Raw genomic sequence first — 144,179 nt, 5'->3', positions numbered from 1 at the left:
CTACACAAGGGACTAGTGACCCATCCCAGCGGGGGATGTTCTCCAGAGACTTGATTTGAACCTGCAGTTTACTCCATCACTGTTACAAGCCTGAACTAAGAACTTTGTCATTACTCTATGTAATTGATTCCATTTAACCAATTCTAGCTCTCATCTCTACCTTTTTCCCTTTATGAATAAACCTTTAGATTTTATATTCTAAAGGATTGGCAACAGCGTGATTTGTGGGTAAGATCAGATGTGTATATTGACCTGGGGCTGGGGCTTGGTCCTTTGGGATCGAGAGAACCATTTTCTTTTATTGGGGTGTTGGTTTTCATAACCATTCATCCCCAGGACGAGTGGGTCTGGTGGTGATACTGGGAGACTGGAGTGTCTAAGGACATTGTTTGTGTGACTTGTGTTACCCAGTGCGGTGAAACCAAAGTCCTTTTTGTCTGGCTGGTTTGGGTTGCCTTAGAGGTGGAAAACCCCCAGCCGAGAGCTGTAACTGCCCTGTTTGAGCAATTTGTCCTGAACTGGCACTCTCACTTTGGTACCGCCAGAACTGCCTCATCACAGTGTGAATAAGTGAAAAGGGAGGTAAGGTTTGGGGGTACAGAGGACGCCCCTGACCCCAAGGTGGTAACCAGAGTGGCCCCATTCATTTTTTCCACTGGCTTCCTCCTTGATTATTTCCAATGACTTGGCTCCCTATGCACATGTCACTGTTCCGGGGATGGTTGTGCCCCTGTCACTGGTCCGGGGATGGTTGCAAATCTGGAGGGATGGGCTTTGCGGTCAAAAACGCTCATGATCTGCTTCCTCCTGGCTAATGTGCCAAATTGACCTATTAGATGAGTGAGGTGCGCTCTTTCACTCGTTTGTGTGTGAGTACGTGAAAAGGGAGGTAAGGTTTGGGGGTATACCTAAATGCACTCCCCTTCCCCACTCCCAGCCCTATGCATGCTGGCTTGGGAATATCACTACTGTAGTGTCAGCTTTTAAGAGAGCTTCACATGCAGAGCCATAACTAGGGATTTTTGGCACACAAGGCAAGGAACAGAGGCAGCATGTCTGGCTCTTCCCTATTGGAGGGAAGGATCCACCAACGAATTTCTGCAAAAGAGCCGTATGCGCCGCCCCTCTCTGTTGAAGACGACCAGCGGCACTTCGGCAACGAGTACCACAGTCCCTCTCAGAGGGAAGGACTTGCTGCCGAATTGCCACTGAAGGAGAGACTTTCTGAGCCCCTCACTTTCCGTGCCCGAGGCAAGTGCCTCACTCTCCTTGCCCTCGTTACGGCAATAGTCACATGCACCACTTCTAGTATTACAGTAAGTTAAAACAAGCTACAGTACATTGGGACATTAATGCTCTATTACAGTGATTGCCGTAGCATATTAAAAGCTATAACACTGAACAGACTAGTTAGGGCCGGCTTTAGGAAGTTTGGGGCCCACCCAATTCAAACATATAGATGACTTTAAAAAAAAGGAAAAAAAGGTGGGAAAAAAAAGCCTTTCCTTTCTTAGCAACCGGTTCCCTATAAAAAGTTCTGATTTAAGGGATGTGCCAGTATATGTATTTCTGGTACCAATAGGGTTACTATATTTCCAGATTTAAAAATTCCTCCCGGACAGCAATTTAAGAACCAAAAAGTCTGACATGTCCGGGAAAATATGGCTTTATGTTAACACTACCTACAGTTCTTTTTAAAAAAGATGGGACTGAACTAGAAATGAACTCCGCTTCACATGTGTGGGTCCCCGCCACTCCCTGGGAGTGTGCTAGGGTGACCAGATGTTCCGATTTTATAGAGACAGTCCCAATCTTGGGGTCTTTTTCTTATATAGGATCCTATTAACCTTCACCCCAGCCTGATTTTTCACACTTGATGTCTGGTCACCCTAGGGTGTGCACATTGGTACCAGCTGCTCTCTTCTCCCATCATTGAAGCAGGTGTGCAGGGTTACTGCCCAGGGAATTGCAGGGCACCAGTGGACATGGGGCTGGCTGCAGGCAGGGCAAGGGGTGCAGCAATGGCTGGAGACAGGGGTGTGTGGAGTGGGGTGGGCTGGCTGGCTTCAAGCAGGGCCATAGGGGGTGTGGCATAGATTGGCAGTGCTGAAGACAGAGGAGTGCAGGAATGGCTGGCTTCAGGCGGGGGGGGGTGCAGCAGAGGTTGGCTGGAGACAGGGCACGGGGTGCAGGTACAGGGGGTACAGACCACCCGGTATGGTAAGTGCTCCCTCCTCCTCCTCCCTCCCCCACCAGAGTAGCAGCAGCCACCTGGGGCTCCCCTGCTTCCACAGCCCTGGCCATGTACACAGCTGCCGGAGCCCTGGGGAAGCGGCGGGGCTCCAGTGGCTATTTAAAGGGCTGGGGCGATAGAAGCAACGGGACCCACAGACTTTTTAAGTAGCCCACAGATCCCAACAGCCCTACCCCATGGCTCCAGCAGTGTGGCAGTGGTGGCAATTTAAAGGGCCCCCAGGCCCTTTAAATTGTCCCCTGGAGAAGCCGGGCCACCCCGGTACAGTGCACTGACTCTTGCCAATACACCGAACCGGGGCTTGGGTGCGGGACCCTCTTAGAGGCAGGGCCCGATTCAGGGGAATTGGTTGAATTATCCTAAAGCCGGCCCTGCCAGTATATCCAGGACATTAGTAGCACACTTTTCCCCCACCAATACCTAGTAGTTGCACTGTCATCTCCCATAGCTACTTAGGTTGCAGCTTTATTGTTAAACCTAAATTGGGAAGAAAGACGACTGATTCAGAACTTCTTTAATGGTTACTTTATCGCTAAAGGGTGTAGTGGGGTGTAGACTTGGAGAGAGGAAGGTTTCTATGATGTAGGCAAGATCAAGTATTTTATCCAAAACCAGAATACGAATGGCGCTGGTCTTCTTGGTGTCTGACCTTGAGCTATTGTCAAAAGTTTGAGGTGACTCGTCTCCTTCCTCATATTTTGGTTGAGGATTCCATTGATAAAGGGATTGGTCTCAAATACCTGGTTGTAGGACTCTGCCACGGTGTAGTTTTCATCTTGGGTTGCCTGGTCCTAATTATAGTAAAGCATGTACTTTAGTCTTTCTAATTATCTGTTATAACAATGTGGAACTAGCTGTTTTACGGGATGTCTCGATTTCATTCCTGTAGTAACATAACTGGTGATAGGAAAGCAGGGAGAGAGAGAGGTGTGTGCTCTGCAAGGCTGCTGGCCACGGGGCCAATGGGTGTGGGTGGGCTGGGTAGGATCGCGGGAGTCATGTCTCAGGGATCTGCCCCACTACCCAGCACTGCTCCAGCTCTGAGCTGTCTCCACTGCCTGGGACCTGTGGGGCCCCACCTGCCTCCCTAGGGGAAGAGCCACCTGGGACTGGTGCAGAGGCTGGGCCAGTCTCAGCCACTCACAGGGAACAGTCGGGGAGGGGGGAGGCTCAGCTGGGTCCTGAGAGATCCTGGCCCGGGTAGGCTCTGCTCCTGCTCCAGCCTGGCTGCTTCCACCATTCCCAAGAGGCCAGAGTTATCCTGCCCCAGGACCAGTTCTGGCTGCGCTGCCATCTCAGCCAGCCACAGTCTCACCTCCCCATCAGGCCGGCGCTACTGGGGGGGGGGGGGGTGTGGGAGAGAGTCTCTCTAGGGGGGGGGGTGTAGGGGGCTGGGGGGGGTGGGGGGGGGTGTTGGGGGGGGGGAGTGTGTGTGTGTGTGTGTGTGTGGGGTGTGGAAGTGTGGGTCTGTGGTGGTGGGTCACTGCAGTTGTGGTGGTGGGGGGTGGTGGGGGCCCTGGAGGGGGGGGGGGCTGGGTGGGGTGTGGTGGGTGGTGGGGGGGGGGGCAGGGGGGGCTGTGGGGTGGGAGGGGGGGGGGGTCAGGGGGGGAGTGGGGAGGGGAGAGGAGTGCACTGGGGGGGAGGGGGGGGGGGGGGGGGGGGGGGGGGGTTGGGGGGGTCTCTGGATGGTGCAGCACTGGGCGAAGGGAGTCAGAGGGGCAGGGCAGGGATTTGTGGGGTCTCTGGGTGGTGTGGCACTGGGCATAGGGAGTCGGAGGGGTGCTGGACAGGGGGGTGGGGGGGGTGTGGGTGCTGGGCAGGGATTTGTGGGGGTCTCTGGGTGGTGTGGCACTGCGCGTAGGGAGTCGGAGGGGTGCTGGGCAGGGGGTTTGTGGGGGTCTCTGGGTGGTGTGGCACTGCGCGTAGGGAGCCAGAGGGGTGCTGGGCAGGGGGTAGCATGGTGCAGCATGGGCCCACCCCCAAGGGGAAGAAGCACAATGGCAGTGCAGGGCTGGGCTGGACAGCGTGGGTCTGGCAGCTCCTGGTTTGTAAACAGTGCCCTTGTACTGGGCTGGGTGGAGTGGGGCTGTCCCTGCCGTGCCATGACTCATATCCCATTGCCCCCAGTCAGCCCCGCACTCTGAGGACTCTGCCCCATGCCTCATGTCCCCATTTCCCCCATAAACCCACAAATATGTTTAGCACCGGGCCCACAACAGGTTAATCCGGCCCTGTTTGGGGTGCAGGCTTTGGGATGGAGTTGGGAGTGCAGGAGGGTTGCAGGCTATGTAGAGTTTGAGTGACGGGTGCAGGCTCTGACCTGGGGCAGGGGATTCGGGTACAGGAGGGGGTACAGACATGTGGGCTCTGGGAGGGAGTTACCAAATCAGCACGTTGTATAAGAGAAAGGAGCTGCAGTGATTTCATATAGACATAGAAAATGATAGAAGACACTTTTACATAGTCAAAATGTGAGAGGCAGAGTTTGAGGGAGGAAGTGGGTGTCTGTACAATATTTCCCCGCATTCAGTCTCCTGGCTGGAGCAGTAAGAGCCCTGCAGCACTTGTACAGGATAGAGAGGAGCTGCGGTGTCTGAGCTTTGACAGTCTGGGAATTGGGCTGCCTGTGCCTTTAAGACCCAGCCCCAGGAACCCGCCCCCTGCTCCAGGGCTGACATGCGGCAGAACTGAAAACAGCCTGTGGACCCCCACAGCCCCGACACCCCCAGATCTGCGAGCCCAGCAGGTGGCTCATCCCAAGGGGCCACTGTCCCCCCCACCCCCTCCCTAGATGGGGGTTTTGTCCCGGCACAGGGTCTGGCAGCATCTCCCCGGGCTTAACTGCGGCTCCCACCCCCCACCCCCGATTTTTCCCCTTCAGCCTCTCTCCTGCCGCTGCCTACAGCAGCTTGAACCCCTCTGGCCAGTAAATTTCTGTCCCCCGCTCAGACCCTGGCAGCCCGCCCGCTGCAATTTGCCCCCTTGAGTATTTTAAACGCCCCCAAAGAGCAGGCAGCAAATCGTGAGTAGAAGTGAGGGCAGAGAGAGGGCAGTGGCGACAGCGGAGGTTACTGGGCATGCTCAATTCGGACGCGCATGCTCAGTGCAGCCAAAGTAGCGAATCGGGAGCGGTTCGTGTTTCTGTCGGTACACTGGCTCTAGACCCCAGCGCGGCAAGCACGCGCGTGGGGCGGCCCTTTCCCGCGGGGGGGGGCAGATTGGGCCAGCGGACCTGCTGCAGTCATGCCTGCGGGAGGTCCAACGGAGCCCTGGGAGGACCGGACCTGCCGCGGAGGGGGCGCTCGTCCCGCGGCTCCAGTGGACCTCCCGCAGGCATGACTGCGGAAGGTTCGCTGGTCCCGCCGCTCGGCTGGACCTCCCGCAGGCACGCCTGCGGCAGCTCAAGCACAGCCGCTGGACCTGCGAACCGTCCGCAGCTGCGGGAGGTCCAGCCGAGCCGCGCGACCACCGGACCCTCCGCAGTCATGCCCGTGGGAGGTCCACTGCTCCCGGGGCTCCGGGGCGCCTCCCGCGCATGACTGCTTGGGGCGGCCAAAAAGGTAGAGCCGCCCCTGATGAGGACCTTGTTACTATGTATCTGGAGGCAGAGTGAGAGGGTAAAATACTGTGTACAGTTGACTTTTGAGTGGCCTGTTACTACATGATCTAGCCTGTACCACAATTTTGCTACCTTTCAATTAAATGTAAATCCTATAAAGGTGTCTAATATGCTTATATGAGAGCCAAATCACTGAGCCAACGATTTAGGATCTGGACCTTGCTGCTAAACATGTCACTTTATTTAGTTTCTGTGGATTTGATTATAGATGGGAATGATGAGATGGAAAAGGACTGAGTTTTGTGGTGTGATTAGTCTAGGTTTAGGAAATAACATCTTCCAGGTACAAATATCCATGGTAATTCTCATAACAAGATTGTAGAACAAATAAACCAAGTGGAAACAGAAATTCTACAAAATATAAGTATACTTAGAAAATGTTTAATATTTGAATGTTCTCAAAATTTAGGAGGGTCAGTCAAAAATTTAGGAGTGTCAGTTGAAGATAATGTGAATTTATTTTAGTCCAGTGTATTTTCAGGCATCTTGGCCCCAGAGTTAGAGGACTTCTGTAAAAAGATAGCAGGATCTTTCCAACTCCTGCTGCTGCATCATCCCTCAAAGACAATGTCATTTTCAGGGGATAGGCAGTTATAGATTTGGTGGCTATTCTGAAGACAAAGGATGGGAGGGGCAAGCCAGATAGCTATTCCTGAATGTGTGGGAGACGACAGTTGTCTATTATGCAGAGGTGAAAGGGAGAGAGTGTTAAAAGTTAACCAGCCTCTTCATCCCCAACCCCAGAAGATAGCATCAGAAAGGGCAGGTCTACACTTAAAACGCTGCATTGGTGAAATGGTAGCCTTATGTGAAGATGCTCCTACACTGACAGGAGAATCTCTCCCATCAACATAGTGCTGTCTACATTGCGGGGGGAAGTTATATTAGTATAACTACGTCACTCAGGGGAGTGGATTTTTCACACCCCTGAGCGATGTAGTTATACCTGTGACACTGGTAAACGAGGCGTCAGCTTATGCAGAAGGCCCAGGTCAATGCACTTGTGTGTTAGTATAGATCAAAGTGATTGTTAAATGTATAAGAGTGCATCTGATGTTTAGGCTTCATGAAAACTAGTGGGATGTTAGTTGCACTGTTTTCACTTATCTGTATCCTGTTATAATGTAATAGGAAACATTTACATTGTTCATAACCCTCTAACGAAATAATCCATCAAACAGGAAGAGGCCTTGTGGAACGCAAATGAAGAACTTTAACAGAAAAATTCTAATTTCAAAGCAAGTGGGTTTTGTGTGTGATGATCAGAGATCAAAGACTCAAAATGCATTTCTAACTATCTGTCATCAAAGGAAAAGCCCACATGGCCCTGTCAGAATTTTTTTTTGTGAGAAGAAGCTATAAGTGTGGACTGTTTGGACTCTTATAGGAAAGTGTACCAGATGCACAGCTAAGGTCACCAAAGGCAATCTGGGTACCCTGAACAGACTTTTAGGAAACCGGCAGTTTATTACATCACTTCACCATTTGGAATTACAAACTGTGACTCACCTGTGCATATAGTTACCTGCTTTATCTTCTCAATAACCCTCATTTCCTTTTCTTCACTAATAAATCTTTAGTTTACTAGTTGTGCTTGGTGTAAATTCTGGAGTACCAAGTGCTTTGGGGTAAGTGAATGGTCACTTGGGACTGGGAGCAACCTGATGTGGTGTGATTTTTGGTGAAAGTTATCTGTTATCACAAAGTCCAGTTTGTCTGGGTGGCAAGATAGATTGGAGAGTCTAGAGGGACTATCTGTGACTCCATGGTAAGATACTGACAGTGATCCAGGAATTCAGATTTGTTACTAGCTTGGTGAAATCTAATTATAAAACACACCATCAGCTTGGAGTGTCTCCTCTGTTTTCTTTCTGCCATGAGGTAGGCACTCACAGTTGTGAGCCACTCTAGACAGAGTGACAATACCAATAGAGGTCTGTAGTGTAGACCTACGGTGACCAGACAGCAAGTGTGAAAAATCAGGACAGAAGGTGGGGGGTAATAGGAGCCTATATAAGAAAAAGACCCCAAAATCGGGACTGTCTCTATAAAATCGGGACATCTGGTCACCCTATGTAGACCTGACCTAAAAGGCATTAAAATTTACCCTTGTCCTCAAACTCTTATGTCCAATTCTGCTTGTCTAAACTACCACTTACCATAATGAAAATGATCCTTAACCATAGAACATAAACTGAGTATAAACAATAGCAATGGATGTTAGTGTCTGGAGCAGCTACGCAATTCCATACGAAATGTGATATTAGCACATTAAAATGATCAGCTTCCTAAACAAAGTCTTTAAATTGCCTTTATTTTCCCACTCAAATTATGATCTGACACCAACACAAGAGACATGATCTTGAATATAGATTTGGCGCCTTCAAATATGGATTAAAGAGAACTTGAAATGAAATATAAACAGTTGTTGCAGAAGTTTAAAGCTGAAAGGAAGTCATTCATCATAGCGAAGGAATGTTTGGTCTGATGTACAGCCATGTAGCTCACAAACTTCATTGCTAACAACATTTATCTCTATTCTCTCTGTAAATTCTAATAATAGGCAAGACCAGGAGAAATTCAATATGCCCAATAAATGGGAACATCAGTCTGTATGGAATGTGCAGAAAACAGACATAGTGGACAATTTAGAGTATATCATTATACTGTAAGTACATACATTCATTTTGTTTGTGTTTCTCACCAGTTCAATGAGAAGGATGAAAAAAATTCTCAAAACAACACTTATTTAAAGTGTTCCATCTATTTACGGCGGTTTAAAATAATTTACTAGCACTAAAGAAAATGTATAAATATTTATTTTTTAATGTTGACAGCAACTGGCATCTGAAAGTGCATGGGACCCTACCCTGGCTTTTCTTCATATCCTTCTGGACAATGATAGCACAGATAATCTTTATTATTACCATTATTTATTATATTTTTTGCTTTTACTAGAAACACACAGGAAGGCAGAGCCTCTGCCCTCAACCGGTTACACGCTAAAAAGAATAAGCAAACAGAGGGCACTGTACAGCATACAGTTAAAGTAATGAGGAGGTGATTGTCCATGTCCTTATGATACAGTTTATTTATAAAATGAAGATAAACAGGGAATCTCCAAGTTACTCATATCCATGCCATAACAACTGGGGTTAATCTTTCCTTTACACCAAGCTGCCTTTTCTTTAGGTATAATATATATTTTACCTACTTCCCTTAGGATATTCATTTATGCTCCTTGTGAACAAGGTATTCTCCTTTCAGCGAACAAAGGTAGAAAATACTTCAGGTACCACCAGGGGTAGAGTACAGTAATAAAAAGTAGAGTACAAAATGCCCTCTTCTCCTGGGAGACTTCAATGATTGTCTCCATGATACTCCAAGATTAATTATTGCCTGTTTAAGAAGGTTACACTTTGAGGTACCTACACCTTGTGATGGCCTCCAGGCCAGGAGGTCTTTATGAATAAGTGTGTTCATGATGGGCTCAGCATACAGTCAAATCTAAGACAACCTTCCTCCTTTTTTAATATTCACATGTAATGCAGTGTAGTATTCACATGTAATGCAGTGTAGCAGGGTGGTTACCTGCTCCTGCCCTGAGGGGTTTAAAAAGCAGCCCTGGAGAGTGCTGCAGCTCTAAAAGCTAGGCTGACTGGGGAAGCAGCTGGACCAGGCCCCTGTCAGGCCACACCTGGACTGTATAAAAAGGCTGTGAGCCAGGACCCCAAACAGTCTCCCTCTGCCTGTAGAGGGAGAAGGGCCTGGCTGCAGGGAGCTAGAGGCAGGTTACCTGAGTGGAGCAGGGCTGGAGAAGGCAGAGGAGCTGGGGAGCTCCAGCATGGAAAGCCCCAGGCTGCGGCCTAGTAGAAGGCAACCGCTACTGGGGGTTGCAGAGGGCAGCCCAGGGGTAGGCAAAGGCAGCAGGTCCAAACCCAACCTTGCCAGTGATGAGTAGGCTGATACTGCAGTCTGCCCCAGGGTGTGGGGACTAGACAATGACTGGCAGTAGCCTGATACTGAAGTGAGGTGGGGATAGTAGGTGGGAGTTCCCCAGGGAGGGGAGACCATAAGACTTGAGGGGTTTGGGCCAGGGGCCAGCACCCCAGATAAAGGGGCACCAGGTCCTGGGAGGGACATGGGGGCCAACAGCAAGCAGTAAGGCGGATCACTGGCCTGCAGAGGGTGCTCCGGGCTGGAAATTGAGCTAATTCTCTAAGAGACCAGCAGGAGGCGCCGCAGGGGTGAGTCCACTCGTGTACATGCAGAAATAGATAATCTGTCAGTGCTGTTTCACTCAAGCAGCAGTAAATATACTGAATATGTTGCCAGGTGAAGCCACAGAAGAAAACAAATTAAAAGCAAACAGTAGACAACTAGACATATTTATGATAAGAGGTAGGGTTAAAAGATAAATTGGCAAAGCAGATAAGTGGGTTTTAGATAAACTTGAATGGAAATAAGCCATCAAATAAGCCTTTTTTTTATCTACACACAAAAATTCATATCCATGTTAGAGCTTATCAGATCTTTTATTTTGAATAATTTGTCTTATTTTTGCATGACTATTTGCTGAAAATGTTTCCCATTATTTGCCCAACTTTAATTCCTATCTCTCTATATTTTTAATTATCTGAGTTTTGGCTATATAGTCCATTAGGAATCTGCTGTGTTATAAGCTCGAATCCTTGCTGTGGAGTGATATTTCACTTGAAGACACACGTGGCCTCCCAGATTAATAAGAGTGTTACTTTAACAACTCCTGACTTTGTGGGGACAGGGAAAGTAAGCCTGCTCCCCTCCCAAACCACAGGATGTCAAGGGAAAATGCTATCTGCCTACCCTCCACATTCATCAGCAGGACCCAAATCAGATAGATAAATTAGATGTATTCAAGTCAGCAGAGCTGACGAAACTTACCCTAGCATACTTAAAGAACTAGCTGAGGCTCTCTTAGAACCATTAGTGATTATCTCTAAGAACTCCTGGAGGATGAGTTAGTTCCCAGAGGACTGGAGAAAGGTACTATATTTGCCCGTCTGTACAAAGGGGAAAAGAGAGGACCTGGAAAATTATAGACCAGTCATCCTAACTTTGATACTTGTAAAGTATGGGTACAATCAATTTGTAAGCACCCAGAGGATAATAGGGTTATAAGGAATAGCCACCATGGATTTGTCAAGAACATATCATGTCAAATCGACTTCTTTGACTGAGTTACTGAACTAGTGGATGGGGGGAAGCTGAAGACTTCAATCATTTTGATTTTAGTAAAGTTTTTGACCCAGTCCCACATGACATTCTCATAAGCAAACTAGTGAAATGTGTAAAAGCAGCAAAGGGTCTTGTGGCACCTTATAGACTAACAGACGTTTGTTCCCCTCCCAGAAATGTGGGCTAGATGAAATTACTATAAAGTGGGTGCACAACTGGTTGAAAAATCATACTCAAAGAGTAATTATCAATGGTTTGCTGTCAAACTGGGAGGTCATATCTAGTGGGTTTCCACGGGGGTCTGTCCTGGTTCCAGCACTAGTAAGTATTTTCATTAATAACTTGTATAATGGGGTGGAGAGTATACATATAAAATGTGTAGATGACACCAGTCTGGGATGGGTTGCAAGAACTTTGGAGGACAAGATTAGAATTAAGAATTACCTTGATAAATTGGAGAATTGGTCTGAAATCAACAAGATAAAATATAATAAAGTGCAAAGTATCACATATAGGAAGATAAAATCAAATGTATAAATACAATACTCCTTTAAGACACTCCAGAATGATATTAGTCTTTTTCACAACTGATCACACTGTTGACACATTCAGTTTGTGATCAACTATAATCTCCAGATCCTTTTCAACACTAATACTGCCTAGCTAGTTATACATGGAGGAATTGTCCTACTGTACTTGGCACTGGTGATGTCTCAGCTGGAGTATTGTGTCCTATTGTGGGAATCACACTTTCATAAAGATGTGCACAAATCGGAGAGTCCAGAAGAGATCAACAAAAATGATGAAAAGTTTAGAAAACCTGACCCATGAGGAAAGGCTAAAAAAAAATGGGATGTTTAATCTTTAGAAAACAAGAATGAGGGGGAGCCTGATAAGTCTTCAAATACGTTAACGGCTGCTATAAAGAGGACAGTGATCAATTGTCCTTCATGTCGACTGAAGGCAGGGCAAGTAGTAATGGTCTTAATCTACAGAAAGGGAGATTTAGGTTAAGTATTAGGAAAAACTTTCTAACTATAAGGATAGTTAAGTACTGAAATAGATTACCAACAGAGGTTGTTGAATCACCATCATTGGACATTAAGGAAAGGTTAGGCAAACACCTGATGGGGATGGTCTAGATATATTTGGCCTTGATTCCGTATGGGGGGGAGGGCGGAGGGGATGGACTAGGTAACCTTTCTAGGTACCTTCCAAGCCTACATTTCTGTGGTTCTATGAAAAGTTTCCACCACTTACAATTACTGTTACTGCTGCACTGACCATGGCATCTTATCTCATTATGAAGCCTGATTGGTCTCAGAAGATACCATGATATTGAGGAATCCTCTGAATTTCAAGGCACATCAGGCCCTAGAATAATCTACACACCCACTGAAGAATCAGTCCCGGGTGGAGCTTTTTAATTTTTTGTGATGCTGATTAGTGTGGAAGGCATGTTTGCCCAGCTAATCCCTGAAGGAGCCAGGGATTGTTATAGACTGGTGCAAAAGAGTACTAAATGTTTCAATACCTATGTCCAGCTAATCCCTGCCAATTAATCTCCCACTGATTGCAGAGAAAGGACTATAGGATTTGCTACAGTGAATCAGGGAGTGAAATGAGGGCTCAGATTCTAATGCTAGTAGAGAATGGAGAGAAATTACTGACTGGGAAACCATTCTCAGAAAATCTCTGCTGAGGATCTGTGTCCATTGTGGGCAGAACAATAGCACTATAGGGTTAGAAGGGACCATGAGTCTAACCCCTTGCCAAGATGCATGATTTGTTGTGTCTAAACCATCCAAGACAGATGGCTATCCACCCTCTTTCTGAAAATCTCCATTGAAGAAGCTTCCATGATCTCCCCAGGCAGTCTGTTCCATTGTCCTCCTATTCTTATAATTAGGAAGTTCTTCCTGAGATTTAACTTAAATCTGCTATGCTGTAGTTTGAACTCATTACCTTGAGCCAACCTCCAGATTCACTGTAAAACACCCAGAGAATTTTAATTTAAATATTTATAGAATGTAATTTTTCTTTACCAGCCATTATATGGTCAGATCAAAGAAAGCAAGCATATAATGATTTTATTGAAATCATCAATTAGCTCCTAAAGGTCAGTCAATTGAAAGAAGGTTCACACCCAGACAGGACAGAGCTAAAACCAGTGATACACAAAACAGTTCAGATACCTATATACAACCTCACCCAGAATTCAAACCAAATCAAACACCAGTCACATGAAGAGTGTGTAGAGGGATGATTGGGTTGGTTGTGTGTGTGTGTAAAATAATGGTAATCTTCACCTGCTTCTTAGTAGAAAACATTCCATATGCTATAAAGCAGCACCGTGACTGGTGGTAACTGGTAGCTTTATTGGAAGTGTTAGATGCAAAAACTGAATGGACTGGAGACCTAACTACTCTCACCCCAAAGGGTGATCCCTTTCTGGTCAAGGTGGAGATGTGGTGGTGGGGAAGAAGTGTGAGAAGGCACCAGCAATGCACAAGCTATTTCTATTCTTGTTCTGTGGATAAACAGACACAGACACATGCTGCCAGGACTGTTGATTCAATGGGGAAGGTTTGGAGTTAAGGAGAGATGGAGCTGCTGATGCTGCACTAGGAAGTACAGCAGAGAGAATCTCTACCTGAAGGAACTGGCAAAAAGAGGAAAACCAGGCATGCAAGCATGAGTCAGAAAAAGGAACCCGAATAAAGCCTTTAAATAGAGAAGTAAATACACGACTATAGCCATCCTGCCAAAATGTAGAGAACCAAAAAAGAAGTGCAGCTGCATTCCAGACTGATTACAGAGCAACAAAGAGAACCTGTCTGAGGCTATCTCCATAACAAACAAGAGACAGCTGCAGAACTAGCCGCTGCTTTGAAGAGACAGGAACTGCCATGATGCAGAGAGAAAAGCAGTCACTACCTCAAAGAAGCAAATCAAATAATTTTTTATAGAGGAACAAACAACAAAACAAGAAACAACCAACCAAAAAAGCCCCACTAGTAGAACTGGAAAGATTTGCCAAAATTAAGTCCAGTGCCAAGGAGTTTGATTTTGAAAACTTAGGGAGCTGAGGCTATGGTACCCAAGATATGAAAGGTTCTGATTGGCTTCCAGACTAGCCAAGAAGATAGAAGAATGTCAGATACTTTTACTGATCATCATTAGTGATACTTTTAGAGGAGTTTCCTTCACAGATCCTATATTGGTCAGAATGTTACATTTAGAACAAGCATTATTGATCCAAGGATGAAGACCTGCAAAGAGCGAATGGGATCCTGAGGTGGGTCCAGTGACTCTGCATTAGATGCTTATGATTCATTTATACAGAAACTAGGGAGAAGAGGGCAAGGTCTTCAAAAAACACTGGGTAAAAAGAGATTGAAAACACCCCTGCAATAGCTGCCAACAATAAAGAGTGTAGCCTAGTGGAGAAGTTGAAAGCACATATAATAAAAAAACTCAAGTAACAAGTTAAGTGAGAAAAGAAAGTTGTTTCCATCAGCAACTCCTGTTGCTCTAAATCTCACAGAGCTACTTTGGAAAGACAATGAATACAAAGAATGGAAGGCATAAGGATGTTTTTTTCTAGAATCTTGGCTCTGAGACAGTGAAGCTGGGCTCTTTCTATACCATGCTTTGCAGACATCGTTTTAGTACACACTCCCCTTGTAAGATTCTTGTTTGTGTGGACATCACACTGCCTAAGAAAAGTTGTTGAGAGACAGAAAGAGAGCTACTTCCTGAAATTGGCTGGACAGTAGCTCTACTATCAGAGGGCAAACTAATTACTGAGCCATAATAGGCTTCTGGTAAATCACTCTTGCAAAAAAAATCTGTAGTACTAACCACATTAATCACCCCACATGGAGGGTACTGTTTGAATTGACTCCCTTTCCACATATGCTCAATATCAGAACGTTATTCAAGAGAATGTCTCAGATCATGACATGTTTGCCTGGCATCCTTTGTCATGACAAGGCTCTTGTACACGCAAGAAACAAAACGGAACATGGTGAACAATGAAGTTCTGAGACAAAGAAGCTGGCCTCGTATTTAAAGATAAATTGGAATTTGAGGACCAAATAAAATTCTTAGGACACAGAACAAGCAAAAATGAAATTTAACTTGATCCAGACATTACTGGCCTTGCCTGAACCTTAAGATATTTCCCATATAAGAAGATTCCCAGGGATGTTCACTAGAATCTTTGGGACCTTTTGAATAGGTACAGTACATGGGTCTGGGATAGCTGATAAAAGTTAAAACAAAACAGATAAATGCACTTAAATAAATAATTGGAATTATTTATGTCCCCTCACATATCACTTAGGCTTGGAAATCACTCTAAAATCAGATGAAAAGCCAAATCTGCAATTATTGGTCAAAAGTACTAGGATGGAGCTTCCATCCAGGATAAATAGATTCTAATTGTGTCTGTTGCAATTTTCCAGAAAGCATAATAATAATAATAATCATAATCATACAAAATGTATTAGTTGCTCTAATCTCTTGATTTTTATGTCAATCTCCTGATTTTTGAATGCTTCAGGTTGGTAAAATGAGCTTCCATCCTCAAAGCAGTGATCTAGAAAGTCATGGTAGACCAACTGGCAGGGAAAGTCACATTAGTTCAGAGGTGATTGAAAATTTTCTAATGAAACTATTTAATTTTTTTCCATTGGGAAAGTTTCTTAGGTCCAGGATGGAATTTTTGGTCAAAATGAGAGAGAGAATAGGCTGCTGGTTAGGAAGAGGGACTTGACCCTGACTTTCCCACTTCCCAGGGGGAGGGCCCTAAATGCCAACCCATTGGCTATTCTGGGGTGGGTCTCTCTCTGTCTCTCAAAAGATCTGTTTTGTTCCACATGAAAACAAAAACAAATTTTGAAACCCTGATATTTTACACAACATGGAATTGTTTACTGGTCAGCCCTAATGTTAGCGCTTGTTGGCATGAGCAAGATGCTCCCTCAAACTGCAGGACCATATGCAGTCATACATTCAGTGGATAGCTAAGGCTGGTCCTAGTACCGAAATCCTAAAGCAGAACATGACCGCATATGTGGAAAGGAGAAATCTTTTAAACAATAAAAACAATTCCTAATTGAATGTGATGGCTGTAAACATAAAATACACTACCTGTCATAAAACATACTTTTGCAAACTAAAATGCAAAAGAGGTTAATGACAAAGTGTCTTATGAGAACACATCAAGCCCCAAGGTAATTTATGGGGCAAAGGATATTGTTAACACTTTCAATGTATGCTATAAATAGTTACAATTTCCCCACAGTTTGATGTTTAGACTGCAATCCATTTAATTTAACTTTTTCAAAAAGAATTACTGGATGGGACACGTCTAGAAATTTATAGATACAGCACTTAATAGCATAGAAAAAAGCAGGAATTGCTGGGTAAGGTTTTGTGCTGTGTTATACAGTATGTCAGACTAGATAAACTTACTGGTACCTACTGACATTAAACAATCTGTTGTTCACGTTTCTACACTGATGCAGCCCTTTAGATACATAAAACATTTCAGAAAAGTTACCGTATTTTTCATTGATGCTGTAGCTGTGTTGGTCCCAGGATATTAGGGACACAAGTTGAGTGAGGTAAGGTCTTTTATTGGACCAACTTCTGTAGTCAGCTACTTAGCAAACATCTCTCCGTCATGTGTATTTTTAGGCCAACTGAATTTCAGCTGTTAAATTTTGTGTTAAATTCAGATTTAAAAAGAGATTGAAATAATATACTATAATTCTGAATAACAGAATTACAGTATTTCAGGTACTAATTGTTCTCAGTGGGACAATTTATGTGTGTAAGGATTATTCACGGTTTTTCAGGATCTGACCTTTACACTGTAAAACATTTACCATTGCAATCTCCTCCCTTCACATGCTAATAAACTTTCCAAAACATTCGCCCTTTGGACTGAAAATTTCCATGCTTGATATCTTCCTGAAAGGTGGATTTATTTTTAAGAAAGTTTAAGCAAATTTCCCTCAGGTGTTTTTTAAGGTATACCAAATGGGAGAAAATATACTGTTCCCATTGTTAAAATAATAATAAATTAACCCCCCCCCCCCGTTTAGTTATCATCATAGAAAGATCGGCTTACGTTTGAAACCAGAAATTTACCATAGATGCACAGTCTTCATACTGGAGTAGGCACAAGAATACTAGTGCTAGATTTGGAGGAAAAATATTGTAAACTAATGGCAAACTATGGAAGAATCATGCTTACTAGTCATTTACTAATTCTTTTTAGCAGAATGTAATGAAAACCTGCCCCTGTATGACATCACAGGACAGACAGTCTAACTGCTTGACAGGGCATGGGGCATAGGGTTAGAAAGATTGGTGGTTTCCCCTAAGATGCTTCTAAGACAATTTATATTAGAATGTAAACATCTCACTGAATGTAAATGTCTCATTGAAACACACATGAATCCTCAAAGGACATGAGAACTGTGGGTCTGAAAAATAATTGTGTATCCTTCAGTTTCACAGTTTGTCTACAAATTTTGCTGCATTCATACTATAGAAATTATAAACCTTCATGTAAAAAAACCAAGGTTTCTATCATTTTCTTTACAAAGATATTGTTGGGCGTTTGACCAGCCAGTGCTCATTTCTCAAGTCCAGAAGCAGCATTCCACTTTTTGCAGCTACTCCATGAATGCTGCCAACCACTTTCAACTGGCTCTCACTATGTCCCACAACAAACTGACTTCCTGGAAAACGTCATGTTCCCTGCCATTCTTGCAGCTCTGAAAATACTGGAGGATTGTGCAGCCTGTGCTTGCAACACTCACTATAATAGTGCAGAGCTGTTCGGGCTCCATGCTTCTGTCAGAGATGGTCCAGCATCAAGTCCCCTGTGGGTTCACAGGAAATTGAAAATAGGTGCGGAAATTATGGGATAGAGATTATATTAGTCATCCCTGCTCAAATCATTTCTGTCCCATAATGCAGTGCCAAAACTGTGGCAGGTTGCACATTAGGATACCCACCCATGGTGCACCGAACTGTGTATCGACACAAGCGCTGGTGATGAGTATGTGCTGTGCTGACACCAGGAGCCAAGCATGCACATACAAGCGATGTATTAATGGCAGTGGCTGTATGCCAACATAACTTGCATTGGCAAAACTTTGTAGTGTAGACACAGCCTCAGAGTGTCACAGCTAAATACAAGGTCGAACAGATTGTTTAGCATTAGTTAACATATATTCCAAAGGACCATTCAAGGTGAAGTGCCCCTTAATATCCCTGCAATCATATGACAAAAATGGGCGGGGGGTCAGTGGGTTACAGATTGTTATAATAAGCCATAAATCCAGGGTCTCTATTGAGTCCATGATTTTTAGTGTTTAGCAAAGTTATGAATTAAAGTTTGAAGGCTCATCTTTTGGAAGTGTGCATGTTTCCTTTGAGGGCGAGGACTGAGAGGTCAGACATGGAGTGATCATTTTGTGAAAAGTGTTCACTCAGCACTGAGACAGTGTTTTTGTCTTTTATTTTTCTGTGTGAATATTGTACATTTGAGAGAGTACTGATTGTCTGGTTTCACCCACATAGTTATTTATACGGGCATTTAGGGCACTGAATGAGGTATACCACGTGTTGTGATAAGCATGTGTAGGACCGATTGATCTTGAAAGATGTATGTGGTGGAGTATTGATCATTGTAGCAGTGGAGAAATGTCTGCAGGTTTTGCATCTCTTCCGGAAGGGAGAACTTTGTACTGCTTGAAAGCGTGCCTCTTTCACCAACTGAAGCTGGTCCAATAAAAGATATTACCTCACCCACCTTGTCTCTCTAATGTCCTGGGACCAACATGGCTACAACAACATTGCAAACACATATTTAATGTTATTGCCACAACCAGAAGAGCTAGATTTTTTTTTTAAATCTTAGAGACAATACAGAAATATTTGAAGGAAAACCCTTTTGTGACCATTCACTTCTTTTGGCCCAGGACAGCAGATCCTGGATTGTATTTTAAATGGCTACTTACAGGCCTCAAGTTTGTTTAAAAGAAAACATTGGGGTTGCACCTGATTTCCAGTTTCATTAGACTCAGTGCCATATTGTTAACTAATCTGTTTCACTTGACTTCTTCACTAAAATTGTTTACTTCTAGATTGTGGTAAATTTACCACTGGTAGCCTTTTGCTGGTAATTCTTTATGCTGGGATTTAGTTCTTTAGAAGCATAATTAGATCCAAAAATTGGACTTTGAGGAACATATTTCTGGTTACTTAAAAGAAGATAACTAATATCATAGAATCTGTAGCATCCCACAGAATAGATTATCCCTTATCAGTCCAAAGGAACTCTGTAATAGGGTATCTGGTTTCAATTGCTGTGTTTTATGATGTGTCAGGAAAGTTCTCAGTTTCTTACCAGGATGTTACTTGGATCTTTTCCTACATGTAAGTGGGTTAGACACAAAGCAGCTTCCAATTTTTAAGCCTTTCCAAAATTACAGTTAAAGGGCTGTCAGAGGAAGCAATAGATCACACAAGCTGAAATGTAGATGATATCTCTTCACAGCTGTGATATCAGCCTGTCCATGTCCTTGCTCAGAACCAATCCCAGAACAGAAATTCAGATGGCTCCCTTATTCCTAATTTGCTTCTCTAAAGTGCAGTCCTATCTCCAGCTTTTTTCTATGAACCCGGGTTGAAGTTTCAGTCCATATTAGTCAAACACTCAGGCATTTCTCAAAGCAAAATCCAGAACAGACAATGTGAGGTTCAGAGTATTTACTTTTAAGCTACACACACACAAACATCACTTTTTCTTTCTAGTCATAATATTTTTATCGCACACTTCTGCAAGCTTTATGAGAGAAATGTGTTGCATTGGCTACTTTCTAGGATCCCAAGAGTGGCACTTAATTTGCATATATAATTATATATTTTCAAATTACAACTACACAGTAATTTTCTTGTTCTTATAGCTCCATATGAAAAATTGATTTTTTTCCAGCGATGGGAAACATTTGAAGTGCCATTAGCCTAGAACTGATTTGCTCCACAGCCTGTTACAGCAGCTTGTCTCTACAGGTTCCACTTCCCTTCCTAAAGTACAGTGAATGGGAAAGCAACTGCATTCTACATGTTAGTATTCCATTGCCACATTTAGTCTTCAGGCTGCACTTAGGATGCCCCTGTTTTACCTCATTGAACTGCATTCCATTTGTAATAAACCAGATTGATGCCCGAGTGATGATAAAAACTAAAAGACTTTCTATATTTTTGTTCCTTGTGGTCATTTGCAGAGATGCGACTGGTTTCACTTTATTTATTAACCAGCCAACACTGGCTTAAAATCTGTCTGCAATGTGCCGTTTTGTGATTTAATTCAGTGGGGCCAGGATTTCACCCAATGAGCCCCAAATCCCATTGAATTGAATTTTGGCACCTAATTCTCTAAGTCTCTTTTGAGAACCCCATACATGCAGCACAGCACTATTTAGTACATGGCCTATTTAGTAACACTCATACCACTCCCCCGAGAAGGGAGGCAAAAAAAGAGTACCCCAATTCCCAGCAAAGGTAACTGAGACAGAGAGGTGAAGCCCAACATTTTCAGAAGTGTCTGATAATTGTGGATGTTTCAAGTTTTGGGTGCCTCGCTTAAGAAACAGCTTTGATTTTTTTGGAGATGCTGATGTCTCAAACATCCCATTGTTCCAAGCTGGAATTCTGGGTGCTCTCACAACTTCTGAAAATAAGACTCTACAGGCCACACCCTTGGTTCCAGTCAAGCTGCATTTAGCAGAGGACCTGGGAGCAGAGGGGAGGAAGGTGCCTATAAGCTACCTTTCCACTTCCCCAGTCTTCTGGTTGGCTGGGAGCTGACCCAGCACAAGAAAGACTCTTGAGATACCCTGGAAGTAATGGTCCCCTGGAGATCATTCTGTGAGACTGTGATTACCAGAACACAAAATGATTCTTAACATACCCCCTTTCAATTCAGCCCACCTACTAAACTGGGTGGGGGAGACTTGGAATGGATAGAATAGAGCCATCTGAACTGATTTTACATAATCAGGTGCCTCATTAGGGCAAATTTCTGGCTGCTCTGTGGTCTATCAGAAAGCGGGGGGAGGGGACACTGACTAGGTCTGTCAAGCGGGGCACCAAAAGAATGGAAGCAACTCAAATTTACTTGTCACAGCTGAAAATTTAGTCTTAATGACTTGTTTGGTATCACATAAAAAGCTTGTGGTAGAGCTGGGAAGAGATCCCTGAACATTGATGTAAAGGACCCATGTGCCATCTGTTAGACTAAAGGGGTTCTCAGACAGTGTTTCAAATCTATATTCCTAGTTATGCCATCTGTAAAATAGGGCTTAGTCAGGCTTTGTCAAGTGCTTTGCAATCTTTTAGAAATAGGACAATACAGATCTTTGGAAAGCTACAGCTCTTTGTGAATGTTATCATCTGACCTGGCAACTTGGAGGCAAATGTTTGTGACAAGCATCTTCTGTAGAGAGAAAAGCTGGTTGCAATTTAACTCTAAACTCCTATATATGCTAGGATCATTTTTGTGTTGGTTTCAACTAGACTGCACTAAATGCCTTTTCATACCTGATGAACAAGAAATTTATTTAAAAGTGGTAACATTTAAGTTTTGTATGTTCCCTATGCAAATTCCAAAAACCAAGGAAATACCAAGTTAGGGAATGATTGAGAGATGTTCTATAACATGCAAATAGCATGTTTCCACTGACACTGACATGCTCTGTAATGTCACAAAAATCTTCAGTCTGTCTCCAACAGATAAGGAAACACACAGAGAACATGAATTTCCCTTATGGCATAATTAATTACAACCCCGGCAATGTTAGTAAAGATACAAAGCTGATATATGTGCACATACTAAATTTACAGTGTGTTAGGAGGGGAAGCTTGAGAGTGTAGTAACTTTGAGAAAGAACCCTGAACTCTTCTGTACGCTTCATACAAAACAAAGATGTTGAAACCCAGTTTTTTTTGGGGGGGGACCTTAATGAAGTCATTACTATGCTTCTATTATAAATAACTTACAAATACTCTGGCATACACAGAATAATACACCATACTACAAGATAATACACGTGTATGTTAGTTTGTAGAAAACAGTTGTTTGTATGATATGAGAAATAGTATGTGATTATGTAATTAAAGACTATATTATGTGTCACAGGACTCAGAGTCAAGGTTATGCATAGCACCCTCATGTGGGCATTTCCTTACTTCTTATTGGTTAACTATACAGCTTTAACAATCTCTCAGCATAGTTTTTTGTACAGAATAGAGGATTAAATTGATGACAAACTGTGTTGCTGACAAACGTATTCCTCTTCAGTGCTAGTGTGGGTAATGTACAGCAAACCAGCTGAAAATGGAATCACAAAATATATTTGTTGGTCAAATGGATTGCATCTCTGGGACCAACCCATGCTGAAATATTGATATTGTATATATTGGTCACCAAAATATTTACTAGCTGGCTGCCAAACAAAACCATCTCTCTAAAGAGAACACATTCCAAAATTAAATATGTGAGAGATGCTAAAGATCTTCTCAAACGTGCTGATAGGGGGGTTAGTTTGACCCTGGCCTTCTATATAGTTGGTTGAGGATCACTGAAGAAAATAGCAGTGTAGAAGCATTTTTTCTTTACATATATTCAAATGTTCTTACAAGATCCCTTCATAATCTTTAATAGTATAGGCTGAAGTAATCACTTTATTAAAAAAAAAGAGACAAACGACATCAACAAATGGATTGTCACCAACAGGTAGCAAGGCATTATCTAGAAATTGGGGATTTTCAAGATCTGGCTCTTGTTCAGAACTCTGAGGTTTGAGCTCATCTCTAAATATAAATAAAAACCATATTGCAAGGGAAGAGGGAAAATACTCCCAATTTTCTTTTTAAGGTTTCATTATTTTTGTTATGTATATTGCACATGTCAGCTATGTTGCTAACATCTCTATTTTCTAGCACATCTCTTGTATCCTGTCTAGCTTCTGCTGCTGCTGCTTGACTTTGGGGAACACTCCCACTCTCATCAAAGTCAGTGGTGATTTCAGTGTTCACATATTCAAATACTTTTTCAGTGCAGGCAATGTTGATTTGCTCCAGTTCAGGTCTATGACTGTCCAGCGTACAGGTCATATTCAGTATTGCTTTGGCGATAGCTACACCATAACAACACTAGGATTCTGTGAACCAAGGGGAAGTCATAGACAATGGCAACAGGTGTAGAATGAACCCATTAGTTTTCTCCCATAAGAAGCGGAACCAGGAGTTTTGCATTTGCACTCACATGAGCTATTTCTGAGGGTGTGGCTCAGAGTTAAGAAGTGAATTCTACTGCTAAGAACGCCTGTAAGACGTAAATCAGAAATGGAAGGGTTTGTATTTATCTCCCACGCTGGTCCTCAGATTCTGCACCTCTACTGGTTGGAGGTCACACAGTATTTTACTTTTTGAATGAACTGCTGCTGACACATTCTGTACATACACAGCCAGCCGTCCACTATGTATTCACAAAAATCATCCTTGGACACTGTGTGTCTAGAAAGGCTGTGCATGACTACAGGGCTCAAAGTGCACCATGGCATATATACACTATAAAACAGATTATGACTGGTTACAAGATTGCTCTTTTAATAAGGGTCACTCATTATCATAATCATCTCTGTTCAGTGACCTGCTGCGTCTACATGGTAAAATTGTTGACATTGTTGAACAGTTCCATTCAGTCTTTTGCAGATATTCTGAGCAGTTTTTCTCTGACTTCTAACCTGTTGGAATTTAAATCTCATCTTCTGGACAAATAAACCTACAAGTATTTGATGGATGTAGATCTGAAATCTGAAAGCAGATGCTACTATGGTGCCCTCTGTTTTAAATTTGCAAATAGTGTTCTTTATACATTTCTCTTCCCTCCGGGCTCTGCTCTGGATCATGACCAGACACTCTTGATCCCTCTTCCTCTGCAAGATCAGATAAGCATTCCTCCCTGATCAATTCAGAATGCAGCCAAGTTTAGCAAATTGTATTCATTTGATTTTACTCTGTGGCATAGTGTGCTCAGAGTTTTTGGTTGCAGCCCCTGTTGGAGGTATGGGTTAGAGGAAGGATAGTCTTAGTAGCCAAGACACAAGTCAAGGACTTCAGAGATGCAAGTTCATTTCCCTGGCCTACCCCAGGCTTCTTGTGTAAGTTACTTATAGCCTCTTTATGCCTCAGTAAAATGCAGATAAGAATGCTTCTCTTCCTCACAGATGTGCTGTGAGGCTAAATAATTGAAAATTCTGAGGTGCTCAGAAACTATGGTAATAGGGCACTGTAAGTACTATAAATAGATAGTTACATCTTAGTCTGAGATCTCCTAACAATTTTGCCCACCAGTGACCTATAAACATAAATAGAACATTAATATTTCCAATAGGCAGGGCTGCCCAGAGGATTCAGGGGGCCTGAGACAAAGCAATTTGGGGTGCCCCTTCCATAAAAAAAGTTGCAATACTATAGAATGCTATATTCTCGTGGGGGCCCCAATGGGGCCCAGGGCAAATTGCCATTGCACGCTCCTCCCCCCCCCCCCCCGGCGGCCCTGCCAACAGGGGAAGGTGATGTGGAGTTATTGGCTTCCTGAGAAAAGAAACTGAGGTAGGCATTACTTGCAGCTCCCAGGTAACTCAACAGCGAGTGCTACAGGGCAGGCATGCCCTGTGAAAGGGAAATACAGAGGAGCTGCCAGAAACATAATCTGAAACCTTATGCAGACCTAGCAAGAGTATAAATAACAAGTTTTAAGATAAAGTTGAAAACAAATAAATAGCTTAGCATATTTAGGTATATATCTTAAATTTGGTATATTAGTGGAGACTCTAATAGGTCTCTAGCTCAGATGTTTGATCACTTTCCTTCAATGCAGAATTTTCCCTATTTATGCCTAATCTCCCTCAGTTGAGAAGGACTTTTCTTAATCAAAATCCAATGACTCATTCTTATAATCCCATCCTTGTCAATGCAGACACCTGGGCCTCCAAGAGGCATCCCAAAAGAGAGGCAACAAACAGCCATTCTGAGTACGAGGTAAATAGTCATAGTCAAGGACAGGACAGTCTTCACCTCCGAAGAAACTTTCTAAGGTACAATTATTCAGAAATTTTCATAATGTCTTCTTGATTATGAAGTTTGAGGTAATTCCTCTGTCTCTTCTCTTCAAGATGCTCTAATGCTCTGCACCCTCTCTTAATAGAACACAAGATATCTGACTCAAAGGACTTACTTTGTGTTATATTATATTGTGTTAATTATAACTGAATTATTTACGACAAAGAGTCCTGTGGCACCATATAGACTAACAGAAGTATTGGAGCATGAGTTTTCATAGGTGAATACCCACTTCGTCAGGACTCTTTGTCACCTATTACAGATCCAAACTAACACAGCTACTCCTCTGATACTTGAATTATTTACATTATTTATTGTAATTGGATAGATATGCCTATTCCAATCTGAGGGGTATGGCAAAGGTGATGTTATAATTTGCAGATAAAACTATGATGAGTTTTTGTCTTCTAACCCTATCAGAATGGAAAGACTGTAAAGGTCTGTTAGTCTATAAGGTGCCATAAGACTCTTTGCTGCTTGTAAAGGACAGTAAACCTAAAAATTAATAACTACAATTGAGTTAATGCCTTTTTAAACTGTGACCAAATACTTGAGCCCGTGGAAAACCTTATTAAACAGGTGGGAGGGTCTAACTGTTCTAGCTATTGTTCTCATCACCTGAATATCTGAATGCCTCCCAAATAAAAAACAAAAACAAAAAACCAGCAAGACTTTCTATCCCTGTAGAATATCCTGAAAGGAAATAGTGAATTGTGTAGGAAGAAAAGTAAATATGGCAGGCGACCAGCTTGGCTTAACAGTGAAATCCTTGCTCGTCTTAAACACAAAAAAAACAGCTTACAAGAAGTGGAAGATTGGACAAATAACCAGGGAGGAGTATAAAAGTATTGCTCAGGCATGCAGGAGTGAAATTAGGAAGGCCAAATCACACTTGGAGTTGCAGCTAGCCAGAGATGTTAGGAGTAACAAGAAGGGTTTCTTCAGGTATGTTAGCAACAAGAAGAAAGTCAAGGAAAGTGTGGGCCCCTTGCTGAATGAGGGAGGGAACCTAGTGACAGAGGATGTGGAGAAAGCTAGTATACTCAATGCTTTTTTTGCCTCTGTCTTCACAGACAAGGTCAGCTCCCAGACAGCTGCACTCTGCAGCACGGTATGGGGAGGAGGTGACCAGCTCTCTGTGGAGAAAGAAGTAGTTCGGGACTATTTAGAAAAGCTGGATGAGCACAAGTCCATGGGGCCGGATGTGCTGCATCCGAAGGTGCTAAAGGAGTTGGCCAATGAGATTGCAGAGCCATTGGCCATTATCTTTGAAAAATCATGGCGATCGGGGGAGGTCCCGGATGACTGGAAAAAAGCTAATGTAGTGCCCATCTTTAAAAAAGGGAAGAAGGAAGATCCAGGGAACTACAGGCCAGTCAGTCTCACCTCAGTCCCTGGAAAAATCATGGAACAGGTCCTCAAGGAATCAATTCTGAACCGCTTAAAGGAGGGGAAAGTGATCAGGAACAGTCAGCATGGATTCACCAAGGGCAAGTCATGCCTGACTAACCTAATTGCCTTCTATGATGAGATAACCGGCTCTGTGGATGAGGGGAAAGCAGTGGATGTGCTATTACTGGACTTTAGCAAAGCTTTTGATATAGTCTCCTACAATATTCTTGCCAGCAAGTTAAAGAAGTCTGGGCTGGATGAATGGACGGTAAGGTGGATAGAAAACTGGCTAGATGGTCAGGCTCAACGGGTAGTGATCAATGGTTCCATGTCTAGTTGGCAGCCGGTATCAAGTGGAGTGCCCCAAGGGTCGGTGCTGGGGTCGGTTTTGTTCAATATCTTCATTAACCATCTGGAGGATGGTGTGGACTGCACCCTTAGCAAGTTTGCAGATGACACTAAACTGGGAGGAGTGGTTGATACGCTGGAGGGTAGGAATAGGATACAGAGGGACCTAGACAAATTAGAGGATTGGGCCAAAAGAAATATGATGAGGTTCAACAAGGACAAGTGCAGAGTCCTGCATTGAGGACGGAAGAATCCCATGCACTGCTACAGACTAGGGACCAAATGGCTGGGCAGCAGTTCTGCAGAAAGGAACCTAGGGGTTACAATGGACGAAAAGCTGAATATGAGTCAACAGTGTGCCCTTGTTGCCAAGAAGGCTAATGGCATTTTGGGTTGTATAAGTAGGGGCATTTCCAGCAGATCGAGGGATGTGATCATTCCCCTCTATTCAGCACTGGTGAGGCCTCATTTGGAGTACTGTGTCCAGTTTTGGGCCCCACACTACAAGAAGGATGTGGATAAATTGGAGAGAGTCCAGCGGAGGGCAACAAAAATGATTAGGGGGCTGGAGCACATGACTTACGAGGAGAGGCTGAGGGAACTGAGATTGTTTAGCCTGCAGAAGAGAAGAATGAGGGGGGATTTGATAGCTGCTTTCAACTACCTGAAAGGGGGTTCCAAAGAGGATGGATCTAGACTGTTCTCAGTGGTAGAAGATGACAGAACAAGGAATAATGGTCTCAAGTTGCAGAGGGGGTGGTTTAGGTTGGACATTAGGAAAAACTTTTTCACTAGTAGGGTGGTGAAGCACTGGAATGGGTTGCCTAGGGAGGTGGTGGAATCTCCTTCCTTAGAGGTTTTTAAGGTCAGGCTTGACAAAGCCCTGGCTGGGATCATTTAGTTGGGTTTGGTCCTGCTTTGAGCAGGGGGTTGGACTAGATGACCTCCTGAGGTCCCTTCCAACCCTGAGATTCTATGATTCTAAACTTTGTAGGTGACTCTGAAGGCCATAAAGAATGTGACCTTAGAAAGGTAGACAGAACTTTTTTCCCTAGAACATGAGCATGGAGCAGTTGTAGAGTCCCTCTAAGTTTTTGGCCAATGAATTTATATTTCTAGCTTTTGTAGCCTTGACACTACCCCTTGTGTGCTGAAGAGAACGAGCAGTAGAACAATACTTGTCCATATACAAAATGGAGGAGGGGGAACTTGACCTGTTTGTAACATGCCTCCTGAACAGTAAAACAATGGTTGCTGTGCTGCTTTTTGAGCCTTGCTCACCTGCATGTGGCAGAGTAGCACTCGTCCCCATCAAATCTCTCTCGATACAGCAATATTAATGTTGTAGCAAGGCCCTCTAAATGGAGCTTATGCCTTAAGACTATCTGAACAATGAAGAATGTTGCTTTCAGCTTCAGGAATGGAACATCTCTCTTGAAGCCTGTTGCACTGATGCTCTCTGAATGCCCTGGCTGGTTTTCAGGTAGAATTTAAGGTGTTGGATTTTGACTGATGAACCCTCAGCTGCCTGAGGCCTCGTAGGCAACATAGCCACACTTGTAATCTGAAGTGTCCTTGAAATGGCTCTGAAATGTCCTTGATTTACTGAGGACAGCAGTGCTGACAGGACAGTCTCAGTGGGGAGGGGGCTTTGACTTTAGAATTCATTCTCTGCTCGGTCTAACATAGCCTGACTCTATTTACCATCAGGGCACAACATCTGGAAAAGGTGGAGAAAAAGAGTGTCTTAAGGGGTTAATGTCTGGCCTCCTTTGTTTCTAGACTAACAGGTCTTCCCCCCCATCTCAGGCTCTTCTGACATGCTCAGACAGGCCCTACCTCCCGGCCATCCCCCCACACGAGCCTAACCTGCTCCTGCAGAATTCTTCCTCTGTTGCTGCTTGTATAGCAGGTTTCCTTCACTACTTCCCCTCCCTGGGGACTGCTGCAGCTTTCTTGAGGGATCTCCCTGCTCCTTCTAGCCCTGGCTTCACCTCACTAGGACCTTACCCAGCTCCTGCAGGTTCATTCTCCATGGTGTTCCTCTAGTGAGTACCCCCAGTCTGCTTATAAGGTCCAGGTAACTAACATCTCATCACCTACCTCCACCCCTTCAGGCCAGGAGGCAACCAATCAATGACCCCACAGGTGTGCAACATGTCACTAATTAGGTTTTTTCTTCTCTAGTAGGTGATGGGGATTCACCCCCAAAACTTCTGCATTCCATCGCTTTTTCCAAACTAAAGAGAAACTTTCATTCTCTTTAACAATGTTAATTTCCCAATCCGTGGTGCAGACAATAGTGTTTATATTTTGGCAATGGCCCAAACTTATAGAAAGAAAACAAACGAATGTGTCTACAGTCCCTGTATATTTCAGAGTCAGGGCTTTAATATTTGGAGTACTGTAACATGGAACGAATAATGACAGCTTGAATACTGCGATAAAAAATCTTGGGTGGCAACTAATCTCTTCACACATACCTAGAAATGGGCAATTATCGTTTCTTTTCTCACAAATATACTGTACTCTTCATTTGAGATCCAGTTGTCACATTTGCCTCCGTCTGCCTTATCCCTTAATTTATTTTACTCTTTCTCTGGCCCATTCTTTTTCTATTCTTCTACCTGGTTCATATGATTCTTACTAACCAAATTTTTGTGATGTCCCATCTTTTCTCTCATTCTGTGTTACCCCCTCCAAATTCTCTCTCTCTCTCTCTGTACCTTATTCACTTCATGACCTATCTTAAATCACAGTTTAGGAAGCATCTCATTTGTCTGGCCTAACACAAGGGCTATGAACCCTGTCTTACTAATACAAAGCCTATGAACCTTAACTGACTCCCTAATAAAACAATCCCAGGGGCAGATTCTGATTTTACATTGGTGCGAATTTGGATTAGTTTCTTTGTGAATGTTCATTTCATGTTAAATGATTACAGCAAGATTTGTCACGTTTAGATACTAGGCAAATGATTGTCAAATATTTTGTAATCTAAATGGTTCACCTCTCTTTGTATGGTTAGACTCCATATTTTGTGATTTTGTTGTTTGTTGTTAAATATACTATACAAATTCATTGTAGGGGATTTGGCCAGGAAACAAAATGTAGAAATGATAATCGTTAGCAGGCTAGAAGTTAAAATGTCTTTCTGTAGGTCAAAAATATCTTTAAGGCGTGGTTAATACTCTGATTCTAATAGCAGGAATGGATGTTCAAACAGTTAAAGATTACTGAGAAACTACTACATACAGCACAAAATATATCTAGATGTAAAAAAACTGAAAGTTTTGTATATTTGGCTAATTCAACCTGTAAGTATTTTGTGCACCCACCAAATTTTATTTGTCTTTGTCAAAAAAGCCTTCTTTTCACTCAACATTTCGACTGGCCAATAATTAAAATTTCTTAGAGTTGTTCAAAGTTTGCAAAAACGAACAGATTTAAATGGAAATACCACCTTTCAGTGTAAATATTTCATCCAGCTGTAATATCTTCCTACTTTGCAAAGACTTGGGAGGCCTGTCTAAACGATGTTAGCGAAGTGCTTTAAAGTAAAAAACCAGGTGGAGCCCAGACATGGGAAGAAATAAGAATAAGAATAATAAAAAAACCTGTACATCTTGTTCAAAAGCTTTTCACAGAAAATACTTTGCACATATCTAATCTAAATGTCCCCTGCTCACTTAATTGAGCACCAAACAGGATCCTCATGGTGCATTTATTTTATGACCCAGCTGACATTTCTCTAGAAAATGCTGCACATCTAACTTTATCCTTTTTCTCCCCTTGTGAATGACAAATGTTGCTGACTTCTTTTGAAGTGAGGATTTCTTTGGAAAAGTGTATATGAAGCCTTGAAAATATATTGTAGGCACTTCTGCTACAAAAATCATATTCTCTTATGTTATTGGTAAAATTAATTATCCTGAAAGTCTAATAATATGAGCTTATTCATCATAATCAGTGAATGATACATTTAAAAAATTGCTTATGTTTGGATGTTTATCTACAAAACTCTTGGGGTCTGAAAAATGGGGTTGAAAACCTCACAGGGAACATCCCTATCTCACAGATTTCTAGTACTTCATTCTGCTTGGCCCAGAAATATAATAAGTGTTATAGTAAGTTTAAAAGAGAGAGAGAGAGAGAACCAGTATGAGGACCAAAAAAATTCCACCATGGTTAAACAACGAAGTAAAAGAGGTTGTTAGAAACAAAAAAGACATCTTTCAAAAACTGGAAGTCAACTGGAAAATAGAAAGGAGCATAAACTCTGGCAAGTCAAGTGTAAAAGTATAATTAGGCAGGCCAAAAAAGAATTTGAAGAGCAAATAGCAAAAGACACAAACTAACAGCAAACTTTTTTTTAAGTCCCTCAGAAGTAGGAAGCATGCCAAACAATCAGTGAGGCTGCTGGACAATTGAGGTGCTAACAGAGCACTCAAGGAAGACAAAGCCATTGTGAAGAAGCTAAATGAATTCTTTGCATTGGTCTTCACTGCAGAGGATTTGATGGAAATTCCCACATAGACTCATAGACTTCAAGGTCAGAAGGGACCATTATGATCATCTAGTCTGACCTCCTGCACAATGCAGGCCACAGAATCTCACCCATCAACTCCTGTAACAAACCCCTAACCTATGTCTGAGTTATTGAAGTCCTCAAATTGTGGTTTGAAGACCTCAAGCTGCAGAGAATCCTCCAGCAAGGGACCCGTGCCTCATGCTGCAGAGGAAGGCGAAAAACCTCCAGGGCCTCTGCCAATCTGCCCTGGAGGAAAATTCCTTCCCGACCCCAAATATGGTGATCAGCTAAACCCTGAGCATGTGGACAAGTCTCACCAGCCAGACACCCAGGAAAGAATTCTCTGTAGTAACTCAGATCCCATCCCATCTAACATCCCATCACAGACCACTGGGCATACTTACCTGCTGATAATCAAAGATCAGTTGCCAAATTAATTGCCAAAATTAGGCTATACCATCCCCTCCATAAACTTATCAAGCTTAGTCTTAAAGCCAGATATGTCTTTTGCCCCCACTACTCCCCTTGGAAGGCTGTTCCAGAATTTCACTCCTCTAATGGTTAGAAACCTTCGTCTAATTTCAAGTCTAAACTTCCTAGTGTCCAGTTTATATCCATTTGTTCTTGTGTCCACATTGGTACTAAGCTTAAATAACACTGCTCTACAGCCAAAATGCTTCTGAAATAAATGTAGTCAAACTTTACTAATTCTGGGTCACTGAGAACGAAAATGATGCTTAAAATCTGAGTCATTCCTTTTAGGTGTGAAATCTGAGCAAGTGTCCCAGATTGAGATGTTACCAGAGAAGGGTTTGGGATTGAAAATTGATAGATTAAACAGTAATAAGTCAGGACTAGAAACTCAAATATGGAATTGCAGAACTAACAACTGTGGAATGTAACCTATTGCTTAAATCAGCCTGTGTACCATTTAACTGGAAGATAGCTAATATAATGCATTTGTTTTGTTTAAAGCTCCAGAGGCCTGACTTCAGTATCAGGCAAATTGGTTAAAACAATAGTAAAGAAAAATTATCTGACACATAGATGAACAAGATTTGTTGGGGAAGAGTAACAACACAGCTTTTGTAAATGGAAATCATGCATCACCAATCTATTAGAATTCTTTGAGGAGGTTAACAAGCACGTGGACTAGTGTGATCCAGTTGATACAGTGTACCTGGACTTTAAGAAAGCCTTGGACAAAGTCCAACACCAAAGGCTCTTTAAACAAAGTAAGCATTATGGAATAAGAGGGAAGGTCTTCTCATGGATCAGTAACTAGTTAAAAGATAGGAAACAAAGAGACAGTTTTCCCAATGGAGAGAGGTAAATAGTGAGGTTCCCAAGGATCCGTGCTGTTCAACGTATTCATAAATGATCTAGAAAAAGGGGTAAATAGCAAGGTGGAAAAATTTGCAGGTGATATAAAATTACTCAAGATAAGTCCAAAGCTGACTGCGAAGAGTGACAAAGGGATCTAACTAAACTGGGTGACTGTGCAACAAAATGGCAGATGAAATTCAATATTGATAAATGAAAAGTAATGCACATTGGAAAACATAATTCCAATTATACATATGAAATGATGGGGTCTAAATCAGCCGTTACCACTCAAGAAATAGATCTTGGAATAATTGTGGACAGTTCTCTGAAAACATCTGCTCAGTGTGCAGCAGCAGTCAAAAAAGCAAACCGAATGTTAGAAACCATTAGGAAAGGGATAGATAATAAGACAGTAAATATCATAATGCCACTATATAAATCCATGGTATGCCCACACCTTGAATACTGTGTGCAGTTCTGGTCGCCCCATCTCAGAAAAGATATATTAGAATTGGAAAAGTACAGTGAAGGGCAAGACAAATAATTAGGGGTATGGAATAGTTTCCATATGAGGAGAGATTAAAAATATTGGGACTGGTCAGTTTAGACAAGAGATGGCTAAGGGTGGGGTGGAGGGGATATGATAGCAGTATATAAAATCATGAGTGGTGTGGAGAAAGTGAATAATAACCAAGTGTTATTTACCCCTTCCATAACAAATGAATGAGGGGTCACCCAATGAAATTAATATGCAGCAGGTTTAAAACAAACATGAGGAAGTACTTCTTCACAAAACCACAGTCAAACTATGGAACTTGGTGCTAGAAGATATTGTGAAGGCCAAAATTATAACTTGGATCAAAAAAGAATTAGATAAATTCATGGAGGATAGGTCCATCAATGGCTATTAACCAAGATGGCCAAGGACTCAATCCTATGTCCCTAAACCTCAGATTGCTAGAAGCTGGGACTGGATGATAGGGGATGGATCACTCAATAAATTGCCCTATTCTGCTCACTCCCTATGAGGCAATTGGCACTGGACGCTGTTGGAAGACAGGATGCGGGGCTAGATGGACCATTGGTCTAACCCAGCATGGCCGTTCTTATGTTTTTAATAGTAATTTGAGACTCCTACTTTTGGGCCCAGATCCTCAAGAGCATTTAGGTGCCTAAATCCCATTGAAATAAATGATTAAGATGCCTAAATACCTTTGAGGATTTGGGCCCTGATCCCAACAGAAGTCTAGAAAAATGAAGGAGTGTTCTTACTTTATAGTAACTGGATCATTCATTTCACTGATTGTATACATTTGATACTGTAGTGCCAGTCTTGTACACCTTTTAGAAGAAGTTTGGAAATTGCTTTGGACACACAACTTCCTTTAATTCCTCTTCTCTCGTACTAGTAAGTTCCTGTTCCCTCTCACCATTCCCCCACCAGTGCATCTCCCCCCACTCACCCTCCTCGTCACAAGACTCCTGATGTTTACATCCTTTTCAACTTTTCTCATTTAAAAATAAATCCTTAGCTTATGTCTGGTGAAGGAGGTGCCATATGTAATGGGACACAGTGTATGACCGCATGGCTTGAGGTCCTTATTATTAGCTCAGCTAACTAGCATCCTCCTTTCTTAGTGCAGTGAGAGCCAATATGTGTCCTCTGTGCATACCTATAAGGCTAAACTTGGACATCACCATTGAATTCTCGAGGGCATGCATTTGAATTGCTTGCAGTGTAAATTTGGTGCAAAAGTTTTAGTGTTACCTCTATTAAATTCTTGTCTAACTAAATCATTTCAAAATATAATTTAAGCACAGAGGGAATGGAAGCCGCAATAAAGATATCAAGAATACATCCTTTCTGCCTTCACGCAATCTTTTAAATCCATAAAAAGAAATGTGTATATATATGCCATGTTCCTTGCACAGTGCTCAAGACTCTTCTCTTTGCATAAACCTTCCTTTACTAATGAGGGCTGCTAAAAGCTGGCTGATACTTCATTTGTAATCAACCTCCAAATGAGCTGCGGTAAAGTGTGTGTAAGCCACTGAATGAGAGAGAATTTGGTTCAACCCAAACCTCAATGTACTCTTAAAACTCTTAGACAACTTTTTAATGGGTGTATCAAAAGTTCTTGGATTGATATGGTTAATTTTAATAAAGACAGATTCTTGCAAATCTTTGCATTGGTTTGTACCCATGAGGTATTTCTGTAAGATCTGGCTTAAAGCAAAACTGTTAGAACCACCAAGTTTGAACTGTTTTTGCTTCACTTTTTTTTCTTTTAAAGTTAAATTACAAGTTTGATAGTTTTGGAACAAAACATATATTGATCCAGTTCATCTGAAAGTGGGTCCTGGTTAGCAAACTCCATGAAGACCTCAAAGAAGCTGGGATTAATTTACATTTTGGAATAAAACTTTAATGCAAACAAATTTTGCCTAATATCTGGTTATGAAACCAGTTCTTGTAGTGTGCGCGTTCTATATCCACAGCTGTTTGCCATCAGATGATTGCATAGTTTCCAAGGCCAGAAGATACCATTGTGATCATCTTGTCAGACTTTCCATGTAACACAGGCCATAGAACATCCAAAAATAATTTCTAGAATATATCTTTTAGGAAAAAAATCCAATCTTGAGTTCAAATTTGTCAGTGATGGAGAATCCACCACGACTCTTGATAAATTGTGTGAATGACTAATTGCTCTCAGTTAAAACTAAAAACAACCCCCTCTCCCCCGCCCCAACTTGCACCTTTTTTCTAGTCTGAATTTGTCTAACTTCCACCATTGGATCATGAGATACCTGTCTCTGTTAGACTGAGTCCATTATAAAATATTTGTTCCCAATCTAGATACAAGGCACCCTTTAACCTTCTCTCTGATAAGCTAACCAGATTGAACACTTTAAGTCTATCACTATAAGGCATGATACATTGTCATGGCATGATCCTATCGTCTTTATAGGTGCACAAATCTCAGGTACTGGCTCACAAATTGGGGGGGGAGGAGGACATAAAATGGGCGAATTTTCACTGAACCTACAGCATGGAACAAAAAACTCCATTTCTCATGACACAAGCAGGTACTGCTGTTGTCTGATATGTCAGTATGTATTTCAAGATCCTTTCCCTACAGAAAGAAAAGATGAAGTAACCTCATAAAACTTTTTCTGTGGATCTGCTTATGGACTTTGGTACTGGAAAGAGAGGAAATAACAGAAGATAATTAACAATTTCCTTCAGAACAAATTCCTTTAGAATTCCATACACCTGGAAGTTTCCCCACACTGCTGCATAACCAAAATGCCTCAGTCCTAATCCAGGCCCGAGCCATTCAGGTCAAAGGGAGTCTCTCAACTGACATCAGCATGTTTTTAATACAGGCCCCCCTAAGAGTAAGATTATAGTTCATCCTCCAGAATCTTTCATTTTGTGGTCTCTCTGCTGGGACAATTGACAAGGCTGGTTTGTGAGGTAAACATCTATCCACTGAAAATTGGACTGGACAACCTATTCCACATGTAAATCTACCAAACAGCCATCTGGGCTTTCTATTGGTCATGTCTAGATTGAATTATGGCCTTTAACGGACATATGTGGGGGTGTTTTTTTTTCTTCTTTCACATAGCCCTGAGCCAACGTGTTCCCCTCCTCTGCTGCATGTTTCTCTATTTGATGCCACATACCAAAGCAGGATCACTAAATCTATCATTTGGATGCTCAGAGTGGCATTTGGTATATAAATATCCTGTGGACACAATGCTGATTTAAGTATCCAAATGCAGGAACTGTAAGTCCTGTAAAGGCATGTTTGAGAATTAGGCTATATCTCTTTAAACTCTATTATATGAAAATCAATAAATAAAAATAAATAAACAAAGTGTTGTGAGTTTGTGCATTACTTAGAGATGTGCATAAAAAGTGTTATTTTTTTCTATAGTAATGTACCTTTGTACTCTCTCTTCTTTTCACACCTGTACACAAATATCATTGAAAACGTTTTCCAGGAACTGACAAATATTGTTACCAGAACAATGGATTTGTCCCAATTACTTGCCCTAACTACGTATAAAGTATTGCCACATTTGAGGTGTCCAAACCTTGTTAAGAGTCCTGGGAAATGCCATCTTTCTCGTTTTTAGCTGCTTAGAGTTATATAAAAGTAAACAATGCTTTTATTTCCATTAGCTCTCTTCATTTATTTTTTACCTTTTTTTCCTGAAAGCTTTACTCTTGATTTTCCCTGGACACCGAATGACAACAAAGCAATGTTTGTACAGCAATAGAGCTTTATAAACCTGGCAGAGCTTGGATTAGAAAAATGTGTCAGGTCATGCATAAAATTGTCTAATTTCTTTAATCCATCCTCTATAGCTAATGAAAGTACAGTACCTCAGCCTTCAAGACAAGATGTTTCAAAGCTCAGCTAGTTTTAAAATGGGTCTAATTGTGAATAAATCTTGAGCAATAAACAAAGAAATCAAGACACAATGTAGTCACTAGCATCCTTATTCCATTCAGCAGTGAGCACTTGCTATATGCAAGAAGAAAAATGCTATTATGCACAAGACACTTTACCAGTGAAAGAATTAAACTAAAAAAACAAAACAAAACATCTATTTCTCTTCTAAAAGCAGAGGGATATCAACACTAAAATGAGCGTCATCAACAAGGATTCACTTTTCCTACAGGAATATTTTTATGAGTGATCTTGAATAGTGATAGAAATGTTTACGTAACTTGTTTTTTTTCAGGGAGGGAGGAAAAGGCAGGGAGGATGGGGTTGTTTTGTATAGTTACTAGTACAAGTTGGGCCTCTTTTAGCTGCTTAAAACTTTGACAAATTAATTAAAATAAAAACCCTACTGCTTTGTGGTTCTGTGCTTCCAAACTTAATAGGGCCAAATAGTTTCAAAGCACTTTGTAGTCATTGACTATGCCACTATTGGTAAATAACATATTGTGCTCTTCCCGCCTCTATCACCTGCCATCCATATTTCATCTAAGAGTAAAATGGGCTCATTATTTTAAATAACACTATTCTTTAAAGATGCAGAAAGAGTATCCACAAGTGCCCAAGTGTGTGATGTTCTTTGAATTAAAGCATTGAGAGCTTGCAATTATCAATTACATTATCTTTATTCAAGCATTACATAGCATAGAAAGTAGAATAGTGCTCTCTTTGATAATCATGACATAAATATTTCAGTTTCTCTTATAATTTTTTTCCTGGTGAGGCAAAGAATAAGAAGTATGAAGTCTGGCTCATTCAAAAAGCCAAAGATCCCTAGTAAAGCTCCATGTATGAAAATTTCACACAGTTGAGCCACCTACAGCAACATCACCGCTTTATCACAGACTTCGGGGTCAAGATCATCAGGGAAGGAAGAATGGACTGAAGAAAATTTGAGTTCATGATAATGCATTTTCCTCCACATGAAGATTATTGTTACCCTTACATGAGAGACTGATTTTAGGCTGCCTGATGTTCTTGGGAATATAGGTCACCTTGCAGCAGAAGTGAAACCTATGATCTTCCCATGCAGCTTTCCACAGTCAGGAAGCTCTGGATCACTGCAGATGAACAGAGTCTAAGAATACTAGCTGACACTGACAACAAAATATGTCATAGATGTTATTTGCTTTCCTTCCTTGAGGGGAAATGAGAGCTGTTATACTGAATATGTGATATTAAGCTAAGTTTTGTATAGCCATTTGACACTGCTTTCAAATGAAGGTAGCTTCTAAAGTATTCCGAAGCAGAGCCCAATAACTAGATATGCATTTTGTAGAAACTAGAAAGTGGAAGACATTTTGATCTAAACACTGAGTGCATTTGCAAGCCTGAAGTATACTTGTTAATAGGTTTCTTTTATTTCTGATTCTCTGAGGATGTGCAGTAATAGATGGAAAATATGTACAAACAAAAATGTAGCTTTATTGTGAGCACTGTCAGAGAGCAATGGCTGATTGCTAGAACCTGCCACTCACTAGAGTCATATTGCCTAGCAACACCACTCTATCACAGAGAGCTTGATATTGATTTGAAGAGAGAGAGAGAAGTTAGAAATGGAGGGAAGCTCTGTTGGTTCAGATTAAGAGATGTGACTGATGTCTGTTACCTAGAAACAATGAGAGGAAGATTAGCCTTTTGCAAGTATTCCTGCTTATTGTTTACCCTATTAAAATCCTAGCAGCAGTGAGCTCCCTGGTGTATGTGGTAGAGATATGCAAGCTGAACCAATCCTTGATGCCTGTAAAGGCTGGTAGGAGGGGCTAGATCATCATGTCCACACTGCTTCTCCATCTCTCTTGGAATGATTAGGACCCCCCAAAAGGCTCACAGAGGGAGTAGTCCCTGCACTCTGAGCCATGATTTTTAAAGTCCTTGGGACCTTCAAAGGCTGGAAGCACATTCCAAAGCTGTGAATGTGCCAGTCATATAAAGCTGCTCTTTCTACCTCTTGTCTACACTGGCAGTCTTTGGGAAATCTCCCACTATGGCACTATCGTTAGTCCAACTGCACCAATGATGCCAGCAATGGGAGTGATCGTGTGGCAAAAGGTTTCAGAGGTTTTACTACTGTGTTGTCAGTGCCATAGTGGGAGATTTTCCCCCAAACTCCTGGGGCTGATTAGGCCCCAGAGGCTGTGAGGTTTCAAGCTTCACTTCTTTACTTCACTGCTTTAATGGAAGGTGAGCAAATATAGCACTGGCACATGTCCCCTCGGCCCATGGGTGTCGCTTTTCTGTGGTCAATCTGGCAGGTGCAACAGTCCTCAGATGACGTGTGTTTGATGATCACTTGGTTTGACAAAGCCCAAGTCTGTAGACCCTCCTCTTATGCTGTAAGGATTTCTGCACTTTGAAAAAATATGGATTCAGGAGGTTGCTAGTTGGGTTCAATGGTGAGTGTGATACAGCATGGTCAGAGGGCAGTAAGAGAGTGTTACAAGGGAGTCTTATTCCCTGTAAGGGGAAGAAAGTTTGCTATAGATTAACTAGAGCACCTGAAGCCAATTAGAGCACCTGAAGCCAATTAGAGCATCTGTAGTCAGTCACATGATAAAACCCCCCTGCTCCAATCAGACAGGGTGGGAGATGGAGCAGAGAACAGTTTGAAGAGAAGCAGAGGAAAGTTTGGAGGAGTGCTGTGGTGGGCTAAGAAGTCCAAGACCCTAGGTAAGGGGCACCTGGCTTGTGCAGAGGGAGGGCAGGAAGCCCCCCACAAGCTGAAGGGCAGGAGAGGGAAGTAGGGCAGGAGAGGGAAGTAGCCCAGGGAAAGGAACCGCCAGTTCAAGTGGTTCACCACTATCCTCAGGGCCCCTGGGCTGGGACCTGGAGTAGAGGGCGGGCCCAGGTCTCTCCCTCTCCACGCCCCTCCTCAAAGACACTAGTGGGGCAATTAATATTCCAATTCAGGGGCAAGAAATGGTGCCCTGAACCCCACCCCCAAAGAAGAGAAAGCGTGAGACCCATCATAATAGTGCTGGCAATTTGCCACATGAGGTAGGAGAGGCAGGGGTTGTATACACTTTTGATAAGCTGTTGGAGTGAGCTGAGTTCATAACTTGTTGTTTTGTAATGTTTGTGTAGACAGAGCACAGGATAGGCTTGTTTCTAAAAAAAAAATCCAAATGAATAAAATATTCACATGTCCAGTTGCACAAATAGCTTCCTTTTTTCCTTCTCAGTGACTTCAAGTGGAACTCCACATTGCATTAGGGGTCTGCAGAATTGGGGTCAGAGTTGGATGGTATATCAGTTATTCAAATGATCCATTAAGTTAATGGATCCATTAGCTCCATCAAGCTAATTCACATTATAAGCACATCTCCCTATGACAAATATTAGATTCCTCTGCCTCACACGTAAAAGCTTCCTAATCTAGAGTGGTTTTAGCCTGGTGGGATTTTTCAAAGCACCTATGTGAATAAGGAGTAAAAGTTTTATTGGAAGTCGGTTTTAGGATTTGTGTCCTTAAGTCACATAGGCACTTCAGAAAATCCCTCTCTATAGCTGTGCCAGCAGAAGGATTTTTTTAAAGACAGAACTTCTTGTTTCTATGAGAATAGAATTATTACTCCCTAAAATTCAAATTGTTTGAAACTGTCACTGCTAAATGCTAAAACAAAACATGGTTCTCTGTATTTACCTGCCAGTTTCTCTTCACATTGACTCATCTTCTTCCACTTGATTTAACATAAACCTATTTTTTTTCCAGTAAATACATTGAAAGAAAAATGGTCAACGTTATTAAACAAGCTATGTTATTTCCTTTGGATACCCTTCCATATGTATAGGTATTACTTACTGCTGTTAGGTGTATGCACTTCATGAATGTTTTAGATTTGTTTTTTAAACACTTTTAGCAACTAGTACTACTGAACCAGCTCTTCAGTTGGTATAGCCACTAGGGCTGTGTGTGAATAACTGTGGGTTTAGTTGTTGTTTTGTTCAGTGGATGAAACAAAACAAAACAAAAACCACAAACAAATAAAACTGATTCAGGTCAACTGAAACTACACATTTTTTTCCAGCAAAACAAAACTTTTTAAAAATTCATTTTTGGTCAAATGAAATATTTACTTGACCAAAACCTAAACCTTTGAAGATTTTAAACCTCTTTAGCATGTTTTATTAATTAAAAAGAGTGAAATTCCAAAATGAAACATCTTCACAAAATTGAGTCAAACATTTTAGTTTCAGAACAGCTATATCAAACTGCTTCAACTCTTCTGAATTTTTGTTGATTTGACCCAAACTATTTGCTGACCTGAACCTGAATTCACTGAGTGTTTTGGTTGACCTGAGATGTTATACAGAAAGAATCTGCAAGATTTTGACATAGCCTGGATGTGAGGACCTGGAGAGAGGTGCAAATCTAAGCTGACACCCAGGTGAGGGGTCTGAGTGACAGGTGAAATGGTGGTGTCTACCAGGATCAAAAAAGGAGGTAGCAAGGAGAGTTTGGGTAAGAAGATTAAGATCTCAGTTCTAGTCATGTCGAGCTGACAGCTGGTCATTCACAAGAAGATATCAGAGACACTGGCTAAGATTTTCATTTGGACAGACAGAGATAGGTCTGGAGTAAAGGTACATTTTGGAGCCAAGAGGATAGTTGAATTGTGTTTTGTGGATGAGGTTACCCAGAGATAATGAGAAGAGGAGGATGAGAACGGGACCAGAGACAGAGGTAAATGGAACAACTTAGAGCAGTTTTGAAAACTCCCTGCAGTTTTTGCTCTCCCCGGGGAAGCAAATCACAGGAAGGAGAATGGTTCCAACCCCTTTTACGTTGACACAAGAAGCAAGGTTGATGCACCAGCTGGAACAAACTGTTGCAGGTATGTACCTATTTGACATGTCTGGAGGGTGCAAATGCAGTTCCAACCCAATTCACAGAAGTCACTAAACTTAGAAAAAAGAATTGTGGGTGTTGGGGGCGGGGGACGGATGATAGAACTTGTAGCACCACTGGGGGAGAAGGGGGAATCAACAGGATAGTAAATGGTTGGTGTGGGCTATGTCTCTTTCCAGGGGTTGGGGAGGAAGGAAGAGGGAGAAGAAAAAACACACACCTATACACACACAAATGCTTTCTGTTTTCAACAGCTGAGGCAGACTGTATAGCTTCTGACCAAAAAGGTCCATTCATCTGATATTGTTTCATGTAAATGGTATTCCTGATACCACCTTGACTCTTGAATGTTCTGGTCATACCTTTGGTCACTTTAAATTCTTTGGTACCTAACTACTTCAGTTCTGCTTCAGTCAGGCCAGACAGTCATTTGACTATAACTGTAATAAAATGCTTCCTTCAAAGCTGTGCAGTCTGGAAAAGTGAGATAAGGATTAAACTAGGTACCATCTAACACTTCCCGTTCTTAATTATATAACGTAACTGTTTGGAACGCAGCATTTTTAATGCAAGTTTTATTATCTATGTCTGTAAATATTGCTGTGACTTTGCCAGATATTTGCTTTTCACCACTGTGCAGAAAATGTTGAAACATTTTATTGTCTCTTTAAAAAAGAGGAGACTTGAAAAAAGTCTTATTCATCCAAGTGCATGGTGGTAGAAAATCAGGTTAAGAGAAGGGCTAGAGATATGTAAGGCTGATCTCTTTCCATATTATTTATACATGAACTACCACTCCAAGGACTTTCCTCTACCCATTTACCAATGTTTCCTATTCCAGGAGATACTCACAGATAAACTGTAAGTGTCAGATTCATTAAAATTTAACTTGCACAGTTCCTATTGCTGAGGATTAATTTTATACCACAAATATGTCTTGTCAGATATGTCTGAAATAATTACTCTCACAGCTTATATTCATCTATTTATCTTTCTAGCCCCATTCTAAAGCAGTAGAGCAGAGGCCAGGCAATGGAATCAGAACGGGGCTCAGTATTACTTTTGCATGCATCTTACGTCATGTGAAATGGGTACATTAGATCAAGCTATACACAATGTGTTAGTGATTTGACCATCTGAGGATTGAAAGTTCAGATCAAAATATTTTCTTTATAAATCTCCAGATATACCCCTGGGACCCGGAAATGAAAATTCTAAACAGGCAGCTGTTGGGGAACATTAGCAAACAAATTGTAAAATACTTCAGACAGCCTTGTTTATATATGTAAAAATGCAGTCCAGTTCCTAGTAGAGTCTTGCATCTTTCTGTATAGGAAAAACAAGTCTAAAACTTATCGGGGGTGGGGGGGCGGAAAGGGGGAGAAGAAAGGTGTGCTTTTCATCACATTACAGAGAAATTGTTTCAAGTACTAGAATAGAAATATGTTTCCAGATTAAATGTGCAAACTGGACACATACGTTTTTAAACAAGTTTCTTACTTATATGGGAGGAGTTCTTATGTCTCTCACAGTGATCCAGCATAGCTGACCTACGCTGACAGTTTTAAATCTTTTTCTACTCAAAAGGTCAATCATTTTATTTAGCACATGAGAACCCTTTGAATTCTCCTAAAGACTACTGTCCTGGAGAAATTATTATGGTTCACATATACAGTGGCTCAATATGCAGTAACTTCCAAGTGTGTGTGGACAAACATAAAGCAACTGAGAAAAATGCCTTGCTAATCAGTGGAGGTCTGGAAGTGGCTAAGAAGTAATCACATTCTCTTAAATTAAATTTCTTATGACTGTTTTTTGTTCAGGGCTATAATAAGAGCTCTGTATTAGTTTTGATTTCTCCAAGTAACCCCAGGCTCATAAACATCTGAAATACACTCTTTATCCTCTGGAGGGGGAGAAGTGCAAGCAAATTAATGCTAGAAGCTAAAATGGGCAGGTACTGAAGTTCCTAACCTGTCCAACTACACTCACAGAAATGCCCACAGGTAGATGGCTGGGGCATGTGGGGCCTGCTTCTCCTCTTGCTCATAGCAGTATACATCAAGTATAACTCTGTAGTCAATCGTTTGATATAATGTAAAACATGAAAGCAAGATGAGACCTGATGGATGGGTGTATTGATTAATCTCTGATATTGCAGTGGCTAAAGGTTTGGTAGAGAGTACAAAGTGTTTAGCCATATGATTAGCATCGTTCACATCTGCTGCTGGGAGACCTTGGAGTGTAAGTCATTATTATCATTATTATCATCAATGGTGGTCACCCTGGCATCTCCCCATGCATTTCCCCCCAGCACACAGACTAAGACTCACATATACATAAGGTGTCAACCCCTTTTTCCTTATTTGCCCTTCTATAGCCCATAAACTTTGGGGTGCCCCGCTTTTCCTGGGTTACCCTCTTAGTTCCCCTTATTCTCATTAGCACCTATATAAACAAGTCCCCACAGTGATCTGTGGTTACTGCAGCATTTTCCATGATGTTACCATCAAGTGTCTTGGGGGCTAGATGGGTACATTGCGGCATATTTGCCTGAACATCATGCTTTGGAATATTGTTATAGTAATCTTGTAACTTTAATGGTATGGGGACATTCCTGGGTCATCACCTCATGTCACCTCCTCTTTAGGCCTAAGGCCTAATGTAGCTGAGTTGAAATCTTACAGGCCTCAATCTGCAGGCCTAGCATTACTTTACTTATACCTCTAAAACACACTCACAACTCATAAATGCTTATCAGCATGATATGACTGTAATACTATCCTACGTAAACCTATCCATCACACCTTAATTAATTATAATTAACCACAACAATAAATCCCTCAGTTAATGACTAAAAAAAATAATTGGCTACAGTACCGATAAAACATCTCTTGGTGTTCAGAATCCACCTCCCCCCCAAAAAAATTGCTTGAAAACCTCCTATTGTCTGGAAGTTTGTGTCATTTGGAGCGAAACCACTGCTAAGAAAGAAAGAACAATGTACATGCCCCAATGAGTTTCATTCAGTGTACTTTGCAGGCTGAGAGGGCAGAACAGCAGAGATTTTGCAAGAAAAGCAACGAGCAGGATGTTGTATGAAGTTGCAGCTTTATCTTGCACCCTTGGCTGCATGTTACCACCTCTCTCCTCTGTGAGCCTGAGCCAAAGCCCATTGAAATCAATGGGAATCTTCAACTGACTTTCAGTGGGCTTTGAATCAGGTTCTGTATGAGTTACAGGGAACTAGCAATGAATAACACACACCATCTTTTACATCACCTCCACCTTTGACCCCAAGGATCCATCATGCTAGTAGGATGACATTTGATTACAATGTAACTATATTAGAAAAACAGCTGTATTAGGGACTTTTCATTGTACTCCATTCAATTTCTTTTGAGTCAATTAAGTCAGAATAGAAGTCCTTAGGAAAACCTGCCTACCATTTTTGCAAATTACTTGTATAACCTTTTTAGCTCAGCCGATCAATTATGCTACAAGGTAGTGAGGAAAAAAATGTCATATTGTCATTGTTCCCTTCTCAACTAACCATTGATATGCAGCTATTAACTAATATATCACGAGATTCCAAGCTTTAGCTCTTTAAATCACCACAGCTCTAAAAACCTGATTCTGAACACTACACCGAATCAAAAATGAAGTTTTATTTCAGCCTATTCATGTATCTTTTTTATTATGTATTAGCAAACATTTTCAGAAGCAAAGTTTTGTTCTCAGAAAGCTAATTTTGCCTGAAATTCATTTAACCAATAAATGAAATGCATTTTGTGATTAAATTAAATTCATTTTGAACAGAAGAAGATGTAGTTTATAAAACATAGGTTATCCAATCAGGGAACAGAAATAATATCATCTGATTTAGACCAGTCACAAAACTCAGAATTCTGATTAACTGACTAGATACTACAGTTCATGTGGCATCCATAGCTTGAAAATGTTGTTAAAAATTATTCACAGAACAATTCTGGATAATGAATACATTTGTGAAATGAATGATTTATTGTGGATAATTCACAAGAAGAAAAGGCTAAAATAATCAAATTATTTGACCATCTTCAGTACTTTCCTCGCCCTATCCCACCTGTAAGGATTACATAGCTTGTATTATTGTTTATTATTTTTTCATAGCTTTTTTTAAGGACAGAAGGGACCATGACGATCATCTAGGTTGAGCTATATAACACAAGACAAAAGATTATTTTTATATTAGCTATATTTATAGTATTCTACCAGAGCAAGGATGCCAGATGAAGAGCAGCATACACATACACAACTGAGTGCTTTAAATTAATAATGTATCCAACATTTGTGCAGTATTCTGCGTATCTATGTCCAGGACCACCAACATACTGAAGAAAATACATGTTATGTCTATTCTTTTGTAAAAATGGAATAGCCTTTTTCTAGAATATCTGCATTAAAAAAAACAAAGTAAGTTAGTAAGAGAAAAGTGGGTGCAAAAGATGGAGAGATTTAAGCAACTATAGGTATATAGAATTGTCACATCAAAAGTGACCTATGCTCCATCTTCTTTGGTATCCTGTTTCTCAATAAATGAATTTTTAGTTGGACTTTCTTTGTTTCCTGGTCACACAAATACATTTTTCAATTATATTAAGCAAAAGACAGAACTGAAAGGATGTTTAACATATTTGGTTAAATACAGGTATATTCTAATTATGATTTCTGTATGAAAAGGTTTCCTTCAGCCCAAGTATCCCTGTTTATGGAGTATACTTTCCTAAAGGCTCAGCAAATCTCTTCTCTGCCTTGAGATTGGCATGACCTGGATTTAAAATGTCTTACTATAGCAGCAAATCATATTTAATTTAGCACTTTCACTACTGTAATCTGTATCTCTCCTATGAATTTTAATGATACTATATTTGACCCTGTTGCCCCTTAAATTTAATAAACTAAATTTAGAAGCCAGACAGTGGGAAAAGGTCATTGCATCAATAAGTCTGCAAAGCAAAACTTTTCAATATCTTGCAAGGAAGCCTCTGGAAAAATTAATCTAAACGGTTACTAGAATAACTGAATGAGATGAACTCAGGCAGCCATGTTCTGGTTTTAGCAAAATCTCAACCGTCATGTTTTGCTTTTCCAGTGACAAAGCCAAAAGTTGTCTTTTAGTCTGGTTTTAGGATCCAGGATGTAAAGAATTATTTTACTCTGTTTTCCCTATACCTGAGTGACACATCTTCCAAATAGTTTCAATCAAAAGGAACATTGATTTTACCATTGTACTTATGTTTTAATCACAGTCTGTCACTATAGTATAGTCAAAAGATAGCTATATTGAATAGCTTGAATATAGATGTGGTCTTTTGCTAACACAATGGAGTATTATACTATGAAGTTATTACTGAACATTGCAACCTCACATGCACTTAGGAAATAACCCATTTCCCTGCCCCATGTACTTTCACAGCTAGTGTTGAAAGTGGGTTGAAGATCAGTAAAATGACTTCAGCATCCTCACAGAAAATGCAGACTCTGTGTTCCAAGCAATTTTTACCAATTTTGTACTAGCAATTGAATAATTTCCATACCAGCTGAGTGGGCCATGGAGGAATAATTAATAGATTCTAAGGCCATAAGGGACCACTGTGATCAGTTAGTCTGATCTCCTGTATAACCACAAGTCATAGAACTTCCCCACAATAATTCCTAGAAATACCTTTTAGGGGGAATAACGCAGTCTTGGTTTAAAAATAGTCAGTGATGGAGAATCCACCACAACAGTTGGTCAGTTGTTCCAATGGTTAATTACTCTCATGGTTAAAAAAGGTATCCCTTATTTCCAGTCTGAATTTGTCGAGCTGCAAATTCCAGCCATTCGATCATGTTACACCTTTCTCTGTTAGATTGAATAGCCCAGTAGTAAATATTTGTTCCCCATGTAGTTACTTATGGACTGCAATCAAGTTAACCCTTAATCTTCTCTTTGGTAAGCTAACTAGAGCTTTGTCTACACTGGCAAGTGAAAGACAAAACTGTTGTTGTTCAGAGATATTAAAAAACCGCACCCCCCTTCCCCCTCACAAAAGACAAAAGTTTTGTCGATGACAAGAGCTGGTGTGATCAGTGCTTTGTCAGCAGGAGCGCTCTCCTGCCAACAACACTAATGCCACTCATTGGGGGTGGAATTTTTTTTGTCAGCAGGAAAGCTCTCTCCTGCCAACAAATAGCGGCTACACGGTCTGTTTTTAACAGCATGGCTGTAGCGGCACAGCTGTGTCGCTAAAAGCTGCGCAGTCTAGACAGCCTAGATTGAGCTCCTTGATTCTGTCACTATAAGGTAAGTTTTGCAGTACTTTAATCATTCCCATGGGTCTTCCTGAACCCTCTGCAATTTACCAACATCCATCTTAAATTGTGGACATCAGAACTGGACAGAGTAGTCCAATGCCAAATAGAGGTAAAATAGCCTTTCCACTCCTACTTGAGATTCTCCTGCTGATGCAGCCAAGGATTGCATGAGCCCTTTTGGCCACAGCATCGCACTGAAAGCTCATGACTATCCTCCTCACCCACAAATCTTTTTCACAGTCACTGTTTCCATGGAGAGAGTCCCCATCCTGTAAGTGTGGCCAATATTCTTTGTTCTTTGATGTATACTTTTACATTTAGCTGTATTAAAAAGCATATTCTTTGCTTGTGCCAAGCTTACCAAGTGATCTAGATCACTCTGTATCATTGACGTGTCCACTTCATTATTTACCACTCCCCCAGTTTTCGTGTCCTCTGTAAACATTCAGTGATGATTTTGTTTTCTTCCAAGTCATTAATAAAAATGTTAAATAGCCTAGGGCCACGAACTGATCCCAATGGGCTCCCACTAGAAACACACCCATTTTGATACTGGTTCCCCATTTACAATAATGTGTTGAGACGAGGGTTGTTGACTGATTTAAAAAAATTTGCACTGCATTACTTGTATGAGATGAACTGAAAAATACAATTTCTTTTGTTTATCATTTTACAGTGCAAATATTTGTAATAAAAATAATGTGAGCAGTGTGCACTTTGTATTCTGTGTTGTGTTTGAAATCAATATATTTGAAAATGTAGAGAAAAATCCAAAAATATTAAATACATTTTAATTGGTATTCTATTGTTTAACAGTGATTAAAACTGTGATTAATCATGATTATTTTTAATCCCGATTAATTTTTTGAGTTAATCATGTGAGTTAACGGCGATTAATCGACAGTACTAGTTGAGATCTATCAGTTAGCCATTTAATGTGTGCCATGTTAATTTTATATCATTCTAGGTTTTTAATCAAAATGTCATGCAGTACCAAGTCAGATGCCTTACAGAAGTCTATTACATCAGGTCTATTTCCTTCATCAACCAAATTTGTAATCTCATTTAAAAATCAAAATTTTATAGAATTGATTTTCCATGAACCCATGTTGATTGGCATTAATTATATTACTGTCCTTGAATTCTTTATTTGAGTCCCATATCAGCCACTCCATTATCTTACCCTGGTTCAATGACAGACTAACAGGCCTGTAATTACCTGGGTCATCCCACTTAGCCTTTTTAAATATTGGCAAAATATTATCTTTCTTCCAGTCTTCTGGAATTTCTCTGATGTGCCAAGACAGATTAAAAATCAACATTAATGGTCCAGCCAAGCACCTCAGCCAGCTCTTTTAAAATTCTTGAATGCAAATTATCCAGACCAGCTGATTTTTAAAAAGTCTGACTTCAGAAGCTTTTGTTTAACATCCTCCAGGGATAACAGTGGAGTGGAAAGGGTGTTATCATATATAACTGTCATCTGTTTTTTTCCGAAATATAGAACAGAAAGATCTATTGAACACTTTTGTATTTTGTGCATTATTATTGATAATTCTACACTTTCTATCTAGTAATGGACCAATACCATTTCTAGAATTTGTTTGTTCCTAATATACTTTAAAAACCTCCATCTTATTGTCCTCTGTAGGCCATAGATTTTTTCCCCTTGTGTTCCTTGGCTTTCCTTATCAATTTTCTGCAATTCCTAGCTACTGATTTATAAATCATTGCTATCAATTTCCTCTTTCTTCCATTTGTTATATAATATTGATTGCCTCCATTTCCCCTCTAATCCAGGTTTGTTTTGTTTTATTTTAACCAATACTGCCTTCTTTCTTGATTGTGGCTTTTTGGGTATCAAGTAAAATGTTATTTCCAATTATCGTTCACATTTTTCTCAGGGAATTCTTTTTCCTGGCTGATTTCTCCCATAATTGTTTGTGGATTTGTGAAACTGACCCTTTTAAAGAACCAAATAAATATATATATATATCACTGGTCTATACTTCATTCTGTTTGTTATAAATGTGATCAAATCATGATCACTTACATTACCATTAATTTTTAGTTCTGTAGTCAGTACGTCTTTATCTGCCAGACAAGGTTTAATATAGAATTCCCCAAAGATGGATGCAACACTTTTTTTAATTAGGAAACTCTCATTAGTAATATTTAGAAATTCCAAGGAATTGAACTGTTGTAAACAATGGCTTAACACCTAGCATACATGAGACCTAACATTTCTAAATAAAATATTGCATGGGTAGGAGTCTGACTGAAGCGGGGAACAAACTCACCCAGTGACTCTAATGTCACTTTTGAGTACTGAGTGAGGCAGGGAAAAAAGGTGAAAAGAACAGGGTGCATGGTGTCCGACACTCACTGAAATTCAGAATCTATTCCTGAAAGAGTAGTTGAGTTTTTGCTGCTTACCAGATGTCAGTCACCAGGGTAGTATGTGCTTGGTTTAATGACAACTCCTCTTACAGTGCATTGTTTTCTCTGTTATGAACTTCAAAGCAAATGGTTCACTGACGACTTGATATAGGACTCTCATTTCACAGGTTGTTACTCTGTAATTTAGTCCGATTAGATATAGTTTTAAGCCTTTTTTATGATTATTTCCATTATTCATCTGGCACTCATGGAACAGAAATATCTGACAAGCCTGTAGTCCAAAACCACTCTCAGCCTGCATAGAAAGAGAAATAATATGGCAAAGAAAAAAACCCCACCAGACTGGACCATGTACAAATTATTTAAATGTCTTCTCTTTTTCTCCTATTTTAAAAATATGTAATGAGCTAGAGCTCTTGTCTTTGTACCTGCAAGGGATTTTCTTACATTGCCATATCTTCATCCAGTCCTTGGAGCCCTCTGTGAATTCCTACTTTGATGGCACAGTTCTCTACAGAACAAAAGGAAGTGCTGGTTATCAAATATCAAGGAATTTTACACCACCATTGCCCCTTTACTCAGAGTAACTTTCCCTTTGTTTTCAATGGGAGTTTTATCTGAATAAGGACTAAGGACTTCATATACCAAGGAGTCAATTTCTGAAATGATACAGATGCTACAACATTCAGTTCATACTGTGTTTGGACTTCAAGACAGTCTTTATTCAGCACTAGCTGTACCAGTAATGTGTGTGACCTTTTTAAAGGAAACATTTTTATGTTCATTCTTACTATGGTTCTTAAATCATCTCTGTCCCTTTAATTATAACCTAGCTAATAATCATTGTCCCAAGGACATGCTGATTAACTCCTATGCTGTATATAACACACTCAGAGCTGAGCCCTTTGCAGAAACGTTATCTTGCCTGAGCTTGCAGCCACGCATTCTTGTGCTATGATTTCCTTCAGATTGCTACGCTAACATGGGCTGGACCAGGTCAGTGTAAAAGATACTTAGTGACTAGCTTGGTGTTGTAAAAAGTGGAGCCAGTGACTCAAAGATGATACTGTTCTTCCTCAGTTGATATTGAACCTGTTGGTCCCTGATAATGCCAAGTCAGGCTGAGAACAACTAAGGAGTGCTGTACCACACACTACACTAGGTACTTTCAGCTCAGAAACTTTCTCTCTGGACAGGCTGTAACTAGAGCTGGTTGAAATCCCCTGCACCTGGAAAATATTAACTCAGGGGTGAAAAATAAACCAACAACAACAAAAAAACCTGGTCAAAAAACCCTCAGTTCAATTTAGAAATGCCACCTCAATGCCTCATGGAAGTTGCAGTTTGGGTGCTTCATGCCCCTTTTTCTTCTCTGTTGGCCAGGCTCCCTAGCTGGACTACATCTCCTCTGATGCATCATAGTCCTCCTTCCTAGTGAAAGGAGATAGTGAATCATGGCCACAGTACATCCTGGGAAAAAAGCCTGCCTGGGAAGCCTATCCCATAGAGGAAAATGGAGATGTATGCAATGGAACTACACCATCCATGATGCACCTTGGTGGAATAGCCTATTCAAATTTTTTTTTGGCCAAAATGTTCATTTCCAGCTGAAAACTGACATGGGGGGTCTGCAAAATAATCAATGTTTTCCACAGTAAGACACTGATTTTTAAAAAAATGCATTTAGTCAATACCCACATTTTCTGTCAAAAATATTTTTGATGAAACACTTTCACTGAGCCCTAGCTGACACTAAGATACATCCAGAGATGCATTTTGCGCTGTTGACTAAAGACATAATTGAGCACATCTAATTTCTACCATATATATAGTTCTTGGTCAAATTAAATGCAAAGTTCCATGGCTGATATTAAGAAAAAAGGGGGAAATAATCCTAGACAAATCATTTGACAATCGGTAAACTCTCCATTAAAAAGGTACAAACCTCTTTGACATCAGCAGCTCCCATTCAGCTGTTATATAGTTGATTTACAAGGCTGTGTGTTAGTGGTGGCTTAGCAGTGAAACAAACTGCTTTTTCCAAATAAAAGCTGAGTGTAATTACTGTTTTGTGGGATGCTATGAATCTTGGGACATTTGGACATTACTGTAATATAAATTTTTATTGTTAGTGATGTGTGAGGATTTGTACAACTGCCTGGCATTTGCGAATATGTTTGTGCACCCGGAGAGTTCGAAATATTTTAACACAGAGAAACTTAATATCCTAAATAAAAGCTTAAAATGTTTCAGTCATCCGACAGGGAGACAAAAAGTACCCAAAGCAACATAGCTGACCACCAATAGTGAATAGGTACAGTAAGCAGCTTATGAACAGCTCCATAGTCTGAATATTGTTCATCCAAACTATTCATCTAATGTTTACAAATAGTGAATACATTCTAAGAACATCAGAATTGGCTTGAGGACAACTTGCTATCTAAAAAGGAGGCTAAATTCATAATGAATATTATTTGTAACAAATAGTTCAATTAGTTGCACTACTTATATTACTGTGTAAATATTCTACATTAAAGCCCAAAGTGAACATTGGATGGATGTTCTAACTGTAGCAAATGTTAGTCACTCTTTTCTGAAATACCTAAATTTCTGGAACAAGGTACTTGAATATCCAAAAGATCTCCCTTTTTAATGTTCTTTCATAATAATACTAATTTAATCTAATATTGCCCATAAACTGTGTGCAGCGGTTTTTTACAATAACTAATAATTAGAACGCAGTTGACACCTCATCATTCTCTTACAAGAGAATCACAGTAAACCTACACCAAGGGAAAACAAAATACAACAAATTGTCCTGTAGTCTTTTCCCATTTGTGCTGGAAATCTTGATTTATTAAACAGTAGGTATATTATTGGCACATAGTGCATTTTTGTTTTTAATCTTCATTATTATTGACATCCCCCCCCCACACACACCTCAAGCCAACCCTTATCTTTCTCCCAGAGGGATTGGTTATTGGAAGTGGTCTCTTTCTATGGATCTTTTTCTTTGTATGTGTATTCCTACACAATAAAGTAAGTATAATGAGTATAATGTTAAGAAACATATTTGTTAATAGAGGTGTCACCAGATGGTGCAGTTACACATATTCTTACAAATTCTTTTTCTCAGAGTCTGAGCAAATGTTCAGTCTTGGAAAGACACTCTGTGTGGTGTTAGTCTATCCCAAATCTTACATAATCATATCTAAGATGTGTAAGCAACAGGAGACTTTAATCTTTGCCTTGAGTCATTTCTTGAGGCAAAGTTGCTCCCTAGAAACCAGGCATAGTTCTTGGGCCAAGAATCTGGAAGAAGATATTACCCAGTATGCCGTCTGATCATCTCTGTTTCAAGACTGGTATATATGTGTAAATAAAACAAATCACTTTTAGAATATCACTCCATAAACTCCATATCACTGATTTCATTTCCATTGGGAACCTAACCTGCAAGGCCTCAAATATCTAAAAAAAAAAAAGGTAATAATAGGAGATATACCAATCTCCTAGAACTGGAAGGGACCTTGAAAGGTCATCAAGTCCAGCCCCCTGCCTTCACTAGCAGGACCAATTTTTGCCCCAGATCCCTAAGTGGCCCCCTCAAAGATTGAACTCACAACCCTGGGTTTAGCAGGCCAATGCTCAAACCACTGAGCCATCCCTCCTCCCTTTGTTGCTGCTCAGCAGAGGGCAGATACTACTGTCAGTAGTGGAATTGATGTATTCTCTCTTGACGTAAGGTTGGTTAACAATTGCTTCTCTAATGAAGGATTTTGGTAGTCTTTAATATATTTCAAAATGAGCTCAAATTACTGTACAGTATTTTAGGTAGGTTTGTGTACTGGACAATGAGTTCAAGGATAATATTAAGGTTAACAAACTGATTACCAGAGATCCAGGTTTTCTCAGCTAAGACCTTAGATTGACTAGCAGAAAATGTAATATGAATTGTAAACATGGAGAAAACACAATATAAACCATGTGGACCAGATAATCAGTGAATTAAAGCCCAAGGAGTTACATCAATTTACACCACCTGAATATCTGGCACATGTGTTAATTTTAGTTTTACTATTCATTTTCTCTGTGGTGTTCCTAAATCTAGTCTTTTCAGTAGTAACTCTAAGACTGTCACTTTCACTGCAGAATAATGAACTGGTAAAGAACTAGTCAAGGACAGATTTTTGTTCTGGTAGTTTCTTGAAGCAGGACACTTTTTTTTTTCTTTTTGGATAGCTGGGTTTACTGTGCATTTGTAGAGCTGGTCTAAAACCCAAGCATCACTTATTCCACTTATTCACTTTCTCTTTCCAGGCTCTTACCAAAGTCCCTTCACTGCATCAGTGTTGGCTTTCAGAAAGTTGATGAACAATCGAACCGACAGGGTGGAAGAGCAAATGCCCGGTAGTTTTTTTCACATAGACACTGCTACATGGTTTTTAAACTGATAATTTCCCTTCAGCTTCTGACTTTTTGCAAAATTAATGATTTTATGTCTTAAAATATTTAAATCTCCCACCAGCTCTACCCATTTTAAATGCCCTTGTCATGATGTGCCATGGTTCAAGGACAAAGGGTAAAACAAGAAAAACGCAAAGCACGCTTAAGTGAAAGTGTGCAAGTTCCCATAGTTTTATAATTTTACTTTGCATGGGCTCTGTTTATGAACTTTAGTGGGGGAAGGTTAATTCAGAGTTGAGTAAAAGAAAGGTGCATTGGCTATTTTTCAGAATATTTGGTCAAATCTAAACTGGTATAAACTGATGTAACTTTATTGGCCTCAAGGGAGCTGTGATAATTTACACCAACAGATGATCTGACCTGGTATTTTGATCAGGATCAGATAAAAAAAAATTGGGTCCCTGTCTACTAGGAGAATTGGGGGGAGAGGGGGCAGGGGCACACATACACATTTGAGGCCCCAGTGGGGGTGGGTGGGTTGTAGAGAGAGCTCACTCCACACTCATCCAGCAGGGCAGACCTCTCTCCCCCACCAGCCTGATGGCTCTTGCCACAGCAGGAAGGCAGGGTCCAACTCCCTCACCACCATCATACACACACCTGGTAATGCTCCACCTTATCCCCTTCTTGGTCCTGATGTCCCAAGCTGGCCTGTGGTATGTAAGGTTTCATCCCTAGTGGTCAGCCCCCTGAGATGGGGGCCCTGTGCAAGTGCACAAAGTGCATGTTGGTTAATCCAAGCTTCATTTTGATATTGTTTATAGATCATATTCAGCTAGGGATTGGAATTAGGTGAGTTTAATTCTGGAGTGATAGCACATCAGCAGATAATAAGGCTGTTTTAGGTGCTGCTTAACAGTGTAATCTCCCGAGAGGGTTCACAATCTGATCATTAGTATTGTCCAGATGGACACAGCTACCTTCTAGATATTTCTTGTAGTCACATTAATGTATCAGGAACCTTACTGTGAATTGGCGCTGGCATCATACAGAGACAACTGAGTTACTACAGAAATTTTTTTCCCAGGTATCTGCCTGGTGGGTCTTGACTAAAAGCTCAGGGTCTAATTGATTGCCACATTTGGGGTTGGGAAGGAATTTTTCCCTGGGTCAGAGGGCAGAGACCCTGGGTTTTTTTGTTTGGTTCTTGTTGTTTTTTTTTCCCCTTCCTCTGCAGCATGGGGCAAGGGTCACTTGCAACTTTAAACTAGTGTAAATGGTGGATTCTCTGTAACTTGATGTCTCTAAACCATGATTTGAAGACTTCAGTAACTCAGCCAGAGGTTAGCAGTGGGTGGGTGAGGTTCCATGGCCTGCCATGTGCAGGAGGTCAGACTAATGATCAGGATGGTCCCTTCTGACCTTAAAGTCTATGAACTGCCCCATTGTGAAGATGGGACTTTGGCACAGCTTGTAGTCAACTGAACAGATGAATGTCAGTCTTGCAGATATGAAATCTGTTTTGAATCCACTGTTAACCATGCTTGTGTTCAACTATCAAGTATATGATATATGGAAAATTTTAGAATCTCATTTGGGCCAGATGGGATGTGTCTATGATGTGGGGGGGAGGGGCACAAGAAGAGTCTAGGGATATGCAATTTGACTACGAGTGGTTAACCTACAGCAGTGGCTGTAGAGTACACAGTTGTAGCTGGAGACAACTACAAGTATGAGAGCCACCATGCCCTCCTTTCCTTAAGGGGGTCAGGGGATGTTTTCTGAGAAAGTTATTTTGATTTTTCTTGAATATACTAATGATGTAAAATGGCTCATTTTTCTGTATTTTAAATCTTTTCATATCCTACAAGTTTAAAGATGCTAAGCAACTGGACACCTGTGGTCGTCCAAGAAATAGGTAACAACAGCAGAAAGGTACTCCTATAAATTCAAGATGAAGAGTCTCTGTACTGTCCATCCAAGCATCTCAAAACATTTCTAAGTATTAATTTTAAGCCTCACCTTATCAGATCTTTTTACAATAATAAAGAATAAAATTGTCAGACACATAGAAAAACATAAACTCTTGAGCAATAGTCAACATGGTTTCTGTAAAGGGAAACCGTGTCTTACTAATCTATTAGAATTCTTTGAAGGGGTCAACAAACATGTGGACAAGGGGGATCCGGTGGACATAGTGTACTTGGATTTCCAGAAAGCCTTTGACAAGGTCCCTCACCAAAGGCTCTTACGTAAATTAAGCTGTCATGGGATAAAAGGGAAGGTCCTTTCATGGATTGAGAACTGGTTAAAGGACAGGGAACAAAGGGTAGGAATTAATGGTAAATTCTCAGAATGGAGAGGGGTAACTAGTGGTGTTCCCCAAGGGTCAGTCCTCGGACCAATCCTATTCAATTTATTCATAAATGATCTGGAGAAAGGGGTAAACAGTGAGGTGGCAAAGTTTGCAGATGATACTAAACTTCTCAAGATAGTTAAGACCAAAGCAGATTGTGAAGAACTTCAAAAAGATCTCACAAAACTAAGTGATTGGGCAACAAAATGGCAAATGAAATTTAATGTGGATAAATGTAAAGTAATGCACATTGGAAAAAATAACCCCAACTATACATACAACATGATGGGGGCTAATTTAGCTACAACGAGTCAGGAATAAGATCTTGGCGTCATCGTTGATAGTTCTCTGAAGATGTCACGCAGTGTGCAGAGGCGGTCAAAAAGCAAACAGGATGTTAGGAATCATTAAAAGGGGATAGAGAATAAGACTGAGAATATATTATTGCCCTTATATAAATCCATGGTACGCCCACATCTCAAATACTGTGTACAGATGTGGTCTCCTCACCTCAAAAAAGATATTCTAGCACTAGAAAAGGTTCAGAAAAGGGCAACTAAAATGATTAGGGGTTTAGAGAGGGTCCCATATGAGGAAAGATTAAAGAGGCTAGGACTCTTCAGCTTGGAAAAGAGAAGACTAAGGGGGGACATGATAGAGGTATATAAAATCATGAGTGATGTTGAGAAAGTGGATAAGGAAAAGTTATTTACTTATTCCCATAATACAAGAACTAGGGGTCACCAAATGAAATTAATAGGCAGCAGGTTTAAAACAAATAAGAGGAAGTTCTTCTTCACGCAGCGCACAGTCAACTTGTGGAACTCCTTACCTGAGGAGCTTGTGAAGGCTAGGACTATAACAATGTTTAAAAGGGGACTGGATAAATTCATGGTGGCTAAGTCCATAAATGGCTATTAGCCAGGATGGGTAAGAATGGTGTCCCTAGCCTCTGTTCGTCAGAGGATGGAGATGGATGGCAGGAGAGAGATCACTTGATCATTGCCTGTTAGATTCACTCCCTCTGGGGCACCTGGCATTGGCCACTGTCGGTAGACAGATACTGGGCTAGATGGACCTTTGGTCTGACCCGGTACGGCCTTTCTTATGTTCTTATTAGATAAAATATATTCTTTGTAATACAGCTAGTCAGGAAAACTTTGATGGAAATATTTTTCATTGGAGAATGCAGTTCTCTTGAAATCTAAATGTTTTGTGAAATTGTGTTAAATTTACTGACATTTCATTTTGAAGGGAAAAAAAGGAAAAGAATTCTGACAACATCGAAATACACTGTTTTGATATTCTCAGAATGAAACATTTTGATTATTCCTTTCAAAATGTTTCCATTTTGAATTTATTTTTGTTTTATTCTGTGTTATATATTATAAAATAAAAAGGTCAAAATATAAACAAAACATTTGATATTTGTCAAAACATTTTGATTGACCAAAACAATCCTTTTTCGCCCTGAATTGTTTTTGCAGAGAATTTTGAAATGTCCAGATTCTGTTCCCAGTCAGAATCAAATCAAACTTTGTAATGCTTTGAAAAAATGGAATTTCCATCCTTCACACAGCTCTAATTTTACTAACAATAATTACTATTTCAACCATTTTTAAAGAAAAGCAAAAAAGGGAGCAAAACAGGAAGAAGACAGATTTGAAAAACGTTTCCCCACTGTCCTCTTTGTGAACAGACAAAATGTAGTTCAGCTTCCTCTTTTTAGTGCTGATGTTTTTTATTCTTTTGTATGTGATAGTTTCTCCTTCTTTATTTTTCACCAAAGGAATGGTGCCTCCAGTCAAAGCTGAGTCACATTGATAGGACAATGGGTCAGACTGAACTCACAGGAATCTTTTCTTTGATTTCAGCTGAAGTTGGATGGAGCACAATATCGAGAAACCTGCATTAGACAAGACCTGTGGGGGCTAGTTCTTTTTCTGCCAGGATAGCCTTGTTTCCTATATCACAATGAATTGTCCAGATTAGTTTTAGATGTCCCTTGCAATGTGACTTCCACCACTCTTTGGGAGACTTTTTCACAGTCTTTTTAGCTTTCTTTGGCTATGTCTGCACAGGTGCACATACTCAATTATTGGAATGTGTACAAGCTTCTGCCTGCTCCCCTCACTTGCACTGAGTGTTCCAATGTGTTATGCAGGACACAGATATAATGCTGTGTCCACATGTATACCTGCATCAACTCTGCCGCTGTTGTTACACAACGTTAGTGCTACCATTTCAGTGGTGGTATCCTATGGTTCTGTGCATCACAGGAACACTTTGCTGTGTGGTGTTGGTCCTGTCCCCTGACTTCATACATTGGCCAGTGGAAGTTCCTGATCACGTTGCCCCTCGCTGTTATTCGCTGCTAGACTGGGTGGAAGACATGGAGCAATGGGATGATCTGGTTCTGCACCTGCTCCTTATTGCGAGACAAAGAGTTATGGAGCGGAATAGCCGATCAACAAGCTGCTGCATGGATTTTGGGCAGAACTTTCTGACACGCTGAAGTTGGCTGACCTTGAGAGTCAATTACAATTCATTCAGCTCATGTGTACAGGTATAGTGAATGGCGGTTTTGCCATAGTTTGCTCTTGGGTGGACTGTCACTTCTGGTGCAGGAGGACTAATATGGTGAGGTGAGAACACATTGTTTCAGAAATTTGGAATGACCTGAAGTAGCTTCAAAACTTGTGAATGAGGAAACAGACCTTCCTGGAGCTGTGTGAGCTTGCTTCAAACCTCCTGTGCCAGAACATGTGGTTCAGGGAAGCCATACCAGTATTTGTCTCCCGCAAGTGGTTTGGGGGACAGGCAATTGGTCGGGTTATGGGACTCATTTTTCCCTTCCTGGACATTTAGAGGATGTCCTCCTGGGTGGGGTTTCATGTGCTGATGTAGGGTGAGGTCCTAGGAGACCTGCAGGATCAATATTGTCCTCCAAGTCACTTGGAGAAGGATCTAGAAAGAGGGTCCTCTTGTGACACTGCACCCCATATTCTTCACAGTGATGTTATTATGATATGATAATGGCATAATTATGATGCATTTTATGCAAGATGGGCCATGTGAGATGTCATTGGAAAAATTATGATTTGCTGAATATAACTGTCCTATTTGTATGCATATATCAATTTTCTATCTGAAGTTATGAATATTGACTATTATCTGTATTTCAAATATAGTTACTTCTGGGTAATGCCCACTACACAAGATGTTTTCAGACTAGGTAGTGGGTTGGAAAGGGCCTATTTGGGGCAATGGACCATTAGGAAAAAATAATAGGTCTTAGGAAAAGCTTATCTCCTGCCAGGGGAGCCTTCCTGAGAGCACTACAGACAGCCTCCGAGTAATGGCTCCTATGACTTTACAAAGACAAATGATGAGACCACATGTCTCTAGACTCCATCTTGGGATGTCAGTATTTTTCCACAGACCAGTCTGGGAAGCAAGCTTTGGGAACAAAGGGTTCCTATATACCTTTTACAAAGGGTTCCCTTATATAGCTTTATGCAAAAGATATATAAAGGAGGGAGTGACATCATCTGGTGTTCTTCCCTCCCCACACAAGAAGACTCCAGGAAACACTTTGGGAACAAAGACTGAACTGGGGGAAGTGCTGGTCCCAGGCTAAAGGGATTTTTAGCCTGTGAATGTAACACCTGGGGATTCCAAGCTGTAAAGCAAGTGCAGCTTTCCCCTTAAGAATCTGCAGCCTGCTTGTATCATCTCCTATTCTGCTATTCATATCCAATCTATTTAGTAGATTAAGTGTAGTTTGTGTTTTTTGTTTATTTGCTAGGTAATCTGCTTTGATCTGTTTGCTAGCATTTATAATCACTTAAAATCTAACTTCTGTAGTTAATACATTTATTTTTGCTTTGTCTAAACCTTTGAGTTGGTGTGAAGTGTTTGGGAATCATAACTCAAGGCAAATGGCTGTTGCATATTCCTCTCCACATTGAGCGAGGGGATGACTTTTATGTGCTTATGCTGTACAGTTCCCTGTGTGGTGTAAAATGGTATAATTTTGGTTTATACTCCAGAGTGGCAGGGTCATTCCTCAGGAGCTGGGAGTTGTCTTCCCATTCAGGGGCTGGTCAGAGAGCCTCCTTGTTACTGCAGCTGGGTGTGCTTCTATCTGTATATATGCTGGTAAAAGTGAAGGTTGGAGGGCTTTGTAGCTTGTTACAGCAGTATAGAGTGAGAGGGAGCCCAGGCTGGTGGAGAACCTGTCACACCTCTGGCTTAGCTTATACCTCCTGGGCAACAACTGGAGGAGGAGGATGTGGTGGTGGCTCATGATGATCAACTGCTTCTGTGGCCATAGCTACAGGCAAACCCTAAGCTCATTCAGCTCCAAAATCTATGAGCCTCTCCATTAGGGAATGGTCATCTTCCCTAAGTTGTGCCGCCTGCTCCATGAACCAGTTCATCGAAGTATCTTCCGCTGAAAAGCTTGATCCTCTCATCCCCTGAGGAACTCACACCATTCCTGGATTCTCCTGTGACCTTATAAACAACTCTTCCATAAGTCTTCTGCATCTGAATCTGCCATCTCTGGAGTGATGTAAGAATTGTTTCCCTCTTGGGAGTCAAAGGTGCTGCCAATTCAAAGACAAAGGTAACATTTTTCCCCTTTGCAAGAAGCTGAGAAGTATTCCCCCACATAACATAATTTTGCTGTAGAATGCCAGTTTTGATACTTTTTCAGCATTCCAGGAGTGTGATAGTCTAACAATCCTTGAGTTCTCAGACACCTTTTGCAGCCCATCAGGAAGTAGCAAAGGCTGCTAATGGTGAAAAAAATGTACTAATATTTTGGAAAATGTTCATAGTGTTCAAGGAGCAAATGGGGGTGGTGGCAGTTCTCTCCAGGGGCTATGTTAGCAGTTTGCAATTTCTTCTTTAAAAGCTGGCCAACTTTTGGAGAAAATAGCAGTTTTCAAGGTAGCATAATGGAAAAGGGAGGTGGCTTTCCAGTCCTGTCGATGGAATCAGGCAACCTGTGCTAGAGAGATGTTATGGCTAATGGTCAACCATCTACATATTGCTGCATGGAGAGGTTTGGTCAGCTATGAAGGTGGACCAAGCTGATTTGCACTATGGCTGAACCTCAAGAACCAGCTGGGATTCCTGCAATACCAGAAACTTGCTGAAAATGCTTATGAGACTGGGAGGCAATTTGCCCAGCAATTTACTATGTTCTCAGCTAGCATTAGGCATTTCTGTGAAGAGGGAGATTTGGACCACAAAAACCACATTTGGCATCACCAGAAAATCCTGTGCACGACTAACAGTGAAATGAAAAGGGAAAGAGATAGACATAGCAGAACTGTATTTCATTCTCTGGTGTTTCAGATCACACTAAAAACCACTCACCTCTCCACTGCCAATAATCACCACCAGGTTTTTATCCAACTTCCAGATCGGATCCTTTTTCCTATCACTGTTTCTCAGAACTTGTGCAACCTGGCTGGTGGGAAGAGAACAGATGACTGGGCCAAGGCCAGTAAAAATTCTTTATCAAATATAGTGCCCATCCATAAAAAGGGAAATAAAAACCACCCAGGAAACTACAGACCAGTTAGTTTAACTTCTGTGCCAGGAAAGATAATGGAGCAAGTAATTAAGGAAATCATCTGCAAACACTTGGAAGGTGGTAAGGTGATAGGGAATAGCCAGCATGGATTTGTAAAGAACAAATCATGTCAAACCAAACTGATAGCTTTCTTTGATAGGATAACGAGTCTTGTGGATAAGGGAGAAGTGGTGGATGTGGTATAACTAGACTTTAGTAAGGCATTTGATATGGTCTCACATGAATTGTCGGAGAAAAACTCAGTTCTCGCTTTTTGTTTGGGTGCAGCAAAATCAAATACTTTATTATTTCTCCAGTAATTACAATGGAGGGAGAGAGTGCCATAGGACACAGGGTCGCCCCAGTCCTGGACAGGTCTCTCAACTGGTAAACAATTACAGCAAGCCTTTATACTTTTGTTACAGACAATAACTAGCAATAATACAGACAATAGAGAGCAACAACTACATTTTGTTTATACATAAGCCATTCTGCTATCTTGTTTGTCTCACTCCTAAGAAAAGCAAGCCTGCATATTTGGTTATCAGTTACAAGGTCGTAATAACTTTGTACACAGTTCTTTCCCTATGTCTCACACTATCCTTGCTTCTAGAAGTCTCATGTCATTAGGGTTACAGCTGGGCTAACTCTTGCTAACTGACTGACATGTATTAAGATCCCCTTCAAATCCTTATTAATTCTTTCCCTGCTTCCACAATAGTCTTATCAATAAACTAGGCAAATACAATTTAGATGGGGTTACGATAAGGTGAGTGCATAACTGGCTGGATAACCGTACTCAGAGAGTAGTTATTAATGGTTCCCAATCCTGCTGGAAAGGTATAACTAGTGGGGTTCCGCAGGGGTCTGTTTTGGGACCAGCTCTGTTCAATATCTTTATCAATGACTTAGATATTGGCATAGAAAGTACGCTTATTAAGTTTGCAGATGATAGCAAACTGGGAGGGACTGCAACTGCTGCGGAGGATAGGGTCATAATTCAAAATGATCTGGACAAATTGGAGAAACGGTCTGAGGTAAACAGGATGAAGTTTAACAAAGACAAATGCAAAGTGCTCAGCTTAGGAAGGAACAATCAGTTTCACACATAAAGAATGTAACAATGTACAATGTAAAGCCCTGGCTGGCTAACCGCGTAAAAGGCTTTTGTTAAATTTATAAAATCCATGTACAGTGGAATATGCTTCTCTCTGCACTTTTCCTGCAGTTGTCTTACAGAGAAGACCAAGTCTATGGTGGACCTTCTCAAGCAGAAGCCACACTGGTTCTCAGAATAGATTCTCTCAGCTAAAATTTGAAGTCTAGGTAAAAGAATATAGCTTAAGATTTTTCCCACGATGTTAAGGAGAGATATACCTCTGTGTTTATTACAATCACTTCTGTCTCCTTTGTTTTTATAGAGTTGGATGAAAAGAGCATTCTTAAAATCTTGCAGAACAGTTTCTTCCTTCCAACAGAGTAGCAATACTTCGTGCAATCTTTGCAGCAAGTCTTTGTTTGCACATTTGTCGATTTCAGCCAGTAAACAGTCAGATCCTGTTGTTGTTGGGAATCTTTTTGATGTTTCGTTCAAGTTCCTCTAGTGTAGGTTTGGCATCCAGTGAAGTCATAATGTCAAACCCAGGCAATTTGTTTAACACATGTTGGTTTACTACAGACTTTCTTGATTATATCATTCCATAGTGCTCAAGCCACCTCTTCAGTTGGCTGATAAATATTTCCTTTATCAGTTTTAATATTGCCATCTTTCAGAAGAATTGTTGTATTCTTTATCAGCCCAATGGCCTTTCTAATGCCCTCATAACTGTCTACTGTCACCCATGTCAGCCACTTGTTGGATTTTGTCACAGAAACCTAGCCAAAATTCTTGAGCACATCTCCTGAAAGATATTTGAACAACCTTAAGATCTTCTCTTAGGTTGTTGAGCTAATCTGTAGTAGGAGTAGACTTATAGATCATCAGAGCAGATCTTTTCCTCTCAATGAGTGGGAACAGTGTCTCCAAATGGTCTACAAACCAGTCAACATTTTTCTTAGTACTCTTTTATTGCCTCATTGTATATATTTGTCTTCGGGACTTCCCATGTATCTGAAGCAGTTTCATTTGTTCTGGCTGTCTTTGCTACTTCATTAAAAAGCCATTTCTTGACAAGATCATTGATTCAGTACAAGTCAATACTAGGTTGTACAGCAATTTTATTAAAGTGGATCTTCTTAGCTTGAAATTTCACTTTGCAGGAGATAAGAGAGTGGTCTGTGTCACAGTCTGCACTTTGGGTGGATCACGTATGCAATATATCTTTCCAATATGTACGTCTTGTCAGTATCAAATGCAGCTGGTGCCAATGCTTGGACCTTGGCTATCTCCACGATCATCTTCTGATGTTACCAGAAAAGAAAGTGTTGGTCATTGACAAGCCTTGACTGGCAGACAGCTTGAGAACTCTCTGACCATTGTCATTCTTATATCCAGTGCCATGTCTACCCAAACCAGATCTCAGCATTGGACACCACTCTTGTGTTCAAGTCTCCAGGTACTAGGATAGGGTCCTTTCGTGGAATCCTGCTTATCAATTCTTCCAGCTGTTGGTAAAAACCTGCAGAGGATCTTGAGGTTGATGACTCCCTTCTGTAAACTCCAAGTATCATGATACGTAAGGCCACTGCAATCGGAGCTTCACACGATGACATAAGTTCATTTCTGATAGCAAAACCTACACCATACTCCTTACTCCTTCAGGTTTGCCATGCCATTAAATGGTATAGTCCATCTTCCTTATCAATCCTGTAAATGAGATCCAAGTTTCTGAAAGAGCTGCAATATCAATTCTGAAACATGCAAGTCTGTTACTTAACAGCCATTTCCCTTAAATCCAAATTCAGGTCAAAGTCATATCTGGGGTCAAATCTGAATATTCCAGCAAGCAAATCTGTTTATAAAAACAGATGAGCCAGGATGTAAACAATGAGGCAGGGCTTGTTTGACCCACCTTTTCTAGGGCCACCGTCACATGAGGCAAACAGGGCTGCTTGGAAATCTTGGTAGCTGCTCCAGGGTCCGTATGCCTCTCATGGATCGCCGCAACCATCTTGCCAAGACCTTCAGCTCATACACCTAGGCAACATTATGAACGAGTGGAGGCTGCCATAGACATGTCCCCTTTAGACCAGGGCCAGAATCCAAAAGCCAGAGTGACTCTGGACATTCAGTGACACAGAGGTTATAGTTTCTGCCAGGGAGACACCCAGATAGAACTGCTAACTGCCTATCACTTCAGCATGAGCACCTTTTCTGTTGGGGTGAGATCCCTTAGCCTTTTTTCAACCAAGAAGTATCCACAAGGTAGCAGAGGATGCAGTTTAATGTCATGACCAGGACAGAACTATATATAACAAGATATTATCTGTGTATCTGTCTATCTCATTATGCAGTTTTATTCTGTTTCATTCTCATTGACTAAAGTAGTAACATTTGACCAGTTACCAAATGATAGTTCTGGCCTATTGCTTAGAAAATCAGAGAATAGACAATAAAGAGGTACACAGCGCGTTCCAAGAAATAAAAGGGCCTTACCTGGTACACATATTATTTACTATTTATGCAGAAGTGGCATCCAAAGGCCTCAATCAGTATCATGTTTCCATTGTGTGAAGCTCTGTACAAACACATAAGAGCTCTTCAGAGCTCTTACACTTCAGTTTCAACCAAGACACAAGTGAATGCAGCAAACACCAGGTAAAAGTAATGCTAATATGATCACAGAATGTCAACAAGGTGTGCAGTAGAAAGGGTTGGAAATTTTTGCAATTTCTTATTTAGATGACATTTTTATGGGCATTTCAAATGTTGATTGAAAAAAAATGGGTAGAAGTGTTTTGCCAACATTTTTTTTGCCAAAAATGATGTCCTTTTTTGAGGAGCTGTAAGTAAAAAACTTGATGACTCTGAATCAAATGAATAGGTTATTTTTTCACTCATATAAATAAAGAAATCAGCTCTTCCCAACAGTTACTGAAACATAATGAAAATATTACAAGGTTGCTTTTAACTCCCCCCCCCCACAAATATCCAAATTACACCTCCACAAATACCTTCAGCCTGCTGTCGGACATGTCACTCAACCAAAACCGCTGTGGTCTTTGTTTTAAGGCAAATAATGAAAGTCCTTCTGAAATTTGTTTTATGACTTTCGCTGATGTGCCCCCTCCCCCTCCTCCTTTCACTGGTGGTGAGTGACTGAAGGCAGAAATGAACCCAGCTCTCTGAATGCAAAAGTCAGATAGTGGAATCCAAAGCCCACCAAGAAGCTTTTACTAAATAATTAAATTCAGCTCAGTTACATGCTGTACATTTGCCATGTGCTAAATTCCCTGTTGTAATGCTGCAAAAACAATAGTCAAGTGATTTCACATGTCCATTCCACTGTAGGTGTTTGACAAATGTACATTGGAGCTCAAGAAAGGTTTAACCCTTGAGTACCCATCAGGCTGGCCCAAATGCCCTCTGGTGTCTCATGCACTTCATGCTGGCAAAGAATGCTGAGCCGCCCCAGATCTCCCTCAGTTCCTTTCTACCACTCATTGTTGGTGCTCCCTGTCCTTGCTTCTGCAAGTTTTTTTCTCGATACCCATATATAGAACCGTGTATAGTTAGTTTAAAAAAGTGTTGTTTTGTGTGGTTCCAGCACCCAGTTTGCATATCAGCTCCACTAACAGAGGTATGCTGTGCTCTCCACATTTCAAGTCCTGGCACTCTTGCAGCAAGGCAATGCCTAATAGTGAACCTTACCCCTGCTGCCTTAAGTGCTTGGTGGAGGCTCATGTGTGCTACAAATGTGGCATTCCTCCCCCATTTGAAAAAAGACAGGACAGCCAGGTTAAAATATCTGCTAATGGAAGCAGTGCTTCAGCCTCCATCTGAGCATCTCAGCATCAGTCAGTAATGCATCTCTGGTGCACTGGTACCGAGAGGCAGATTGGCATCATTGGTACCAAAGAAGAGGCATTGGAAATCAAGTGAGGTGCCAGGGGTGTCAAAAGACTTGAAGCACATGAGCTCTTCTAAAGACTCAGGAGTGCATTTAAAGAAGAAGCACTCCTCAGAGCACACTGCTAAACAGGGGACTTGGTTGACTCCAGAGCCCAGTGTGGGCCTGTTGAAACCGGATCTCGAGGCACCTTCATCGACATCTTATTGTGCCATGGTACTGCAGCATATCATCCTTATACATCTACTCCTGAGGCCTTTGAGGCTGCGGGAGAGTTGTTGAACATCTTGGTGCTGCCATCACCAGCCGTTTAAGAGAGTCATCCCTTTTGGTACTTGTGAGGTTTCTTTCCCCCTCATCCCAGTCAAGAGATTCTCTGCAGAGATCTCAGCCAAATTCCATCTGCTTGGCATCAGGAGCACTGTTGCCACAAGCACCATAGTATCAGTACTGAGCCTGGCACCAAGCAGAGTTGGGGTCCCTCTTATGAGCAGATGCAAGAGGAGCAAGTACTGGACCAGCCCCCAGGACAGTTACCATCCTCTTTCCTTGTCCCCTGATGAGGCAGTTGTGGTGGAGCCTATTTCTCCAGCCCTGGATGATTTTAAAACTCATGAAGACCTGTGAGGAGGATAGCTATGTCCCTTGATATCCATCCAGAGGAGGTCCAGGAAAAATCCCATAAGCGGATGGACATGCCGACATCTGTGACTTCGGCTAGAATAGCTCTGCCAGTAAAAGAGGCTATCTTTCAGTCTACCAAGACCCTCTGGCAGACCCCAGCTTCCCTGCCTCCAACTGTGAAGAGTGAGAGAAGGTACTATGGCCCCTCCCAGGCATTTGAGCACCTGCATAGACATCCTCCTCCCTTGAAGTAGCAGCAGCCAATGAAAAAAGAAAGAGAGGGACATCAGGCTTCAACTCCAAAGAATAAAGAGACAAGTAGCTGGAGTTAGTTGGGAGGAAGCTTTATTCTACTGGTGAATTGCAGCTTCACACTGCAAGCCAGAAAGCTTTGCTGGGGCACTATGATTTCACCCTGTGGGTGATGGTTTTGAACCTAGATAAGATGAAACAAGAGTTTCACAATTCAGTAAAGGGCCAAATTGGTCTCCAGAAAGGCTTTACAGGTGGGTCTCAATACAGCAGATTCTGCATCTCACAGCATGGCCTCTGCCATCACAATGAGGCATTCATCGTGGCTGCAGTCTTCTGGCCTCCCTCCAAAGGTGCAAGACAGTTCAAGACTTACCCTTTGAGGGTCCATTGCTCTTCTCAGAAAAGGTGGACAAGACTCTGCATAGTCTCAGACTCTAGAGCTACCCTGAAATCCCTGGACATTTACACCCCAGCAGTGAAGTGGAAGGTGTTCTGTCCTCATCAGTCTCAGCGTTTTCAGGGATTTGCTCCTTGACCCAAAGACCAGCCAAAGAGGAGAAGCAGAGATTAGAAATGGGGACCACCACCTCCCTCTGCAGCCACAGCTGCTGGTTCATCAAGGCAGGTGGCTGTTTCCAAGAACTCATTTTGATGGGCAGGTCAAGAGTAGTCTACCAGTTCCAAGAGTGCCGTCTTTTTCTTTTCAAATTTTTCCAAACCACTTGTTGCATTTCCATCATGCTTGGGCCAACATCACAATGGATCAGTGGGTTCTAAGCGCAGTGAAAGTGGATATACACTCCATTTTATGTCTATCCCCCCTTCAACTCCTTCTCCATCCCTCTTCAGGGACCTCTCTCACAAGACATTATTGCTGCAAGAGATACCATCATTTCTCCTTGTACAGGGTCCCCCCTTTGTTCAGGGAAAAGGGATTTTACTCCTGGTACTTCCTGATCCTGAAGGCAAAACTGGGGTGGGTGTGTCTCATGCCTATTTTAGATGTAAGGCAGTTAAACAAGTTCCTTAAAAATATATGAAATTCCAGATGGTCACTGTAGCTTCCATTATTCCTTCCATGGAGCCAGGGTACTTGTTTGCTGTTCTTGAGTTACAGGATGCCTGCTTTCACATGGTAATTCAGCCAGGACACAGAAAATTTCTCAGATTCATCCTCAGCTGCTGCCATTTTCAGTTCACAGTCCTCCCCTATGGTCTATAGGCTGCCTTAGGTGTTTTTACAACGTATAGAGCAGTGATAGGAGAATTCCTTCAGAGATTAAGGGTTCATGTATTCCTTTACCTAGACCACTGGCCGATAAGAGGTCAGTCCAGGTTGCAGGTAGTATTTGCATAATCCAATCCATGCTTGGGTTGGTGATCAACACAGACAACTCAGTCATGTTTCAGATACAGAAAATAGAATTTATTTGAATGATCCTGGATTCAACAATGGCCAGGGCCTTGCTACCACAGGCAAGGCTTCTTGCAATGCATAGCCTCATCCTGGACTTGAAGGCTTATCCTTTCATCATAGTGAGAAATTGTTTAAGGTTGCGGGGACACATGGCAATGAGCACTTATGTGATCCAGTTTGCCAGACTGTGTCTGAGACTCCTTAAGGGGCAGGTGGTGGAGATATAGTCTCCAAGAAAGCACCACATAGACATGTTAGAGCATGTTCTAAGTCACATCTTATCCTCCCTTGATTGGTGGTTAGACCAACCAATGTACTCTGGGGAGTTCCTTTCACCCCACCTCAGCACTCACTTATGTTAGTCACAGATGCCTTGAACCTGGGTATGGGGTTCATCCAGGACTGCTGCAAATTCAGGGTCTCTGGTCTCGCTAGGATCTCAGTCTACACATAAACATCAAGGAGCTGCAGGCTATCCCTTTAGCTTGTATGACATTCCTCCCTTGCATCAGGGGAAAGAGTGTATTGGTACTGACAGACAGTACAACCACCATGTTCTATGTAAACAAGTGGGGAGGACCCCAGCCCTCACTCTTCTGAAAGAGAAAGCAATCTGCGCTGAGATTTCTGCATCAGCAGCTCTATACTTCTAAAAGTGGCCCACCTTCCAGGACCTCAAAATATGCTGGTAGATCACCTAAACAGGTTGTTTATTGATCACCATGAGAGGTCCCTTTACCCAGACATAGTAAGGTCCATTTTCCAGCTCTGGGGGAAACTCTGCAAGAAGCTCTGTTTGCAAAAAAGGACAACACAAAAAATGTCCCCAGTTCCGCTCCAGAGCAGGATGCAGCCCAGATTCATTGATAGATACTTTTCTACTGCCTTGCACAGAGGGTCTGCTGTATACTTCCTCCCACCCCCATCCCTCTTCTTTAGAGAGTTCTGTGCAAGACCAGACAGGACAAGACTGGTTTTATACTGATTGCCCTGGCTTGGCCCCGTCAACACTAGTTTTCACAGCTCTTGAACTTATCAATCAGTCCACAACTGTTACTTCCACTTCACACAGATTTAGTTTCACAAAATCTTGGTTACCTACTCTATTCCAACCTCCAAGCTCTTCACTTGACAGCATGGAGACTTCATGGCTAACATCAATGGAGGAGTTCTGCTCCAGAGAGGCACAGGAGGTACTGCTGAATAGTAGAAATCCATCATCAAAGAATGTATTGGCTAAGTGGAAGACATTTTCTATCTGGGTCAAGGCTGAAAGTGATCTTCCCTCATTCTTGCTTCTATTAAACATGTGCTGGGCTATCTTTTGTATCTGAAACATAAAGGATTGGTGATTAGCTCATTTAGGGTACAGCTAGCAGCTATATTGGCATTTCACCTTTCCATTGAACAACCACTCCCTTTTTTCCAACCCAATGGTCATAACATTTTCAAAGGGCTTGGAAAGGATGTTTCCACACATAGAGAGCGCTGTTCCACCGTGGAGCCTGAATTTAATCTTTAAAACACTGATGGGTCCCCCCTTTGAGTCTCTAATGACTTGCTCTGTTACATTTTCAGTGAAGGCAACATTTTTAATAGCCATTAAGTTGGCCAGGAGAGTAGAGGAGTTGAGTGCATTAGCATCACATCCACGATGTACAATTTTTTTTAATGCAGTGTAGTGGGAAATCTGCCCCACTCTGGCATGGAAGGGGTTAAGGCAAACCAGAGAGGCTGTGCAGAGCCCCAGCCAATCATGGAAGGACTTATTGGGAGCCAGTCAAGTGGAGACTTGAAAGCAGCCTATCAGGGCCAGGCTGGGCCCTATAAGAAGGCTGCAGGGCAGAGAGGAGCTGAGTCTCTCCCTGGAGGGCAAAGGGAGAAGAACTTGCTCTTAGAAGCACCTAGGACAGGACAGGACAGGACAGGACAGGACAGGACAGGACCAGTAGATGCTGGGAGTGCTCTAGGCTGACGAATGCCAGACTGGTGCCCTGACACAAAGGGGCAGAGAAGGTGTTGGGGCTACAGAGAAGTGGCCCAGGGAAGCAGGCAGTAGAGGAGAGTTGGAGGAGGGCAGTAAGTGGCTGCCGCTAGAGGGTCCCTCGGTTCGGGCCCAGAGTAGCAGGCGGGCCTGGGCCCTTCCCGTTTCCTCCAACTTGCCAGTGATGAGAGTGGCTAAGCCAGACTGCAGTTTGCCCTTGGAGGAAGGGGCTAGACTGAGGACTGCAGTGAGCCACTGAGACAACTGATAGAACCAGAAACTGCCAGTCCCCCGGAAGGTGGGGAGAGCCAGCGGAGTGGGCACAGCTGGAGGGCAGTGTCCAGAAGGGATGCTGCCGTCCAGGAGTGATGCGGGTCCGAGTGTGAGGACGATGGACACTGAGAAAGTAACGGAAGGCAAGACACCACTGGCGAAGGCATGCTGCTAAAAAAGCTAATTCCCTAAGCAACCAGCAGGAGGTGCCGCTGTGGTGAGTCCAACCCCGTTACATGCAGATAAAGTCTACCTTCATCCCTATCTGAGGTTTCTTATGAAAGTGGCCTCTTCTTTTCATATCAAGCATTTTACTTACCAACCTTCTTCTCAAAGCCCCACAGTGACAAGGGGGAGAAGTCACTGCACCCTCTAGATGGTAGAAAAACATTAGCATTTTATCTGGAACTGACTACATCGTTCAGATCTTCATCTTAATTATTTGTTGCAGATAGAATAAAGGGCAGCCTCATTTCCACACAGAGGATTTAGACAGAGAAATCTGGTCATATTTGCCTGTGCTACATTTGGCTAATATGGAGCTATTGAATATATTATTGAGGTCATTTGACTAGGCCTCTGTGGCATTTCTGTTTCCTATAGCCATATTAGATATCTGCAAAGTATCTACCTAGTTATTATGTCACACTACATAATCGCTCAACAATCTAGAGACTATGCTAAAGTTGGATGAAATAGGGATATGAGGGGTGAGGCTCAGCGGGGAGGGTCGGGGTATGAGGGTGTCTGGATGCATGGGGGATGGGCAGATGGGAAAGCAGCTCCCTGTACAGGGAACCCTCCTCCTGCAGCTGAGGAGCGATGGGTGCAGGAAGGGGTGGGGGAGTTTGCAGAGCTTCTTGCAGCTGTGGGAGAAATCTGTGGGTGGGTCTGATCTGGCCCCATATGTCGTGCAGGGGAAGAGAAAATCCCATTGTGCCTAGCTGAGACTAGCAGCTGAGCCTGGATAGGAGCTACCAGCTGGGTCTTCACCAGTCCTTCTCCCTGTCCCACAGTGATTTACCTCTCTGCTGTCTGCCCTGGACACCTGAAACATACTTTTGGGGAGAGTCACATGACTGCTCTTGTGGCTTCCCTTTGCTTCTCTGTCAGAAAGTTATTTTTTCTGCGGGGAAGCAAAGAAATCTATGTGGGACATAAATTCTGCACATGCTCAGTGGCACAGAATCCCCCTAGGAGTAATGTGCAATCACTTGAAGAAAAAAATGATTACTAGCCTTTCTGTAACTGTTGTTTTTTGAGATGTGTTGCACATGTCCATTCCATGTCTTGCCTTCCTTCCCCTCTCTGTCAGAGTCATTCCAGCAGGAAAGAACTGAAGTGGGTCTGGGGTGACTCAGTCCTTTATGCCTGTGTGATGTTTGTGAAACAGCAGTGGGTACTCGGGCTGCCCCAGAGGGCACTGCTAAGGATGAAAACTCTTTGTTCACTGGAGTGCACAAACATCTATGGTTAGTATTTTTTTTTAACAAAATTCTTACTATATTTCTGGCCAGCAACACAAAAATGGTTAAGTTCCTGATAAAAGGATTTTTCTGCTTGACTAAAATCATAGCTATAAAGCTGAAACAGTGCATGAAATGTAATCAGACTGGAAACTCCTGAAGGGATAGGTCTATACATACAACAACAGCATGAACTTATAATGGTCACAGAAGCACTTTCAAAGATTATCTATTGTAGTCTCAGCAATAAGTGATCTAGAAGACATTAAGATGGCCATTTTGGATTTAATCTTGAGTGGGAATTTCTTATGTTGGTTTCCATTAGGTCAGTCTGTGGCTTGATTCCTCTCTTTCCTCTCCTATTTTGCACATGTTCATCTAATTAACCTATCTCAAAGATGGAAGTGACTACAATTAATCACAACATTCTTGCATCCACACACCTTCCATTGCAGGACTGACAACTGAGGTATAGTTTCTTTCTTCACCACTAGGTAGGTTTAAGACTTTACATGAAGCTCATCTAGCTCTCCCAAAATCTGTCCAAACTTGCAAGCCTAAGGAGGGTTTAAGTTGCTGATATTTAAAAATTGTAATTGGACTGGTAGAGTATATGTTCCAGGACAATAGGTTTAAATTCCACTACTGTCTCCCATCTCAGCACCTACAGAATTTGACACCATCCCTGACTATTGTGTCTAGTGTGTAGCATGATGAGTAGGATTTAAGATTTCTATCTGGAACCGGCAGTGAAAAGGAGCACCTTTGCATTGACTATATTCATAACTTTTTAAATTAATTTCCATAAACCTTCTTAGGAGTTTTTGTTCAGAAGAATGTTCATGGAAAGCATGGACAATTTAGTTGACCAATCAGGAGCTGAACAGTGAATATCTTACCTATTAGTTGTGACTACTGTTTATCAAACAATTCATAGGCTGAAATGTTTGCATAAAAGTTTCATCAAATAATTCCCAGTAACAAATACATTTATAAAAATAGGATCCATTGGAGGATATTATACAAAGACAATAAATGAATATATTATTAGCTACAAGAATACTCAGCTCTATTCTCAACTTGTCCTCTGACACCACTTTGAGACTTTGTGCAGATGAGGCATTGAACTTCTGTTCCATTTATTAAAAGGTATAATATTAAATATATACTGTATCTCATTTGATGGTTGTGAGATCTAATGAATGTTTATAACATACAGTACTCTGAGATTTTTGGATGGAAGGAGCAATATAGTTGAATTTGTTATATTATTTCTATAAAAATAAATAATATTAATCTTTGACCTTCCTTCTACCCTATTCCAAGTTCATCTGCAAAACCCCAAAGAATATCAACAAATACCCTACACTAGGTCACAAAAACACATGAGAGAGTGTAACTCATAAATCCAGCCTCTAACATCTGAGTCTTTTTTTCAAGGTGACTGCTCTACTTGTGCCAGTCCCAATGGAACACTCCCGTTTGGTATCTCATCAGACTAGAACACTCAACAGCAACAAACCCCAGCCCCCGCTCTGACTGATTTGAGCCCAAAAGGTGACTGGTAACAAGGTCGTGAACTAATGCAAACAGGACTGGAGAGCTAAAACCTCTGGGGAATAGCTTCCTGCAGCTGTAGTTCTATCAAATGAAATCATGCTGCACTAGGTTAGGAATGTTGTTAGTGTAACGTTAAGAAAACACAGAAATGGAGAAAGATAGATGATCTACCACATAGGCTTTAATCAGCAACATCTTCTAGTCTTGGCCAACTTTTTCAATTTTTCATTTGATTGAGTGAAAAATTACAAGCTATTAAAGAAGTTTCTGAGTAAGATTCATGTATATTTTGTTCGAGGTTAGGTAATGCTTGTTAAAATGCATTCTTTATCTGACTCGAATGATGATCACTTCATATATCATAAAAATCTAAATTAATCTCCCATTATCTAGAACCTAATGTTATTTTTAGAAATTAGTATTGTTTTTAGTCAGAAATATATTTTCATGTTTCTGATATTTAATAAAAGGAAGCAAAATATAATCAAATGATAGTGAAATAAATAAAAAAGATAAATAGCTACTAACATTTATTTTTTTTAAAAAATCATACAAAATTAAAAAGGCTAACAAAAAGAGTAGGCAAGGGATATCAACACACTAAAATGTATATTAAAAAGAGAAAGTAGTCAGAAGAAAAAGGAATTAAATGTGAGTGTAAATAGAAATGCAATTAATAAACTATTACTCTTAATTTGTCCAGATTAAAAACAGAAGAGTCATGGACAAAAATAATATAAAATTTAATTAAAAATAAATGAAACAAGTTTTTAAAAGGGATACCAGAAAAAAATTGAAGGGCAATTTATAAACTAAATATTTGAAAACAAACATTCTGCTTGTCTAAAATGTTGTATCCACTTCTCCTGCCTTTTGTATGTGTTTGTCCTTTTAGGTCCCAGTTAAAATTTTCAAAAGTACTTGAGTGACAAGTCATTTTTGAAAATGAGACTTGGAACTCTAGGCTTAGATTTTTTAAAGGCAATTAGGTTCCTAAAGAAACAAATAGTTGCCTACTGGGATCTTCAAAGATGCCTATCTGATTTTTGTAGATACCTAATCACCTTTGAAAATCTGGACATAAGTCTGTGTCAGTTTTGAAAGTGGGACACTTGACTAGATTAATTCCTCTCTCTTTTCTTTCACTATCCAATAAGGGCATGGATCAAAGTTACAGGTGGTGGTTTTTCTGTACTGCTCTGAGAACTTCCTGCTTTGTGAATAGGCTGAATTCAGAGAGGAAAGATTTCATGTTTTCATATGTGGTTCCTGGTATCCCATCTCAAATCTGAGTCATTTTCTTTGACAAATAGGCGGATATCTGTTCACAGCAGGAGCTGTTGGGTTCAATTCACCGCTTGAAGTATCTCATCAAGGTGCTATGATGCTATAATGTTATGATGTAGAAGATGTGGTTTTCTTTGTTTATTCTATGGGCAAGGCAAGGGCTCACAAGAATTCATTGGGCCTACATTGCCAGCTTCCATGGTTTTATCATGAGTCTCAGAATCTTTGGTGCTTTTCTAAAGACTCCAGCTCCTGGAGTCAATTGATTATGTGAGAATCTCAGCTTTCATTTAAAAAAAAATCTCTGTTTCTGGACCTTATGGTTAGAAAGAAATGCTTTAAAACATGAACCCTAAATATTCAAGAAACAGAAGGCCAATAAAAATCCAACATGTATTTTAAAAAATCTTATGATTTTTAGGCCACTCTCATAAGTTTTTGTAGGCTTTTCTTGTGCTTTTTTTTGAATGTTTCGCATTGACAATACTGATCTTTGTGTCTGAGTTTAGAGAGTTCTCTCCCTCTGCCCCCCCCCCCGCCCCTTTTTGTCACAGGTCATCAGAGAATCATAAAGATAATGGAGAGTAGGGTGAGTCCATGTCTATGGTTAATGAGTGGTCATGGTGACTTACTATTGTCAGCCAGTAGTCTTAATGAGTTATCTACTGTCCTCTGTTAATGAACTGTAGAAAAAGGCCTCATGAGCAGACCTTATTTACAGAGACACAGTGATCGATAGACACGCTTACTTTGCCAAGGTGACCAATTTTGGCTGTTTTGGGTTAAAATTCACTTAAGACTTGGAGCAGGGGAATGAAATGCTCTTATCCATATTGTATGACTAAAAGGCAGCAGACCTGAACTTAATATGGCCTGACTGAGGGGTACCATAACTTGAACACTAAGCAGGGGGTAGGGAGTCACATCTAAGTGAACGTCACAGACCATGGCAACAGGTTTCCTTCCTGGTGGTGTGGAGTCTGATTAAGGGTTCTAGATTCTATTTGACCCTTCTCATCCAGAGTTTAAAGGCGGAGCTGACTAGACTCAGTGGAGTCCTTGTGTTGTCTCAGTAATCTCTACAGCAGAAATCACTGATAAACTCATAGGCTGATCTTGGACTGAACGCAGAGACAATGTTGTGTTGAAGGACAGTGCAAAGGATGCAGTGGCGGTTAGGTACCTCACTACCCAGTGAAGTCACTGGTGCTGAAATCACTAAGAACTGAGGTAGATGATGGAATCTGACCATTCAAGAATACATAAGTTGATACTTTCTTAACAAAGACTCTATTTTTGGCATATGTAAAGAAAATTAATTTCATGAAAAACTGTAATACTCTGGTAATTTTTTTAAACCAAACTTTGAAGTTTCAGTGAAAATTTTGGATAGTTTGAAATTGAAAATTTTTGATCTGCTCCAATGGTAGTTTATTTAAATTTCTGTAAAATGTTGTTTAATAAAAGATGGCATTTTTGTGAAAATGTTCAAATATGTTGACTTATTTTTTGATCAGATCTAGTTCTGCTGAGATATTAGATGTCTTTAATTTACATTGTTATTTCCTGAGTGACACAATCAAGGAATGGAAACAATGCCACATAAAAAATAACTAACTACATACTATGAATTTTAAGAGTTTATAATGAACTGTTCAATTTGTTCATAAATTGGAAACCTTTCGTGACAAAAATTGCAAATAATTTTCAGTCATTAATACATTTGAGAATTTTGTAATCTGCAGATAAATATTTCATGGATAGAAAAGGAAGCAAAATTCACAGAATAAATTATTAATTATGAATTATTCACTCATCTCTAGTGTGGCAAGAGCTTAAATATTGTTTTACCATGTTGTACCATGATGTGATGGCATCTAGTGTTGCAACATCAAAATCATCATGTGCCACCATCTGAAAAAAGTATCAGAGGGTTAGCCGTGTTAGTGTGGATCTGTAAAAGCAGCAAAGAGTCCTGTGGCACCTTTATAGACTCACAGAAGTTTTGGAGCATGAGCTTTCGTGGGTGAATACCCACTTCGTCGGATGCATGCATCCGAAGAAGTGCATCCGACGAAGTGGGTATTCACCCACGAAAGCTCATGCTCCAAAACTTCTGAGAGTCTATAAAGGTGCCACAGGACTCTTTGCTGCTTTCATCTGAAAAAAAAATCCCTGCAATTTAGGGCTTGACCATTAGAGTGTGGAGGGATGTATTCATGTTGAATGAATTAATACCTAAACCTCAGTTGCACTGAGTTAAAAAATTTTTACACACAATAAATACAAAACTGGCATTACGGTCAATCAGACAGGAGTCTGATTAGACATGAGAATCTTTCATAGCTTTTTTTTACATAGAAATATTTTGTTAATAATTTGGGCTGTCGATTAATCTCAGTTAACTCATGCAATTAACTCACTGAAAAATGAATCACAGTTAATCAGTTTTAATTGCACTGCTAAACAATAGAATACCAATTGAATTTTATTAAACATTTTTGGATGTTTTTCTACATGTTCAAATACATTGATTTCAATTACAACACAGAATACAAAGTGTACAGTGCTCACTTTATTTTTCTTTATTGCAAATATTTGCACTGTTTCACTGTGCCTTAGTGGGTCACAACTGAGAATACCAAATTCAGGACAAACTGCTGAGAAATAGTGCAGACACACCCCAAAATTGGGGGTTATTCTCCCATAAGATATACCAGATCAGCAACAAAAGTAAACTTCTGTTTCACCACACTGGCTAACACGTCAGAAAAGCAGTCTCCTTAGGTATTCCAGTCCTTGTATCACCACCAAAAACACTAGACTTAATGATGAGTGGTTATTTAAAACTGATTTCATCAACCAAAAGATTCTTTTGACCTCAAAGGACCAGCCACATGTCCAGGTCAATATATAATTCAGATCTTGCCCAATAATCATGCTATTGTCAATCCATTAGTATAAAAATTCTAAAGGTTTATTTATAAAAAAGAAGGAAAGAAAGATGAGAGTTAAAATTGGTTAAAGGAATCAAATACATACAATAATTGCAAAATTCTTGGATCAGGTTTGAAGCAGTGATGGAATAAGTCTCTGGTTGCTTCCAAATCCTTAGAAGGTCCTCAGTCCCTTGGTTAGAATGCCCCCATTAGTATAAGTTCATAGTCCAGAAGTCTGAGCAGGAAAGAGGCAAAATGGAGGTGCTTCCAAGCTTTTTATAGCTTCTGCCATATGGAGGAAAATCCCATTGTTTCAAACAAAGCCCAGCACGCACCTTATGGAAAAATACTGGTAACAAGATGGATTTTGGAGTCACGTGGGCAAGTCACATGTCTATGCTTGCTTCACTTAGTCATAGCAGAGGCCATTACCCATATTCTAGTTAGAATGTTTACAGGAAAGTCCATTAAGTGTAGATAGGCTTCCATGGTCCATTGTGAGTTAAGTGTTCTTTGATGGGGCATTCAGCTTGAATAGTTATTTCACAATGTGATGACTAAATACCTTGTTGGTGTTACCACAGGAGTAAAAATTTGAAAGACAGGTACATAGTTAATATTCATAATTTCAGATACAAATGGCATAATCGTATTCAGCAAATCATAACTTTTCCATAGATATCTTACATGCCACACTTTGTACAAGATTTGTAGCAATTATATATCAATGGTGCTAACAGTGATCTACATTGTCATATTTTAATCAGAGAATGTCACACACTATAAAAATGAGAAACAAAATAAATAGTATTTTTCAATTCACCTCATACAAGCACTGCAGTGCAATCTCTTTGTTGTGAAAGTGCAATGTACAAATGTAGATTTTTTTTTTGTTACATAACTGCACTCAAAAACAAAACAGTGTAAAATTTTAGAGCCTACAAGTCCACTCAGTCCTATTCTTGTTCAGCCAATTGCTAAGACAAACAAGTTTGTTTACATTTGCAGGAGAAAATGCTGCCTGCTTCTTTTTTACAGTGTCACTGAAAGTGAGAACAGGCATTCACATGGTACTTTTGTAGCAGGCATTGCAAGGTATTTATGTGCGAGATATGTTAAACATTTGTATGCCCCTTCATTCTTCGGCCAGAGGACATGCTTCCATGCTGATGATGCTTGTTAAAAAAATAATGTGTTAATTAAATTTGTGACTGAACTCCTTTGGGGGAGACTTGCATGTCTCCTGCTCTGTGTTTTACCTGCATTCTGCCATATATTTCATGTTATAGCAGTCTTGATTGATGACCTAGCACATGTTCATTTTAAGAACACTTTTGCTGCAGATTTGACAAAACGGAAAGGAAGTACCAATGTGAGATTTCTAAAGATAGCTACAGCACTCGACCCAAGATTTAAGAATCTGAAGTGCCTTCCGAAATCTGAGAGAGATGAGATGTGGAGCATGCTTTCAGAAGTCTGAAAAGAGCAACACTCCGATGTGGAAACTACAGAACCTGAACCACCAAAAAAGAAAATCAACCTTCTGCTGGTGGCATCTGACTCAGATGATGAAAATGAACATGCATCAGTCCACACTGCTTTGCATTGTTATCAAACAGAACCCATCATTAGCATGGACGTATGTCCTCTGGAATGGTGGTTGAAGCATGAATCTTTATCGCATCTGGCATGTAAATATCCTGTGACGCTGGCTACAACAATGCCATGTGAACTCCTGTTCTCACTTTCAAATATTGTAAACAAGAAGTGGGCAACATTATCTCCTACAAATGTTTTTCTGAGCGGCCAAGAAGTAGGACTGCGTGGACTTGCAGGCTCTAAAGTTTTACATTGTTTTATTTTTGAATGCGGGGTGGGGGGGGTGTACATAATTCTACATTATAAGTTAAACTTTCATGACAAAGAGATTGCACTACAGTACTTGTATTAGGTGAATTGAAAAATACTATTTCTTTTGGGGTTTTTTTACAGTGCAAATATTTGAAATAACAAATAATATAAAGTGAGCACTGTGAACTTTATATTGTGTTGTAATTGAAATAAATATATTTGAAAATATAGAAAACATCCAAAAATATTTAAATAATTGGTATTCTATTATTGTTTAACAGCATGATTAATCACAATTCATATTTTTAATCACATGATTAATGGGGATTAATTTTTTTAATCGTTTGACACTCCTAATAATAACAATAGCAGGAAAAAGCGTAGACCTTTACAGAAAGTAACAAGTAGGACTGGTGGCTGCTGAAAGATGTTACACACCGGAATAAAATACCATCTTGGGCAGATAACTGATCAAAGCCCATCATGGGACAGAAAGTCAAGAGCCTCAAAAATGCCAGCAATAGAGTATTGAATCACCTTAGAAGCCAAATTTTTCAGGCATGAGTACCTAAACCCATATTTAGGCACCCAAAGATGGGCCTCATTGAGAGCCTACTGAAATCAAAGAGAGTCTTTCCACTGAGTTTACTGGGCTTTTAGTTTGTTTTTTATTTATGTTTAACTATGAAGATAATGTATGTGAATTATGAAGTAGTAGTATTCTGTTGTAGAAATTATTATGTTTCTTTATCATTACAAGATTTCATGAAGTTGGTACTTAAGTTAATTCCTTTTGTTCTTTTTGGACTTGATTGTGGGTAGATTGACCCTGTCCAGGTTGCTGAAAATCCTTAATGGCTGAATTCTAGGCCTCCATGTGCTTTTCTCTGGGAGTTGTTTTTAAGCACTAGGGCAGTGAAGTAAACTCTAGCCCACACAAAGGTTACATTAGCAGTTTAATTAAATCACTTTAAACTGATTTCAGTTAAAACAGTGCAACTTATTTAATAAATAAGACCTTTTACTTAAAGTCAATGAAACTTCAGGACTGTTTTGTGCTTAAAGTTAAGCACATGTTTAATTGTTTTGCTGAATAGGGAAGCTTTGCTGAATTTGGGACTAAGTCCACCATTCAGCAAAGCGCTAAGGTTCAGATTCAGAAAGGTAGTTAGACATTGCTCTGCTCTGTGTTGTGATGCCTATGTAATTTAGCAGCCTAATTTCATTTTCAAAAGGGATTTAGGAGCTGAGTGCAGCAATGTCTAAATACCTTTTAAAAATCTGGTCTTAAAGCACATGCTATTTGTATATTTGAAGTTACACTTCAGTCCTTTGTTAAATCAGGGCTTTAGTTAACAGTGATATGAGCACCCACTAAACAGATAAACAGTACAAAGACAAGAAACCCACTATAATTCTATGCAAGTAGGTGTGGCAGTGAGATGTCCTGCTCCTGTCTTCTGTTCTGGCTACACAGACTGAGGCTTTCCGTTGTTAAACACCCCAGTGCAGTTTATTTACATTTGTTCCTCCTACCACATTACTGATCCATACATGATCCATGTGTATCATAGCAAACCTTAACAGGGTGAGATTTCGGTATAGTCTTGTAGCCTGTGGAAGTATGTTCCATAATCACAGGACTTCCAGAGGATGCCTGGCCCAGGCCAATCATAAGCTGATATCTATGATCTAGGTATCAAATATTGAACATAGTTTTTAGGATGGGGAAAAAAAAGAGGGAGGAGTCAAGAGGAAAGGTGATTTCCTGATTCAAAAGGTATGAGGTCTCACATGGCTAAGATTTCATTATTAAAAAACAACAGAAAAATGGGAGCCCATATCCATCCAGACACTTGAAGACAAAGAAACTGAGATGACCCCGAGTTCATTTGGTAGCAAATAAAATGGCAACTACAGTTTGTTTGTGGGCCCTTTGAGTTAACCCCAGGTAAAGTGAGGGATAACAGACTATTGTGTTCTGAATACTGCCCATTAGCTTGCCATTTCTCAAGTGGGTATTGACAATGTCTGAGAAGAGAAGGCTCCAATATTTTCCAGAGGCACCAGCCAAGAAGGGTGTGGCTCCCTTTTGGAAGTAGCGACACAGATTTGCACCAGTGCTTTAATGATTTCTATTTTAGGCTTGGTTCAAACTCAGAGGAAGTGGTGTAATTTTGCCCCTTTATTCTGGGTCTGAAGCAATGGGCCTGGAGAGCTATCCTGGACTAGCTCACTCTTTTCTGCCACATAAAGTGCAAGGGTCCTGTACAGTTATAAGTTACCATGGTTAATAATTCTGTTCTCTAATCAGAATGGTTCTAATGGTCATGACTTCATGGAATCTATGTAAGTGGAGATAAAGGACAAATTGTCTCTCGTAGAGCTGTTCCATAAGAGAATAGAAACTTCTTATTCCATAGCCAATTAAATTCAGTTTGGATTTTCTGCCATTTGCATTCCAGTCTCTCATTCTCTTGTTTTACCTACACTGAACTGCGATGGCCTTGGTGATGTAAGGAAGGGGCTACCTATCCATCAGCAGTCTGATCTGGCTGCTGGACAACAGTCTCTCTCTAAGTGTGTTTTCATATGGCCTTCTGGATTTGTGCCTCCAAGTGCTGAACAACTCAGAGGGGAGAGAAGGGAAGGTCTTAGCCTCTGTTTGGATGAGACCATAGTAGGAGAATGTTTCTTTGTCCCCTCACCTCCAAAATCAACATCTAAAATGGAAATTGGGTCTGGTATGTAGATGTCGTTTGAAAAATTGGTTGTGTGGGTAGGCATAGAAATTGCTTTGGATAATCCTTAGCCACCGTGAAGTCCAGAACTTATCTTCTGGAAGTATCTTTGTAGATTATTGAAATCCTCTACGACTATGAATGTTGAAGATTCCAAGATGTGTTAATTCTGCTGAGTATCAAGAGGAAAGGTGAGTTCCTGATTCAAAAGGTATGAGGTCTCACATTGCTAAGATTTCATTATTAGAAAACAACAGAAAAATCCCTACTGCACATTTATCAGTATATCACAGAGATGGGCCAAAAAATGAAGATCTGGGTTTGCTTCTGTACTTTGAACTCTTGCAGAAGTTTGGTGATGTTTGAGATAACCCAAATCTGCAGCATTTTATGAAATATCATAATTAAAATAAATCAGTAGAACATTTTTTATGCAATATACTTGCTTTATTTTTATTGTCAGTTCAGTTACACATTAATACATAAAATTATGCATTCTGCAGTGGATCTCTCATTCACTAGTACTGTATCAACTGGCAAAGTTTTACTGTACTATTCACATACAAGGTTACTATGTTATGGCTGTGGGAGCCAGAACTCTAAGTCCTCTTGGGTTTTTGTGTCTGTTCAGTTGTCAGCCAGAGTGTTGTAGTAATATAGGTTTGTTTATTTAATTATTATTTTAGTTTGGGAGAAAAAAAAACTACTCTAGATTTTGGAGACCACACAGCTGTGACATTTACTAAACAAGCTCAGTTTTTCAAAAGATAATATTTCAGTATTTGCCACCTGCCAGGTTTTAATTGGAGTCATTTATGCTAATGATATTTTATCTTGCAGATTGGTTCACGTCTCATTCAGTTCCACTCTGATTTTGCCATTACTAAGGGTGTGCAGAAAATGTAAATGAAACTCTTAAGGGGGTTAACTAGACTGGTATTCCAGACAGCAATATGATGTAAGACATTACTTTCTCATTCTGTTATAACATTTCTAATTTTTTTTATGGCAAACAGATCTTCTAATCTTGAAAACTAGGAATGCAGGAAAGTCAGTCAACCATAATGAAATCAAATGTGTTCAAACTTGTTCTGATAGCCAATTTTTTTTCATTTCAATTTAAACTTGTCCAAATACACATACTGTTGGAAATGTCTATTCTAGGGCATCTCATATAGCATTAACATTCAGGTGATGAAGAAGAGTGCTAGCTTTTTCTTTAGTTTCATTATAAAATCCATACATTTTCCTGCTAGAGACTTCCCAGAAAAGTAGTAAATCAAGCAAATATTAAGCTAGCAGTATATTCCAAGATACTGAAATAACAAGTGACTAAATGGAAAGCCCTAAAGCCCAAGAAGGGTCTGTAAGCTAAAGGCGAGAAATACTTTTTTGTGATTCTGATTTGCAAAACTATGTGTGTGTATCCACACACATATATTAATCATATATGGGGTGAGGGATAGTTCAGTGGTTTGAGCATTGGCCTGCTAAACCCAGGGTGTTTAGCAGGCCAATCCTTTGAGTTCAATCCTTTAGGGGGCCACTTAGGGATCTGGGGCAAAAATTGGTCCTGCTAGTGAAGGCAGGGGGCTGGACTTGATGACCTTTCAAGGTCCCTTCCAGTTCTAGGAGATTGGTATATCTCCAATTATTACCTTTATATTACCATTTACTTTGTTCCCAGAGCTGAGATTGTAGCACTGTTGTGAAATATCGGTTGGGTACAGAAGCATTCCTGATATTGGTATGCATTTGTATGCCCTAATGTGATGCTTGGTGCTCTGTGCTTTGCAAAACTTCTGAATGAAACCAAAGCCAAAATCTGTCTACAGGTGGCATGTGCATCTCCCTATCACCTCAGAGGGAGTTGTATACATGTTTCTGAGGTTGAGAAATCCAGCACTGATTTCTGTTAAAGATTTTTTTGTTAGTAAGTTTAGTGCTCGTGGAAGCCTTGTGGACTTAAATCCTTTGTTATTCAATAGAATTGAAAGAGAATGGGAATCTGAAAAGCTAAATTTCTGCATGCTGTCCTGCTCATGTGTTTCAGCCCTGACATAGCAGGACCACAGCTAGGGAAGGAGACTAGTTCTGTCGATTTAATTCTTCACTTCCCTGCTAAAAGAGCCAGTTATGGTGACAAAGGAGTTGTTCCACCTGAAACTGAATTGAAACCACCAACTTATTTCACGTTAGCCAATGAACAACACATCAGCTGGTAAAAATTTTTGGTCACTGCTGACTTTGGTTGACTTTAATACAGTGATATTCTGATTAATTCTTTAGCTCAAATGTTCTGTGTGTGCCAGGTGCACTCCTGCTTCTTTTAATGCTGGTGTATGTTCCAAGTGCTTTCTAAACCAGACACCTTTTAAAAAAACACAGGGCCGTCCAGAGGATTCCGGGGGCCTGGGGTCTTTGGCAGTGGGGGCCCCTGCTTCGGCAGTAATTCAGAGACGGGCGGTCCTTCTGCTCTGGGACCCGCCGCCAAAGTGCCCCGAAGACCCGCTGCGGGGGCCTCCTGCTGCCGAAGATCCGCTGCACTTTGTCCTGCTTCAGCAGTAATTCGGCGGCGGGGGGTCCTTCAGACCCGGAGCGGAAGGACCCCCCACCGGCAAAGACCGGGAGCAGAAGAAGCTCCGGGGGCCCGGGCTCGTGAGAGTTTTCCAGGGCCCCCGGAGTGAGCGAAGGACCCCGCTCCAGGGGCCCTGAAAAACTCTCATGGGGGCCCCTGCGGGGACTGGGGCCTGGGGCAAATTGCCCCTCTTGCCCCCCCCCTCTGGGCAGCCCTGAAAAAACAAACCTGTGGAAGCTATAGATTTGGGATGTGTCTAACTTTAAGAATGAACCCCTATCTTTTTTTTTATTTTGTGGATTTTAGCTTCAAATTAATAAATGATGTCCACTTGGGAAATACAATAGAGGAAATTAACAAATAAAACCAGGACTTTCATGACATGTTCAAATATTAAATCCAAATACCCTCATCTCTCCCATGATCCTGGCTACCGGTGCGTCTCCCACTGAAATAAGGGGAGCTATGAGTCCATTCGTTGTAATGAGAACCAGTACAAAAAAAAGTTAATAGAAACATTTTTTGATTAAAGATTACCTTTTTCGCCAAAATGAATTTTTTTAGTAATTTGGGGGGGATTTGGTTTTTAAAAAACAAACAAACCATTTTAAAATCAATAACTAAACATTTTTTAAAAATTGATTTTTGGGGTGAAAAGTGGAGGCCTTAAAAACAAATCAAAACACTTGAAAGAAATTTAAAAAAAAAACAAATCTTTTCAAAAATTTCCACAAAAAATTATTGGCATTTGTTTTTAATCAGCTCTGCTTTTAATAAAATGGTTCTTAAACAATATAGATATGCCATTATACTTTGAAGCCTTAATAAAATGCACAATCTAATGATCTTATTCAGATCTGATTATATGCTTTATGTTATTCAAAGATAATAAATCCAATCCAATATGAACCAGCAAGACTAATTTAATACTTCAATGCAACAAATTAAACTATGAGAGCCAGCATACAATATAGAAGTGCAGTACTTAAGTCTGAACTGGATCTAGGATGATGATGATTACTCTCTCTTTTGGGATTAAGAGTCAATGCTGTGAAGTGTTGAGAACTCACAGATCCCTCTAACTTCAAAAAGGCTATATATGTAACTGTGTGTGTGTATATGTATATTATCTTACTGTGTTGTCCACCTCCAATAATGCAGCCATCAAAACCACACATTCTCTAGATTCACAAGGTAGGAACTAGAGCTGGCCTGGACATGGGCTTCTGGTTCCTCAAAAAAAATAGAATTTTTGGAAAATCCCCAAACCAATTATTTTTCACAGAATGGGAAGTCTGCCTTTTGACTCAGAAACACTGACATTTTCCCACAGTGGAAATGTTTCAATGTTTCTAAAACAAAATACACTCACTGGTCTCCCAACCTCCCTGGGAACCTGTAAGCCTAGAAGCTGTGGCTGCACAGCAGACCACCACCGAGCTGCCAGGAAATCTAGGAGCCATGTCTGCAAAGGCTTCCAGGCTTCTGGCTCCTTGGCAGGCCACCAGGTAAGCTCCTAAGGAGCCTTGGAGTCTAGAAGCCTGGTCTCCTGAGCAACCCGCCAGTATGGGGTGTAAGGAAGTCTTCTGCTCCCCTACATGGGCTACACACATCAGAGGTCACCTCTCAATGGGGAGAGGTGGGCTGACGAGGAGCTGGGATGGTGTGCTGGCAGGCAGAAAAGTCCCACTGAACATTTCAGTCTTGATGAATCAAGCTGGGTGACTTTTGGATCCTTGCCCTTTAAGAAAACAAACAAAAATCCAGTCCGCTGATAGTTTTACTTTTAGGAAGTGTACTTCCTTTACAAAATGTATAAAGAAATAACCTGGAAATCTGACAAATAACTGATTTATTATCTCCTCTCTGACCAGTTTCTGTTTTATAGAGTTGCTCATTTGGGTTCCTTAGTTTAGTTCTAATTTTTTTTCTTAAGCATTTTTTTATTCCTCAGTAGACCCCATATGGGGAATATAAGCTGTTTAAATATTCAGAATCTTCCTTTGCCATGCCATAGCGCTGCTGCTTCAGGGATTCCAGGGGCTGTTAGTCATATCTGGAGGTCACAGAGAGTTTCTCAGAAATAGGAGCTGTCATTTAAATCTTAACTCCTCCTTCTCTTCTTCTTCTGATCCCCTCCACCACCACCACCCCCCACACATTTCAGACATATGGAAACAGAACTGACTGTGTATTTGGATTTAGTTAGTCATGGTATCAGTACATTTGTCTTCAGAATGATAGAATACATCAGCCTAGAAGGGGATATAACTGAACACAGCAATGCTGTGTCCTACAAAATTGCTCTCCTGGAAAATTCTGGGACACAGACTACAAGTGACCTGAACAAAACCGAAGGGGAAGCTTCCAAAGAATTAATATGTGAATATTCTAACCTCTGTGCCAACTGGCAAACTGAACTACATATTTTTTTAAAAAGGAAAAGGAAAAAGATCTCCAGGCTGATGGGTCCCTATGGTTATTGGGGAAACAAACGTTTTTCAGCACAATCTTAACTCTGTGTCCAGGTGTGCATTTTGATACTGTCATTAAATACATGATCATATAGGATGATGTTTTCAAAACCACTTAGCATAGGCCTATCATTGCTCCTTATCACAGAATGCCTGTCTCCTTTAAGAGAGAACAGGACCATATAAAGGACAGGATACTGGGGAAAGCCCAAGTTGGACTTGAATAGATGATCCCAGAATTATGTGAGACTGTTGTTTCACCCAGGATGGGGAAGTCTGCTTGTTTAAGTTTCTCCATCTACCAGGGTCCTCACCTGGGAAGGATGAGCTGTGTGAGAGATGAGAAGAGTCTGGGCAGACTGAAAATTCCAAGAATCACTTGAGAACCTTTAAATTGTGGCATTTGGACTTTTTTTTTTTGAGACTGTGATTGTGGTGGGTTTGAAGTCTGCAGGTAAATAAAGGAGCCCTCAAAAGGGTGGTTTTCTGTTGAAACAGTGTTTGTGGAATGATTGGCAGGACTTGCAGGGGCACATTCCTTATACAAGACAGTGACAGGAGGCCTCAGCCCCTTACACTCCCATTGATGTAAATCAGTGTTCACCACTGACTTTAGCTGGGACAGAATTAGGCCAGTGCTGAGTGCTTTTGAAAATTACACCTAGTATATTCTGCAGGACCTTTGTGGGCCAATGTGGAGAGGACAGGGATGCTTTATTTATTCATTTAATCTTTTAATTGTGGTAGCACCTGTTGTCAGAGTGCTACCGGTGTGGTGCTCTGCTTTCTCCAATTTTGATATCACTTGGCTGCGTGCGTGTGTTCCCTCTGTGTGCTGCCCCTGCTCTTCGAAGATAACTGACACAGCAGACCCGACAAGAACCCCCAATAACCACAGAGTCTAGTAAGATGCAAAGTCACGTCGACTAGGTTTATTGCGACCTCAGACACAATGGCAGTTCCCTGTAGGTTTCTTAGCCTAATTCAGGGCATACTACGAGAAAGTGCCTTTTGGCAATGGACCCAGCTCAGTCAGTGGCGGGACTTTCCACTGCCCCCTCGGCTGGACAAAGACACCGCCCCAGGGATGCATTCTTATACACAGATACAAACAAGTTACACATCACACCTGACGTATTGAGGTGCAACCCCTCTACGCAGCAAGGTTCAACCTCTCTACGTATTAAGGTGCCGCCTCTTACCTTGTATATGTTGGTTCGATCAAAACAACTCTATCCATCATTTTACCCTTTTGCCCCTGTCATTGGGATGGGCCAGCCTGTTCTTTGTTATCTGTGTGGAATGTGCAAGTATGTGAATGTTCTGATATCTAGTGTTCAGTACCTTTTAGGTACGTATCTTCTTGCATCAGCCCTTTCCTTGCCAGCTTCTGTGAGCAGGGCCTGCCTCTGGCTCACAGCTTAACTTTGCTTTATGTTAGCAAAGTCTTGACCATTACTTTAGTCCAGGCCTCATACCGGGCCTCTGATACCAAGGTTTATATCTTAGGGTCTCCTCTTACTACAGCACCTAATGACCACCCCCAGATCAGGCCACCACTGTGCTAGGCACTGCACAAGAGAGATGATAGTCCTAAAAGACAAGACAAAACAGGTGAATGAGACAAACGAGCAGCTCAGGAGTGAAAACAGAAGTAATAGGATGTGTGCAAGTCTTAGCCAGTCAGGAGCAGTGATCACCATTTGACATGGCCACAGCCCTTTTAGGTGATTTGTGGGTCCTGTGGTGTACGGAAGGAGCCAGCCCTGACCCTTGTGTGGGAAGCACAAGGGGGCAAATCTTTTTGCACCCTGCTCATTTGTTGTGCACCCATGATAGGACCAGGGTCAGTCTGGCTCCACAAGGACACCTACTGAAGAACAGAAAGTGGCATGATAAAAGTATAGCTCTGTTGGAGTTAATACACTAGTGTCCAATAAGCCAAAACGCATTCCGTAAAACATCAGTTCCATTTCCTCTTATTTCAGTTTCTGTAGTGTGTGTTATATACATCTATTAAAATAATACTATTTGGGTCTAACAATTTTTATCAAAAAGATTTTTGAATATGCCAGATTACAGCAGTCTGTAGGCACATCAGTTTGTTATGTTTGTTCATATTATATAATTGCAGTTGTGTGTAGCAGAAGGTCATTGTCTTATGCACGTGCTGCATAGCGTGGGGTTTCTTGCATTTATCTAACTGATGTTACATTTACATATCTTTTTACCTGTGGCCTAAGCAGGGAGAATTTCTTACTCTTGTGAGGCTAATTGCTGTGAGATGCTGTTGTTGAAATAGAGCATAGTACATAAGCTCCATTATGCGTTACCCTGAAGCAGTAGTTTAAATAATGTAAAGGCACTTTCCAATATTTCTTGTTTTTCTTTACTTTTGGATAATTATCTGAGTACATATCACTACTATACTATCTAGACACTGATTTCCCCTGGGAAATGTATGATTTCCATTGACAGATGACTGTAACTTTACAGAACGTGTGTTTTTATTAATGGAAAGTTTGTTTCTAGTCTTGTTGTCAGTCAGTGCAATAAAAAGGTGTAGATTTAAGACACTGGGATACAATTGTCCAGTTAATGAAGTTGACAATTATTATTTTTATTACAGTAGGGTCTAGTGGCCCCATAGTAAGAAATGGTTCCTGCTTCAAAGAACGTTCCCCAAAGACAAGTCAGACAAAGGTGAGAAAGAAGGAAGTGTTATCCTCATTCCGTGGGGACACTGAGACCAAGAGAGTTGAAACGATTTGCCTAAGATCAAGCAGGAATTATGTAGCAGAGAAAAGAATTGAATGGAGGATTCCTGAGTTTTAGTCCTGTGCTTTAATGACAAAAACCACCCTTTTTCTAAAAATAATACAGTACATACAGAAGTCTATTTTTATATCCTCTTTCTTACCAGCCACATGCCAGAATACTTTACAGAATGAAAAAAAATACAATTATGGGGATGGATGTAAAAATGGTAACAGTGGGAGATAAATTAAGAGGTACAGTAAAAACTACTTAACAAGGACATGCTTAATTAGATAATACACTTAATCTGGATATCTGCCAGGGAGTTGATTAAAGCCTAATGATACTCAGTGTCAATAACTTCTGCTTAATGGGGACAGTAATGCTGCTTAACTGGGATTCTTTGGGGTGATTTAATAACACTCAAGTCACTGTGTGAGTCTCATTCTCATACTGGTTCTGACTGCTCCTTAATAACTTTCTCACTCCATAGCTGTGACACACACACACAAAATATGTGAAATGCTTCACTATTGCATGTTACTTTATTGTATGTTCCCCAAGTACATGTCTGGATGCTATGCCAGCATGTTCCCTGCAAGAGCACCCAGCAGGCAGCAAGTTCAATCACTATTCAAAACCTCCTCCCAAATCCATGTGTGCAATTGATTGGCATACCATCTCCTGACTTGAGGGCACATCATAGTAAAACAGCTGTTGTGATATAGCATATTCCAGAGAAGTAAAATGCAATAATATCTCACATTTACATGGTGTTTTTCATCCCAAAGCACTTCATACTAGTGGTTAATCATTATTATTCTCATTTTACCACATACCTGAGCACAGAGCTACAAAACAATTGTCCTAAGAGGCTTTGAGGTCTACTGGATAGAAAATGTATGCATCATATCCAAGATCTGAGTTCTGCCACTAGCTCCGCCACAATCTATTACTGATTGGGTTACAATCTATGGTTCTTTAGAGAAATCACTTACGAACTTGATCTGCCTCAGTTATCCCATCTATAAAATTAGGGTAATAAAATCTGAACCCTCCCACATAGCATAAGATGTATATTTTTGACGGGTGGTGGTGGTGCGGGGGGAACAACACCCAGATAATTAATAAAGCTACGTAGTAGAGAGGCACGGAAAAAATTCAAGACCAACCTGAGTTTCCAGCGACATGCATGTTGCCTTAACCCATGTTCCCAACCCAGATTGGTGGGAAATGCAACAGAAGGAGATGGATCTCTTTTTTTTACCTCACTATGGGCAAATATTTTTAATCCCAATTTACAGATGTAAAAAAAAAAAAGACAGATTAAATGCTTGCCAAAAACCTCATAGGTTAGTGACAGAGCTGTGATTAAATCTCAGAGAGAACTTGGCTCCCAGTCTGGGGTTAGAACCACTAGATCACATTACCATACCCTGCATCACACTGACTCCTAGTTTAGTAGCTGGTCAATCTTTAACAGTTTATGGAAGAGAATTGTGCCTATGAAAGCTTTGGAACTTCATCATTCCCTTTTAAGAAAACTTTAGATATTTTCAGATATAGTTTTCCTTCCTTTTAGAAACCGATTATATATCATGCTTACGGAAAGTGCATTATTAATGGAAAGTGCATTAACAAAATTGTCACTGTTGTCCTGAGTGTCACAGAGTAGTTTACAGAGAAGAGAAAGCAGGACAGGAAGAGACAAATGACATATACTCTCCTATATTTCCTTACTGAGGTGGCTAAATAATGGTGACAGGAGGATGCACTGCTAAATTATGATTTCTTCTTGTAGAGGTTCAGGGTTAGTTCCTCTAAGACCTGTGGGTTCACAATAGCGGGATGATTGAGTAGCTCAGTAAAATGTTGCACACATCTTCAGAGATACCTCTTTTGTCCTTGATTAGGGTTGATCCATCTGAACTCATTAGTAGAGCTGGTCCTGAATTCGATGGGCCAAAAATGGCCTTCAGGGAATCATAACACAACTTTGTGTTGCATGGGGTGTAGAAGGAGAGGTAATACCTCTGTCCTGACTATCAGGAACACTCTTTGAGTGGCTGTCTTTCGTTGGTCCTCATTTTGCACTTAGCTCTCATCTGTGGCTGAGTATGCAGCAGCAGCTACACCCCGAGACACCATTCCAATTGGTGGGCTAAACCAAGTAGCAAGTAGCCAGCAAGTAGCAAGTAACCTAAACCATCCCTGACAGATTTGTCTTCCTGTTCTTAAAAACCTCCAGTGGCAGGGATTCCACAACCTCCCAGATAACCTGTTCCAGTGTCAAACAACCTATGTAGTTAGAAAGTTATTCCTAATATCTCACTTGGATCTCCCTAGCTGAAAACAAAGCAGATCACTACTTTTCCTGACCTTGGTGGACATGGAGAACAATTGGTCACCATCCTCTTTATAATAATCTTCTTATTTGAAGACTACTATAGCCCCCCTCAGCCTTCTCTTCTATAGACTAAACATGCACCGTTATTTTAAGCTTTCCTCATAAGTCATGTTTTCTAAACCTTTTATCATTTCTGTTGCTCTTCTCTAGACATTCTCCAATTTATCCATATTTTTCTTAGTGAGTAGTGCCCAAAACTGGACACAATATTCCAGTTACCTCAAATGTCTTACATATGACACTCCTGTTAATACATCCCAGAATGACATTTGCCTTTTTCTCAACAGAGTCTCATTGCTGGTTCACATTTTATTTGTAATCCACTAGAATCCCCAGATTCTTTTCTGAAGAACTGCTGTCTACCTATACTGTATGTAAACTGGCATACCAGATTGGCTAACTAGATAGATCTTTTGAGTTTCAGTTCTGTCACTATGAAAGTGGAAGTATTGTTCACTAGTACTAATAATTCTCTGCAGCAAGCTTAGAGTTGGAGACAGAACCACTGTTGTTAGTTGCTACCGGTGTGGTGCTCTGCTCTTGTTCGATGATGATAACAGTCAGCTGCGTGCGTGTTCCCTCTGCATGCTGTCCTGGCTTTGCACAGATAGCTGACTCAGCAAACCCTGAGAGAACCCCCAAAGACCACAGACTCTAATAAGATATGAAGGAACCTGAGTCAGGTTTATTGTCAAATGATATGCCTGTTCCTTATTATGTCTATGGAGTGTCCTTGTATTGGGCTGTCCAGGTGCCATCTTGGCACAAGTTCCTCTTGTTAGCACTTATATGTGTGAATGACCTGCTTCTAACAACCCTCTTCTCGCCAACTTCTGTGAGCGGGGCCTGCCTCTGGCACGCAGCCCAGCTTTTGCTTAGCAATGCCTGGAAGTACTTTGGTTCAGGCTTCAGGCCTCAAACTAGGCCTCTGACACAAGATTTTATGTTTCAGGGCCTCATCTTACTACCACCACTACTGTACTTTGACTTCCATGAAAGTTATTAGTTATTGTTGCATTACTTATGAGTTACCATTGCATTTTTTATTTTTATCTAAAGCGGTCAGTTCAAGAGAGGACATGGTTTTTACTCTAATTAAGTAGATAGAGATGGTACCACTGCCTGTTATAATCTATATGGGGCTCAGTTCTCCACTGTATGAGAGTTCCACATGAGGGCTGGAGCCAGCTGAGGCTCCTCAGTCCTGCACTGCCTGGCCCTGGCATATGTTAGAGCAGCAGAGGCGCCTGCTCCAAATTATGCCACTGATGTAACTTACGAACCTTATCTTACATGGGTGAAGGACAGGCACAGTAGAGCTCCACCTATGGAGGACAGGCATAATGGATCTGGTCTGTGCTACACCCCAACCCTGCTCCCAATTCTTTTTTCCTTCCCCAGCCCACCCTTAGTATTTGAGGTTGTGAGGAATGCTGTTGAAGCAGGAGGTGGCTATGCTGTGTCTACCAAGCTTACATCAAGTCTCCTATGCAATAGTCTGGTTGGCAGGAAAAGAATAGATGTGGAGCTGACTGTTGAGATTGTCCGCTAGATTCATCATAATTTTTTCATGTTGGTCACTACTAGACTGTGTCAGTAGTTAAATTTGTGGTGTTCTGACTTGCCATCGCTCACTGTTCTGTTGCAAATGAAATCCCTGAAAGACTGTATAACTTCAGGGAAATAAAGTATTCAGTTCAATAGAAGCAACTTTTCCAGAATATTAACAAACGACCATAACTGTGGGGGTTCGATTTTGATTTTTTTCAGTGCATTGTGCATCTTGGATTCCACTGTAATTTGAATAGAAATGTGTTGCTTCTTTATGCTCCAAAATATGCCATGTCAGCATTCCCCTCCTACCTCACTCACACACACCCCCCCCCGCCTTTCAATTTGATGCAGATCTGGTCTGTTGTGCATAATGTGTTGCAGCATTGTGGTATCAGCACTTATGCTGGCCATAGCAGCCTTGACAGAATTAATAAAGTCATTTCCATATAGATAAACGCTTCAACGTTTGTTATGTAAGTCACCCCTTTCCACCACTATATATTTTTTCCTTCAACACATTTATTTTGACAAATGCAAGAAAGAAAGATCACACTCCCCAATAAGTTCCATCTTCAGCCAAAGGATCAATTCACTTATAATCAGTTTGGATCATGAATGCCTGATTTTAAATCAGTTTAAGCACTGATTTAAGGAACTTGATTTAGAAATGGAGTAAGTTATAATGGAGCAACTCCCTGAAGTGAACACTCCTTTATGTCAGATGAATAGTGACCTATTTCAATTCAGCATAAGTCAGTTCCCACCAATTTAATTGAATGAGGTCATTTAGAATAGTGACAGAGAAATGGGATTTAAAGCGTGTGAGTGTGTGCATATGTGTCTATGTGCGTGCTTGCACGCGCGCGCACACACACACACTTTCTTTTTAAAGAAATCTTTCCATCTTGGACTCCAGCAGAAAAGTAACAAGTAGAAAAGGACAAAGGACATTATTAACTGAGATGTTTCATCATGTGAACACCTGACATTCCAAGTGTGGCCTTTAATCCTATGTTCAAATATTATACATGTGCCTCAGAAGCACAACATAAGAACTTAGTTACCTTTTGGCCACACCAATCTTGGCTGTATTTCATGGTGATGCATAGATCTCAGATGAATCAGCTAACTGCTAAGCCAATCGTGCCAAACCTGGCTGTGCTTAGTGATGACTGACAGACTTCAAAAGGATTAGGGTTCAGGTTAAAGCTTCAGCTGAAGTGTGAGTAAACCTGTAGATATTTGTTTTTTACTTCTTTACTCAGAAGTGCCTGAAAAAGTTGAAAGGAATGGAGAACTTCAGCTCTCTGTCACTTATTGTAGGCAACAATTATTATTCTGAGTTTTCCTGCACTCTAGGGGTTCCAAGCTGCCATCCATACTTAAATGTCCTATTTTAACTACTACAAAAATAATTTCTATACTTTTGAGATGCTAACTCCTTTATCTAGCAATCACTAATTTTTCTAGTAAATCCTGGAAGACTTTCAGAGGCTTCACCCAATTTAAATCTCCTGTTGTTGCTCTTCCGCACTTCAGAACCCTTCCAGACTAGGGCGACGTCTGACAGGCCTAATCAATAAAGATATATTCTGATCCAAATCCAGGACCTTGGATTCCCTGGAAATGTATATGTTAATTCAAACCTAAATCTGGATCTAACATTGCAGGTGATCCTTCTCCTTCTTATAACAACTTGAACAGCATCCTGGACATGAAGACCCTTGACTTTGAGAGTGGGGAGAAGGGCTCCAAATCTAGAGCTGGATTCAGAGCCAAATTATTCAGTTTGTACCCCACCTTTGCTAACAGATGTATAGTGAGAGATTTTATTCAGTCAACAAATAGCATTTCAGGAGCCACCTTCCCTCTTCTAAGAGCTTAGATCGAATCAGATCCCCTTTCATTTTCCTCTGTAAATCCTGAGCTGCACTAGGGAAGGGGAGGGAAGAAGTTTTTAGCTGAAAAGCCCCCCCAGCTCTATCTGACACACTCCTTTTGCTTCCTGGTGGAAATCCAAAAAGGAAATGAAGTCATATTTTCAATCTGAGCCAAAACATTGTTTCAGAATAACAGCTGTCAAAACCTGAGCAAGAGTTTCATTTTAACTGTGTATGAAGTTTCACTCTCCAGTGTAAACCATGGTTTGTAAAAGGTTCTGTGGTGTTGTCTAGAGCTGTAGGGAGCTCAGGGGGGAAAGGAACATACATGTCAATCAACTTTTCAATTATACATGAAAATGGAAGTCCAATAGCAATCCATAAACGCGTGGTTCTTATCCTACGACTGGAGATTTGCAAATATAGTTCCTATATTTAGGAAAGGGGGAAGAAGTGATCTGGAAAACTATTGGCCTGTTAGTTTAACCTCAACTGTATGCAAGGTCTTAGTACAAATTTTGAAAGAGAGATTAGTTAAGGACACAGAGGTAAATGGTAATGAGGATAAAATACATTATGGAAGATCATGCCAGATCAACCAGCTCTCTCTGTTTGAGAAGATAACCGATTTTCTAGAGAAAGGAAATGCAGTAGATCTAATCTACCTGGTGTTCAGTAAGCCATTTGATAAAGTTCCACATGGGAAATTATTAGTTAAATTGGAAAATATGGGGATTAATAAGAGAATTGAAAGGTGAGTAATGACCTGGTTAAAGTGGAGACTACAATGGATCATGCTAAGAGGTGAACTGTCAGGCTGGAGGGAGGTTACCAATGGAGTCTCGGTCTGGGGACCAGTCTTATTCTACATTTTCATTAATGACCTTGGCACAAGAAGAAGGGCTGCACTAATACGATTTACAGTTAACACAAAGTTGGGAGGTATTACTGTTAGGGAGGAGGACCATAGTATCATACAAGAAGATTTGAAAAATCTTGAAAACTGGAGTAATAAGAAATGGGATGGACTATAATAGTGCACAATGGTAACAACAAGAATATTTGCTATAAATTGGGGGCATATCAGTTGGAACTGACAGAGGAGGAGAAAGATCCGGGTGTATTGGTTGATCATAGGATAAGTTTGAGCTACCAGTGTGATGCGGTCATGAAAATGGCTAATGCAGTCCTAGGATGCATTGGGGAGATATTTCCAGTTGAGAGAGGAAAGTATTATTACCATTATAAAAGGCACTGGGGGCGGGGGCTTCTCTGGTCTTCCATGATGAATTCCAGGAGCTTGGCTTGTTTAGCCTAACCAAATTAAGGCTATGGGGAGATATGATTGCTCTCTATAAATACATCAGAAGGATAAACATCAGGGAGGGAGAGGAGTTATTGAAGTTAAGGACTAATGTTGGCATAAGAACAAATGATTAACAGGCCATCAATAGGTTTAGGCTTGAAATTAAATGAAGGTTTCTAAATATCAGGAGTAAAGTTCTGTAACAGCCTTCCAAGGGGACTAGTGGAGGGCAAAAAACCTAGCCTGTTTTAAGACTGAGCTTGATAAGTTTATTGAGGGGATGGTATGATGAGATTGCCTCTAAGGCCCATCCACAACTGCTATTAGCAAATATCTCCAACTACTGGAAATGGGACACTAGATTTATTCTCATTTACTACAGTGAATTCTTTCCCAGGTTTCTGGCTGGTGGGTCTTGCCAGGGTCTAAGTGATTGCCACATTTGGGATTGGGAAGGAATTTTCCCACCGGTCACATTGGAAGAGACCCTGGTGTTTTTGTTTTGCCTTTTTCTGGAGCATGGGGCACAGGCCACTTGTTGGTTTGAAGTAGAGTAAATGGTGCATTCTCTGTAACTTGAAGTCTTTAAATTAAGATTTGAGTAACTCAGCCAGAGGTTATGGATCTACTGCTGGAGTGGGCAGATAAGTTTCTGTAGCCTGCAATGTGAGGAGGTCAGGCAGATGATCATGATGGTCCCTTCTGATTTTAAAATCTATGAATCTACTTATTTTCTTTCATTTATAAAATATATTCAAAACAAAGGGCTCTGGGTGCACATAGAATTAGAAAACAGGAAAAACAAACAAACAAACAACCACTGCACACCAGATCCAAACTGGAAAGAAAGAAGCAATGGTCTTCGTGATGTACACTTCAGAACTGTTTTTGTTCAAAGAACAATATGGGCATAGTCTCTCCTTCCTCCCATTCAACATCTACTCTCGGCTATCCTACTCCATACAAAAACATTACCAATCTGCAGTATTTGTTAAAGGAGTCATTGTTAGGCCATGTACTCTTAACTCCCTTTCTAGATTGCTTTTCCTAGAAACTGCATATGCTGGCATTTTTCTCCATAATGTGGTCTATACACCCTGTTTGTGGTCAAAGGGTAAGCCTTCTTAGAGGAAGGACCACAGCTGCCTGGCCCTCACAGCAAGGATGTGCACTGTAGCATGCCTGGCACAGCTGTAGGGAGTTTATTTGCCAGCATACTAGTAAAAGGAAATTCTATCTACAATGAAAGGAGCTCCGGGGAGAGGGCTAGAGCTCAGAGGAAGCCAGGGCTAACTCTTTGTTCTTGTTGAACTTGGCTAAAGTAAGGCTTTACTCAGTCATTGACCTGGCTGGAATAATCCACAATTTATTTGGGACTGAATATGGCTGAAGATGGCCTAGTAATACTTGTGTCTGGCCATTGAATGAGCAAGATATTGTTCTACCTTTTTTACAGTAAGACACACCTACCGGGTCATAGAATTCTGTCCAGGTGAAGAAGTCCTTACTTGACCAATCCTGCTAAGACCAGCATGTCACCCAGGCCCACGTGTCCTTTCAAACCTAATGCTATTGTGGTGCTCCATGTTTATTGGCTCTCTGCTATTGGCTATTAATTGTGATGAGTTTACAAGTAAAAGTAAGACTTTTTTTCCTCCTAATTGCCAGTCCTACAAACTCATCTTAGACCTGAGAGTCAAGTTGAGCTTGCTCCTTATATTTTATTATCTACTTATATATAAAAAAAACTCTTCAGGTCCTCTGACGCCTGAGCAACCTAATTGCCTTTAGTGGACTTGACCTGGCTTAATGGCTTGACTTCATTAAACAATTCTATTGATCATGTACAAGAGAGAACAGAATACAGCTCTGCTGTATTGGCTCTGCTGTGCTAAAAGTGTTTTAAACAAGGTAGTAAAATAGTTATTTTGTCAACACATTATTGTAATCAGATATGGCACTCAGTACACACAAGGGACAGATCTCTTAAGTTAGATGTCATTTTTTTCAGTGGAGTCAGTGATGACTGTATTTAGTGACTGACATATTGTCTGTTGTTCTAGAGTTCTAAAAGAACAACCTGATAAAAAGTAATTTCATCCTGCTGTGGCAAATATTTTAAAGAATTGGTTTGTATGCTGCTTGAGTGAACTGAATTTGAGCTGAATTAAATCCACGAAGAAGGACAATTTTCTGAAAATTGTCCTATAATATCTTTGCATATATACTAGTATTTATATGTGCAAAATGTTCTGTTTGAGTTCATAAATTACAAGTATACATAAAAAAGAACAGGAGTACTTGTGACACATTAGAGACTAACAAATTTATTCAGCATAAGCTTTCGTGGGCTACAGCTAACTTCTTTGGATGCATAGAGTGGAACACACAGACAGAAGATATTTATACATACAGAGAACATGAAAAGGTGGAAGTACCCATACCAACTGTAAGAGTCCAATCAATTGAGATGAGCTATCATCAGCAGGAGGAAAAAAAACCTTTGAAGTGATGATCGAGATGACCCATAGAAGGTGTAAGGAGAACTTAACATGGGGAAATAGATTCAATTAGTGTAATGGCCCAACCATTCCCAGTCTCTGTTTAAACCGCAACTTACATTCCTACACTGTCAGAATGTTGTGTGGGGTTTTAACCAGAGAAATTACACTGAATAGCAGGCTGGACTAGTGAATAGCATGCTAGACTGGGACTTAGGTGATGCCTGGCTTGACCACAGCTGGGTGCCATTGGGCTGGGTGCCACTGGGCGAGTTGCTTCATCCCTCTGTGACTCACTTTCTGTAAAATGGAAAGTGTTTGGAGACCTACAGGTGAAAAGTGTTTTGAAAAAGCTAGGTACTACTATTAGTAGTTGTATGACCTAAATCTAATTAGTACACCCACTACTAGTTTAATTATATACTATTAATCAGACTTGTATAGATGATTGAATCCCTTATAAATTTTTATTGGGGACATAGCCCAGTTAAGCCCTCAATTTCTCCTAAAATTTTAATACAAATCTTGAAATTATAACAAAACTTCTCTTCCAGATGGTTCAGTTCCATCCTCATCCAATAAGCACTCTTATGATATAGCCTGTAAATAGACATGATTGAATATTGGGATGGGGAAAGGGTGATGCACAATTTTCACAATTTCCCATCATCTTTGGCAATATGTGAAAATTTGATTAAAAATTTCAATTAAGTTTTGATTTGCTCCACCAGAAAGTCCAGGTTACTCCACAGCAGCGCAAAAACTCATTGGCTTTTTCAAAAGAACATACGCCAGGCCCTAAGACTATGATTCAGACCTGCTTATGTTGTCCCAGTAATGAAGCCTAAGGCTATATCTACACTACGCAGCTTTTAGCGACAAGGCTGTGTCACTACAGCTGTGCCACTAAAAAGCGTGCAGTGTAGTTGCTGTTTGTTGGCAGGAGAGAGCTCTCCTACCAACAAAAAACGTCCATCCCCAACGAGCAGTGTTAGTGTTGTTGGCAGGAGAGCGCTCCCACCGACAAAGCACTGTTCGTATTGACGCTTGGCGTCGGCAAACTTTTTGTCTTTTGCGGGGGGAGGGGGGCAAGGGGGTGCTTTTTAATATCTCTGAACGTCAAAAATTTTGTCTTTCACGTGCCAGTGTAGACAAAGCCTAACAGATATACCCACAGTGAAGCCACGTAGGTTGTGTGCCTTGATGAGAAATAGAAGATCTGGCTAGCATAGGAAAATGACAACTTTTTTTTTTTAAGCTGAGAGCGCTTGTCTACATGGCCCCACAGTGTGAGCTATCAGGGTGTGAGTAGTAGGCATATTAAAATGTTGTGTTGTAATTGCCACCTGTAGACTCTGCTACAGTCCTGTTTCACACAGGACTGTTAGTACAGCTAGGTACCTTTTAGTTTGCACTAGCAGAGTTTACACAGGACAGTTACAGTGCAACATTTTAGTTCATGCTTCGACACGCACCACTGTAGTCAGCACTGCGGGGCCGTGCAGAGAAGCTCTGAGTTAGCTAAATTGAGTTACCTAACATGCTTTACATGTCTACACTAAGTGCTAATACCTTTCAAATGATATTAGATCATTGTGTTGTAGGTTAGCTAAATATTCTTTTTTTCTAAACAGCCCCACAGAGACTCTTTGTAGAGAAGGAAAATTAGGTGTGTTATGCAAATAGAATAGGTAACACATATTATTTAAGATGTTTAAAATACCACTTAACATCTGGTGTAACCAAAGATGTGCTTAGAAATATACCAGATGGTCATGGTCAAGAAAAGAAGGGGTTGGGCCGTGTTAATGTTATAATAGTAATTTTATCAGAAAAACAGTGACACAGAAAAGTGTAAAAAAAAAAAAAAAAAGGCTGGCAAACTTTAAGCATTCTCTTTGTTAGAACACATGGATTCACTTCTGCCCATAAGAGCTGTTTGCCCACCCAACAACTCATATGGAAGAGCCAGAGGACCTAAACCTAACCCTGTTGAGGCCTATGGAATCTTTCGAATGGGCATTATAACAAACTCTAAGAAGGCAAATAACATTGTCTGGCTTTATTCTCAGCCTCTTTTTATGTATTTAGTTCCTTTCCCCTTCCTCTTGTTGTGAAATATCTGCCAAAACAGGTGATACTCAGTAAGTTTTCCCCCCATTGTTTAGTTTAAAATGACTGCATTTTGGCAACCATCTTCTTGGGATCTGCTCCATAGCCCACTGATATCCATTTCCATTTACTTTCAGTGGGGTTTGGATCGAGCTCTTGGAACTTACTGCAGAGGATTGTTACCACTTCAGTGGATTAAAGGGCACTTTAATCCTTCTGGAAATTGCACCCCAGACCTAACTACGCCACAACAGGTGGCTTTGTGGTAATGAAATATTGTTATTCCTGTATTTTGCTTTAAGAGGCACAACTCAGCACCTCAGTCCAGACTTCTCAGGAATTAATGCAAATGTAAAACCTTGTTTTTGTAACTTCCAATAGTGTTCCCATTGTTTTCAGAAATATCAGAACAACAATTCTTTACGTGATGTCACAAAGGGCTAGTCTACACACCTTTTTAAATCCATTTATCGATAGATAACATTACAAACCAATATTGTTTAATCAGTGAAACTGCCTACTGTGGATTCAGTTATACCAGATTTAAGGTGCTTATATCAGTATAGCTTGTTTTGGTAAATTTAATTCAGGTTTGTTTGTTTTTTTTCCCCAATACTGATATAGTTAAATCAGTGCAAAAACTGAGTGTAAATCAGCCCTGAAAAAAATAGCAGGTCACGAACACATGAACACACTAAACTACAGAACACATAAGCACAAATTTTACAGATAAGAGCCCTAATATTGCATTCCTAAATCCATATATTTACATCCCTAAATAAGTGGCCTGATTTTCAGTAGGAGCTGCTGAGTGCTGAATGACTTTGAAATTAGGAACCAGGCCACTTATTTAGATAGCTAAGTGGGGATTTAGGAGTGTAAGTTTCAGCTCCTATTATTGAAAAATCTTCAAATTTTCCTCTTACATTTCACTGGGGCTATGCAACTATAACAGAGGGAAGAAACTGACCCACAATGTACATCTACTATAACAGTAAAGTTCTGCTATTTATAGATGGAGACTAATGGCCATATCATGTCCTTGGTCTACACATACAGCTCTCAGTGCTATCAACAGAAGTTACACACATAGCTCAAGGGCACAAAATTGCTGTAAGAAATTATTTCTATGTGGATACCCAGCATCCTCCTGCCACTGATAGTTACCAAATTAAAGTAGTGAATGCTATTGTCTGAGCTCTGGACACAAACAGAAGTGTTTGCTTGGGCTTGAGACAACCCAGTGCTTTTATACATTATGTTTTAGAAGCACAAATTGTGGAACTTTCTTCCCTGCTTTTGACCTCTGTGTGGTCCTTTAGTGGGTATGGCCTGCCACAGAAGTAAAATCAAAGCAGAAACTAAAATGGTCTCTTTTATTCTTCTCTTCATTCAAAAATTGCCAGTGGATTTTCAAGGGGGACAGTAAGAATGCATGGCAAGGAATTTCAGCACTTAGTTTTCAGTGCTCTGGACATCTGGGGGATTTTCAATGCTGAGGGTAGGCGGTGCAGCAGTTTTGAAAATGTGGCCTCTGTTCTGAGTGAGCAAGCTCGCTGGGTGCTCTGGCTGTAACCCTGTGCTTAGTCTCTGGGATTTTCTGAAGCCAGTGGTCAGGAGGCCAAGATACCCAGGTAATACTGTGCACGCTTGTTGACCAGTGCCCAATACTGCAGCATCTCTCTCCTTCTCTGGGCCTCAAGCACTCACCAGGAAGCTGCACAAGGACTATATGGTGACCATTGGATGATAAGAAAAGCTCAGCAAACATACAAGACATCAGAAATGCAAACAGTGTTTGGATGGGCGTGGGCAATCTCTCACCAGCAGTCATATTTATTCCTGCTCAGATTAGTCACAGAAGAAATACTAGAGAAAAGGGATGCACAACTGATAAGGTGCTAGTGCAGGATGCTTTTACAAAATGATATGTTTCATATACAAATTAAAGACCGAGTCATAGAAATGTAGGGCTGGAAGGGAACCAGAGTGCTCATGTAGTCCAAACCCCTGCACTGAGGCAGGACCAAGTAAACTTGGACCATCCCTGGCAGGTGTTTGTCCAACACGTTCTTAAAAGCCTCCAGTGACTGGGATTACACAACCTCCCTTGGAAGCCTATTCCAGTGCTTAACTAGCCTTATAGTTAGAAAGTTTTCCCTATTACCTAACTCTAATTTGTTGCAGATTAAGCTGACTAGTTACTCCTACTTTCAGTAGACACGGAGAACAATAGATGTTCCTTTTTATCAACTGTAGAGGACTGATCTGCACATTAGCTCAAGAAATATATTGACCCACAATATAGTAAGTTCTGCTCTGAGATTTGCAGATGGGATATGAGATGGGGAGGAGATGCTACCTGTGAAATGGGCAGGTGTTTAGAACACATTCGAGTTGTTGGAGGTTCAGGGACAGGAACCATTGCAGCTAAGAAAGCCCTGGGGAGACAGTATTTTACTGTTTTTTTCTTTTACACCATGTGCACCAAGTCACCAGATGTTAAAAAGGATGATGCCCATCCCCATCATGGAATAATTTAAGTAGAGTTCCAACTTCAGGAGGGGCAGGGGAAGGAGACTTTTATGCAACTGAAGTCAGTGGAATGACTCATATGCTTAAAGCGAAGAAAATACTTAAGTGGTTTATTGGATTAGAGCGGTAAAGCGGAAGAAATTCCCCAAGAGTGTGAAAATTAATGCAGAGCAGTAAATACATATGTTTGATGCTATTTACGACTTCCCTCAGGATCCATACTTCCTCTGTATAGGGAGAGAAGGCCATTAGCTAATATTATTAAAGATAGAAGAGCAATGTGGGAAGGACCTATGACCTGTTGCAGTGGCACTGAATGGGTAAAGCCAGAGGATCAACAGGCTGTGCCCTGGAGGGATATAACTGGTAGGGGCAATTGTACAGGGAACTTCAACAACTCAGTTGTTAGCATCACCTGAAGTTCTCCCACGACTCACATTAACCTGAATACTTAAAATTAAAAACAGAACAAAAACATTCAGCATTAAAATCCACAAAATCAAAGTTAAATTAAAAAATAGCAAACAAACCTAGCACCAGAGAGTCTCCCAAGCATTTTGCTACCATTGCTCCCTGTAGCTTTCTAAGATGATCACAAATGAGACTATGGACAAAAATGACTAACTCCCAAATCGTCTTGATCTTCTTGTCTTTCTACATGGAATCTAATGAAGTTAACTCACTGCCCCCCCAAAAGTGTCATTAAGTTTTTTCCTTTTGAGCTATTCTTCCAGTTCCAATCAAAGACATACAGTGCTCAGGAGAATTTAACTGATGTAATTGATGTCTTGCTTATACACAGTATCTTTAAGACACTATTGAAGTTTGGCTTTCATCTGCCAGTTTTCATCTATTATTTGGTAGTTAGCAGACATGCATGTGGGATTTTCATATAAATGTTTGATTTTATATTGGGAGAAAGTTATATGTAAGTCTAATATATTAAATAAGATCTCTGTTACTTATGGCTATCCAGGCAGCTTTTGAACTCCCATGACAGGTACAGTTTGACTTCTAATCTATACCCAGACTTTATTTTTTGGCTTGGAGAAAATATAGAAAAATGGTTATTTGATATTAGATGGCCAAAAACTTGTGTTTAGTACTGAGTTATTTTTGGTGAAACTAAACAAAAACAAATAGGAAGATGAAACAGATATTTTATGCTCAGATTAAACAGAAATCTCATAAACCCGTTTTACATGAGAGCATCTTGAAAAATGGTTTGTAAACATGTTTATGAAACTTATACTTGATTCAGAGTGTTCCTTTTCAATATGAAAGAAGCATAAGTATATTTTGCTCTTATTCTTCCTTCCCCACTTCTACCTTATTGCTTGCTCATCCCCACAGGACCTTCCCTCTAACCAAGTGATTCTCATCCAGCATGCAGCACCACAGAGCATCCCATGTGGAGCTGGAGAGAAGGGGTGACAGTTTATCACCACAGAAACCCTTTTCATGTTCCCCCATACATACAAGCAGTGAATAACCTGATCAGGACTACCAGGATCCTTCCTTGCTAATCCAAGAACCTCGGAGAAGGAGGGGGAGGGAGAGAGAGTAAGAGTTGGAGAGGGAGACACAAAATAATCCTAGTGTGATTTCCTGACATGGTGCTGCAATATTGATCTCATGATGTGCTGGCAGTGAGAAAGAAAGGCAGGTTTTGCATTTGAAAATTCAAAGCACCCTTTAAATTTCAGTTGGTCTCAGAGGGATTCCTTGAAAAAGATACATTCCAAGAACCAATGCACCTTCCCAAGCCATATTTCCTTTGAAAAGAGTGTGGACTCTTCACAAGCAGTATAAAATCCAGAAAAGCAAATATTATTTATTTCCTATAGTACTTAGAGGTGGTGGGCAGCATGCCAAAGGTTGCTGATCCCTGTCTTAAAGGACTCAAACAGCACCATAGAATCTCTATGGATAGAAATTCCATGCTCAAATAATAAGAGCACAGCAGTAGGAATATACTGACCAGGATAGTGGTGGTGATTGTGAAATGCTCAGAGAGATTAGAGAGGCTACAGAAAACACATTAATAATGGAGAATTTCCACTATCCCCATATTGATTGGGAACATGTCACTTCAGGACAGGATACAGAGATAAAATTTCTAGACACCATTAATGACTGCTTCTTGGAGCAGCTAGTCCTGGAACCCAAACAGGGAGAGCCAATTCTTGATTTAGTCCTAAGTGGCACACAGCATCTGGGCCAAGAGGTAAATAGAGCTGGAGCACTTGGTAATAGTGACTATAATGTAACTGGTACCGCAGGGGCCCCAGAAAACACTCGTGGGGGCCCCTGCGGGACGCGGGGCCTGGGGCAAATTGCCCCTCTTGCCCCCCCCTCTGCGCGGCCCTGTTTAACTTCAAAAGGGGGAACTTACACAAAAATGAGGAGGCTAGTTAAATGGAAATTAAAAGGAATAATCACAATTTGAAGAGGAAATAGCAAAACACCCACATACACACAACAAAAAAAAAAAAAAAGAAGCAAGTAAAAAAGGCTCCAGCAGTGATCCTGGCAATCACAGGTCACTAAGCCTAACTTTAGTACCAGGAAATGGGTTGAAACTATAATAAAGAACAGAATTATCAGACACATAGATGAACACAATATGTTGGGGAAGAGGCAACACAGCTTTTGTAAAGGGAAATCATGCTTTGTCAATCTATTATACATTTTTGAGGGGGTCAACAGATGTGGACCAAGATGATCCAGTGGATCTAGTGTACTTGAAATTTCAGAAAGTTGTAACAAGGTCCTTCCCAAAGGCTCTAAAGCAAAATAGACAGTCATGGGATAAGAGGGAAGTCCAATAACTGGTTAAAAGATAGGAAAAAAAAGCAGGAATAAATGGTCTGTTTTCACTGTGGACAGAGGTAAATAGCAGGGTTCTCCAAGGGTGTTTACTGAGACCAGTGCTATTCAACATATTTGTAAATGATCAGGAAAAAAGGGGTGAACCTTGAGGTTGCAAAGTTTGCACATGATACAAAATTGCTCAAGATATTTACGTCTAAAGCTGACTGTGAAGAGTTACAAAGAGATCTCACAAAACGGGTGACTGAGCAACAAAATGGCAGATGAAATTCAATGATGATAAATGCAAAGTAATGCATATTGAAAAAAGTAATCCCAACTCTCTCTCTCTCTCTCTCTATATATATATATATATATATGGAGTCTAAATTAGCTGTTGCCATTCAAAAACGAGATCTTGCAGTTGTAGTGCAGATGTTTTCAGAGAACTATCAATGTGCAGTGCAATCAAAGAAGTAAAGAAGTTCACAGACAATTAGGGTTGGAAGAGCCCTCACGAGGTAATCTAGTCCAACCCCCTGCTCAAAGCAGGACCAACCCCAACTAACTCATTCCAGCCAGGGCTTTTTCAAGCCAGGCCTTAAAAACCTCTAAGGATGGAGATTCCACCACCTCCCTAGGTAACCCATTCCAGTGCTTCACCACCCTCCTAGTGAAATAGTGTTTCCTAATATCCAGACTAGACCTCCATCACTGCAACTTGAGACCATTGCTTCTTGTTCTATCATCTGCCACCACTGAGAGCAGCCTAGGTCCATCCTCTTTGGAACCTCCCTTCAGGTAGTTGAAGGCTGCTATCAAATTCCCCCTCATTCTTCTTTTTTGCAGACTAAATAATCCCAGTTCCCTCAGTCTCTCCTCATAAGTCATGTTCCCCAGAACCCTAATCATTTTTGTTGTGAACCATGGCCACTGGGAGCTGCAAGTGGCCGTGCCTGCAGATGGTCAATGTAAACAAACTGTCTTGCGGCCCTCCAGTGGATTACCCTGATGGGCTGTGTGCAACCCGCGGGTCGTAGGTTGTCCACTGCTGCCATATTCTGTTCACTCCCTCTGAAGTATCTGACACTGGTCACGGTCAGAAGACAGGTTTCTGGGCTTGATGGATCATGGGTCTGAGCCAGTATGTCTGTTCTTATGCCTGAAAAAGAAAATTTGCACTCCGTTGCTGCTCCCCCGAGACAACTGTTTCTTGCCCACCATTGTCACTTCACTGTATGCTGGGCTGTCTTGAAGTTTTTGGGGACGATTACTGTGATTTTATTCGGGGATGGATACACCCAAACCATGACTGACTCATTCTACTTTAAAAATGTCTGTAGGGGAAGTTGTATTCCCCCTGAGTTTCCTGTGGATCCCAGCGGCTTGTTTCTTATGACCCTAGTGATCAAATTTCAGCAGTTTGTTTTCAAGATTAACTTTGTAAACAAAAGGGCTAGAAATGTGTTTTGAAAAATGAAAGCTGAGATTCTCCCTTACATTTGTAGTTCCCACAGCTCACAGGGGCCTATGTTGTAAAACCAAAGGCTGGTTCTGGAAAACATTGAAACTGGGAGAGAGCACTGTCAAACCCAAGGACCTTATAGATATGGACCACTTGTTAGATAAAAAAATTATACTATGCCATGTTGTGTGTCGATGGACTAGATTCTTACCTGTGCATAGCTTCTACTACACGTGGTTTAAAAGGGCAGTTCCCTCATGCTAAGTCTGGTTTTAGTACAATTCCAGCACCCTCATGGATTAGAGCAGCATAAAGGCTGCACTAAACTATATCAGCTGGCTATGCCCCCTAAGGAGACATCCAGAGTTCATGGTGCTCCAGCTATGATTCCATCTGTCTCTCACCACCCCTCTGACTCCAGGCCCTCCTTAGAGAATTCCCATTAGAGAGATGCTCTCAGACTATGGGGAAAAATCTCCAAAATGGACCGGGTGCTGAGTGAAATGTGCTTGGTGTTATAGAACAGAATCCTTGCACCTCAGGTTGAAAATCTTCAGCCATTCTACAGGTACTACTGCAGCCAATCAGAAGGGGTGAGGCTTTGCCACTACACTTTTGGCTTTGCTCAGTGGTAATAGGAAAAGAAGATTTGACACTATTTGAGCATTTTGAAGTTTTCTTGCTCCTCTGCCAGCATACTACCCTCATCTCTTCTTTTTCCAGTCCACCTGATCCTTCCCCTGACTCTCAAAAGGTTGTTCTCCTCACCTAGATTCATGGGGTGAAATCCTGGCTACACTGAAGTCAATGGGATCTTTGTCATTTACTTAAATGGGACCAGGCTTTCACTCATAGATTTTAAGGCCAGAAGGGTCCATTGAAATTGAATCATCTAGTCTTCCTTCCTGCATAACACAGGCCAGATAATTTCATCCAGTAGTTCCTGCACTATCCAGTAAGTTGTGGTTACTGATCAGGAAAGTCTAGTGAACTCCCTAATCGTGTGTCTTGGATGTGTCTGACTGATTTTCAGAGGCAGGAAGTTTATAACATCTATTTCTGTTTTTTAGTAGTGTAACTGGGTGTCTGTTCTGTTCTTGTCTTCTTCTGTACACACAGACCAGTCTGAGACTCTCTGCTTGTAAACACCATGTGTGTTTTATTTATAGTGCTCCCCGCATACCTTTTTCAGCACTGTGCAGCACCTTAGCTACAATAGCATATAATTTCTTAGCCATTTAGACCAAGGGACAGAAAAGGAGAAGATCTTTCTTGGCTCTGGCTCTCAAAGGCTGCTTGGCTCTGGCTCTCCTTCTCTCTCTCCTCCTTTCCACTTCTTTCCTTTGTCATCTTCTACTCCCTGAGCTAAAGGGCTAATTAGTGCTTTAACGCTCCCCAGCCCATTCTGATCTGTCAAATAGTCACAGCTTTGCCTGCTAGGTCTATTCCAGAGCGATTTAATTGTTGATACAGTGATCAGAGTGCTGGTACAATGGCTGTTGCCCAGCACTCTGTGACAATAGGTACACTGCTTACAGTATTTTTATATGCAGTGTAGTTGTAACCATGTCAGTCCCAGGATATTAGAGAGACAAAGTGGGTGAGGTAATATGTTTTATTGGACCAACTTCTTTGAGCCACACTGGACTTTTCAGGTCTGAGAAGGTCCTGTTCCCAGATCTGAGGAAGAGCATGATATGGCTCAAAAGCATGTCTGTCTCACCAACAGAAGTTGGTCCATTAAAAGGTATTACTTCACCCATTTTGTTTCTCTACAGTGTTTTTAGTCATTTTTAAAAAATTTCTGAATCATGTATTTAAGCCCTGCACATTCTTCTACATCTGAACAGAAAGAGATGAATGTCTGAGTAGCAGTGACAGATTTGCTATTGTTTTACAACAAACTTTATTCCAAGGGACCGCAATTGCAAAAAAATAACATGGTGCTTGAACATGATCACTCTCTGTCACAGAAGAAAGAAACAGTGAGTGATCCAGCTTTCCAAGCAAGTGATAAAAACATAATATTAAATAATTACTAAATAATAATCTATCTAATGACAGCGTGACTCAGGGGATAGGCCTGGAACCGTGGGTTCTATTCCTGGCTCAGCAACTGGTTTGCTGGGTGACTTTAGGCAAGTCACTGTCCCGCCCCTTTCCTCAGTTTCCCCATCTGTAAAAAGGGATAATACTACTAGCCAACTTTGTAAAGTGCTTGAAGTAAAAATATTTAATGTTAACCTAGGCTACAGGTCCCCAATCACAGGTATGTATACACTATCAGTACTTCTGATTCTAGCGTTTTTTCTTGGTATTTGTGGTTCTCCCTCACTCCTTTAATGAAGTCTTCTACGGGCTGATTTTTACAGCTTCTTCTTGCATCGCTCATATGTATTATAACACAATATGGAGCATGGTATGGTGGCTTATCTGCTATAGAGTAGTGAACGGAGTAGCCCCTAACACCATGTTCAGTCCATGTGAGGGACTGGGGCCTTTGTTTGATTAACACATATGATGATGTGAGAAACTTGTCAAGGTAACCATGGCTCCAGAAGGAAGAGAATGAGAGAAACCCATAATGGAGAAATTCAGCTATTGCAGCATCACCTTGCAGTAGGGCTAAATTTGTGATTTATACGTTAGTTATATTAACAAAAGAAAAATAAAAGCAGTCTTCTACAGCAAGTGAACACTTGACAGAGACCACATAATGATACCAAAGACCCTTTCTTTTGACAACATTTGGCAATGAGACTATGGAAACATATGACCTTTTACATGCTCATAGTGAGAAAGATGAGTTTCTGCAAAACAAAACAAAACAAAACAAAGAAGTGCTCAGTGAGATTAGCAGGGGATATCTTCAATGCTGAGAAATCCCAGTCTACTGTTTGCTCATCTGGAAAAAATCTAAGCATCATATTTATGTTAGAGGAATAGTATTTTAACATACTTCAGAAAAGTTAATGCTTCTCATTCTGTGGGAGAGGGCAGTTATTTCACAATACAAGAACTAGTCAGTAAGTAAAAGGAGCCAAGTAGAGCTTGGGAATACTACAGAACAATTTCTGTGAATACTAATTTTAAATTTTAAATAGATTCACTTGGTAATATTTTTTGCTGTCAATTCTAAAGGCAAATGCATCCAGTGAATTCAATGGAGTTACACCTGAGACGGATGTAATCCCTGGTGGTTAATTCGGGCATTGTGAAAGGATGACTTGTCAGATGTGAACTCCTCCTAGACTGTTTGGAGTGGAAGATTGTTCCATATGTCATTGGAGGGGTAATTTTCCTAGCTTATCAGTAAGGTTGGTGATTTGCTCTTGATGACACAAGTTATTGAAACGGGCTTAATAAAGGCAAGCAAATGCATGACTTTTGTGTATACATTTGCTATATTTTTATTAATTTACAAGAATAAGTTCATCTAACAGAACTTGTATATTTCTAAACTTAAGCTATTCTAAACATTTTCTGTTTTTCCACAGAAGACGAAACCCTTGAGACACAGGCAATCATGCAAAAATTAGTCTCTGCCCCTAGTTTCACTCTCGGATTTGGGGGTCAAATAAAGAGAATTAATTTAAACAAATACGCACACAGGTTGGGGGGTTCCAAGAGGCCTCAGGGAGTTACTCATCCAGGAGGCCTAGTCTACACTAGAAAGTTAGGTCGAAGGAAGCCACCTTAAGTCAACCTGTTAATGTATGTGTCTACACTACCAGGTCCTTTACTCTGACCTAAGTCGCCTATAATGTCGACTTCTGTAATCAAACTCTGCGAGAGGTGTAGTGCTTAATTCAATTTTCATGGGTCAACTGTGAGATAGTGCAGATGCAGCATTGTGGAATTCGACTTAATTGGCCTCCAGGTGGTGTCTCACAATGCTCATCTGGAACCACGCTGGAGATCATTCTCAGCTCTGCTGCACTGTAGCCGGGTACACAGGAAACAGCCCCTCCCCTGCTAAAGCCCCAGGAATGTTTGATTTCCCATTTCTTGTGTGATCAGCATTGGGAGTCTGCCAACTTGAGCACAGCTGATCATGGAGACTACATGCCCCAAATGTGCTCCAGCCTGGTCTGCACAGGAGGTGGTGGATCTCATTGCTGCGTGGGGAGAAGAGTCTGCAGGCAGAGCTCCGATCCAGCAGAAGAAACACTGACCTATATGCAAAGATCACTCATGGAATGGGGAGAAGGGACACACAGCTACACGAGGGACACACAGCTGTGCCATATGAAAATTAAAAACGTTACCAAGCGTATCAGAAGGCAAGGGAGGTGAACAGTCATTCTGGCGCTGAACCCCACACATGCCGGTTGTACAATGAGCTGCATGTGATTCTCAGGGCTGACCCTACCAACACCCCCACAAGTAACGTGGACAGGTTGTGAGTCTAGGGACAACAAGGAGGACGATATGGTGGATGAGGAAGAGAAGGAGGAGGAGGAGAATGGGAGACAGGTGAGTGGTGGATCCATTCTCTCCAAGAGCCAGGAAAGATTTTTAACACTGGAGCCCTATGGGTCGCAGGACATCACAGTGACTGACTATGATGCAGCAAAAGCCACCTCTGCTGAGTGTACAGATACAATCAAAGTCCAGTTAAACTTTAGTGGGCACACACATTCGGTGGTATTGCATGTTTACTCTGAAGAAAAAGTGAGGTGTTGTGGTTTTCTGCTTACAAGAGGCTGTTCCGGCTATGCAGAGAGTGGCTCCCGGAAAAGACTGTTTATGTGGACTGGGATAGCTCAGGAATACTCCAAGGATATCTCTAGGAAACTTTCATGGAGATACTCAGCAATCCTTTGTAGAAGGTTTCTGGGCAGGGCAGTCTTATTTCTTCCACCACGGTAGGACACTTTCCCATGCAACTCCTGAATTAATTCTGCTGGCATCATGGCAGTACACAGCATAGCAGCATAAAGACTGGGTCTATACCCAGACGCTTGCAGCATCTCCTTCTTTTCTTCCTCTGTTACCCTCAGGAGACAGATATCACATAGGGTCACCTAGAGGAAATGGGGAAAGTGCTCATTAAAAGTGCTAATACAAGAAAAAAAAAGGTCATGTAGATACACCCACCCTCCTACATTCTGGATCACCAAACCACAAGGCCGCTAATTTGCCTTTACTGTGCTCGGCATGGGTCGGCAAGTAGTTTAAAGTGGCTGATAGGGGACTGGTGCTCCACATGAGAGATTCCGCAATTTCTGAGTGAAAACATTTCCCCTCACTGCCCGTTCGTAAACAGGTTCCTGTGGCGCTATGCGGAAGGGGCATTGTTCAAGTAGCTACTTCTGCTCCTGACATGAGCCTGCCATAAACTTCATTAAAAGTGTGGTCACCCATGACCCAGGGAAGTCTACTCACCATGGCTGGAGAAGCAAAATGGCACAGTGAACAGTTACAGATTCTGATTATGTTATGGCTTGCACCTAGTGTAATATGTTTGTTTTTTTAATGAAAACGGCCTTGTTATGGAAACATTTTATTCATGTTCAGTGGCTCCTTTATTTTCCCCCCTGACTGACAGCTGGAAATGTATCCTTCAGCATGTCATCAATACCTGAAAGCAGACTTACGAGATTAGAAGGCGGAGAAAGAAAGGCTTTTGGTTTATGTACTCTTTGGCAAGGTGGTCTGGTGCCAAGATGGGGCTATGTGTGCCATCTATCACCCCACTGCAATTAGGTAACCCTATCACGGCAAAACCATCCACTATGTCCTGCACATTTCCCAGACTCACTACTCTTCGTAGCAGAAGTCAATTAATGGCCCTGGATACTTGGAGCACAGAAGCTCCCACAATTGATTTACCTACTCCAAATTGATGCCTCACTGACCAGTAACTATTTGGTGTTGCAAGCTTCCAATTAGCAATTACCACTCACTTCTCCACTGTCAGAGCAGCTCTCATTTTTTGTGTTCCTGAACTGCAGGGCAGGGGAAAACTCTGCACAAAGTTCCTGGAAGGTGGCCTTCCACACTCGGAGAGTTCTGCAGCCACTGGTCGTCATCCCATAGCTGCAAAACGATGTGATCCCACCTGTCAGTGCTTGTTTCACAGGACCAGAAACGGCACTCATCAGAGTGCAGCTTCTCTGTGACTGCCAGTAGCAGCTGTGATTACTTTTTAAATTGCTTCCAGTGGGGCTGCTTGCAGGACATTGCTATGTTCCACGCGGTGAACCCTACTTCAGCTCTGGAAATACTGGAGGAGAAGGTGCGAGGTGTTTGAGATGCTCACAGCAAGAGTGCACAGCTGAGCAGGCACCATGCTTCTGGGGTTATGGCATACATGTGGCAGTTTTAAGGTGCAAAAACCACTGGGTTGTTTGCTGTTGAGCACAGTGCATCATGGGATGCTGACGCAATGTTCCCATTTTCCCCCGCGACAATGTTTTGGTCCCATGAGGCATTGCACAAACTTCCCAAAACACGCTGTGGCAAGTTGCACTTTGTGCATCAATGCAGGCGCTGCTAGTGAGGACATGCTCCATCCAGACAATGAGCATGGTGTGGCCATGCACAGTCGAGTTAATTAATTTGGAGGCTTGGGGTCAAATTAGATAAAGTCAACGTAATTTTGTAGTGTAGACAAGCCCTTATTGAACTTCAGACTTAATGCATTTGGACACCTATCTTCCTTTATGAGCCTTCAAAAATCCCAGCCCATTTTTTTTCATAGTATTCAGTTAGTGTTCTATGGCTCTCATATGTAAGCTAAATTGAAGGTTAAGTTCAGTCTCCATGTCTATTCAACCCCTACCTGTCTGAGGGTGCTATGGTTTAGTTAATTCATCTCCCCCCTCATAAAAACATGGGAGTTGTTATATGAAATAACAATAATTTAAATTAAGACCTGTAACCAGGTTGTCTGCATCTGCTAGTGACAAAACAAGCTGCTGCCCTTCAAAGGAAGGTTACAAAGCCCCATAATGCACTTTCCCCTCATAGCATGCACATTTGGCTAAGTTTTCAGGCTTGTTCCTCCTAGGCAATTGGTTTAGGCCCTGTAGTTTGTCTTCCCTTATGTAGTATCACTGTTTTCATTCTCCTATAGATACCTGCAGATACTATTAATGCTCCTTTTTAAAAACCAACCTCCACATATGTGCCAAAGGTCTCCACCACAGTGAATCTCATAAACTGACTTTATGCTCCATGTATAAAGACGTACAGCCTGTCAAAAAAGTATTTATTTTTCATCAAAATGTTCTGAAATTTTATAACTAGTTCTAGTCTTTTCTTGGTTATAAAACTACCCTTTACCATTTCAGTGACCTCTAGTTCTCATATCACAAATAAGTTTGCTTTCCTCCTCCACCCCTCGCCACCCCAAGAGTCTCAGCTGGCATAAATTGGAGTAGCTGATTCTCTCCAGCTGAGGGTCTGAATCATAGTTTCAGTAAAAATCATATTAACTCCTCTCTCTCTGTCTCTCTCTCTCTCTCTCTCTCTCTCTTCTTGGAAAGCAAGTAATGTAATAAAGTGCCAAAAGATTTGGGATTTGTATACTTCCAAAGTCCTTTTTTTATACCTGGTCTTGGCATACTTAAAACCCTGGAAAGTTACACTTTACTTTCCAAATAATCATCCTGGACAGCCCAGAAACAGAGCTGTAGAACAGGATATCCAGCTATTGAACACTGCTGTCACAGGTGGCCAGCAACACAGCTGCAAAGAACTTCCTGCCAAGGGTGTAGAATGGGTCCACAGGAAGAAATGTTCCTTTCCTCTTTCAATCTGTTTTCAACTGTAAAGGAAGGCCCAGCTTACACTCCTACACTATATCTGCCTACACAGCATTTTTCTGCTGTAGTGCAACAGAGGCTAACATTTCTAACAATAAATGTCAGAAGAGGATCAACTCCTTCACAGGATTTCAAACAGGAGGCCCTCCCTTAAGCAGAAATCTGTCCTTGAAGAATAGTACAGCTTTAGTGTATTGTTCCTTTACCCAGCCATCTCATCATTTTAGAGTCCATTTAAGTGCAGTTGGCACTGCATAAATAGATGGTAAAAAGAGTATCTCCATTTCTTCAAGCACCAGATATGAGAGTCAATGCATTTATTTTGCCCTGCAATCAGCTTTTGCAATAGTTACACAAATGAAAATGAGTTTCTACTGACATGGGATTTTATTGTAAAGAAGAAAATGAAAAGAAGCAGAACTTCATGCATGCAGTGTTAGGGTAATGATTCAGCACATGGAATTATGAACATAGCCTGATTCTCCAAAGGAGAGACGGGAGGTGAGGGGGAAAGACATGCCTGATTGCAGAGTACAGTGTTAATAGAAAATGTACATGAGTTCACGATATCATGGGGGGGAGTGAAACTCCTTATTTCCAAAGGAGCCTTTGTGCAAAATAGCTACTGTACTAGAGTGGCTCCAGTTAGAGATCAGTAGGGAGTGGGAAATGCTTTCATGAGTTACCATTTTTTATTTAGAGAAAAGCTACATGGCTAGTGAGCTTCTGCTTAAGCAGAAAAGGAATATCACATATTCTTTCATATGATTAAACAAACATTGGGCTCATTCACGTGTGTAAAGTTAAGCATGTGTGTCTGATCCAAAGACCAATGAAGTCAATGGAAAACTTCTGATTGACTTAGTGGGCTTTGGATCAAACCCTTAGGCCCTGATCTTACAAGTTCACGTGCCTGGGTGCAGACGCATTGGCTTCCAGTCCAAAACTATTATGCAGTGTTGCAGCGTGATAAATGACTACTGTGTTTTAGCTTAGAATTGTCAGTTCTTCTGATGTGGGTTAAATGATCATGCATACTGCATCAAATTTGTAAATACTTTGGAATCCATTGAATATGAAAGTTGCAATGTAAATGTAAAATATCTATATATTTGGGGATTTTCTATAGAGTCCTTCACCGTGGTATCTAAGCATAAATTTTGCTATTGGGCTTGAAACATTTGGATTCTGTGTTATCCACAAATTTGAAAAATAAAGTTATATAGCAATAATCAGGCAAGATTATTTCCTCACAGAGGTCAGCTTATGGTGATACTGTAGGCAGCCAGCCTCCTCTGTGATGAAAGAAGCAGGCACTAAAATATAGAACTCTACCCATATTATTATATAGCACATACATCACTGAAAACTACAAAAAAGTTGTTCTTACAGGAAGCTTCGCACTATATGTTCCCAAAGAAACACGTTCAGAACATCTAGGAACGGTGGTTAGCACAAACTTTGGTGGCTTGCTTGTGAACGAGTGCTTCACACAAAAAGCACATCACACCTGAGCTGTGATTAATTTTGAGGTGAATTTTGAAGTATTTGGCTAGACCTATAAAGTCCTAAAAAAAACTGGTCAGAAAAATTCCAGCAAAAAATTGTTTATCAGTTCTGAAATATTCTGTGGAGATTGCTGGGCTCTGAAAAAGTTCTTCTGCAAATGAGTCAGATCAGAAGGAAAACAAATTTCCAAATCATTTGTAAAATGAAATGATCATTGTCCTTCCAGCTCTAGTCCTAATGGCTTGGGTCATGACTGGTTAAGAGATTCTCTCCTTGTATGACATCATGACAATTGCTTCATCCTGGGTTGTGGGGTGCTCTAGTTATGCCCCTCCCATTGAAAAGGGACAGTGCTTTGAGGAGGGCATCCTCAGCCATGAATCCTTGGATCTGGAACAAGCTTCCGTTTTTGGTTTGCCAGAGGTTGGATTAAAGCACCAGTCCCATTCAGGTGGACTCTTTGCCCACACTGAGCCCCAATTAAGTCAATGGGGCTCGGTGCAGGGATACGTAGCTTATATTTCAACTGTAAACACTTTGATGCAGTGACTGTCTTTTTGTCATTTGTGTGTCCAGTATCTAGGCCAATGGGGCCCCAATCCCTGATCAATGTCGATAAGCAACACATAATACAAATAATACTCTTATTTTAAAATTGTACATAAGAACATAAGAACGGCCGCATTGGGTCAGACAAAAGGTCCATCTAGCCCAGTATCCTTTCTTCTCACAGTGGCCAGTGCCAGGTGCCCCAGAGGCAATGAACAGAACAGATAATCATCAAGTGCTCCATCCCCTGTCGCCCATTCCCAGCTTCTGGCAAACAGAGGCTAGGGACACCATCCCTGCCCATCCTGGCTAATAGCCATTGACGGCCCTATCCTCCATGAACTTATCTAGTTCTTTTTTGAATCCTGTTATAGTCTTGGCCTTCACAACATCCTCTGGAAAAAAGTTCCACAGGTTGACTGTGCGTTGTGTGAATACATTTTTCCTTTTGTTTGTTTTAAACCTGCTGCCTATCAATTTCATTTGGTGACCCCTAATTCATGTGTTAGGAGAAGGAATAAATAACACTTCCTTATTTACTTTCTCTACACCAGTCATGATTTTATAGACCTCTATCATCTCCCCCCCTTAGTCATCTCTTTTCCAAACTGAAAAGTCCCAGTCTTATTAATCTCTCCTTATATGGAAGCCGTTCCATACCCCTAATCATTTTTGTTGCCCTATGATGATGTTCGTCCATCGTTTTCGAAGAAGACCTTGACATCTAGCAGGTTGTGAGCTGTCCACAGTGCGTCTGCAGGTGGCTGATAAGGCCAATACGGGCACTAAATGTTCTGCCACATGTCGGGCAGACGTGTGGGCACCACTGTTACTACATTTACAGCTCTGGCTTTACGGAGTGCTCGCTTCTCTTGTGCAATAGTTATCCTTCTGGTTTCAGATGTCTGGCAGCCTTGATGGATCAGCGTACGCCATGTCGATCGGTCTTGTGCCAGGGTTTCCCAAGAGGTGATGTCAATATCCAGGGACTTAAGAGAGGCTTTCAGCGTGTCTTTATATCACTTCTTTTGTCCCCCGTGCGATCGCTTTCCTTGAGACAGCTCACCATAAAAGAGCTGTTTGGGGATGCGGTGGTCTGGCATCCTTACAACATGGCCTGCCCAGCGTGTCTGGGCTTTCATAAGCAGAGTATAAATTGACGGCAGGACTGCTCTGGAGAGGACTTCTGTGTCAGGCACCTTATCCTGCCACCGGATCCTCAGAAGTCTGCGGAGGCAAGTCATGTGGAAGTGGTTCAGTTGCCTAGCGTGCCTCCTGTATACAGTCCAAGTCTCACTGGCATACATCAGGGTAGTTAGCACTACTGCTCGGTAGACTTTAAGCTTTGTAGCAAGGCTTATTCCATGGCGGTCCCACACGTTGGTCAACAGTCTGCCAAATGCAGAACTTGCCTTAGCGATTCTGCAGTTGACCTCGATGTCAATTGTCACTGCGCGAGAAAGGGTGCTGCCAAGGTATGTAAATTGGTCCACTGCTTGCAGCTTTTGTCCCTTCACTATGATGGTGGGCTCTTGGTGTTGGGCTTTCGGAGCTGGCTGGTGCATCACTTCGGTTTTCTTTATGTTGATGAGGAGGCCGAAGTTATCGCATGCTGCTGCGAATTTATCCATGCTAGCTTGCATTTCCTGCTCTGATCCAGCATTCAGGGCACAGTCGTCAGCAAAAAGAAGGTCTCTTAGCACAGTCTCCTTTATTTTGGTGACAGCCTGGAGTCTTCGCAGGTTTAACAGTTTCCCATCAGTCCTGTATCTCAGGCTGATTCCCAAGGAACTGTTCTGAAAGGCGTATGACAGCATAGCTGAAAACATTATGCTGAACAGGGTCAGTGCCAACACACACCCTTGCTTGACGCCGTTTGTGATGGGAAAGGCCTCTGAAGCTTCTCCATCGTCCAGAACACGAGCCGTCATGCCGTCGTGGAACTGACGTACCATCAGGATGAATCTGTCAGGGCACCCAAACTTCGACATGATGCGCCACAGACCTTCGTGACTGACAGTGTCAAAAGCCTTGGTAAGATCCACGAAGATGGTATACAGTTCACGATTCTGCTCTTGACACTTCTCTTGGAGCTGTTGAACTGCGACGATCATGTCCACAGTGCCACGCTCTTTGCGGAAACTGCACTGTGTCTCGGGTAGTAAACCCTGTTCCAGATGGTCAATCAGGCGATTCAGCAACACTCGTGCAAGGATCTTACCTGCGCTAGAAAGCAGTGATATTCCTCTATGATTATCACAGACTTTTCGATTTCCTTTCCTCTTGTAGAGGTGTACGATGGACGCGTCTTTCAATTCCTGAGGAATGGACCCTTGATTCCAGAAGGACTGGAACAGCTGAGTGAGTTTGTCAACAAGCATTGCACCACCATCCTTATAGATTTCCGCTGGAATCACATCAGATCCTGAGGCCTTGCCACTAGACAGCTGACTGATGGCCTGTAGGGTTTCAGTCTCTGATGGTGGAACGTCCAGGCTGTAATTAATATCTGCCTGGGGCATTCTGTCAATCGCCTCATTATTGATGGAAGATGGGCGGTTCAGTACGGATTGGAAATGCTCAGCCCAACGCTGTAAAATCAGAGTCTTCTCAGTAATGAGAGTTACACCATCTAAGTCCAGTAGAGGGGAACTCCCTGAAGGCCGAGGTCCGTACAAGGATCTAAGGGCTTCGTAGAACCATTTGGCATCGTTTCTATCAGCAAACTTCTGGATTTCATCTGCTTTGGCACTCAACCAGGAGTCCTGCATCTTACGAAGCTTGCTCTGTACTGTCCTGCGAATGTTGTTGAAGGCATTTTTCTTAGCTGTTGACGATGGGTCATTCTGATGAGCACGGTGAAGGCGGTGTTTTTCAGCAAGTAAAGCCTTGATCTCTTCGTCGTTTTCATCAAACCAGTCCTGCTGTTTCCTGTGTGAGGGTCCAAGAACCTTTAGTGCAGAAAAGTGCACAATATTTCGGAAGCGTTCCCAGTTCCTCTCAACGTTTTCCTCTAAATGCAGCTCTGAGAGTTGGTTGTCGAGATCTTCTACTAGTGAAGCTGCTGTGTTGGGGTTTCTCAGTTTACTGACATTGATCTTTTTCATCACAGCTTTATTTCCCTGCAGACGTCTCTTTGGCTTGATGTGAAGGCTTAATTTAGAGATGATAAGTCTATGATCAGTCCAACAGTCAGCACTTGGCATGGCCTTAGTCACCCTTACATCCTGTCTGTCTTTCCTCCGCACGATGACATAATCAATGAGATGCCAGTGCTTGGAACGTGGGTGCATCCAGGACGTCTTTTTGCGAGTGGGCAGGCGGAAGATGGTATTGGTGATGATCAGATCATGAGCCGCACATGTGTTCAATAGTAATAGGCCATTGCTGTTGCATTTGCCAATTCCATTTTTTCCAATGATGCCATCCCAGGCAGAGTGATCGGATCCTACTCTCGCGTTAAAATCGCCAAGTAGAATCAGCCTGTCGGTGCGCTTCACGGATGAAAGTAGGGCATCGAGATCTTCATAAAACTTGTCCTTTACTTCATCCGGATTTGTCATTATGGGTGCGTAAGCGCTGATTAGTATAACTCGCTTTCCTCTCGGTAGTGGAAGATGCAGTGTCATGAGTCGATCGTTCACGCCCTTGGGAAGACTGGCAAGTTTGCGGACAAGATGATTCTTAACCGCAAAGCCAACTCCAGATTCATGATGTTCGTCACTGCTACGTCCACACCAGAAGAATGTGTAACCACCTCCTGTTTCTGTGAGCTGACCTTCGTTGGCTAGACGAGTTTCACACAGGGTGAACATTTATCGATGTTAAATCTTGCGAGCTCTCTGGCGACCAGAGCTGTTCTTCTTTCTGGTCGATCTGCAGAGGGGTTGTCTTGAAGCGTGCGTACATTCCATGTACCAATAATGAGTGGTGTCACCTTGCGTTTTGTTGTTTGAAATTTTGTTATTCAACCGCATAAGATGGGATCCCCTCCAGCCGCGGTAAGCTGGCCAGGGTTCTATGAAGCAAACAATGTTTAGGGCACCTTTTCTAGCCCCTTCCTCTTACTACGGAGGTGAGCAGTACAGTCCTAAAGAGGGCTGCTCAGTCACTCAGGTAGACGCCGAATCCAGCTGTTGCTTCGGTCAGCAAGAAGACGACCATTAGACCTGAGCCGCCTGTGTGCAGGTCCGCGGCTACAGCTCCCAGTGTATCCACACCTGCTGCTTCGTCGCTCACCCATTGCCACAGCCCTATACTATAGCAATGATAAACAAAATAATGAATAAACAATGTAACAGGGAATCAAATGTTCACAATAAAGTGGTTTTACCATTCATTTTAGTTATTTTATTCTCAGATAATTGTCCAATAGTGACCAATTTATATAGATTACTTAATTGTTTGTATACAGTAGCTTTAAGAAAGTGTTTTTAAATGATGAAATCATAAAAGTCAGATTGTAATCTGAATTGTACCAGTGTAAACTAGCTGTAACTCCATAGAAGACAATGGAGTTATTGCCCAGTTTTCCCCACTGTAACTGAGACCAGGACCTACTCCCATGAAAGTAAAGATGAAGAAAACGTATTAGGTAAACAGATCCATCATCCTGGCAGTAAAGAATTCTCAATGCTTTGTCCAGTCTAATTTTAAATGGCTCAAGGAATGTCTCCTAATGGTCATTATTTTCTTATTGGCCTGCAGATGGTCAATGTAAACACTGCCTCACGGCCCACCAATGGATTACCTTGATGGGCTGCATGAGGCCCATGGGCCACAGGTTGCCCACTACCGCATTAGGAACTATTTAGAAAAGCTGGACGTGCACAAGTCCATGGGGCCGGATGAAATGCAGTTGCTGATGTGGATTGTAGTTGGCTGGTGTGATTGCAGAGCCATTGGCCATTATCTTTGAAAACTCGTGGTGATCAGGGGAGGTCCCGGACGACTGGAAAAAGGCAAATATAGTGCCCATCTTTTAAAAAGGGAAGAAGGAGAATCCGGAGAACTGCAGACCGATCAGCCTCACCTCAGTCCCTGGAAAAATCCATTTTGAAGCACTTGGAAGACAGGAAGGTGATCAGGAACAGTCAACATGGCTTCACCAAGAACAAGTCATGCCTGACCAATCCGATTGCCTTCTATGATGAGATAACTTCTGAGGTCTCTTTCAACTCTAATCTTCTACAATTCTATGATTTAGAGAAACAAAATATTTGAATACAATAAATAATCTACATGCACGACTGTCTTACCTAAAAGTTTACAATCCCCTCATGATAACCAGGCAGGCCTAGCTTCTTTAGATATTCCCGGCTGTCCCTGTTTTTCAGCTGATTTCCCCAAACAACTTTTGCGAGAGAGAGAGAGACCCTCTTTAAAACCCGCTATAATTCTTTCGTTTTTCTGTGTTTCTGGGATTTGGGCTTTCTATACAAAACTGGTCTGTAGGCTCAGCAGGAGACTGAGACAGAGTCCTGCTGTATTGAGCTCAAGGGACAAAGGAGTTAGAGGTGTTTATAAACTCTTTCACTACCCAACATCAAAACAGCAATACCTAGGTTCAGGGGGTTTGTACAGAGGCCTTATTTTACTTGTTTTTTTTTGGCAAACACCCAACAGAATGTTTTGATCAAATACAAGAAAAATAAGTTAAAACAAGCATTTATATTGAAACTGAAACTGAGTGATTATGCAAAACAAACAAAACCTATTAAAGTCTCTCTTCTTTTGGAGGCAAAATATCAGTCTCTTATTTTCAGAACAACCTTTCTTTGATGAAAAGGAAAGGGTTAATTTTACTCTCCTCTTTCTAACAAACAGACATCCATCAGGTGCAAGTGAGATAAGATAGAAAAAGGGTGTGGGGGGGCGGAGGGAGGGAAGCCTTTGTTGATGTTTTTGAAACACTGGATGGCTGGTCAGTCATAAATGGATGCTTTGGCCGGCAGGTTGACCAAGCATCTGTTGCTTGGACCCTGGTTCACATTCCCACGAGGAGTTCATCTGGTTGGGTCTTTTCTCCTTAGATGGGACAGGATTGTGATCATCTCATCTTTCCACATTGATGTGGATTTGATGAAAGACTGAGAGACTGGTAGATGGGGAGGGAGAAAAGAGCAGAAAGTAACACAAAAGGAAGGGAAACAAAAGAGGCCCTTACATGTCTCTGTGGTGCTAGCAATTAGTTGTCCGCACTGATGGTCTGAGGACAGGATGTCATAATGATAAGATGACTCAGAACTCACAAGTGAAAAACCAAGTTCCTTGAACAAGAACGAGGCCTTAGAGCCTTCCTCTCAGGAAGAAAGATCTTCAGTCTGCTCTGCTCCTTCTGTCATGGGGTTGGGGAAAATGAGATGTGTTGAGATGCACCTGGTTGAGACGAACTGAGTTGTGTTGGGATGCATTGAGCAGATGAGATTTTTTTTAAAAGTCTCTTTTTAAGGATCTCCATAAAGGAGAAAATTTGGTAGCATAATTCATTCCCTCATTATTTTATCCACCAGTTAGGCCTAATATCCACCATACCAATTATGGATCATTCATTTCTGGACCCATATCATCTTCTTTATGAAGTCCAGCCTCAACACAGTCCTTGAATCATATCATTGGCCCTCTTTTGTTTGGACTAATTTAGTCTGTCTGGTTTTCTTGCACTTGTTCATAACATTCATTATTGAAAACAACTTAACCTATTTTCTATGGTTAATTCCAAAGTAGGCAAAAAAGTTATAGATTATTGTGACATTTTATGAATTTTTACATTTGAGTTTACAATTAATTAAATGTTTAGGCCCAATAATCACAACAGTCCTCAGAGCCAATGACTCTGTCATTGTCCCTTAACAACCTCAAGGGTTTACTGAGGGACACCTTGTCTCCTTCCTGCTTGTTTTTTCAGCCTCTATTAAACGTAACCAATGATATTCAGTGAACATCCCATAACCAGCTTAATTTACTGTATTCATAAATTATTGCAGAGCAGTTCCAAATCCATCACAGCCAACTTTTGTGTTTTTATCATGAGTCTCACAATATTTGTTGTTTATATGAAATACTCAGCTTCATGTCATATGATTACGTAACAAGTTAAGTTTCCCTTTAAAGAAATATTTTTTAGTATTCATGGTTGTAGAGAAAAGCTTGAAAATGTGACCTGAGTGGACCCTAACAGCTGAGACACCAGCAGGCAAATAAAAAGAATCCTCAATTTAAAAAAACCTCATGACTTTTAAGCCCATCTCATGATTTTGAGGGGGGCCTGAGTCATGAGTTTTGAATGCTTGTGGTTGATAATACTGCAAATATTTGCATGGAACATTGCATATGCATAAGTAAAGGGCAGTCTCTGAAAATCAGGCCTTTCAGTTTAATTTGTAAAGAATTTTTGCTTACACTTTTTAACTCAATAGAGGTTTTAAAACTAAAAAGATCATGACGCTAATCCTGGTTTGTGCAAAATATGCAGAAATGAGAACAAACAAGATTCAAAATTAAACCAACACAATATTTCATATTAACTATTCCCTTAATATTCATGATTAACTGATTGGCAGATAGATTTGACATCTAAAGACCCTGTTGGTTGTCTACCAGTACAAAATATCATACATTTTTAACTTTCCTCTCCGAAAATTTCAATTATTAATGAGGGGGAAAAGTTGTTGGCTTTTTGGTGGAAGAAACAGATGATTACTGACATTTACTGATTAGAATCAAACCCTTCGAAGCCTAGTTAAATCTTATGACAATATTGTTACATTCTTGAGGTTTGGGGTTTGTTTATATCCTTTAATTATGTTGTCTTCTATATTAAATAAGGAAGTGTTTTCATGATTACATCATCTAAACCATTCAAATGTGCATAGGGGTGCCTAAGCAATGTATATGATGTTAATAGCTCTGAGTCAGAATTTATTAACATGGCCTCTACTCAGCACAAAAACTGAGAGAGGAAGAAAGAAACAGTATACGCTTGGGGATAGTAGGACTCTCACTCAACAACCAGCTGCTTTCTGTTAGACATATACAGTGTAAACTTATCCAAGTCAAGATCTCCAAAGAGAAACCCAATCCCCTAATCTCCCCCAAAAGCTAAAACAATGGTCAATGAAATCAAATAATGTGGACAAACAGGTGAAATGAATCACCCATTAAATGATATGCTTTATAACTATGAATGAGATCTCATCTGGCACACTAGCAGCAGCATTTCAATGTGATTAAATTCTGTATATAGACTGTTGGGAGAAAACCTACTAAAGTTTTCTGAATAATAAAGTGCCAACAATCAAGAGATCCTGAAGTCATTACAGTAAGTGAAGTCAAAGTGGATGAAGTAGCACTGGAGGGGAGTCTAGTGGTATCCTATTCTTTAAAGGTGACCTACAAAGGAAAAAAAAAGGTTTTGTCATTGTTTGATTATGATGTTTTAAAAGGTCTGAAAGGTGTTTTAAAACAACCTGTGCTTTTGTTTACATTAGAAATAATGGGTCAGATGCTCTAAATCAACACAACTATATTCAGTGAGCTCTAGTGATTTACCCCAGCTAAGGAATTGGCCCATCAGGTTTATGAGTACTTTGTTTTTGGATAACTGGGAAAGAACATGCTTCAGGTCTCTTATGACATGATAGTCAATTGTGAGAGGAAGGGATTTTTAGTTAGGGCATTTGATTACCTAAGTAATTAACTAGTTGCACTAGTTCTGTTTCATTGATTACAGCTGAGTTACTCCTAATTCATACCAGTGTAAGTGAAAGCAGAATCCACCCCACACTGTTTAAAACTATTTTCTTATTTATACATATCTAACTCAGACTATTAATAAAAAGTTGGAAGACAAATTATTTTTAATAAAGATACAAACACTCCCTTCCTTTCAGTGGAGGGATTCTATTCTTCCCAGGACCAGCAAAGAAAAACTTTAAACAAAACCACCATTCAAAAACTGTCAGGTTTATTGTTTGTTTTTAGTAGTGCCTACAGAGTGCAAAGTACTGCATTTGTTTATATCAAAAAGAAGGGGGGGAGTAAAATACTTTCCCCCCCCTTTCCATGTCATCTTGAAAAAATATTTGTCCACACAGCAGAACCTCCACACGGTATGGCGACATCATCTATGTGATAACCAGGCTAGAATCATGATTTTGCAGCTAGTACTGAGCACTCAAATTACCTTTCCCAGACCTGAAGAAGAGCTCTATGTAGCTCAAAAACTTGTCTCTTTCACAAACAGAAGCTGATCCAATAAAAGATATTACTTCACCCAGCTTATCTCTCTCACTGTATGTGATGCATTTGATTAATTTAGCCTCCTTGTTTGCCTGAGGATGATTGCCAATCCCAAATGTTCAAAAATCATGAGCCGGGCCCACCAAAAATAATGAGATTGGCTTTAAAATCATGATGTTATGTAAAAATAATAGATTTGATATTCTTTTTATTTGCCTTTTGCTTTTTGAGCTGACCAGCCTTGCACAATTAGCCCCACCTGGCACATCTAGAATGGGGTGTGGGGGTTTAATTAGTAGAACCAACTGGGTACAGAGGAGCTGTAGGGGTTGGATAGTTTGAGGGAGTGCTGGACTATAGAGGTTGCTGGGAATAAGTAGTCTCCAGAAGGGGGGAGCCCTGAGTTTTCAGGGAAAAGATTCTAATCAGGCAAGACCTGAGCAACCCGGAGCAGGAAGACTAGGAGCATGGGCTTGATGGGGATTTGAGAATATTTATTCTGAATATTTTGTTATATTAATAAATCCAGCCCCAAGGAGAAGGGTGCCACTGAGCTTGAGAAGAGGATTTTGATGGTTTGCTTTAAGAGGCCCTGAACTGAAAAAGTTGTGAAACAGAGGCAGGGCTGCTGCAGAGCTACCCTGTGCGATGAGGGGCACTTGGGACATGGCTGGCCCCTTCACAGTTGGAATGTTCCATTTTGATAAGGTTGGTGTGTTTTGTTTTGATTTTTATACTAGATTAAACATAAATGTTGAAATGAAATGTTCAACCCTTATCAAAATGAAATATTTTGACCTTATTGAAATGCTTCATTTTGATCATTTCCCACTAAAATCTCTGACAATATGTTGATTGGTTCCCATGAAATGTTTTTATTTAATCAAATCAGTATTTTCTGTCTGAAAACTATTGGGGTGGAAATCTTTTGTTCAACGTTATGATGTGAAGATTAAAATTTATTTTGCACCAGTCACATATGCAACTTAGAAATTCACTTTCTGTTAATATTTTGCCAGGAGGTCTTCAGTGTTCCCTAGAAGTGAACACAATAGAAGCATGAACATGGCTGGAGCAAATTCATTCAAATTACTATTTGCAGGAGACAAAAGCTCAATGTTTACCCAGTTCTAGTTGCCAGTGAGAAATGAATTGCAGTGAATAGCACATGCTAAGGGCCCATTATGTAAGATATACATACCTTTACTCACATTAGATGTCCCACTGAAGACAACTGCCTCAATCCTGGGACAAACTGGGTTGTCTTTGTGTAGCTGCAATAGCACAAAGTATCCCTAACACAGTGGATCCAGCTCCAGGAGTTTCAGCAGGAGGCTGCTTGGGTGACATACAGCTACCATAGTAATTCCTATGTCTGTGGGGCTCAGGGATGTGGCTAGGAAAAGGAGGCATTGTGATGTATGTGCACTTTCTATCCCACGCTGCCATAATGTTCCCTTGTAGCCATGGGCAGCTGGTGCAGGTTAGTGGGGGCTGGCCTGGCACAGTTCAGCTCCTGAGATGGGGAAGCTCAAAGAGCACATTTGAATCCCCTCCTCAGCTGGGCCATGCACTGCTTTGCACATAACTGAAGATATGGCTCAGTGGGGTGAATATCAGCTTCTGATTAGACAGCAATGTCTCACTTTTCAACAATCCTTGTTGGAGCTGGCAATGACCTTAACACATTTCACTTAGTACGCAGAAAGGACAGGATCAGTATTTTCCATGGTATGTGTCATGTTCCATGTCCCCTTTTAAGAAAACACACAGAAGGTAGATGTTGCCCCAAATTTGTCCTCCTTTAAATCATTTCCCTCAATGTTTTTTTCATTGTTTATTTGTTTTAGCATATATGGTGATATTTCTTTATGGCTACAGTACATTCAGCCATTTTGCTAGACATTAGTGTAGCTTCATTTGTATTCCTACTTGATTATGACAGATAATTTGAACTGAAAAGAATTGCATGCATGATTTATTCCTGCTGTTTGGTTGTGACAGGGCCAGAGTCTGAAACATTGTTTTTTCTGAAGTAGTTGCATCAGCCATTGTGTTAATTTCAGTAGGAGTAGGCACAAATATGAGGAAATTGTAACATTCATATATAAGGTATTGTCTAAACCAAAAAAAGTCATTAAATAAGTCATTATACACTATCAATGAGAGGCACATATTCCTTTATAGGACATCATGCAGAAAGATTAATTTCATCTGGAACACAGCTAATGCCTGCAGGGGTGCTTATCAACAGTGTTCAGTGGAGGAAATGGTCATTTTTTTTGTTGCAAAACAAACAAACATAGCCTGTTTTCACAACCCTGACCTAGAATCCCTCCCGCTGTATCTCACTGTGTTTTCAATCCTTCTCACTATGCCCAACAGCAGGTGTGAGGCAATTGAAAACAGTGTAAAAATGAATTGTTTCTTTCACTTCCATGTGAACTGCTGCAATTTGCATTCTGAGAGAGGCACTAGCTGAGGTCAACAGTACTGTCATGTTAACAGGCTGTTTGCCATATATGAACATTTGCCAAGGTCATTCAAAGTCTAAATTACCAAAGTAGAGGCACACCCTTTTTGGGGGAGGGGTGGGGAGAGGAGAAGATAAAATATGCATTATTGAACAGGGTGTTTTAAAGTTGTGTGTGTGTATTTGCATCCCTGTTACTGGGATGCAGGAAGGCAGGACTACTAAAATATTCAGTACAACCTCTCATCCTTTGGAGATGCGGGGGAGGGAAATCCCATATTCACCATGTTAGGTGTGTAAACTGCAAAAAGTACACAAACTTTTTAAGCATTGTGAGGAGAGGTCCAGCTACATATTATACATTTTCAAAAGACAGCAAACTGGTTTAAAAAACAAAGGATTCCTTGTGCTGCAAAGCAAGAACTCCGCAAATTTGATCCCAGGATCCAAAGCCAGAAGAGATGTTGGCTGGATTTGTTGCACATTCCACAGTCCATGTGTCAGTGCACACTGCACCTGGGATGTATATAATGAGGTGTATTACATAGATTGACCAGTACAAGTTTCCTGGGTTACATTCTTTTAATGTGCTCGGTCTGGTCAGATGGACTCCACTGGCCATCACATACAGTCCCCAGCTAAAACCCCTACAACACATCATCAGGGATCTACAACCCATCCTGGACAATGATCCCACACTTTCACAGGCCTTGGGTGGCAGACCAGTCCTCGCCCACAGACAACCTGCCAACCTGAAACATATTCTCACCAGCAACTGCACACCGCACCATAGTAACTCTAGCTCAGGAACCAATCCATGCAACAAACCTCGATGCCAACTCTGCCCACATATCTACACCAGCAACACCATCACAGGACCAAACCAGATCAGCCACAACATCACCGGTTCATTCACCTGCACTTCCACCAATGTAATATATGCCATCATATGCCAGCAATGCCCCTCTGCTATGTACATCGGCCAAACTGGACAGTCTCTAAGGAAAAGGATAAATGGACACAAATCAGACATTAGGAATGGCAATATACAAAAACCTGTAGGAGAACACTTCAACCTCCCTGGCCACACAATAGCAGATCTTAAGGTGGCCATCCTACAGCAAAAAAACTTTAGGACCAGACTTCAAAGAGAAACTGCTGAGCTCCAGTTCATCTGCAAATTTGACACCATCAGCTCAGGACTAAACAAAGACTGTGAATGGCTTGCCAATTACAGAACCAGTTTCTCCTCCCTTGGTTTTCACACTTCAACTGCTAGAACAGGGCCTCATCCTCCCTGATTGATCTAACCTCGTTATCTCTAGCTTGCTTCTTGCTTGCTTATATATACCTGCCCCAGGAAATTTCCACCACTTGCATCCGAAGAAGTGGGTATTCACCCACGAAAGCTCATGCTGCAAAACGTCTGTTAGTCTATAAGGTGCCACAGGATTCTTTGCTGCTTTTACAGAACCAGACTAACACGGCTACCCCTCTGATTCTGGTCAGTTTGTGAACCAGTTCACTGCTGGGCCCAAGAAAAGTTGAGAGTCATGTAGCTAAGAAAAGCTGAGCATAGTGGAAGGCTGCAGGTGAAATCAGGCTTTAACTCTGGGGGATTGCGAGATCAAAAAGAACCGTGAGAACAAAAGCTGACATTTGCTAAACTACAAGAGGAACCTGACATGTTTGAGGGGGAGGGGAGAAAAGCACAAAATAAAACACAAAACTTACTGATACTGCATGGTGGGTTGAATACATACATTTTTATATCCTTCTTTTGCTAAAACCAACCTCGCCCTCCCCATCTTAAAAACTTCTTTAATTCCACCATCTGCATGACATTCTGATCTTTTTTCCCATTGTCAATTAAAACGCAGGTTGGGTAGGCCTTCTGGGGGTTGTTTGCGAAAATATGCAAGAGAGAGATTGACTAGAGGAATTGGTCACTAGGCATGGTAGGGCAATGCACAGATGCTCAATGACCTCATAGATGAAGATGTCAGTGCATGGTTGTAGCTGCTTAACCAGTACAGCAAAGCTCCATTGGAGCACAAAGATGTAGCTATGCGCTTAGACTAAAAGTACCAGTTTTCTCGTAAGAAGATATAAAAGGGAACAAATATATTTTCAGGGTTTGTTTAAATTTTCAGTCATTCTTTTATTTGATAAGCCCATCAGTGGATGGGAAACACACTGTTCTCTGTGCTCTGCTTTGTAATATTAACTCTTTCTCCTGTGGCTTCTCCATAAATTCAATTCCAGTAGGCTGTATTTCAAATATAATCCAGATGATTGTCCACTCCAGTCTACTAACTAAAGAATCAATAAAAGACAATGTTTAGTCCTGTTGTATCTTTCCCATCAATCAGGCTGCCTAATCTCCTGGGTAATAGTGTTGCTTATTTTACAAACTAGTTACATCAAGTCCATATAATTACCTAATCTATATTTTAATATAGATTATGACCCCATAGTTAGTAAGAGGTAAATGGTAGTATTTTCTACATTATGTATATTGATAAGAATTAAGTGTCCTCAGAGGTTTGCTTTTATTTCAAGGCTCACGCGGGGTGCATGAATGAATTTCTCCTACCTTATAGTTAAGCAGTGGCATGTCAGACTTCATGCTCAAAAACTCAATTCATACCCCCCCCCCATCTGCATTGGGAATGAACACAGTGAGGATAATCCCTCTTTCTGCCTGATGTTAACTTAATGCTGTTCATCTATCCTAACTTCACAAACTGCTGTCAGGATTTTGAGCCCCATCTGCTTTGCATTGTGCCTTTCTGCAATTAGTTTTCTAGAATCCATTTTAAGTGTGTAGATACTTCACTTTCCATTTCTGTAGCTCTTCCATCAGGGGATCTCAAAGCACTTTAAAGATTTTAATGAATTTACAACACCCATATATTTAATACTACAGAAAGTTTTAAAAATCATTGAACATGTATATCTTCAATATATACAACACCAAAATGTAATTAAATAATACAATTTCAAAATTTCCAGTCATGACAACTCAAAGGCCAGCTTCATATACATATAATCATTTTATTATTTGTATTTCTGTGGTACTGAGGAGCCCTGGTCATGGACCAGGGATCCACTGTACTAGGCTCTGTACAAACACAGAACAAAATGATGGTCCCTCCCCCAAAGAGGTTACAATTTAATTTTTATTTTTATATTATTCTTCCAGATCCAATGCATTACCACAGCAATGTATTTGATTAATTTTAGATGATACTGCAGTTCAGTATTTCTTGCACAAGAAAAGATCCTGTTATCTTTATCACAACTTTGATTTCAATAGATTTTCTTGTGCAAGGATTACTGGCTTGGGCCCACAGTAAGGGGTAACCCAATATAATGGACTGAAATGTATGATGTGGCTATGAATGCTGTATATTTCGCTAAGGCAAGCTATTGGCATGTAGTAATTACTTTTTCACTATCTGTGTTAAAGCAATAATAATATCATTGCAACATTTATTTTCTTCCCACTGAGCCCAAATGATTGAGTCATTTTAACTCAAATTAAGCTGATAAGCGTGTTTAAATTCTTCGTGAAGGAAACAGACACCTTCTGAAACTGTTTGATATTACCCATGAACCAAGGTCAAAACAAATAGGAAAAAAAATACCACCAGCAGCCGGAGGTGCTGGAACAATTTTTATGGGGGGTGCTGAGAACCATTGAACCAAACCAACCCCCCCACACTCATAGAGCCAGCACTTATGCCAAGAAAACTGAGATGAGGTAGAATTTAAATTGTATACTGCTGACAGAAGTATACATATGGGATCATAGTGTCCCATGGTGTGACATCAATATGCCTTTATCCATTTGTTTTTATTATTCTAAAAATAGTAGCATTAGAGACAGATAAGATATCAGAAAAGGATAGTAATGCCCTCACAAAAACAAGGGGCTGGCAGGAAGAAGAGTTAGAAATGTTGGTTAACCACTCTCTTTTAAACTAATGTTTTGTTTACATGGAAATTAATCTTTTGGAAACAAAACATTGTCCTTAAAGTGCTTTCTGTAAACATTGTCTAAAGCTGCAAAAGAGATGTGAGTATGGAATGCATTCAAGAGTTTCAGGCCTGAGGACAGGGTGGAGGTAACTGTCTCAAATCAGGAAAATCTGTCTCTCATTAAGAGATCCCAGGGTTCAATGGAGCCAAGAACACCCAGAGATATTGTCAGGAGAATAGGTGCTGCAATCTGGAAAGAAATTAAAGACTCCACTCTGCACATCTGGCATTGGGAAGAATTTTACTGGAGTGTTTAGAATTAAGGCTGGAATCTTCAAAAGTACCTAAGAGGTACCCAAAGGCACCTAAGTCCTATTGAAACTTTTAGAGAATTAAGTGCCTAATTCCTTTAGGCCCTTTTGAAAATCCTAGCTTGAAACATGGCCTGCATTATACCTGTGGAGATCCATGTGTCATTACATTGTTGGTTCTTTAATCTCTTAAAGAATCAGTTTAGCTTATCAAAAAGAAAATCAAAAGGTGAGTTGAATACAATGTCCAATACCTTCACAAGGAGAAAATACCAGATACTAAAGGGCTTTTTAATCTAGTAGGGAAAAGCAAAGTTATTTAAGTCATTGATTCTTGTTATGCAACATACAGCTGCATAGGCAGCAGGTGAACCATGGACTCAGGGAGACTAGCCCCCAGCCCACCCTTCCTGGCCCCCTGCCCCCTCCAGAGCCCAGAGCACCCACCCCCACCAGCCAGTCCTCCCGCTCCATCCCTGGGCCTCTCAAGCGCCTGGAGCAGTTAAATTGGGCAGGTGGGCAGTATGAGCACCGGTTCCAGCCACCCAGAGTCCCTGGCTGCAGGTCAGCCCCCACTAGCCCCAATTCCAGCCTGGGACCCCAGCCATGAGGGAAGAGCAGCCCACAGCAGAGCACCGGGAAGCAGGAGCGGGTCTGAGGGCAGAGCATGGGCAGGATCACAGAGGGCTGTTTGGGGAGGCTTAGCCTCCCGTGGCCTTTGATACCTGCTGCCCATGCACATCTGGTAAAACTAGACTGTTTTATCTGGCAACCACTCCCTACACCCCGGCACGAGCACACAGCTTTGAAAGGAATTCCTTGACCGCTGTCTCTGATGAACGTGTACACGTGCTTGTGGCGTTTGTTGCAAGAACAGATACAGGGTATCTAAAAAGTATCTAAAAGAGATGGCTGCCTCTACTAGCCAAAGTCTGGAGGGACTTGTTGTAGAAACATGGAGTAATGCAGTTTCCAACACTGATGCTGATGGCTGGCTTCCAATGAGGAAAAATGGAATGTAAAACAGTTAAAATCTACAGTTAAACCCAGTTAATGCATTAGGAACAATTGTATCATTCTAACAGTTGATTTTTTCTCTATATAATTTTACTTGAGTATTGTACTTTGAGGGACCTTGACAATGACGTGTGCTCTGTCATCTGATTAACTTATAAAAGATTTGACCATCAACCTGGAAATGTACTGCACGCTTCTTACAGAAGAATGATAAATTCTAGTCTCTATGTATAATAACTTAATGGTTTGTATTTTGTATCGCAGCTAATTGCTTCCCTGTGCTGTGTCTTCTCTATGAAAAAGGGGTGTGTTCTTAAAGCAATTTAACTTGAAGTGAAATCCTAGTGAAGACAAGGCAGTTTGTATCCTTCACACAAGTTAGCAGGTCAGATTGAGGTGAAGACTTTGGGAAGCCTCCTCTTTAACCTACTCAACATCAGTGAAAACTGCAAACTGACTTTTCTTTACAAGGATTTTACCTTGAGTAAGTTAGCTCAAATTTTCCTACTGAAGATAAGGCTCTAGAGGTTAGCTTATAGAAACTGCTGCTATTCTGTAGCTTGATTGTTGATCAAAAGAAAAGGTAGGTTAACCTTCCCAAATTCAAATCACTGGCATGACGTACTAGCATTTCTGTAGGTTTTCAGGCTATTTTACAATGTACACAATTTTGAAGTTAAAATAATTGAATGAATTTAAAACAGTATACAGTTTCACAATTATATACAGCAGAGATGGCAGGGTGTCCATCGCACCATGTCTAACATGACATTCTCATGGCCAAAACGGCTATAAAAGTGCCTACTCCAGTTCCCACTGAAATTAATGCCAAACCTTTTGTTGACTTCTGCTGGAGCAGAAGCAGACCCTGCCTGTAGGCCAGACCCTGAAGCCTTACTCACTAACCAGTCAGTCTACAGGTAAAATTCTCAATGTCCAAATCATGAGTTTGGCTCTCTGAGGGCATGGAGTGCAGACAAAGCCATCTTCTTGCTAGGGTCCCCCAGGTCTGCATGTGACTAGCTACATACTGAGCAGGCACATGCCCCTGAGCAATGACCATACAATTGCCCCACAGCTACCCAACCCCACCCAACACTCTCTGGTGGCCAACTCTCTGAATCTATATGTAGCAGTGTGAGGAAGTGGTGATCATGGAGTAGTTCCTTCCCTTATATATCTGAATAGGGAATCAGGTTTGCTAAGATGAATAACAGACACAGACATTCACACCAGAGTTGGCTGTCAAATCCAAAATAAAATTATTAGCTGAACATTGCAGTTCATTGACGTGGAAACATCAGCCTGATAGGCAACTGGGATACAGAGGGTACCTTGCTCAGAGCACCCTCCATGACAACCTCCAACCTTCCAGATGAACCAATTAATGGGGGGTTTGTCTCAATCACTCTGTTGCCTAGGTCTCTCTTTCCATGTGTGGAAGTCACTTCACAGGGGATACTGAATCTAAAGTTGTCCCTTCACAGGGAAGAGGCAGGGACCAGAATCAGAGACCAATCAGAAGAGAAGGTAGGAAGCTTATTTGTCTAAAGCTTCCCACCACCTTCTAGAGCTCCTGGGGGAGCCTGATCTTGAAGCAGCTGAGTGGTGATTTCTCACTCCCTATCACACTAGCAAGGTTATTCTAAGTATTGGTCAGGCCAGCTCTGTTCCAGGATTAACGCAGTCCCAACATGGGCCAAAGGGTCTGTTGACTGAATAAAACATCAGAATTTGGCCCCACATCATTATTATGTAGGCTCTTGGCCAAGGAATGTTGTTTATGCTTAATGTTCTTTCATCTCCAATTTGTAGCCACTTGATGTGTTCTTTCATGGCTGATTTTTCTGATTGTCCTAATATATCTTTGGAGCTAGATTATTTTATGGTTATGCCAGATTAGCTTTGGATTCATCTAGAAGCATTTTTGACACCATATGAAAAACATGTTTGTATAATTTGGCTTTTATTCAATGAAGATTTTCAGAAGAATGAAATCTATTACCTTAGATTGATTGCTCTGTTCAGTAGCATGCTGTTTTACTACAGTTTATTCAAATATAATACTCAGCTGTATGCAATTTAATGAAGGCTTTGAGGTTCTTTGTACAAAAGGACCTAGAGTATTATAGAAAAATAAAATTGCCCTTTGCCTATCGCAGAGTTAAGTAAATAAATATTTGATTTCAGGAATGTGAAAGGAAAACCTTAAAAGTTATTGAACTAATCAAATAGCTGAGTATGCGCCCAGGAAAGAACTGTGATAACATAAGTCAAAATGCTATATAGTACATTGTCATTAATATATCAAGCCCATTAGAAGACTGCTTGGCACTGCTGTTAATGCTCTATGTAACTTCATCACTTAGTCTCGTTACTCTTTTCTCCTCTTCTTTCTCTTCCCTCTAAAAGTTGCTGACACCTGGATTCCACCAACTATTCTTTTGTGTCATGCAATCAGGCTATGCTTATTATGGAAGAGGGACCAGTGGGGGGAGGGGAGAGGAGGAGGGGGAAAGGATTGGACAAAAAGCCCCATTTCCAGAACCTTCTCCCTTTTTCTGCGAAAAGTCTTCTGCCTCAACCTGTTTTAAATTTCTGAAAAGTTGAGAGCAGGAGTTTTTCTCTTCTGGTTTCCATCCATGACTGAAAGCAGGCATTCCAAAATAAGTTTAACAGAGCCAAGGGGGTTGAATTATTCTCAGAAACTTTGTATAATCACCTGAACTCTTGGATGCTTATCCAAACTGATACTGATGATGTTTCCTCTTCACTAATTACTGTGTTTGCCAACTTGCAGCAAACTTCTTCAGTTATTAGCCATTCCACAATTGCAGCATTCCCACTGTAGATGCATCTGCAAATTAGCAGAATTGAGACTTGAACTGAGATATTGGTGGTCTATAAGCAGAAGCTCTCAGTTAAAAGGAAAACTACACCTGGGCAAGGCTAATAGGTGCTGAAGTAAACTAATTTCAGATGGAATTCACTCTTGTATAACACTGACTATAAGGTTGTAAACCAAGAATTAGGTGGGGTTTTGTTAGTTTATCTATCACTCACTTTCTTTTGGATGGTTTTAAATAAGGAACAAATCTGGGTTATGACCTTTTTCAAACATGGGGTGGATAATGTCCTGCACCACATCAGAAAAATCCTATAGCAGTGAAAGTATACTGATAAATGAAAATATTGTAAGGAACATCCAAAAGAGAGAGTCATTCAGGATCAATAGCCTTTTCAAAGCCCAATCCAGCATGAACAAAAACATTGAATTAGCTTGGAAGAAACTCTATAAAATCCTGATATGAACTGGACGTTCTCCTTATTGAATAATGAATCAATCCAATAATCAGAATGGAGAGAAAGCAAGAAACTATAACAATCTATTGCCTCTATTTGTAAACTAATCTTCCCTTAGTGCTCTTGGCAATCTGTTGATATGTGAAAGTGTAAGAACACAGTGAATGCTAGAAACCCTACCCAGGTTGAATTTCTGTTACTATTGTGTTTATGTGTTAAGCACTGATGTTATGCTCCATGCTATACAAGGCACACATAAAGGTAGTCCTTGTCCTGAAGAGCTTTTAATCTTTGCTTTTTATCTTTATAGTGAAATAAAAATTTATTATACTATAGTTCAATTTCAGAGTATACCCAGTGTTCACGTTAAGCAGTTTAGGTTATTGTCCATTTTATTACAAGAGATTTAATTAAGAATCAGCCCTATATATTTTACGGCTCCTGATAGTTAATCTTTGGTTCTTGGTTAGTCACAAGAATTACCTGTGACTACACCAGACCAGTATGTGCGGGGACTCCTGTCCACATCTCTCCAGACAAAGTTTCAGTTCTTGTACTGAAGCCAAAATGTGTGAAATAACTATGGCATTCCATCAATGCCATAGAAAACAAAACCTGGTGAAACAGCACAAGCTGAATGCTTGATTTCACCTTGTTCCAAACTTCAAGATGGAGCTCATATTCATTTGCTAGGGAATACATCTAAAACCCATGGAATCAAAATAAACTCATCTTCCAAATTCCACATTTCCCTTTGGAGATGATCATTCTGTGCTAACCTAGTAATCATAACTTAGTCATGATGTTTTCTGAATCATCATGTCTGAGGGGAACACCCTCACACATGAAATTTGGTCTTCCTCCTATCAGCCTTACCCAACTCGGGACCTGACCCCTTCTCTGCAGCCAAACCAAAGCAGAATAGTGTTGGTGATTATACTTGCAGCCAAGATAAAATTGGCCAAGATTTTTAAAAGAAACATGAGCCACTGAGTCTACACACAAAATAACTTGGATAGAAACACAGTCAACAAAGACAAATGCTGACATCAACAGACAATTGACTACCTAAAGCCTGACTCTTGAATTTAGGTGCATAGTACAGTACTTGACATGGATATTTTCTGTAGCTTTAAAATATAAAGAGTGAAATTCAGTCCCTAAAATGTTAAGAAGTCTATGGGGCTGGTTCTGATCTCACATACCACATAAATCAGGAGTTACGGTGTTGAAGCCAGTGAAGTTACTGGCATGACAAAAGTAACCAGTATAAATGAGATCAGATTCCAGATTTTTGCTATTGAGCAGACAGCAATGTCAAATACAATGTTCAAATAATTTTACAATTTTCACAGAATAACTTTATTTTTGACAAATACTTTTTTTTGCAGTAGTTGGCCAGTTCTTTGGTGGATGAGTTATATCAAAGTATCAATGAATAATGGTATTATGCACCCAATAATTTATTCAACTAACAGTTGGTTTTGGGGTGTTGGGAGAAGGGAATCCAACCAGCTGTCCTGTTTAGCTTAGTCTTAACTTCTTCTTAAATGACCCTCTTCATAGCCATAGAGGGTCCCTGGGCAACCAGGCCTGTGTGGTTTTGCTGTGCAAGCAGGTAAGTGAGAGGATGTGTAATGAAGAAGTTGGGAACATGGGGTCTAAAAATCCAAGTCACATACTCCTTTCTTGTATGCTGCTCTCTGTGTGTGTGTGTGTGTGTGTGTGTGTGTGTGTGTGTGTGTGTGTGTGTGTGTGTGTGTGTGTGTGTGATGAAACATTGAGGAGTACCCTCTAGCCACAAAGTGGAAGCAGGATGGACAAGGTTCTCCCACTGAACAGTTGAAGGGGAGAGTTAAAATGTTGACAGGTATCCCAAAGCTTAATAGCTAATGCAAAAAGACACTTTGTCAGAGCTAAACTTCCCTTGAATCTCTAGTGAAAGTGTGTATGTGCGTGCACATACACACTATTTGCGTTTATAAGTATCCAGATCCAAATATAGCATAGAAACTCTAAATCTAAATGTGACTGTGCAGCCCCTGGAAGACCATTACTCTCCATATTTAGGGCAAAAGAAGGGAATAAAGATTTAAAACAGTCTGTAAACAAAGCAGGAACTGGTAAAACATTCAAATGAGTGAAATGAAGGGACACTAAATGATAAGGTTTAAAAGTTCTTACTAACTGGCTTGTAAGAAACTACTAAACCCGATTCACATCCATGGAAGTGATCTACTGCTTCATAAAGTATTGCATTGACACAAGGGAGCTATAAAAGTCTTCCCACATGAAAGATGACACCAAATAAATACCACGACAGGCATTTGCTCTGTAATTCCTGGAACCTCAGTATTTATACTCTGCTTATAATGCAAGTAAATAAAAATGTATACTAGCATTCCACTAAAATATTGTGGGTACAAAATCCTCCAAAGATGTCCACCCATATGGACAGTGCCGAGAGCTCCTGGGGGGTGTCATGGAATATAAGGAAACAAAACTAATTTGTTATCCACATGTGGGTTTTATACCTTTGTATTTAAATGGTTTATTTATCTCCAAGGCTGTGCCAATTCCTTCAGAATGAGGGCCATGGTAACACTGAAATTGAATTTCTAATTCAATTAGGAGCTTACTGGGCTAACATGGTTTATGAGTGCTTAAAGAATAGCATACTTAGTCTCTGGAGGAGATGAAGAATGGGTCATTTCACTCAGCAGTGCTCCTCTTTCTGATTTAGGAGTGGGTAGTTGTACACATACAAAGGGACTGTGTGCAATTCTTCTTGGTCTACTTCATGGCTACTGTCTGCATACAAAGAAAAACCAGGTACATTCAGTCAGCATGACCTTTAATTTAGAAGCACACAA

This window comes from Mauremys reevesii, linkage group 3 (assembly GCF_016161935.1).
Source record: "Mauremys reevesii isolate NIE-2019 linkage group 3, ASM1616193v1, whole genome shotgun sequence".
NCBI classification, from domain to species: domain Eukaryota; kingdom Metazoa; phylum Chordata; order Testudines; family Geoemydidae; genus Mauremys; species Mauremys reevesii.
The sequence above is the reverse complement of the archived record's forward strand: the minus strand, read 5'-3'. Positions refer to the sequence as shown.